At 45.0% G+C, this 144,179-nt stretch overlaps 1 protein-coding gene and 1 long non-coding RNA gene across 3 annotated transcripts; both read right to left on the reverse strand.

The window, feature by feature from the left end:
• Nucleotides 1-9,329: 9,329 nt before the first annotated feature.
• On the reverse strand, nucleotides 9,330-81,147 carry LOC138260161 (clathrin coat assembly protein AP180-like). The gene is made up of 6 exons (XM_069208400.1): nucleotides 81,051-81,147; nucleotides 80,428-80,511; nucleotides 70,439-70,522; nucleotides 35,509-35,640; nucleotides 14,150-14,296; nucleotides 9,330-9,610 (listed from the first exon to the last, which is right to left on the reverse strand). The coding sequence occupies exons 1-6, from the start codon at nucleotides 81,145-81,147 to the stop codon at nucleotides 9,330-9,332; spliced, it is 825 nt and encodes a 274-aa protein (XP_069064501.1).
• A 90-nt stretch (nucleotides 81,148-81,237) lies between these two features.
• LOC138259099 (uncharacterized) lies at nucleotides 81,238-85,945 on the reverse strand. Of its 2 annotated transcripts, none has more exons than XR_011198637.1 (3): nucleotides 85,875-85,945; nucleotides 81,510-81,764; nucleotides 81,238-81,315 (listed from the first exon to the last, which is right to left on the reverse strand). It is a non-coding gene; the product is annotated as an uncharacterized lncRNA (long non-coding RNA). The 2 variants fall into 2 exon arrangements; XR_011198636.1 differs by lacking the exon at nucleotides 85,875-85,945 and adding an exon at nucleotides 82,245-82,321.
• Nucleotides 85,946-144,179: the final 58,234 nt, after the last annotated feature.

A 144,179-nucleotide genomic window follows, 5' to 3' on the forward strand; every position in this document is an offset into this window, starting at 1 on the left:
CCAGTCTGCCCCATTCCAATCCAAAACAATCTGTTCCACTCCAATCCAAAACAAGTCCGCCTCACTTCTGTCTCCTCCACTCCAATTCAAAACAGTCACCCCCACTCCAATCCAAAACAATTGGCCCCCTCCACTCTTCCCCATTCCAATCCAAAAGAGTCTGCCTTAATCCAATCTGCTTCACTTCAATCCAATCCACCTCAGCCGAATCCACCAACCCCATCCCAATCCACCTCACTCCAATCCACTCTACCCCACCTCAACCGAGCCCAATCCACCTCACCCCTAACCAATCCACCCCACTCCCTCCCCCACCACCACCACAATCCACCTCCAATCTACCCCACTCCAACCTGAAACAATCTACCCCAATCCAAAACATCCTGCCCCAATCCAATTCAACACAATCTGCCCTAATCCAATACAACACAATCTGCCCTAATCCAATACAACACAATCTGCCCCAATCCAATCCACTACAATCTGCTCCAATCCAATACAATATGCCCCAATCCAATCCAATACAATATGCCCCAATCCAACCCACTACAATCCATCCCATTCAGATCTTCCCCATTACAATCCAAATAATCTGCCTTGCTCCAAATCCAATCCTCCTCAGCCGAATCCACCAACGCCATCCCAATTCCCTCCACTCCAATCCACCCTCACTCCACTCCAATCCAATCCACCCCATACCAATCCACTCTACCCCACCTCACCCCAGCCCAATCCACCCCAAACCAATCCACCCCAACCCCCTAATCCGCCTCCAATCTGCCCCACTCCAACCTGAAGCAATCCACTCCAATCCAAAACAATGTGCCACACTCCAATCCAAAACAATGTGCCACACTCCAATCCAAAGCAATGTGCCACACTCCAATCCAAAGCAATGTGCCACACTCCAATCCAAAGCAATGTGCCACACTCCAATCCAAAACAATGTGCCACACTCCAATCCACTACACTTAATCCATTTCGCGCCACTCCACTCCAATCCACCCCTCCTCAATGCAATCCACCCCACTCCATCTAACCCACTCCACTAAAGCTAACCCACTCAATCTAACAAACTCTACCCAAACTGAATCCACCCATCTTCTCCAATCCACCCCAGTACCTCAATCCATTCCATCTTATTCCATCCCAATCTACAATGTTCCATTCCCTGACGCTCCACTGCACAACACACTCTCCCACTGAACTTTACTCCCCTCTACTCAACTTTATGACACTCTAAACTACTCCACTCGATAACACTCTACTCCAACAAATACAGTCTATGGCATTAGTATACAACATTGCACAAAAACACTGCCAAAGCCAATAGCTTTTGTATAGGCGAGACTTACTGGCTTTGCCAATGCTGGTTTCTTGTAACTTTGTGAGGCCCAATCTGCCGAGCTCTTTCACCCATAACTGAACTAGCCCAGGGAGATGGGAATTACAGAAAGGTAGTTTATGATGCTTATAGCTCCTTTGAAAGGCAGGAAGGAATCATTGCAATGGACACAGCAACGACCACCTCCCCCCTCCTCTTCAAGTACAGCCTTAGTGTGTCTGACAAGCTCTTCTCGTTGCCCGGCCTCTCCCCATAACAGTGAATCCTATGCTTCTGAACAGCCCATTAACACTTCAATCTTATGGAAGATTGTGATGGGGCAAGGGGCATCAATGCACAAAAGTGTCTCTAGCACAAACTCCCAAGCTTCCATGGTTTATCCAAATAAAAATACAAAAAATATATATATTTAAACAAAAGCTTAGTTGAATTAACTTTTCCCAAACAATCTTCCACCTGATACAAGCTAAGCAAAGTTTCACAAAAGATTGCTATCCTAAAATGTGGGCCACTTTATCTTGGCTTGCCAGATTCTTTTCTGACCCTGGTGTAAACGCATCCCTTACTCAGATTCCTACCAGATGAAATATGAGTGAGATAGACCTTTCCCTAAATCATATATGATGGGCTAGTTGGACATGTATTCTGTACACCCTAGGAAATGCCTTCCTATCTGCATCTTTTCCAGTGCAGAAAACATCTTTATGCTATCAGCAGCGTTAAATATGGAGCTAGATTCCATAAAATACTGTTCAAACCAATGTAGGCAAAATAGCGCACCTAGTTTACCTGGTTTCCAATAATATTTAAAAAGATTGAGTGCTGTGAGAATTTAGTTCTCGTTTTTATCTCAGTAGTATAACTATTTTCATCCTGAAGACTGGCAATTATGAACTTGATTTCACACAATCATTGTATAAATATAGGCAAGTTGCAATTTGTTTCATGTTTTCAGTTATCAAAGTAAATTCCAGCACTGGACTCTTCCACCATTCAGTTACATGGTTGCAGTGCACTATAATTCACAGTAATACATTCTCCTAGGATTTAGTGTGCTTACTTTATACCTACTTCCTGTACTACTGGCAGTGTTGCATTATTTTGTAGTCCTTCGTATTTGTACCATTTCTTTTGACCCCAGCATTTCCAGATGAAATAAGTAATTCATTTGACTCAATAGTTAATCATTTATTTGACAGAAGTTATCTTTCATTGCTTCTCTAATGATTAGGTATTTACTTTGTTTATGATTATTTTAAGGCAATACAATGTAAAATGTAAGCATCCTGGTTAATCCTAATCAGCCAGTTTCTCTTTCTGTGAAAGCTGCTGAACTAGCGCACAAGTTGCAGTCTTATAAAGTACCTGACTGCATTTTCTTAGCCATGTATGTTTTATACCAATGCCTCAACAAGAAATGTTACAAGGTCCAACATTTTGTTCTGTTTTCAGAATGCAGAGAGCATTTATTTTCCTTTTGAATCACTAAGCTTATACTTTTTTTTATCTATAACCGACAACAGGCGAAACAAGCATTGGAAAAGCCAACAGGTCTCCCCTATAAATGAGCTATTGGCTTTTCAATGTGTTTTTGCCATTTTGCACACCAGTGTGGCTATTGTTCAGCATGGCTAAACGTTAGTGGTGTGAAGTGTACTAGAATGGAATGGGGGAGTAGTGTGTCAGGGTGGATTTGTTAGAGTGTTGTAGAGTGAAGCAGGGAGGAGTAGAGTGTCAGAGGGAAAGAGTTCAGTGGCAGAGAGTGTCGTAGAGTGGGGTGGAGCAGGGTAGACTGGGTTTGAGTGGATGGCAGTAGTGGTGTGGATTGGATAGGTGTGTAGTAGGGTGGGGTGGGGTAGAGGGGGTGGATTGGGGTAGAGTACAGTGGAGTTGGATGAACTGGAGTAGAGTGGGTTGAAATGGGGTGAGGTTGATTGGAGAGGAGAGGATTAGATTTGATTGAGGTGGGTGGATTTGAGTGATAGGACTGGAGTGGACTGGATTGTGGTGTGGCGGATTGGAGTGGACTGGACTGGACTGGAATACAGTGGATTAAAAGATTGGACTGGAGTTGGGTGGATTGGATTGCAGTGTGGTGGATTAGATTTACAGGATTGGAGTGTGATGGGGCAGATTGGAGCAAACTGGATTGGTGTGGGGTGGATTGGAGTACTTGGAGTGGGGTGGATTGAAATGGGGGGTGGACTGAGCTGGTGTGTGGTGAGCTGGAGTGGGAAAGATTGGATTTGGGTGGGGCAGATTGGAGTGGGGTGGATTGTGGTGAAGGTGGGTTGAGGTGGAGTGGAATGGATTCGGGTGGAGTGGATGAGATTGGAGTGTAGTAGAATTGGGTGGTTTGGATTGGAGTGGGCTGAAATGAGGTGAGGTGGATTGCGGTAGAAAGGATTAGATTGGATTGAGATGGGTGGATTTGATTGGAGTGAGTAGAATAGGGTGGGTGGATTGGATTGGGGAGAGGTGGACTGGGATGAGGAGGGATTTCACTGGAATGTGGTGGGTTAGACTGGGGTGGGGTCGAGTGGAGTGGAGTGGATTATAGTTGGGTGGGGTGGATTGGATTAGGATAGAGTGGGGTGGACTGGAGTGAAGTGTGGTGGAGTGGGATAGACTGAATTGGAGTGGGGTGAATTGGAGTGGGGTGGATTGGGGTGGATTGAAATGGGTTGGGGTGCATTGAATTAGGGTGTGGTGGCCTGGAAGGGAATAGACTGGAGTAGGCTAAGCAGGTTGGATTAGGGTGGGTTGGACTGGATTGTGGTGGATTGGGGTGAAGGTGCGGTGGGGTGGACTGTATTGAGGTGGAGTGCACTGGATTGACATGGGGTCAACTGGATTGAGTGGGGTGGCCTGGAGTGGGGTGGGTGGATGAATTGGATTGAGTTGGGTGGACAGAACTGGGATAATATAGGGTGGATTGGATTGGGGTGAGGTGGATTGAATTTGGTGGAGTGGAGTGGGATGGGCTGCATTGCGATGAGGTGGATTGGATTTCAGTGCTGTAGGTTGAACTGGGGTGGGATGGGTTGGATTGGGATGGGTGGAGTGGACTAAAATGGGGTAGGATAGACTGGCATGGGTGGACTCGAGTGGGGTGAACTGGATAGGGATGAGGTGGACTAGGTTGGATTGGAATGGGGTGGGTTGAGTGGGGTGGACTCCATTGAGGTGGAGTGGACTGCACTGAGGTGGGGTGCACTAAATTGGAGTCAGTGGACATGATTAACCTGATTGGGGTGGAATGGAATGGGCTGAATTGGACTGAGTGGGGTGGTTTGGACTGAGTTGGTGGATTGGATTGGGGTGGAGTAGACTTGGGTGAAGTGGATTGAAGTGAATTGGGGTGGTGTGGTTTGGATTGGGGTGAATTTAACTGGGCTGGATTGGAATGGTGGGGTGAAATGTGTTGATCTGGGATACATTGGAGTGGGTTGGTGTGGGGCAGGGCAGATTGGATTGTGGGGTGGACTAGAGTGGGATGGATTGTATTGGGGTGGAATCAGTTGCCGTATTGAAGTGGGGCAGATTGTTTTGGATTGGAACGTAGTAGATTGGAGTGGGGTAGATTGGAATGGGGCAGAATATTTTGTATTGAAGTGGGGCATATTGTTTTGGATTAGAGTAGGGCAGATTATTTTGGATTTGAGCGGGCAGTTTGTTTTGGTTTGGAATAAGACAGACTGGAGTGAGGCAGATTGGAGTGAGGCAGATTGCTCTGGATTGAAGTGAGGCAGATTGTTTTGGACTGAAGCAGGGCAACTTGTTTTGGATTGGAGTGGTGCCGATTATTTTGAACTGCAGTGCAGCAGATTGTTTGGGATCGGAGTAGAGCAGGTTGTTTTGGATTGGAATGGGGCAAATTTGGAGTGTGAATGATTGAATAGGGCAGATTGTTTTGAATTGGGGCAGATTAGACTGGGGTGGGTTGGGAGGATTGGTATGGGGTGGGTTAGAGTTGATTGTATTGGGATTGAGTGGTTTGGACTAGAGGGGGGTGGGGCGATTGGTTTGGTGTGGGATGAACTGGGTGGATTTGTGTGGGGTGCATCGGGGAGTACTGCACAATCATGTTAAAGCATCATTTCAGGAATTACACACAATAAAGAAACAATGTTGCTTATCATTATTAAGAACAAGATAATCATCAACTTTAGATATCAGCGCCCACAAGCAACAACAAAAGAAAACATGAAAACATGAGTGCAAAGTATGAAAAGACAACTTTGCAAAATAAATTAAAGTTAGCTATAGATTATAAAACTCAGCAATTTTGATTGCCATGCTGGACACGTTTTTGCCAGTCACATGCCTTCTGCTTGCAGGGCACTAGAAGTTAAAAATAACAAAACAGTACCTACATCAGGAACACCAGATTGGCACTGATTAAGATGAATTAGTCAGTGCCTAGTCCCTGCTTCACAGAGAGGAATGGAAATGATGCTAGGCCTGCAGTGACAAATTATGAGGCTGTAAAGAAGAGTGCCACACAAGCCAATAAATGGTAAGTAACGGCCTGGCACCAAACACTTCATAGTAGACAAGACTCTCGTAAGCAAGATGCATGCACTAGCATAATCACTCACAGGCACAGGCGTGCCCCTAAAAATTAAGTAGTCTGAAGCAAATAAAAATAAATATTAGTGAAATAAAATCAAAACAAGGTCATGTATAACAACGCATGGGATGGTCTCCATTTATGCATAACAGTCACAGCAATCCTTAGATTTGCAGTTTGGGATTCTCGTTATTACTAAACATTAACATGGTCCCCCTCTACACCTGTAGCATAAACCTGCTTTCCTTTGCTTTCATCTGTATGATCAATGACGCAAGAAGTACTGCAGGCCGAGAAGCAGGCAAGATTCTTTGGGAACACAACGTTTATCACTGTATCACTCACCCTTAATGTAAAGGAATTCAAATTTGCGACACTAAGGCACAAATTATGAACTTGGCGGGATACCCCGCCGTCAACCGTCCCGGTGATCAACGGAAGACCGCCATTGGTGGCGGTCGGCATCCCGCTAAATAATGACGCCTGGAGCCTCAAAGCCATTGATGATGGTGAGGGCCGCCAGGCGCCATGCTGGCGGTCGGTGGTGAGGGTGGATGCTGCTCCACCCTCACCGCCACGTCAGTTCAGCCATTTCCACGCCTATAATGATGAATTCATAGGCGTGGCAGTGCATGGCGAGATGGCAATGGCGGCGGAGCAGCAGCCAGGGAGCCCGTTCCTTCCCAGAGCAGCGCAACAGAAGAGGTAAGTGGTGTCCGAGAGGGAAGGGGGGCGTGTGTGTGTGTGCGAGTGCATGGGGTTGTGCGTGAGTGTATGTGGGGGGGGGTCTGAGTGTATCTATTCATGATTGCATATAGGTGAATGTGTGCATGACGCCGTGGGGGTTTGGGAGGGACCTGTATGTAGGGGTGGGGGATGGTGAGGGTTGAGCTGGGGGGCCTACATGGGGTTTTGGGGTTGGAGGGTTGGGGGGGGTCAGTTTTCAGGGTACTGGTTCAGAGCTAGGGGTTTGTGTAGTGGCAAGGGGTGGGAGCTTGGCTTGTAACATACAGGTGACAGGAATGGTTATTCCTGTCACCTGTATGCTTTCTGCCGGGGATTACCTGGCGGGGTATCCCACCAGGAAATCCCAGGTGGAAATGGGATCAAACTCCCAATGCCGATCCGGCCTACACCGCTGGGTCGAATGTGCCTACAGTCGGCCCAGTGGTCGAACCTGGCCTGGCGGTGGGTGGTAGTGAACTGTCTGCTTTGCAGCCAGTCAAAGGCATGGCTTCACACTTGTTCAAGTTCACCTTGTAGCCCGAAAGGCAAGAGAACTGAGAAATCAGTGTAGTCAGGGTGTCAAGGGAGAACTTTGGATTAGAGGGTGGCAAGATGTTGCCCACATATAATGATATTTTGGATATACCACCTGGGGTTGTTATACTGTCTTTGTCGTGAGAATTACAGATATCAATTGATGAGGGCCCTACAGATATGCCCCTTGATTTAGTGAAGGGTGGAAAAGCATGAGCATTACATGTCGCCCTTGCTGTCGGCTCAATGTATTGCTTAGGTACCCAGGCTAGGAAAGTGGGCCCTCTGCCTGCGTGTTTTAATACCTGGAACATGTAGTTCCAATCCACCCTGTCAAATACCTTCTTGGCTTCCAGGGCATCCAACAGTTTCTTATCCGCATCATTACACACTTGCCAGAGCACATGAGAGAGGGCCCAAAGAGGGGACATGGAAGTGCGATGAGGGACAAATTAGACCTGATCTCAATGCATGAGAGAGGGAAAGACCCTCTTTAGAAGGATGGCCAGTAATTTAGCCAGGATTTTTGTATCATCATTAAGAAGAGATCAGGCCTATAGTTTGGACAGTGCAGGGGATCTTTGCTTGATTTAGAAAAGAGTGTAATTATCACACTATCGGATACCGCTTGCAGGCTGGGTGAAGGATGCAGCTCTGAAAAGACCTGGCAGGGGAGAGATGCCAAAAGGTCCTTATGCATCTTATAGAACTTAGAGGGGTATCTGTTGGGGCCAAGAGACATGCACAGTATTCCCTCTATGAATTCCTTGACCTCTTCCTCAGTGATAGGGAGATCCAGTTGTGACCATTGCAGAGTATGGCATGTTGTGCCAAGAAGTGTTCTATGTGAGTAGTAGGACTAATGCTTTCTGAGGTCACGAGGGCTGCATAATGTGAGTGGAAGGTCTTTAAGATGTGCAGAGGGTGCATGTGGGGTGAGCCATCTGGGTGAGGGATAGCCGGTATGGTACGGGATGCTTCCTACTGGTTGGCCTCTAAGGCTAGAGGGTGTACGGCCTTCTTCTCCCTCACACAGTGGTGTTGTTTAGGGTATAAAAGTGCTTTCTCTGCTCTGGTGGTGTACAGAGAGTTGAAGTTGTGTTTAGCCCATAACAGGACTTTCAGTGTTGGTAGAGTGGGTGTGGAAGACTATTGGGATGTGAGTGCATGGAAATCTTGCTCCAGTGTGCAATGCGCTTGGAGGGCCACACATGTTTTGCAGACCTTGTCCTGCTTTAAGCCTATCCCTGATGGTCACCTTCCAGCTGCTCAGAGGACCGCCGGAGAGGACACCTTCTCATGGTTTTGGTCCAGATACACCTGAAGGTGATCATTGAGGCGCTGCTTATCTGTTAGTTTATAGTGAGAGAGGTACAGCTTCCACTGCACTGGTGGATCTGATCAGTCCCAGGTGAAGCCATACATGTGTTGCATCATGGTCTGATTCTGCTGAGGGGATAATAGCTGCAATCAATCAATCAAACATTTATAGAGCTCAACAAATCACCGTGAGGGTCTATGCGCTGGAGCTGTATGCTGGTGCACTGAGGAAAGGGCATTAGAACATCCAGGTCTTTAGTTCTTTTCTGAATTGCTGGAGTGACGGTTTGGTCCTGAGGTGCCGGGGAGGTTGTTCCAAGCCTTGGCTGGCAGGTGCGAGAAGGAGAGTCCTCTACTGTTGGCTCAATGGATCTAAGGGATGTCTGCCAGGCAAAGGAAAGCTGATCCGTGGTGTTTCATTGGTTGATGGAAGGTCAGGTGTTTGTTGATGTATGTCGGTCCTTTGTTGTGTAGGGCTTTGTAAGCGTGGGTCAGCATCTTGAACTGGCATCTCTTCTGAATCAGGAACCAGTGTAGTTTTCTTGAGATGGGGTGTGATGTGGGCCCTTCTGGAGAGGTCAAATATGAGTCTTGCTGCTGAGTTCTGTATTGTCTGGAGTTTCTTCAGGAGGCATGGTGTGATTCCTACCTACAGCATGTTTCTGTAGTCTAGTTTGCTGGTGATGAGGGCCTTCATGATGGTCCTTCTGGGGTCTACTGAGAGCCACCTGAAGATCAGGACCTTTCTGAGCCTGTCACTGATTGTCTTGCTTCCGAGGTTGAACATGCAGTGGGGGCAAGGGTCCTTGGGTGCTCCCGAGTGTATGGAGTTCATGATGGAGATAATGTCTTGTGTGTGGAGGAGTTCCCAATGGGTGAGGAATTGTTTGGGGTTGGTGTTTGTGCATGTGAGCTGGTTGATGCTATCTGCGGAAGAGGGTTGTCCGAGATCTTGTTGTGGAAGAAGTCTGCAAGGCTGTTGCACAGTTTCTGGGAAGGAGTGATGTTCTCAGTGGATGCAGGATTGGTGAACTCCTTCACAATGGCGAAGAGTCCTTTGCTGTGGTTTGTTGCCGGCTTTGATGCGGCATTCTTCTTAGTTTCTTTCAGGACTTAGAGCCAGTATGTAGTCTCAAAGGAAACCCAGCATGTCTTCGCCTTCTAGCTTCTCTGGAGCCTATGAAAAATGGAAGTTGTCATGCCAATTTCAGTCCTCTCGCTCCACAATCTTTTACTGACAGTACCAAGGATACTGTTCCCAATCTATTGCTTAAGATAGTTAGTGGTCTATGCAATCCAAGTGATTCCACTCCAGTGAGACAGGCATTGAAAGAGGCCAGGCCGTGATGGATGGACTGAACATCCTTCAAGGTCTTGGAGATGTTGTCGGCTACCTCTTTCATAGTGGTTCTAAGACTGGATAGTTCTTGTAAGGATAGCTTCCAGGAGGGTGTTATGTCTTTCTGTTTGTCTGCCATTGCTTCAGTGAGAGAAGTTGCCTGGAAGGCTTCAACATTGTAGTTTGTTGGACAGGAGGGGGCTGGCAAAGCGAAAGAACGTGAGGGCCGGCAGTGCACACCCAGAACAGCCTCAGAGAGCAGGGTGTGGCAGGCAGGTGCACTGGCGAGAAAACCAGGACTAAGAAAGCCACTACCAGAACACTGGGATTAGGACAGGCAATGGGCTCCCCTTGGTCTTTGGAGAAGGATTTCTGGAGATGGCATGTAGCTAGGCAGTTGTGGAAGTTGCAAATGATGGTTCCAAGCAGGACTAGAAGGGCAGAGGTGGTAGGGGAGATTCTCTGGGGTGGAGGGCACTGACAGTGTGCGGTGGAGTGCAGTTCTAGACAGGAGGCCGATAAGTGGTCACCATTCTGAAATTCCTGGTATCCGAGTCCGTAGCCCTGGTAGTGAACCGGGACATGTAACAGGTGTCAATAAAAGCTGGCCGCTAGCCTGCTATGGGTCAGTCCCTTGAGCTTGGCACCACAAATAATATCCATCATTTGAGATGGGGGTCAGATACCTGGTACTTCAGGCTAGTGGCCGCTGGCATGATGCAAAGTAGAACAGTGTCCATCGATGTCCGTGACGTCTTTTGCCCTATTCCACCTGTCAAGTACTAAGTCCCACCACAAACTGCATTGGTGCTAGCTTCTCCTGCACACGCAGTGCCCGACAGGCTGAGTTACCCTGCCCGCTCCATCCAACAATCACTAGTGAGGCAAGGGGGAAGGTGGGTGAGCTAGGCCCTCTGTGTAAGAGGGCTCAAGCACAAACAGCTGCTTCCCCAGCCGCCAAGAGGGCTAGGTGTCTCACTGTGTCCCCCTTGCTTCCCAGTCCCAGTTGCCTGGCCTGTGGAGTTAGACCCTGGGCATCGTAATCCAGAGGGGGAAATAAAGAGGGGGGATGAAAGAGGAAATAAAAGTGGAGTCCAATCATCAGGTCTAAGCCCTATGGTAAGTTAGGTGGTGGTGCAGGCCATCGTCTCTGCCAGGTTCAGGTTAGGCCGTCAAAGCCTCAACCGCCCTCCATTTGCTGGGGCCAGCAAGCTGGAGAAGAGTGGCCCCGCCAGGCAGACAGCCCAGCCAGCCTCCGGTGCCTTAGTGGTTTACAGGCAGCACTGATGCAGAGGCCGCTGCCTGAGAAGTTGTGTCTGCAGGCCGGCAGGAAGAAGCGCTTCAGCTGAGCCTTGATTTCATAGACCTCCCCTCCCGTAAACTTGTTTATATATCATTCACATTAGCTGCAAAATCCATCCTCTCTCTACTAAAAATTGAGGTTTTCAGGATACCCTTTAAGCCTTCCAGACAAAGAACAACGTCACAGTGGCTGATTGCTCTTGGGGGACTACAGCACTTAAGTAACAGTGGCTGGTGTTACTTGCTTGTTGTACCTTTAAATCTTCAGCCGCTCATTTCCCTTACTTGGCACAGAATGTAGGTCTGACAAGAAATGAGTAATGGTGAGTGGATAAACTTGGTTTTCTACAATTCACTACCAAATAATAGGTTGGGCATCCTTTGTGAATCACTCTCACACCAAAAGGTTTAATGGTATTAAGAATTGTTTTTACAACGTGATCAATATTATTCAGCAGAAGATGAAGAGTGAAGGAATTAGCTCAAGAGGCAGAGGGAGTGCCTTCAAAAAAGTTGGGGTTAGAACAGAGAGATGTCAGCCACCAGTGCTTGCATTTCTTTTTAAACAGATTTTATAGGTTTTGAGACAGGAGCACTGCCCCTGTAAGGGAATACATTATAAACATATATGCAAACATAAAATGCAAGTCCCTGCATGTAGAATCCACCCCCAACCTCTCCCCCTGGTGACTAAGTGTGACAATAATGAAATTAGCACGAATCACCCCAACCTATCATATACTCGTATTAACCAAAGAAGGCTCAAACTTAATTTCCAACGTTCATTACATAGGGAGGATACCCTCTACTCAGCCCAGGTCTGCCACACCGTGGCATGCTTCTGCAGGCAACACCATGGTCTGTATACTGCTATTTGCAAACCCATGCAATGAGCCATCTCCTTCCTCCACTCTGCCAAAGAAGAGGGAGTCGTGGCTTTCCATTCCCTCACTATTTCAAGATGCCAAATATCATCCCCAGGAAGAGCAGCATTATTGTGTACCAGTTACCACCCAGAGTACAGTTATAATGCAGGACGGTGAGTTTGGCGTCCTTTGTATAGTCTGACCAGGATTCCTTCCAGGCAAGAAGTCGCCAAGTGCCAGAACAAGTCCAAGACAGGACAGCCCCACACGGTATTTAGGAATCTCCCCTCTGCGGTACTATATTGAGAAGGATAGGGGACGCAATAACCCCCATTCTCCCTGAGCCTCAGTTCATTCCTCACCGCCATGTTCTTCCAGATCAGCTTTGCATGCCCTCCCTCAGGAGAGTCCGCACAGGCTCAAGGTTACGCTCCTTTGCAACCCTAGCATCAGGGGACACAAATACACCCAGATATTTGAAAACCCTAGTGTCAATTTGCAGTTGAGCCACCTAATCTAAGCTCTGCCGGGAGACATTTACCGGGGACACTATAGATTTGGAGATATTGATGTGAAGCATGAAGTATCTCTGAGAAATGCACAACATTTTTAAGAAACAGGGTCTGCCATGTTCGGGGTCGGTTATGAAGAAAAGAACATCAGGGTCCTGCATGTTCGGGGTCAGTTATGAAGAAAAGAACATCACTGGTGTATAACACTATTCTGTCTGAGGCCCCATATCCACACTTGAACCCGCACACCCAGGCGCCCATTCCCACCCACACAGCCAATGGCTCCATAGCAAGAGCAAATAGCAAAAAGGAAAAAGGACATCACTGCCTAGTCCCCTGCTGGATAGTGCATGCATTTCTGATATTGATGACAAAGTTAGGTTATGATAGCTGAACCTACTGGATAATCACTTCTGGATAAAGGAAGATGAAAAACAGAGCATCAGAGGGCGTATCACAGAGATACACTTAAATCAACTTGGTACTTAATAGGAAGGCTATAAGGTGATGCATGACAAAAATTATTTTGTAGAGCCTGTGGTCTATGAAGTTGACACTAAGCAGTCTCAATTACAATACGCTTGGATAGTCTAAGCATGATTGTAGGACAGCTCAACTATGGCTGCAATGGTTCACAAAGGGTCAATCCTACCTTACAATAGGAATGTGCAACATATAGCTGGGCACACCACTCAAGAAATCCATAATGATAAGGTACCATAAGAGTCCATTGATGCCTAGATTACTCACAGTTTGAGCTGAATGTTCTAAGGTAGGCCCTAAAGAATTGCTTAACATATGAATGTCAGTTTTGCTCAATCAGTCTTTTCCGGTGTCTGCTCCTCTGCTCTCTACACTGCATGCAGAAGCCAGGAAAGATGCATCTGACAGCAATTCACTATCCGGGCATATGGGCAGTGATGACCAATGATTTACCTGGTAGTTAGGGGAGGGTTTTCCTACTGGTAAATGACCTGATTTAGATAACATTGAATAATTTTTGGAGCATCAATATTTCCCGCCGTGATTATTAATTCCGATCAGTTTCTAGTATACTGATCAATTATGGTGCCAGTATGCACCCTTTCATAACACAGTGCTAGGACTCAAAACTTTTGTTATTATTTAACAGGGAGCCATATTATGATGTATGTTTTAACTTAAATTGTCAAATTTATGAAGATGAGGCCTGGTATTCATAGCTTCCCCAGCACAGGCCACAACAGTGACCTCTATATATGGCATTGAATGCAGTTTAAAATCTATGAATGTGGAGTGTGATGTGGAACTTTCTCAGAGGAGACAATTATGCTATACTGGTGAGAGCTAAAAAGTTATATAAAAGGGGACGGGAAACAGTATTCCATTTTTTAAAATTTATTTTTTAAAGTAAAATCCAGTTACAGGTGAATGTGAGGGGTTAGAATTGAATAGCCATATTAATAACTAATAAAGTGAGAGGTTCCATGCTGTGTTTAATTCTGTATCTGTTAACAAAAAGGTAAAAACCAACAGTCACAGTAAACATACAAAACTGCTACCAACCATTGTCAATTCTTAGAAAATCATTACTTTGCAACATTCTTACATTACAATAGCCAACAGCACATTTAAAATAAGTACATGACTTACTGCCTACTAATTTGGCAAGGGAAGAATCCAAGTCGCCTCCCAGGACTTTGCTTGATCCGGATGCATTCATGGACATTGAAATCGGAGACCCTGAAGACTGGGCAGCAGGGACCATTGGCATGAGCAGATCACCTAGACCATCAAACCCTGGAACAAATATAATATCTGTCTCAGAACAATGTGTTTAAAGGTGTATTTCATGAAAAAGAAAAACACTTGAGTACTTCTTTGTGTTACCAAATAAGTTAACTTTTTGCCCCATATTTATATTATAGCCTCTTAAAGAACTGAATGTTTAAAACACTATGAAATGTTAAGCAATCTTCTTAACTTTATACTGCAGTGTAGCAGTACTCAAATCCTAGGTCCTTGTTAAACACAATTCTCATCAAAAACAGTTCAACATTCTACATCAAGTGGACTTAGTTTAGTTCTAATGAAAGTAACACAAAGTAACAACTTGTCGATCATGATTATCTACAAAAAAGAATAATTTGTTAGGTTGACACATGTTGATAATTTCTCTTAACAAATTATCACCATCGTAATTCCACCCTTGACCAGAATCGCGCTGTACAAAAATGTGGCAGATGTTAAAAAGGTGTGCATGTTATCTCTTTATTCTTCATCTAAGGAAGTACTATCAAAGAAATTAAGCAATTCAGAATAGGCTCAGCAACGACTTTAAATGTAATGTGCAGAGTATTTCGAGTATTTGGTCATCTATGTTTGCAGTGTGCACCAGAGAACACTGGGAAAGGTGACTGCTCCCCATAAGTGCCATTTCTAAGAGCAACCAAATTACAGAAACCTCACATGATATCTAAAGAATCTCTAGGCATAAACAATAACTATTTCTGCAAGAAAAGGTGCTACTCAGAAATCATAGATTCAGGAAATGTTGGCAAAATGCAACAGCAGTCATATGGTTTCATGATCTGGAGGGCTGGCCCAATCTCGTGGTGAGTCCTATTTGACTTTCAAATCTCCTTCACTGCTCAAATAAGTGGAGTCATCAAGAGTACTGATGCAAAATGATGATACAAGCTGACTAATAGCTCAAAACTGCTATTAGCATAGAAATGATAAAAAAATTCTTTAGTGCCATGAAGCCTAGGCATTTTCTTGCTTTATATTAATTGGGTGATGTCCTGGCTAAAATAATGCAATAGTCCTACCATAGAAACTACAAAAATAGACCAAAAAGCTACAGAGAATCCAAAATCCAGCTTCCACACTCTGCTCAACTGGAAGAGATTAGGAGAGGTGGAATGGAAAAATAAAATAGCAACTCTGGAGATCATATGAAAGAGTAGGGGGCAAGGCCTGGAACACCACCGGAAGACCAGCCCCCATTAAATGACTAGCCACCTTCCTAGATTCAACGAGTCCAGAAAAACAAAAAGCCGGAATCCAAAATGAAGAACCATGGAAGACAACATGTCAAGATATAAGGATGAAACTTTGGAATATGATATGACTGCTGATATGACTGCTGCCCAACTAATTACTCTTCAAGGAAAGACTAAAACCAACTGCCCTTGTGCACTAGTGTTGCGCCGGGATGAACCAATAAGGATCAACCATCAAAAAGGGTCAGGACAACAACCAATAGTCCATCAGGGACAATCTCCCTTCCTTCTGTGGAGATTGTACTTGACACACCATCATATATATATTCCCATTCCAATATCACTGGATTGAGATCACTGTAGCATCACCCACTAAGGCGAGTATCATCATACATGCTTGGGGTACATTCCTGTCACTGAACATTATATGCGATACCTAGTGTAATAAAGTGGCTGAAAACTGACATGAAGGCACTCTATAAAACACATGACCAAAGAAGGATTGTGATTAAGGAAGGTGACAGATGATCAGGAAACACCTGTTCCATCTTGGTAATCTTGCCCAGAAATTCAGTTAGCAATAGAATACACGTCCAAACTGGCGGAATGGAAAACTTGTGTGGATATACTCCACACATTACATTAACTTAATCAACTATGCACTCAATGTTGACAAAATTGTGATAAAACAGTCAAAACCTTGATTTAGGAAAATGTATTGCAGAAAAGTTATAGACTAAATACAGGACTAAAAATTATACAAAACTGCAAGTTTTGGATAAAAAAAATCATGTGGTTACGTTTCAGAAATCTACTGCCTAACTAAGAAAATATAAAAGTTGGCTATAAGCTCGGAAAATCATTTATACAAGTCAATGGAAACACCACAAAAACCTTCAAGTTTCAACAATGCCTCAAGAAAAGACAGTCAACATAATGGGGGTCATTCTGACCCTGGCGGCCGGTGACCGCCAGGGTCACCGACCACGGGAGCACCGCCAACAGGCTGGCGGTGCTCCCTCGAGCATTCTGACCGCGGCGGTTCAGCCGCAGTCAGAAACGGAAAGTCGGCGGTCTCCCGCCGACTTTCCGCTGCTCGGGTGAATCCTCCATGGCTGCGGAGCACGCTCCGCAGCCATGGGGATTCTGACACCCCCTACCGCCATCCTGTTCCTGGCGGGTCTCCCGCCAGGAACAGGATGGCGGTAGGGGGTGCCGCGGGGCCCCTGGGGGCCCCTGCAGTGCCCATGCCAATGGCATGGGCACTGCAGGGGCCCCCGTAAGAGGGCCCCACAAAGTATTTCAGTGTCTGCAAAGCAGACACTGAAATACGCGACGGGTGCAACAGCACCCGTCGCACCTTCCCACTACGCCGGCTCCATTCGGAGCCGGCGTCCTCGTGGGAAGGTAGATTTGCCCTGGGCTGGCGGGCGGCCTTTTGGCGGCCGCCCGCCAGCCCAGGGCAAATCTCAAAATACCCTCCGCGGTCTTGCGACCGCGGAGCGGTATTTTGTCGGGGGTAGACTGGCGGGCGGCCTCCGCCACCCGCCGGTCTCGGAATCACCCCCAATATGTTTTAGGTTATAAACCATTGAACAGAACAATGGTGGGACTTAGTCTAAATTAGGAGGGAATGTAACAGACAAAGCAATAGGTCTGTCAAATATTACTAAAATCAGTCAAGAAACCAGTTAATTGGAGCTAATTTCTGAAACAGCCAGTGGAATAAAGCCCTCCTGTTAAATGGAATGCAGGCACAAAATACATACTGGGGTTAAGGATTGTCAGAAGAACAGTTTCAACGTTTGTGACACATCTGAAAGAAATGACAGGTAAGAGCAAATTAAATGGTAGGGAAAAAACTAAATGAAAAGTCAAAATACAGAACTAACTCTAAAGGACTACTGTGATGTCACACTGCCTCTTATGTCATGGTAGCGTCGTCACTGGGCATTGATGTCCAGCTCTCACTATTATATACTGAATAAGGTACCCCCACAGTAAATTAAAAGGATGCTGTGAGTCTGTTGGACCTGGCCCTCTTTGCATGGTCACCCCCAAATGTTTTGCCTTCACCCCCATTTTGATGAATTTGTTTTTGCTAGCTTCAGGACTTTGCAAACTTTATCACAGCTAACCAGTCCTAAATGGCCTTGTGCTCCCTCCTTTAGACATGGCAAAATTGGCTTACACCCAATTGGCACATTTAAGTTATTTATTAATCCTTAGTAAAGTGGTGCTACATGTACCTCAGGACCTGTAAATTAAATGCTTCTATTGGTCCTGCAGCCCTTCACATAAGTAGCCTTTTCAAACATGTCAGATCTGCCACTGCTGACTGTATGCTCTTTCAAACTGCCATTTCAACAAGGCAAAACAAAACTTCCGCCAGACCTAAACCTTCTCTCTTAATGGATTTGTCACCTCTCGAGTAGGCCATAAACAGCCTATAGGCCAGGATGCAATACATTTACGAAGTTGGGCATGTACTTTTAAGTGTTACATGTTCTGGTAGTGAAATACTTACAAATTAGTTTTTCACTACTATAAGGCATAACTCTCCCATAGTATAACACAGGCTTACCTTATTACTTGTAATACGTGATACCATTTGTTTGGGAGCAGGCAGAAATTTAATGTTTGGTGTCTAAAGAATTTATACTTGAATTGCTCTTTAATGATAAATCAGATTTTAAGCCCCAACTATGAGACACACACAAAGAACATCACCCTAGCCTTTTTTGATCCCAGGCCAAATATTAGATCCTCAGACCAACTCTTCAGATCATTTCTGGGTCTGTGGAAGACTTGAAGGACTGCTCTGCTACCTTCTGCTGGAAGGGCTGCCCTGTCTCATGATGGACTGCTCTGCTACCTGAGGAAGGAGGGCTAGACCTGCTCCTTGAACACGGAACCACCAGAGTGACTCCAATGGATAGCTGACTGACCTGTTCTGAGCTATAGGGGACATACCAAGCGCCAGAGACCTGGCCTGCATCTGCCAAATTCTTAGAGTCAACTGGACCGATCTGTACCCTGCTACAGTCCTCTGCTGGAGTGAGTCCAGAACCACAAGAGGCACCCCCCTCCCGGCTTCAGAGTGCACTCCTGCGGTTCAGACTTTGGGTTTCCTCAGAACCAACGCATGTGACGCAACTCAATAATGCATGGTGAAGGACCTCATACAGCAGCACCTCGCAGCTCCTGAATGGTGGCTGCATCGGAACGGATGCAATGCATCTCAATTCAGGACCTCACATCACTGCCTTTGCAGCTCCTCATCAGAAGCAACACAGCTTGTTACAGGACCTTGCACTGCGGCCCCTGCAGCTGCTGATTAGAACCAATGCACCACAACACGGTCCAACGCAGGGCCCCACACTCCATTGCACTTAGATTCATCTTCTGACTTTGTCCCGGTACAGTTGGTGCCTTGTGCTTTTAAGTGCTATACTTACCTTAAAACTTTGAAATTGCCCTTCTCTGGCTCTACTGATTGGATTTTACTTGTTTTGGTGTCAAATAATTTATTAAATTGTACTCTTGTTTCGGTGATAAATAATGTATAAAATTGTACTCTTTTTCTAAATTTTTGTGGTTTTTTTCTTGTGTTGTGTTTGCACCTTGTTGCTGTTTGAGTGCTGCATAAACGCTTCATACATTGCCTTTAATTTAAGCCTGACTGCTTTTGTGCCAAGCTAACAGAGAGTTAAGCACAGGTTAATTTAGTGACTGTTTGTGGTTTACCCTGACAAGGATTGTGGCTGTTTCTTGAGAAGGGCTGACACCCCCCTCAACCAACGACCCAATTTTTCACAAAGTCATTAAACGGTTCTGTGCCCATATAGAGGAAAACGCCCCATAAGCAGAGTTGGCACTATGGAAATGTAATACTAGGTCACCCCTAGAGCTTTCCCATTGAAAGAGCTGCTGATAACCCTTAGGAGCATGAACATGGCTTAACTGACAATGTAAGAGAGCATCATAACGTCACTTTGACGAGGGCCCCAAAATAATTTTTTTAGCCTCCTCTGTTTTTCAGCTTACCTACGTCTTTCTGCAATAATATTAATTTTCATTAAAGGCCTCAGTATGACCCTGGCAATCACCAGACTGTCAGGGTCACGGTCAGACAGCCGCAAAAGTGGTGGGCCGACCGTGGCATTATGACCGTGGTGGAGCTGCCACAGTCCAACCGCCAACACTGCCAGGCTTTGTGGGGGGGGGCTTGAGGAGGGGTGGTAGGGAGGGGGGGTGTATGTGTGTGACCGCCCATGCACTCTGCATGGGCAGTGCAGGGGACACCTTGCACACCCCGTCACGCATTCCGCTGCCCAAATAACAGACAGTGGAATGTCAGCTGCAATGTTACGGTCCTGCAGTGAACTCCTAGTAGGGCCGACGGGGTTCAGGCTGCACAGGCAGCCTGATGGTGGGAACAGTTTGGCCGGCGGCCCCTGCTGCCCACCAAACTCATAATTAGGCCCTAGGTATCCGATTTAGATCTCGGTGAATGGAATACACTATCACAAACATGACAGATACCCCGTCCACCATATTACACTTCTAATAGGATATAAAGAGATCATAATACGGTAGACGGGATATCCGTCACGTTTCTGACATAGTATTACCCTCCGCCAAGACCTAAATCAGGCCCTAAGTGTCTTCTTAATGTCCAGTATTGCTCTCTCCCTGAATCTTCAGCTCCAATCTGATCATATGAAGTACTGTGTTCTTGAGTAGAATAAAGTAACTTGGCTTCTTTAATTGTTCGGCTGTCTTTCTTACCCTGAAGTAAAATATCACTTTCTCCTTTCTTCAGCCTCTTATACGGTCATATATCATGTCATTCCTCAGTATCCTTGTCTCCAATTCATTTAACACATCCTTGCTCTCCTTTGGCTTCTTTCCCTCTATCCAACCTTAAAATATCTCTTGTAATTTACTGTACGCAACTCTACTGCCTCAGGCACATTATAACTTTGCCCGTTTTTGTAAAGCATCTCATCAGTTGCTTTCTACCCTGTAATCTGCTCATTCTCAAGACTGTAAGTGGTGGAGAAAATGAATGCCAACGCCACTCGTGTCATCTAAAACCTGCTGTCACCCTTCGTCCAACTGACTCTTTGCTTTCCTCAGTCAGCTTCTTACGCCATTTATTCATGGAACGTTTTGCTGATCCTTTCCGCATGCTCAAATCTCTACTTATCTGTCTGTATGACTAAAATCTTATGATCAATCATTGGTTTCGAGCCATCTATACATTTCTTGCCAGTAAATGCTAGTATGTGTGAAACGCACTCCAGTGCCAATAGATGCCAAAGAAAATTAAACCATAGTGTAACAGAGGAGGCCTTATCCCTTATGAGCTGCTTGGCTGCTTCATTCATGGTGTACATCAAACTCCAGTCTGTGTATGTGTGTCATACCTTTAAGTGTTGAAAGTTAAAGCCCTCAGGGTTGTGGTATCCTAGAGTCCCTTTAATGTGAAACAAAGTACTTCCAGAAGGTCTGGAAAAAAACACAGGACCACCATATGTGTAACGACAAAAATCCACAATACACAAGTCAAGTTACCACTGAAAATGCAGAAAGAGTCTTCATGTAATTTTAAACACACTCTAAAACTGTTAGCGTGAAAATGAACCTTGGGTGTGGCAAAAATTACCCTGCACAGGCAAGTGTGCGTCAAAAAGGTCTTGCGATGTGTCGATTTCACTCACGAGCGAGACCTTTCGTCATTTCTCCTTTCGTCGGGTCGCGTGCGTCGTTTCTTCTCTACGCAGGAGAGCGATGAGTTGATCCGGTCAGCACTCTCGGTTCCAGGTAGGCCTTGAGCTGTTTTTACACGCCCAGCAGTACTTGTGTGGGAAATCCAGCCGCACGATGATCCAAAAACCACGCAGCGCGGGTTGCGATCTCACCAGCCTCCGTCAGCGATGCTGTGCATCGTTTCTCCACTCCGGGCGTCAATCTTCGGGTCGTGTTGCATGCGAGCATTGATTTTCAGCCGCAAATCCAGCGGCAGGTCGATTTTTCAGCCACGGATCGGAGTCACGTAGATCTTTTCCTTGCAAGGCGTTCTGTGCGTGGATTTCTTCCTCTTAGGCTGCCATCTTCTCCTTTCAGGATCCCAGGAACTGGATGGGCACCACTTGGCAGCGTAGGAGTCTCTCCAGAGACTCCAGGTGCTGGCAGAAAGAAGTTGTTGTGTCCCTGAGACTTCAAACAACAAGGACGCAGGCTCTAAATCAAGCCCTTGGAGATCTTCACAAGAAGGAAGGCAACACAAAGTCCAGTCTTTGTCCTCTAGCACAGGCAGAAGCAGCAACTGCAGGATAGCTCCACAATGCACAGTCACAGGCAGGGCAGCTCTTCTTCCTCAGCTCTTCAGCTCTTCTCCAGGCAGAGGTTCCTCTTGTTTCCAGAAGTGTTCTAAAGTCTGTGGTTTTGGGTGCCCTTCTTATATCCAATTTTTCCTTTGAAGAAGGCCTACTTCAAAGCAAAGTCTCTCTTGATTGTGAAATCCTGTCTTGCCCAGGCCAGGCCCCAGACACTCACCAGGGGGTTGGAGAATGCATTGTGTGAGGGCAGGCACATCCCTTTCAGGTGTGAGTGACCACTCCTCCCCTCCCTTCTATCACACATGGCTCATCAGGAAATGCAGACTACACCCCAGCTTCCTTTGTGTCACTGTCTAGTATGAGGTGATAAACTGACCACAAGGAATCCACAAACAGGCAGAGTCACAGAAATGGTATAAGCAAGAAAGTGCCCACTTTCTAAAAGTGGCATTTTCAAACACACAATCTTAAAATCAACTTTAGTAAAAGATGCATTTTGAAATTGTGAGCTCAGAGACCACAAACTCCACACTTGCAACAGTGAAAAACGAATTTAGCAATATTTCACGGTTATGAGATATAAAACACATTACTATATATCCTACCTTAACCATACACTGCACCCTGCCCTTGGGGCTACCTAGGCCCTACCGTAGGGGTGCCTTACATGTAAGAAAAGGGAAGGTTTAGGCCTGGCAAGTGGGTACACTTGCCAAGTCGAATTTACAGCTTTAAACTGCACGCACAGACAGTGCAGTGGCAGGTCTGAGACATGATTACAGGGCTACTCATGTGGGTGGCACAACCAGTGCTGCAGGCCCACTAGTAGCATTTGATTTATAGGCCCTGGGCACCTCTAGTGCACTTTACTAGGGACTTCCTAGTAAATCACATATGCCAATCATGGATAAGCCAATTACATACACATTCTGTAAAGGAACACTTGCACTTTAGCACTGGTTAGCAGTGGTAAAGTGCCCAGAGTAACAAAAACAGCAAAATCAGAGTCCAGCACACATCAACATCCTTGGAAACAGAGGCAAAAAGTTAAGGGAGACCACGCCAAGGATGAAAAGTCTAACAGTTATCTTGCAGGTAGACACTCTGCGGGGGTAGCTGCTGTATGTCTCATGGATATTGCACTAGATGTCTTCCCATTGCTTTCCGTGAATAGGCATACCCAGGTAGGCTTCCCATTGTATTTGGAGTCAATAATTAGTTTGGAAGTTTGACTTGTGTATAGTGTAATAGGTTTTGAAGATGAAGAGTTTTGTATGCCTGAAAGAGAAGATTAGCTTTATAAATTGCTTGAAGGGGTCATGTAGTGCAGGGAAATTTGCAGGGTGTAGTGCCCAGTGTCTTTGGTGAGTAGTAGTGAAGTTATGAGTTTTATCAAATTTGAAATTCTTCTCTCCAGTGCTCAAATGTTTATCTGTCCCCTCTGAAATAGGTGACCCAGTATTCTGCAGTCTCACTGCTGCCATCCCAAACATGAGGTATGAGTAGTCACGGGGTTGAAGTCAGGGTTCCTCACAATGGGTGTGTTGTGTGAAGTAAAGGTATTGAAAAGTTTTTTGTTTTTTTTTAATCGCCACCTGGTCCCATATCTAAAGGACTGTTCTGGTGAATGTGGCTATGTATGCACTATGCACTCTTAGGGTGGTGACAAATGGGAAGCCAGGCCAGGTACCACAGAGGTGGCATGTCATTGTGTAGTCCATGTGGAACCAGTGTTTCTCCTTTTCCTGGACCACTCATTCCAGTAAGTATGGCAAGCATGCTACCCAGAAATATTCTATTAGTTGTAGGCTAGAATTTTCTGCCTTTGTCTCGCAGGAGCATGAGGAGTTTATTGGAGATTCAGGGCATTTAGCTTCCCATATGAATGTACAGATTTTGTTCTGCAGGAGAGTGATGGCTCTGAGGGAATGGGAGTAGGGAGGGATTGAAAAAGGATCCTGGGGTGAATAATAATTTCTACTACATTAATTCACCATAGCCATGGTATTTATAGGGGTGCCATTTTCCAATTTTCTCAAGTATGTTTCTACAGTACTCCGGCCAGTTATCTTTAGGCCATACTTCAAGATGGCTAGTAATGTTTAGACTCAAGTATCTAAAAGACTGCAAATAGGACCAATGCTTGTAACTGTGTAAGATCCTGAGGGGGAATGGTCAGGCTGAGTACATTTTATTTCTCCTTATAAACAATACAACAGAGTCCAATTCAAAGGTTTCTAGTGCAGCAACAAACATGAGAGATTCCATCAGAATAGTTAATGTGCAGATCAAGTTATCTGCAAATTGACTTTGTGGGTTTGATCGTGAGGGAGATCCTGATATTATAAGCGACCGTCAAATCTAAGTGGGCAGGGGCTCCACCACCAGGCCACGAAAGTGGGCATTTTTGCCTTGTACCTCGCGCCGGTGTGATTGGTTTTGTGATTTGTCAGTTGATCCTAATAAACTCAGTAGGGAAGGAAGAAGCCACAACAATTAGATCTATCATTTTTGGGCCTAACTTGTCTGGGACTGCTCTCAGGAAGGCCCAACAGTCTAATGCTTTCCTTAATGTCTCCAGACAGCATCCCAGCACGGTTTTTGGGTTTGTGTGTCTTTTAAATCAGATGAGTTATATTTCTGATATTATCTGCCCCCTAGCATTGATGAATAAACCCCACTTGGTCGATCTCATTAAAGCTGGGCAAGAAGGGATAAAGGCATTGTGCAACTAGTTTGGGTTATAGTTTCACATCAGTATTTAAAGGTGCAACTGAGTGTTAAGAAGTATAATGGAACCTTTACAGGTTTGGGAATGATTATCTCAGCCTCACACATTGAAGGAGTGAGACTTTTGTCAAGGAGGTAAATGGTGCTGCCCATTTGCCATGGTGAAAGGGTAACAAAATTCTATAGAATTCTTATGGAAGGTTACCATGTGTCTTTTCCAGAGGCATGAAGCAGAGGACCCCGCACAGTTCAGTGGGATTAATGGGTGCCTCAAGCAGTTCCCTATCCTAAAGTATGATAGATTACCATGCACATGCTTGAAAATAAGTCTGGATAGAAGAATGGACTTCGGAGCCTAAAGTATAAAGTGCTTAATAGAATGCATGGAAGGCAGTTTCTCTTTCACGTATCGCCCACATATCGAAGTTTGTTTTAAGTCAGGCAATAAGTATTTTAGCCCTCTGTGATTTATGACTGAGCACAAGGAGTGTGCCCACCTTGTCATAATTTTGCTATTTTAGCAAGAGCAGGTAGTGTTCAGCTCAATTAGTTTGATTGCCTAGCTGTTCTTTAAAACAGACTAATTTCTTGGGTCGCGCTTTGAGGTACACATCGTTGCCCCAGTCAGCTGTGCAACCATCCAAGGATAAGGGTACATGGTGAGCATGTGGTTGCATACTGGTATTTCTGTCTAGGAGTACACTGGGGAAGGTGATTAGGGACAAGAAAGATTATCGTGGCTAAGAGTACATTTCACTTCAGCCACTCTCCCCAGCTCATCATGAAGGCTACTCTTAAGGTCTGTACTGTCGGTAGATATCTATTTGTCAGCAATAGATTGTTATTCCATCAGGGTGGCGTCCAGCCGTGTACCTTCTTTTACATATTCTGCAGGTGTGATTATATCTGCTTTGGCCTCCTCGTCAGATCTACCTAAGATCTAAGGGGCCCTTGGCACCAGCATACTGTCTGCCATTCCTGGCACAGTGCCCCAGTGGCCGTAAACTTGGGAAACTAGGTCTTTTGTAGGCTCTCTGTTGTTGAATGGGAAGAACTTTGGGCTTGATTTAGAGTTTGGCAGATATCCGTCTAGTTACATTTGCATTAAATCCTCTGACACTTGTGATTAAGTGGATGGAATATTTGTCATGTTGTGAGGAAGTAACCTGTAAACTCTAAATCAGGTACTTAATCTAGTTTTCCAATTTTATCCACTTCCTTTTCTCCATTTTGTGTCGCCAAGTTGTGGTAACATACAAAATGTGATAACAAAGATCAGAGAAGAGATGATATGCATTCAGAGAAAAAGGCGGCAGGTGGAGGAGGCAATCTGAACCTATGCCAGACTATAGACAGAACTTAAATGTCCTGCACTATCTGCCACCAAGCAGAGAGGAACAAAAGATGGTCTCCCTTCCAACCAATGACGGCAATGTTTTCAGTTTTCAAACTCATAGGACGCACAGACCAAAATGACCATGAGTATAGATCAGGAGCGTTGGGAAGAATTTTAAGGGCAGCTGAGCCAGTCTTATACAGTGCAAGAATCTTATCGGAGGCATTGAAAAGCAACTAACAATCAACTGGAAATCCTTTACTCATCCCTGTCCCCCTGGGGTTAACAGAGATGACGCTCACCCTGCAAGCCTACAAACTTAAACCTCATCACTCAGGAGGTGTCAGATTTGTCCATAGTCAAAAAGTAGCATTTGCATGCTCTTGCCCACTTACCTCTCAATAAGTCTCCAAGAAAACCCCATTTCACAATGCTTCAAAAACTTTGGTATCTAATCTACACATGCAGGTTGCTTTCGTAAGAATTATAAACATCTGCTTGCTTCAGGGAGAGAAATTAATTTATAGAAAGCACTTTTTCCATAAATTGATTGTCATCACTTTTACCTCTGTTACATATGCTTATTGACGATTGAGATGATGTATAAATAAACCAGAGGAAGGCCTCTGTTGTCACTTCCCTCTTTTCATTGGTCTTCATCCATTTGAGTGTCTTTAAATACAGTCAGAGCATTACAGTTTATATTTCCATCCGCTGAAACTCATGAGAAGAATGACCAGATCTCAATATAGAAAGCTGTTGCTGTCACAGTAACCAGAAGCACTGAACGGAAAACATGAGACCATATACAGAACACTAGCTGTACAATGGGCCTGGCGATGCATGATCATTTTGTGAGAGATTTTTTTTTATTTTTTAAAGCAGGCAATCTGAGCACTCAAGAAACTTAAACAGCCTGCACTCAGTATGTTCAATCCATTGTGGCTGTCTAAAAGTGAATGAAAATGTAAAGTTTCTTATTTGTAGGTGTAGTTTTGCTGCTTGAAGAATTTTCTGGGTTCACATGTGCATTATTCTGCCAAATAATGGTTGGATTCAGAACTCCATTGATTTTTAGTCCTTCTCTTGATTTTTTTGTTTGTTGGTAGGCACTGACGAAGACACCATTTGGTGTACCCTTGTGACGTCGTCCAACTTCCTCCAGATGTACCCACCCTTGGTCGCCATCTTCAAATCCTTTTTTTCCTTACTCCCATCTGCTTGGTGGAAGTGGGTGGGTCGCTTGTGAATCCAGAAAATTCTTCAAGCTGAAAAACTACACCTACGGGTAAGAAACTTTAGGTTTTGCAGAGTGAATCTTTTCTGGATTCACACCCTGTGCATTGATTTCAAAGAAGTTTTACTCTTGTGGTGGCTGGGTATTGATTTGTAAACCGATGTTGTGTCACCTTTTGACCTACTTGTGCTTCCTTGTTCCTGTGTATTTCAATACAGTAATGTCTTCTGAACAAATATACGATGCCCATGTTGCTGCCATGCAAATTTCCTGCAGCAGAGTACTTGCTAAAAAGGCAATGTTTGCCCCTTTTTACTGTGTAGTGTGCGCTCCTGTTACCTTTAGCAACCTTTCTCATGCATTTGTCTGGCACAACTTAATTTTTTGTTTAATCCTTCTTGCTACAGTGTTCTTAGTTACCGATATGCCCAGATAACCTTTACCAAATGACAAAAGTAGCCGTTGAGTCTTCAGCAAAGATTTTATTTTTTCAGTGTAGTACGATTGACCATCTTGCGTCCAATGTATGCAAAGTTCTTTCTGCAATGGTCTTAAAGGCTCTGAAAGAAACTTGGTATTTGTATAATTTGCTTGATATGAAATTGCGACCCTATCATTGGTAGGAATTGTGCGTCTCTTATTCTGTCCAAGTGAGTGCTTGTAACTCAGTCACTCTGGGTAGTGATGTAATGGCTACTAAGAAGGCCACTTTTGGAGTTAGCATCTGCAAAGTAGCCTTAAGTAATGGCTCAATTTTTTTTTCATGATTTGAGTTAATACCACATTTAGATTCCATGCGGGTGCTGGCATCCTCTTTGGGGTAGTGCCTCTTGTTGCTCCTTTTAGGAATCTCTTTACTACTGGTGCGTGAAAAACGTCTTTCCATATATCCCCTTGTGTAAGCCACTACTGCCACTAGATCAACCTTCAAGGATGCATATGTAAGATCTTCTTGTAGGAGATCTGTCAGCTACCTTAGAACTGTCTTTTCATGGGTGCTTTTCTTGTGTAACCCCTTTGTTACACACCACAGTGAAACTCTTCTATTTTTCTGTGGAATACTTTCTTGTTGTCTGTTTTCTTGCCTCCCTCAATACTGCCATTGTCTTTTTTTGGTAACTTTAAATGACCAAATTCTAACTCTTCAGGAGCCATGACGTTAGGTTCAAGGATTCCGGTTCTGGGCGTAATACCCTTCCTTCTTTCATGGACAATAGATCCTGTTGTCTTGGTAGCCTTTGGCCTCTCCATTGTGCTAATTGCAATATCTCGGAGTACCGTGTTTGTATTGGCCATTGCGGTGCGATCAGGATTAATGTCATGTGACTCCTCTTGCATTTGTTGACTACTGTGTGCAACAACGGGATTGGGAGAAAGTCGTATGTCAATGTCCCTGACCAGTTTATCGAAAAGGCATTCCCCAGTGATGGACGGTGCGGGTGACTGGAGGCAAAGTTCTGGCATTTTGCTTTCTGTAGAGCTGCAAATAGAACCACTGATGTTGTGCCCCACCTTTGAAAGATCCTTTCTATTACTGTTTGTTTGAGCTCCCATTCGTGGGAGCATGAGACTTGTTTGCTCACTCTGTCTGCCTCAACATTGTCCTTTCCCAGTAAGTATATTGCCTGAATGTCCATGTTCCTCTGTATTGCCCATTTCCAGAGCAGATAAGCCAACCTTGATAGGAGTGGGGATTCAGTCTCCTCCTGCTTGTCAATGTAAAACATTGCTGTTATATTGTCTTCCCCCAAAGCTGGTTCTGGAATGCTTTGAGGGTAAGGAAATCCATTTTCAGTTCTAGGAGGTTGATGTGTCGTACTGCATCCTGATCCCTCCATATCCCTCTTACTTTGAGGGACCCCATGTGTGCCCCCCATTCAACGTGAGAGGCATCCGTGGATACTGTCACAGATGGATTTGGTTGTATAAAAGGCCTTCCTTGTGTAATGTTTTCTCTGTTCCATCACGGCATTTCCTCCTGCACCAGCTTCGTTAGTATTTATTTTTTCATATTGATGTTTGCCCTGATTTAATCGCATGCCATGTAGATGTCCCAAGAGTCGCCGATGATGTGGTTCTGTTAGCGCGGACCCCCAATACCCTGCGAACGTTGGTGACTCATTTTGTCGAGTTCATGAGCAGTCTAGATCTTGCAACAAACCATGGCAATCACAGATTATGGCTTGTGGCCCAGGGTGCACTTCCTCTTGAAGGCTTGTTGTTCAAGGGCAGCCACCAAGTAGTGTTAAAAACGTCAGCTACTTGGGTGTAATTTTCAACTCAAAGGGCTCTTGGCAGCCCCAGGTATCTAGCTCATGTCTAAAGGTAAGCAGATCAGCAGGAGCTATTCTTAATCTTCAAAGGACAAGAGGGGAAGAGGACTTTAGGATCCTTTCTTAAAATCTATAATCCGCAAAGCATTTCGGGCCCACATATGGGGCAGGGATTTGGGGACATTACAACTGTGTTACCCTCCAGTTAGTGGAAAACCGATTTGCCAGAAGATGCTTCAACTTCCACTGAGCCCCTAATTATATTATTAATTCTGAGCTAAGACAACATTATATAGAAGATAAGGTACACCTGGCTCCGCTTGTGCTCTTGATTAGAATCTCGGCCATCCTCCAAGCAGAGTCGTCATTACGGATTGCCTGAGCATGGAGAGAGGTCTCCTTGGTTAAGCTATATTTTTAGAACATTTCAGTCATTAAGACTATCTTTCCTATTCCTGAAACAGGGTAAGGTGCCTATTTGGGGAAGCTTACGAGGAGAGGAGGCTTAAATCTGAGCTGACAAAAGTACCATGCTGACGTTTTATAGATCTTTCTCGACGTGAAGCATGTTCTGTATCTTTCCCTGAATTTAACTGATTGGGAGCGGTCACTTTTGTTTCATCTCAGAGCTGGCACAGTCTGGAGGCTCCTGAGTAATGGGTGACAATCAGACTTCCTGGGAGCCTCTCCGTTAGCTTGTAGCTCCGTAGGGACCTCTAGGCAGTTATTCTTACATTACATGCTTTTTTTCAAGCACTACAGTCATATATGCCACCTTTTTCTCAAACCTGTGTTAAAATCATCAGGTTATCGCAGGTGTAGTGAGGCCTTGCACTTTTTGCAATTATTGATTACACCAGACATCTGTTTTAGTGTATGTTCATTCTTAAGGTCCGCAGTACAAACAAGAACTATGGAGGGTAACTACTATTGCTTGTTTTATTTTACCTGTTGATACTTATTTTGGCTTTGCAGCGTCTGACAAAATTATACAATGACGAGTTATGGAAATTCGGAATTGTATGGTGTTAATGATTCTGTCTTTTATAATTATGAAAGTTATGTATTTATTGCTTTTTAATTATTTATTTTGTATTGGCTTAGTCGTTTATGGCCTTAACTGCCAAAATTAAAGATTTTATTATTTGATTGATCCTCCTGTACTTTTTATGTGACAACCACTAGCTCTTGCCAACTCCCCGTTGCCTGTGACCACTGACTTTGAAGCCACTCCTGGATCTGTCTCATGTGAAGTCTTGCATATGGGATCAATGGAAAGCAAGATGCCATCTTCTCTAGTAGTTTCCCCACCGTCCTCGCTGTCAGACCTTGCCCCCTGCGGTAATGGTAAATCTCTTCCAGAAGGGATTGAGTCCTCTTCGAGTTAGGGTATGCTTTCCCTTGAATTGAATTCAATCTTGCACCCAGAAAAACCTTTTCCTGTTCTAACTCTGGAGAAGACTTCGCTATGTTCAATGAGAAACCTAGTGTGTACAGTGTCTGCATTACCCAGTGAATATACTGCTTGCAGAGTTTGCTCTTACTAACCAGTCGTTAAGCTACAGATATACATGTATTACCCTTCATCTGAGATGCACAGCTACAGCTGCAAGGCATTTTGTAAGCACTTGGTGCAGATATTATTCCAAATGCCAGCACTGTATGTCCCGTTGACTACAAACCTTAGGTATTCCTTGTGTCTTGCATTCATAGGGATGTGCAGGTAAGCGTCCTTCAAGTCTATGGTTGCCATGTAATCCTCTTCTTGAAGTTGTCTTATGACTTCCTGTAAGGCTGTCATTTTGAATCTTTATAATCTTGTTTATGAATCTGAGGACTAGAATTGAGCATAAGGATCCATCTACCTTTGGAATTAGGAAATATGTAGTTTACTTGCCCTTTTTGATTTCCTGTTTTGTGATTCATTCTATTGCCCTCGTGTCCAACAACTCTTCGACCTCTTTGAGATGAGCTATCTCCTCTTTTGAGTGTATTTTCCTCTTTGGTCCCCTTCCTGGGGGGAATTTGCTTAGTTCTATGCAATATTCAAATTGGATTGTTATTTAAAAATCCACCTGCCTTAAGTTATTTTCCTCCACTCCAGGAGGAAGTCCTTAAACCTTCCACCGACTGGTGTGCTGTATTTGAATTTGAATTTAATGTTTTTTTTTCCTTGTCATTTTTGATAGTTTGGCCTTCTCTGAACAGTCACTTATTTGCAGGAGCTGCACCTCCTGTGGTTGTTTGTCTTCTCCCTCTGAATCTTCCTCGAAAGGAACCTCGCCCCTGTTGCAGATGCTGCCAACTCTGATCAGTTGAGGTGGTTTGTGTCCTGCTCTGGAAGCCTTGATGTGAGCTTCCTGTCTGGAAGCTTTCCCTTGAGGCTGGTCATCTTGTAGTAAATATTCTCTTTCATAATCATCCTCGAAACTGCAGTGCACCCATGGACTTTGCTGTTTTGTTGTTGTTCTTTAGTTGGTTGAGACTTTCATCCACTGTGTTTCTGAGCAGTTGTTGCCCATTGAAGGGGGTGATTATAATATTCCCCTGCATATGTGGGTTAAACCCCAATATTCTCAGCCATGAGTGACGTCTTATTGCGATTCCCATCACCATCTGTCACCTTGATGGGTCTGCTGCATCTAACGCCGATTTTAAACTTATTTTTGTAATGTTTTATCGAGTTTCAGTAAAATGTGCTGCCCTTCTCCTATACTGTTCAGGGAGGTGTTTTAACAGCTCTACCATCACCTCCTAATGCTGATAAGCATGCCTACTGAGCTGCGCATTTGAGTTTGCAATGTGCCACTAGTTTTGCATCACTACACTTGAATCTGAGTCCCACGAGTTCCATCCTTTTGTCCTATTTTTCTGGAGGGGGACTGAGGTTGAGGAGATGTTGGCCCTTGTCCTGGCTGTAGCTGTGATTATGGAGCCTGCCGGAATGGTGCCTTTTATGTATGCCGGGTCCTGCTAGGAAAACATATGTCTTTTCAGCCCTTGGCATCACTGCTCTACATGTGACTGGCTCCTTAAAGGCTTTTCACGCCTGGTTGAAGATTCTTGGCTTCTTGTCCAAGTTTGAAGCAATGTTTCCAGTAGGAAGCATGATTGTGGTTTATCCTCCTCGAGTTGTACATTAAACCTGTTTACTGCATTTTTTATGGCAAAATTGTACATTCCCATGTCAGCTGGGAGGTGAGGGCTTTGATGGGTATGATTCTTCAGACGAGTCTGTCTCTAAGTCCTCTCATTGTTGTTCCATGTGTTAACTCCCCTCTGAGGCCTGACACCTTCCAGTCTGCTCTTTATCCTCCTCATAGAAAAACTCTTGTTCTTCTGTCTAAGGATCTGGTGTGAGTGGAGGCTATATTTCTTCGACTTCCATCACAGATGAGTGTGTTTCAGCGTCAAAGCTTTTTGATGAATTCTAAATTCTTTACGACTATTGTCGAATTCCTTTCTCCTATGTAATAACGCGGACATTCCGGTCTCGTGCCACCTCCCTTTCTTTTCAGTGTTGATGGCCCATTTGGGATCTTTGTCTTTGACATCAAACCCTCTTTCGACGTGGACTCTGTCATAGCGCTTCGGTGACCTGCTCTCGACTGTTGTGCTTTCGATGTTGAAGCATCTTTTTCCCATCCATCCTTTGACTTTATAAGTTTTTTCGGAGTTCTGCTACCAGCAGAATTCCCCTTGAGGGCTCCGTGAGAATCCTTTCCTTGGGTGATGGTTGTGGGCAGTAAGATGTTTGACCCTGAAGGTCCCTTGTGTGTTCGAGTCCGATTTTTTTGACTCAGAAGTCTTGAGCAGAGTGCCCAGTGTCTCTTACCCCCACGTTTTGGTTCTTCTTAGATGCTTGTTCCTCCACGTCGATGATTTTCCGATAACCTTCTGATGTCGCGCCTTCGGCTCCCTGTGTGATTTTCTCATCATTGTCGCTCAACAGCCAAATGTCTCTGAGAGACGGTGTGGACTTCTGGCACTGTAATGCATGGTCGGTCATTCTCTGTCTCACTCTTACCTTCAAAGTCTTCAGTGCAAACACTGCGCAGGTGATGTAATATTCACTCCAGTGTTCCCGTGGTAGGCAGAGATTACACACCATATTTTGGTCCTTTTGGGCGTACTTGTGGTGACAATTTTTACAAAACTGGAACAGCGTTTTCTCCGTTACTCCGAACAGGGGACCCCCTGAATGAGCATTCTCACTGCTCTGTCGAATGAACAAAACTTATCTTCCTCTGGCTTTCCTTTTTTGTCCACTTCCTGCCGACAATTTTTCCAGATTCTACAAACTTCGCTTCAAAAAAACTTCTGACTTCTTCCAAACTATTTCCTCGTGTTGGAGACCTCTCTGCTAGCATCCAGACCCAACAGGAAAAAAATAAAAAAAATAAAGAATCTGAATATGGCGACCAAGGGCGGTAACATCTGGAGGAAGTAGGACAACATTACAAGGAGACACCAAATGGTGGTTTCAGTGACGCCCACCAGCATACAAAAAAATCAAAAGGACTAAATCAATGGAGAATTCCAAACACAATCACTAGATGGCAGAATAATGCTCAGCATGTGAATCCATAAAAGATTCATGCTGCAAAACCTGTAGGTTGTATTATTCCAAAGACATTTAATACACATTCCATATGAGGTTACAAGCCATATAAGTGATTTAATGTGCATCGACAGTGGGGCACATTATGTTTCCCATGAATGGCTGCTTTGTGAGGATGATCTGAGCTCTTGGGCTGACAATGGCATGAAGCTACCACAGGAAGGGTATGGAAAAGTCAATAAACCAAGTCTTTGTGACCACACCAATTCTCTTTTCTTGAGGCAAGTTAACAAGGAGCTTGATAAGACAAATTATCAGGACATCCTTCCAAGGCAGTATATATAGATGCATGGTACTTACTCCTATGCCTTATAAGAGTGTAATCATCGATAAGCGCTAAAAGTTGTGCTGGTAGAGAGGAGATGGTTACTAAATGAAGACATCCTGTTGAGGTCAGAGTTTTCCAAGCCCTTTCCTGCTGTTTAAAATACTTGATTCCATCAGGAGGGCTGTAAAGAAGAAGTAGAACTGAATGCCAAAGATTCCACATCCTGAGTCTGGAGACAGACGGAATTGTTGGGAAAGTTCTCATATGAGCACCGATTATCAGCAGACCTCTGATGAAATCCTCTGATGCCCTGGACTTTGGAACAATAATGGCAAAACTGTCATGCTCAAGTGTCCTGGGAGGATGAATACGTGCCACTACAAAAGTTATGAAGAAAAAAACCTCTCTCTGCAAATAGTGCTTTAAAACACTGGCGTTATTAAGCTGGAAAGATTACCATGCAAGTACTCAGATTTAATACCTTTGCAGTGCTGATGCAAATTCAAAGGTGAGCTTATTCAAAAGGAGAAATGGGAAATTTTAGAGAAACATCAGAAGAAAATCCAGGATCCAATGCTCAGTGACACAGTAAAACATAAACTGACAATGCAAGCTGAACATCCTAACTCTTGACGTTTCTCTTTTTTCTATGTAACATTGCAATGTGCCAGTCATGCAAGCAATGACATTATTGGTGGTTAGGGTCCTACAGGAAGAGTCCTGGACGGAAACATAAAGCAGGGGATTTTAGATATTTTCTTTACAATGTAAATTTGTAGAAAATGAAGTGACAACATCTTGGAGACATCTATTATAAGCATGAAGCGCAAAACGTGAAAAGACATTACATATGGAGAAAGACTCAGTAGAGCACGTTGGAAAGCAGACAGAGGCAGAAGACTGAACATAACAAAACAGAGTTCAGAATGGATGGGTGGACAAGAAGTTTAAGTGATGACAGTGCTTAAGGGCAAAGAAATACATTTCAAATATCTAAATAAAGTAATTGGAAAGTAATGTGATAGGAAATAAACTTGCAATTGGAACTACAGAAGAAGAATAAAACAAGTGGAGTCTGGTTTATAGTAATGAAAACAAGTCAAATTCTCTGGATAGTGATGACAATAACTTCACTGCAAGCACACAGATTTGTTTTCGGTTGTAAATATTCTTTATGTGGAAATCTGTTCCTTACCTGATGGATCAAATGAGCTCCCACCAGTTGCAGGGGTTGCTCCAAAAGCTGCATAAAAGTTAGTCTGCAATACATTATTCTGAGCTGGAGTTATTGGAGCTGCAGAAGGAGCCATGAAAGAACCTCCAAACCCTGTAAAAGAGAAAGTATGTTTCATCTTCACATTAAATAAAATCATTGAACTACATTCACATAAATGTTACTATTATTCAGACGCGTACATAATCAAGAACGTTAAGTCCTAGATTCCAATATGACTTAAATGTGGCTGAAATCAAAATTGTTACATTTAATTTATAGTTTCCTATTCTTACGCATTATGCACTACACGCTGTACCTTCAATCATTAGTTGAGGCTCTCTGTTCCACAATGTTTGATGAAATAATCTTGCCCACCAGTTCTCAGAAGGACTGATACATTTTCAAAAGGTGGTTCTGGAAACTTCTCAGAAGTTTTATAGATCTGTGATGTGATATAGTACAGATGTGTCCCAGCTAGGATCCTCTAATTCTAATGTGGCATTACTGGTACTACTCACAAGGAAACATCTAATTGTGCATCATTTTGTTCACATCAAAAATCATTTTCTGCACTCTTACACGTTTTTCTATTTCATGAGAGTAGAGAGATGATTTATGTTTAAAAAAGAGCACCTAGATTCTCCGCCTACCTAATGTAGCGAAAGGCGATTGATCAGAGGGGCATATTACCCTATAGGTAGGGTTAAAGAGGAAGCATATTGTATTTTTTTTTTTTAACTGATTAGGGCTAGTAAAGGAAGGCAAATATTACATATCTCAGGAAAGAGAACACTACATCTCCTTTGTTGAGTAAGGGAGCTCCAGTCTGGAATTTCTTAATGGTATCCATTCGGTATTACAAGAAGCTGGTGTAGTCTTTTCTTGGAAATGAACACACCACAACGTTGAAAAATAAAGGAACTGTATATTTATGAAGCATCAGGGAGGGCATCATTTAAAAAAAAAAAAGAAAAAAGAAAAAAAAAAGAAAATTGGACACAAAGGATTTTTAAAGGCAGCAGTGACATGATTATAGATTTAATTTTCATAGCAGAACATACTGCCAAATTCATTGCAAACAATTAATGGTAGTTGTGGCAGTAGATGTGTGCTTCAAACAAGACATTTACATAAACAAATGTATTCAATAATAAAAAGACAAATGCTAATTAGTGAAACAATTAACCAGTACAGTACTTGCAAGTACCAAAAAGTGTCCATGTTGTGTTTGTACTTGAATGTTTTATCGATCTAGGTTTGGAATTCTATTACGTAGTATAGAAATCTCATATGTATTACTCTTGTGAGCTTCTGCATTCCAGTAATGCCAGTTGCTCACTGGGGGCAATTGTGTAAAGTGTGGGCCTTGTATACTTCCATTTGTTTTTGTTTTTTAAGTCGGATGTCAAGCCTTACCTTCTACGAAGTTTTTTACTACAAATAGGCAACAAGTCTTCAGCCCTTATATCCTCAAGGGACATTGTGTAGTGTTGTTTAGTTGTTGCCTGCTATTTCTTAGTAACATGGTTTGCATCGTGCCGATTTGGAATATCATGATGTAAGCCAGTTCAATTGTGTATCTTAGAAATTGTGTCTCTTGTTGCCTGGAGGAAAACGATGCAACTGCCGTCTTGTCTGGACATCAGAGACGCCGTGGATCTTTATGGTTATTTCTCAAACAGAAATAAATCTTCACCTTTACTGAAACCCTTCGTGACGTGTCACCGCTTTTATGCTTGTTAACCCACACTACACACTGCTCAGCATGTGGAAGTGCTGCTGATCTGTGCATGACGATCCAATCTTGAGCACTTATGTGATCGCCATCAAGTTAAACATCTAGACTGCGGCACAGTTTAGTTGTAGCCATTAGGGACACTGCTCAGCATGTGGAAGTACTGCTGGTCTGCCTGAGACGTCACCGTCTCGAGCACTGGCGTGATTGCCATCACATTAAACATCCAGACCTCATACGCGTTAAAATTTGTCATTGCACAATGTTGCATGCCACCAATTGTTTTCATACAGCACTCCATTCAAATAATATGATCCCCAGAGTGCAGCTGCATGCGCTGTTTATATTGTGCTACACTAGAAGGTATACATGGAAAATGTCACTTACTCAGTGTACATCTGTTCGTGGCATGTAGTGCTACAGATTCACATGCTATGCATATCTATATTGACATCTAGTGTTGGGCTCAGAGTGTTACAAGTTATTTTTCTTCGAAGAAGTCTTTTCGGAGTCATAGGATCGAGTGACTCCTCTCTTCGGTTCCATTGCGCATGGGCATCAAATCCATTGTTAGATTGTTTTCCCGCAGAGGGTGAAGAAAGGAGTTAGTGTAGAAGAGAAAAAAGATAACCATGCAAATGTAAATGTATATACATATGTACAAATGTTAGTAACTTAAACGACTACAGGCTTCCGGGGAGGAGGGAGGGTGCATGTGAATCTGCAGCACTACATGCCTCGAACAGATGTACTCTGGGTAAGTGACATTTTCTGTTCAATGACGTGTAGCTGCAGATATACATGCTATGCATAGACTACAAAGCAGTTAGTTCTCCCCAAAAAGCGGTGGCTAGCCTGTAGGAGTTGAAGTTGTTTGAAATAATGTTCTTAAGACAGCTTGTCCTTCAGTGGCTTTTTGTTGCGAGAAAACATCAACATAGTAGTGTTTAGTAAATGTATGATGGATTGACCATGTAGCTGCTTTACAAATATCAGCCATTGGTATGTTTCCTAAAAAAGAGCCATTGTTGCACCTTTTTTTCCTGTAGAATGTACTTTAGGAGTGATTAAAAGTTGTCTTTTTGCTTTGATATAACAAGTTTGTATATATCTAACAATCCATTGGGGTTTGGATGCCTGATTTGAACTTTGTTTTGTGTTAACAAATCTGGTCTGTTTGGGAGTTTGGAGTGAGGTACTACAGACAGGTCTAGTAGTGTTGTGTACCAAGGCTGACATGCCCATGTTGGTGCTATGAGTATCATGTTGAGTGACGTTAGACGCAACTTGTTGACCAGAAATGGAAGGAGTGGGAGAGGGGGAATAGCGTAAGCAAATATCCCTGACCAACTGATCCATAGAGCATTGCCCCTAGACAGGGGATGTGGTTGCCTGGATGCAAAGTTTGGCATTTTGTGTTTTCGCTTGTTGCGAATAGATCTATGTTTGGTGTTCCCCACTTTTGAAAGTACTTTTGAAGTACTTGGGGGTGAATCTCCCATTCGTGTGTTTATTGGTGATTTCTGCTGATGACATCTGCCAACTAATTGTCTATTCCTGGAATGTACTATGCTATTAGGCTAGAAGGGACAGTTGAGATGAATGTGTCCCTCCCTGTTTGTTGAGATAATACACGGTTGTCATGTTGTCTGTCTTTATGAGAACATTCTTCTGTTTGAGAAGAGGTTGAAATGCTTTTAGGGCAAGGAATACAGCCAATAATTCTAAGTGGTTTATGTGTAGCTGTTTCTGTTTGACATCCCATTGCCCTTGAATGGTGTGATTGTTTAGGTGAGCTCCCCAACCAATCATTGATGCATCTGTTGTAATTATGGTTTGAGGCACAGGTTCTTGAAACGACCACCCCTTCATTAAACTGCTGCGATTCCACCATTGAAGGGACATATGTGCTTGGCGCACCATCAACACTAGGGGGGTCATTCTGACCCTGGCGGTCGAAGACCGCCAGGGCCACGAACGACTGAAGCACCGCCATCAGACTGGTGGTGCTTCATAGCCCATTCTGACCGTGGCGGTAAAGCCACGGTCAGAAAAGGGGATCCGGCGGTTTCCCGCCAGATTTCCCCTGGCTGGGCTAAACCTGGGGATTCCTACCCCCTTCCCGCCAGCCTGTTTCTGGTGGTTTTTACCGCCTGGAACAGGATGGCGGGAACGGGTGTCGTGGGACCCCTGGTGGCCCCTGCACTGCCCATGCCACTGGCATGGGCAGTGCAGGGGCCCCCTAACAGGGCCCCAGCATGATTTTCACTGTCTGCATAGCAGACAGTGAAAATCGCGACGGGTGCAACTACACCCGTCGCACACCTGCAACACCGCCAGCTCCATTCGGAGCCGGCTTCTGTTTGCAGGCCTCTTTCCCGCTGGGCCGGCGGGCGCTCCCTTGGCGGGCGCCCGCCGGCCCAGCGGTAAAGTCAGAATGGCCCCAGGTTCCCGCCAGGCGGGCGGCGCCCGCCGCCCGCCAATGTTAGAATGACCCCCTAGATCTTGAAGTTGACCGTGGTGCCTGTGACCATTGTTGTGCAAGGCACTGCTGTAAGGGCCTCAAGTTTAATCTTGCATGTGGAACTATTGCTATGCAAGATGCCATCATTCCTAAAATCTTCATGATAAATCTTACAGTGTATTGTTGATTTGGCTATATGAGTGGAATTAGATTTTGGAAACCTTGTATCCTTTGGGTATTTGAATACGCTAGAGCTAGTTGAGTATTTAGGATTCCACCTAGATACGGTTGTACTTGTGATGGTTGAAGGTGTGACTTTTGGTACTTTATAGAAAATCCTAGGGTGTGCAGAGTTTCTATCACATAACGTGTATGTTTTTGGCATTCTGTATGATTGTTTGATTTTATTAGCCAATCATCTAGATATGGAAAGACATGGATGTGTTGTCTTCTTAAGTATGCTGCTACTACCGCTAGACACTTTGTGAACACCCTTGGAGCTGTTATGCCAAATGGTAACACTTTGAACTGGTAGTGTTTTACTGCTATGACAAACCTGAGATATTTTCTGTGAGCTGGGTGGATGGGTATGTGGAAACACGCATCTTCTACGTCTAGAGCTGTCGTAAAATCTTGTTTTTGTAGCAGTGGGATAACATCTTGCAGAGTTACCATGTGAAAATGCTCTGACAAGATGTAGAGATTGAGGGGCCTGAGGTCTAATATTGGTCTGAGGGTGCCATCGTTTTTGGGAATTAGGAAGTATAGAGAGTATACCCCTGTTCCTTGTTGGGACTGTGGAACTACTTCTATTGCTTGTTTGAGTAGTAGAGATTGAACCTCTTGTTGTAGCAGAACTGTATGTTCTGGGGATAATTTGTGATATCTTGGCGGAATATTTGGAGGGGTGTTTATCAATTCTAGGCAATAGCCATTGCAGATAACTGATAATACCCAACTGTCTGTGGTGGTATTTTGCCAATGAGAGTGGAACTGCTGTAGTCTTCCCCCCACAGGAGATGTATGGAGTGGAAGGGAGTGAAGTAAGTCACTGCTTTGGTTGGGTAGCTGGCTGATTAGAGGTTTGGAATTTACCTCTATTTCTAGAGTATTGACCTCTGTATGGTACTGGGTTTGAGATGGCTGCTTTGTTTGTGAGGTAGAAGACTCGGAAGATCGAAACTGAGGCCTACAAAATGACCCGCTGTATGGTGTGGTGTACAGAGCACTCATTGCATTATCAGAGTCTTTTCATCATTTCACGATTGTAGTGTCCACTTCTGGGCCAAAGAGGTGCTTTTTATCAAAAGGCATGTTTAGCACAGCCTGTTGAATTTCTGGTTTAAAACCAGAGGAGCGTAGCCATGCATGTCTTCTGATTGTAATGGCTGTGTTAACGATCCTTGCAGCTGTATCAGCAGCATCAAGAGCAGATCTTATTTGATTGTTACAATGGCTTGCCCTTCCTCTACCACTTGTTGTGACGGCTTTTGGTGTTCTTTTGGGAGATGCTGTATAATATCCTGCACCTCATCCCAGTGAGCTCTATCATAGCGGGCTAGCAGTGCTTGAGAATTAACTATTCTCCATTGATTTGCTGCTTGGGAAGTAACTCTTTTCTCTGCAGCATCAAATCTTCTGCTCTCTATCTGGAGGGGGTACATCTCCTGAAGACTGGCTATTTGCCCTCTTTCATGCTGCACTAACCACCACTGAATCTGGAGGCACCTGATTAATAATATAGGGGGTTATTACAACTTTGGAGGTGGTGTTAATCCATCCCAAAAGTGACGGTAAAGTGACGGATATACCACCAGCCGTATTAAGAATCCATTATATCCTATCGAACTCGTAATACGGCTGGTGGTATATCCGTCACTTTACCGTCACTTTTGGGACGGATTAACACCTCCTCCAAAGTTGTAATAACCCCCATAATCTGAGTCAGAGGGTGCAGGCTTATATTTCTTTCTATTCTAGGTGTGATGATTCTTGATTTCACAGGCTCACTAAAAATTTGGTCTGCGTGTTTTATCATGCCCAGTAACACTGGGAGGCACTGGTACCTAGATTGTGTTGAAGATAATGTATTAAATAACGTTACCCCATGATAAGCTGCAGCCCTGGCTATGACCTAGTTGTATACTGTGGTATCCCCAGGTGGATATGGTTTGGATGGGTAAGTATCAGAGTCATTATCTGGGATGGGATCAGGATCATAAAGGTCCCATGGATCTACTAGGTCTTCTTGCGAATAAAAAGTGTGTGATGGAGAAGGCATTGGTGGAGGGCGAGATAGATAGCTGTGGAGAATGAGGAGGAGAAGAGTGAGGAGGTACTGGCTTCTTCTGCTTTCGCACTTTTGCTGGTAGCTATGCAGTGTCCAGTTCTTGGAATGCCAGCTTTCTTTTTGTTTTTAAAGGAGTTGCTGTAATAATAATAATAATCCTTCCTGTCTCTTTGCGACTGTGTATTCTAGATTGTCTCTCATCCATAATTTGTAGAATGGGCTCAATGTCCGACTCTTCCTCAGAGGTTTTATGGTTTTCTACTAATTTATTGGAACACAATTTAACATTCTGTTATCCTCCTAGTAGGAATGGAGAAGTTAAGAGGTTGGTTCAATAGGGTGATAAAAGGTTCATTCCAATTCCAAAAAGTAGGCAGTCATTTTGGAGGGTGAGTGTGAGAAAACAGGGCTGATTGCAGAGGCCCCCTAACTTTTTGCCCCCATTTTCCACTTTATGCTGGTGTTTTCCTGACTCTGATGGTGCCCTGGGTACTGCTAACTAGTCCCAGGCCCTGTGCTCTGTGTAAAATGGATATGCAAATTAGGCTAATTATAATTGGCTAAGTTAACCTACCTATAAGTCCCTAGTATATGGTAGGGCATGTAGGTTTAGGGACCACAGCATAGGTGGTGCACACCTAGGTGCACTGCTGAGGTGCCCAGTGTCATTTTAAAGGCAAGCCTGCCTTGCTGGCTGCTTTTAAATTAAAGTTATATGCAAATTCGACTTTGGAATGAAAGGTACTTCCAAAGTCTTAAACTACCTTATTTTTACATATAAGTCACCCCTAAGGTGTGCCCTATGTGCCCCTAGGGCTGGGTGCCATGTAACTATAAGCAGGGACTTTATAAAAATAGATTTATAAGCCCTGGTGAGGTAAAAACAGCCAAATTTGTTTTTCCCTCATTGAAGTAAATGGCCTTCATAGGCTAGAATGGGCAGACTTTATTTTAAATTTTAAAGTCTCCTTAAATGTTACATACCAAGAATTTGGTATCAAATTGATTGTTGTAATAAATCCCACAACTTCCAGTTGTTGGATTTAATATAACTAGTTCAGGTAAAAAGTTTAGACTTTACCTAAAAAGTTGCCAATTTCAGCTCTGCATTGTTTTTGCTGCTGTGCTCTGATTGGCCAGCCTGCAGCAGCTTCTGCCAGGCTACCTTGATGAGGTGTGAAGTGGCCTGACTTCACACAAAGGAATGTGCTTGGGGGAGAGAATCTCCCCTCAGCAGATGGTGAGGCAGGAAGGGGGAGGGCTGCCAAACTGGTCTTCAAAGGCAGAGAAGGACATTTGGAGCACCCAGCAACACCCCCACATCCTGCAACCCCAGACAATTAGGTGCCCCCTTGATTAGATTAGGAGAGGGCAGGAGAGGGGTGTGTTTATGATTTTTAGCCACACCAGTGGGTGGGCTCAGCCAGATGTAACCTCCAAAAATCAGATTCATCCATGTTGGATTTTTAGAGACTGTTGCCTTCTGGGATGGATTTTTGCCACACTTCCCAGGAAGTGGTCATCACAGGGGGATGACCCTGTCCCTGATTGGAGAACCAGGGCCCCCCTGCTTTTCACCCAGGAGCAAGGATAAAACTGGCAGACCTGCACCCACACCTCAGATCCCTACCAGATTTCAACAAGAAAATACCTAAAGGAGAAGAAGGACTGCCCTGCTGGACCCCTGGCCTGCACCTGGACCCTGCACTCAGAAGGACTGCACCAGCTGCACACTTGGGCTTCACCACAAGAAGGACTTTGCCTGGCTTCATCTGGTTCAAGGAGGGACTCCCTGTTTGCTACAGGTGAAAAATTGCTAAACCAGAGTCCCCTGCACCAACTCCTGAAGAAAGCGACCAGCTGACCACTGTCCAGTGGCCAAAAAGGAGTTTGTGCCAGGTGCATTCTGGGAGTTGAAGTCCGCACCCCCCAAGGACCATCACAGAACTTCTGGACCCTTGGGGTGAGCTGTGGACCCCAAAAGAACCTTAAAAGAACATCTGGGTGAAGCCCCAGAAGTTTGGAAAAGATTTGAGAATTTTTGGAAAAAAGCTCCAGAGAGGGACCGACCCGCCGCGGAAATTCTAGCCGGCTTGCCTCAACCGCGACCCGGCCTGACTTCGTGGTTCGTCCCGGTAAAGAAAAACATCCAAAAAAGAGACTAAGTCCGAACGTAAAAAGTTGACCGGGACCTCCCAGCCATCATATCCGAGAAGGGCTCCATGGACGTCGGATCAAGATCCAGGTTTACCCCGGTCGAAGGATTTTCATCTCGAAAAAACGACTACGTCCGAAGGTAAAAGTCTCCACCGAGGAAACCCACATCGCGTATCCGGACAAGGGCTCCAGGAGGTCGGATTCAACTGGCAGGTTCGTCCCGGTGAAGAAAAACTTCAAAATAAAGACTAAGTCAGAAGGTAACTTTTTAACCGAGGCCTCCCACGACCTGTAGCCGAGCAGGGCTCCATCGCGGTCGGCCTGAAAGTTTGACTTTGCCCCGGTCGAGGTGCAACCAGATGACCCGATTGGCGCTTTTTGTTTCTAAGCGCTAGAAAAGTAATAATTCTTTAAAAATTCATATCTCCGGTTCCCCTGAACCGATTTTAATCGTTTTTGTGTCATTTTAAAGATAAAAATATAAACTATTTTTATAAATTGGTTTTGGATTTTTAAACTGTTTCCTGTGTTTTATTTAATTACTGTTTTGTGATATTTGAATGCTTTACACTTTGTCTCCTAAGTTACGCCTTGACGCTCGTTGCCAAGCTACCAAGGGTTGAGCTGGGATTAATTTACTGAGACCTAACTGTACCTATGTGGAGGTTAGTGGCTTGTTGCTAGGTGTAGGTACCTACCTGCCCAATGGCACTACACCAAAAGTTACTGGATTCAGTCCATTTACTATAATGAGAGGAAGAATTCCTTACATGAAAGAATCAAGGATGGTTAGTCCATTCCAGAATGTTGCATTGGTCACCTGTTAAGTTAGGCAAAATATTTATTTGTGTTGTAATTTTTTTATTATTGAGAATAGTAATTAAGATACATTGTAACACAGCATCAAGAGGCAGGTAAATAAGCCATAAGAACAAGGCTAACAGACAACAGTCCTTGCATAGTAGGGTCCAAAGAGCGCAAGAATATCGCCTGAGATGAAACTACAAAGACATAAAATATGCTTAATCATCAATATAATTAAATGGTGTCAAGGAGAGAGAAAGAAGAGAATACCAGGAGAAAATAACAGGGATGGGGGCGACCAACGACAAGGAAAGATCAATACCAAAGGGGGGGGAGACAAAGGGGGGTAAGTGGGGGATGCAGGCCTTGCAGAAGTCTGCTGGCAAAAGAGGGGGGTCAGCCAACATAATTGGGCAGCATTCAGAGGTGTGGCCGTCTCCCATGGTCCCTGGAGCTCTGTGTATCATCTCCTCCTTCATCCAGGATTGATGTGGGCAAAATGGAGTGCAACTACCGCAAACAGGATCCGTCCTATAGCAGAAGCTATTGGACAGGGTATATGCGGGGACAAGGGGAGCAGCGCCGTGGCAGTTGGGCAATTCGAAAAGCAAGAGTTATGGAGATATGTATGGGGGAAAGGTAAGATGTCCAGGTCTTGCAGCATTAATCGGGAGATGAATGGGAAGGAGAGAAGAGCAAGGGAAGGGGAAAGGGGAGGGAGGGAAGGAAGACAGGGGCGACAGAGAGAACCAGGAAGTGGGGGGAGACAGAAGGGAGGGAGGGGAATGAACTGGTGTCAAAAAAGGAAGAGAAAAGAGGGAGAACATAAAATTTTAAATATATATAGGTGGGAGGGGAGGGGAGGGGTGGGGGTGAAGGAAGAGAGTGATACTAGACGGACGAGTGCAGTGGTCCGAGGGCAAGGGTAGCAAAGAGAGGGAGAGTGAAGAGGGAGAAGGATAGGGGGGTGGGGTGGAGGGAGAGGGAAGGGAGAAAGAGAAAGTGAAAGGTGCATGGGGTTAGCTGGGGGGCGGCAGTGGCGACAATGGCACAGTCAAGATGCCAGTGAGGAAGAGAGCCCACACCTGAGCAAAAATGGCAGCCTGGTCCTGTAGGTTATAAATTACTCTCTCATGTGTAGCTATGTTAGTCATCGCCACAATCCATTCCTCGGGCGCGGGGGTAGTTGTGAATCTCCAGTGCCGTAGGATACATATGCCAGGGCTGTATGCAGAAGCCTTTTTTGCGGTCGCGATAAGGCCGGGAGGGAGGCCGTATTGTGCAGCATGAGCAATGAAGGGGGTAAGGGAGTTGGAAGCAAAATGGATTCCGCCAGGACCTGTTCAACCACTCTCCATAGAGGCTGTACCGACGGTCAGCTACTGAGTACGTGTAGCAAATCACAGCGCTGTGCAGTGCCAACATGATGCATGCGGAAGAAGGCCAGTCCTATGTAGTTTCACAGGGGTCCTGTACCAATCGTGGAGTAGCTTGAAGAGGCAGAACTTTAGGCGAGCCTCACGCTTACCTCTGTCTAATGCTTCCACTGTGTCTACCCAGTCCTCCTCGTCAAAGTCAAAGTCCTGCTGGAGGGGGGTTTGCCATTGCTGATGCAGCTTATCCAGGATCGGTTGTGAGAATAGATGACTTATGAGGACTTCGTACAGGCCAGCCATAACACCCTTGTGCTTCTCCCTTGTCGCCAGGCAAGCTATTATAGGTGAGGGCTGAAGTCCCCGATGGACAATATTGGGGTTTTGACGCATGCAATGCTGGAGTTGCAAGTATTTCCACTCCTCTGCAGGATGGAGGTGGAATTCCTCCCTCAGGCTGGCAAAAGGTTTGAGCCTGCCGGTCTCCAGTACCTGGTCTAGACGATTAATACCAGCGTCCCTCCATTGCCGCTAGTTAAGAGCCGTTCCCCCATGCGTATGCTATCATTGTGCCACAAGAGAGCCTGGGCGTGGAGAAAGGGGTGGACCCCCAGAAGACGGTGGGTCCTCTGCCAAGCCTTCAGAATCGGATTCAGGTCACCAAAGCGAGCGGAGGTCGTGCGGTGAAGCCCGTTAAGGCCTCCCCAGTGGGAGAGCAACTCTCTCTCCACTGATATCCATTGCGGCGATTCTGTGGAGTCAGACAGTGCGGCAGCCAACGATGACAGGTGGAGGGCTAGAGCGTAATGTTCCACCGAGGGGAGTCCCATTCCGCCGTGTGACCTACGTGCTATTAATTTGGCCGATGCATAGACCCCCACACAAAAGACCTAATTGCAGCGTCCACCAGTCTCAATGTGGAGAGGGGTATCTGCAGGGGGAGAAGGCCCAGTATGTATGTGAAGCGCGGTACTGTGTGCCATCCGCACCACCTGCCCCACATGGAAAGGCCTAGTTGGACCCATTTGTCAAACTGAAGTCTCATATGTGCAATGAGGGGGATCTAGGTTGTCCGCTGTCATTCGTTCCAGTCCGCGGTTAACGAGGACAACCAGATATTTAAGGTGCTGCGGGGTCCAGCGGAATGAGAAGCCCAGAAGCGCTGATTTCATCATCCCGCGTGACAGGGGTAGGGCCACGCTCTTGTCCCAGTTTACCTGATAGCCAGAGAGAGGAGCAAAGCCATCCATAATCTCCATAAGGGCAGGCAGTAAGCGGTCAAGGTCGGTTAGGGTGAGCAGGACATCGTCAACGTACAAGTAAAGTTTAGAGGTGGTACCACCTTGCAGAGGAAGGCCCGCTATCCCGGGATGGCGCTGATGGCAGCCGCCGGCGGTTCCAACACCAGCAGGAACAAAAGGGGGGGAAAGAGGGCACCCCTGCTGTGTTCCTCTACAGATAGGAAAAGGATACGAAAGGAAGCCCCCACAGTAGACCTGTGCCGTATGATGATCGTATAGCAAGCGAACTTTGGAAATAAATTGGTCACCCAGTCCGTACTTTGCCAGTGTTGCAAAGAGGTATGGCCATTCTATAGGGTCAAATGCTTTTTCAGCATCAAGGGACAGTGCTAGGGCGGCCTCCGGGATGGCCAGAGCCCCCCAAAGGGCATGACATAAGGTACGGAGAAGATTCCTTGAGCTGCGGCCCCGCACAAAACCGACCTGCGAGTGGTGTATGAGAGACGGTATGACCTTGCGCAGGCGATTCGGCAGGACACTGGCCAATATCTTCAGAAGGGATATTGTAAGAAAGTACCATCTTGCCTGGCATGTTACCCCCATTTTTGACTGTATATATGTTGTTTTAGTTGTATGTGTCACTGGGACCCTGCCAGCCAGGGCCCCAGTGCTCATAAGTGTGCCTGACTGTGTTACCTGTGTTATGACTAACTGTCTCACTGAGGCTCTGCTATCCAGAACCTCAGTGGTTATGCTCTCTCATTTCTTTCAAAATTGTCACTAACAGGCTAGTGACCAATTTCACCAATTCACATTGGCATACTGGAACACCCTTATAATTCCCTAGTATATGGTACTGAGGTACCCAGGGTATTGGGGTTCCAGGAGATCCCTGTGGGCTGCAGCATTTCTTTTGCCACCCATAGGGGGCTCTGACAATTCTTACACAGGCCTGCCACTGCAGCCTGAGTGAAATAATGCACACATTATTTCACAGCCATTTTCACTGCACTTAAGTAACTTATAAGTCACCTCTATGTCTAACCTCTACTTAGTAAAGGTTGGGTGCTAAGTTACTTAGTATGTGGGTACCCTGGCACTAGCCAGAGTGCTCCCACATCGTTCAGGGCAAATTCCCCAGACTTTGTAAGTGCAGGGACACCATTACACGCGTGCACTACACATAGGTCACTACCTATGTGTAGCTTCACAATGGTAACTCCGAATATGGCCATGTAACATGTCTAAGATCATGGAATTGTCCCCTCTATGCCATCCTGGCATTGTTGGCACAATCCCATGATCCCAAGGGTCTGTAGCTCAGACCCGGGTACTGCCAAACTGCCTTTTCAGGGGTTTCACTGCAGCTGCTGCTGCTCCCAACCCCTCAGACAGGTTTCTGCCCTCCTGGGGTCCAGCCAGGCTTGGCCCAGGAAGGCAGAACAAAGGACTTCCTCAGAGAGAGGGTGTTACACCCTCTCCCTTTGGAAAAAGGTGTGAAGGCAGGGGAGGAGTAGCCTCCCCCAGCCTCTGGAAATGCTTTCATGGGCACAGATGGTGCCCATTTCTGCATAAGCCAGTCTACACCGGTTCAGGGACCCCTTAGCCCTGCTCTGGCACGAAACTGGACAAAGGAAAGGGGAGTGACCACTCCCCTGACCTGCACCTCCCCTGGGAGGTGCCCAGAGCTCCTCCAGTGTGCTCCAGATCTCTGCCATCTTGTAAACAGAGGTGCTGCTGGCACACTGGACTGCTCTGAGTGGCCAGGGCCAGCAGGTGATGTCAGAGACTCCTTCTGATAGGCTCCTTCAGGTGTTGCTAGCCTATCCTCTCTCCTAAGTAGCCAAACCCTCTTTTCTGGCTATTTAGGGTCTCTGCTTTGGGGAATGTCTTAGATAACGAATGCAAGAGCTCATCAGAGTTCCTCTGCATCTCTCTCTTCACCTTCTGCCAAGGAATCGACTGCTGACCGCGCTGGAAGCCTGCAAAACTGCAACAAAGTAGCAAAGACGACTACTGCAACTCTGTAACGCTGATCCTGCCGCCTTCTCGACTGTTTTCCTGGTGGTGCATGCTGTGGGGGTAGTCTGCCTCCTCTCTGCACTAGAAGCTCCAAAGAAATCTCTCATGGGTTGACGGAATCTTCCCCCTGCAACCGCAGGCACCAAAGAACTGCATTACCAGTACTCTGGGTCTCCTCTCAGCATGACAAGCGAGGTCCCTTGATTCCAGCAACTCTGTCCAAGTGACTCCCACAGTCCAGTGACTCTTCAGTTCAAGTTTGGTGGAGGTAAGTCCTTGCCTCCCCACGCCAGACTGCATTGCTGGGAACTGCGTCTTTTGCAGCTACTCCGGCCTCTGTGCACTTCCGGCAGAAATCCTTTGTGCACAGCCAAGCCTGGGTCCACAGCACTCTAACCTGCATTGCACGACTTTCTAAGTTGTGCTCCGGCGGCGTGGGACTCCTTTGTGCAACTTCGGGTGAGCACCGTTTCACTCATCTTTGTAGTGCCTGTTCTGGCACTTTTGCGGGTGCTGCCTGCTTCTGAGAGAGCTCCTTGTCTTGCTCGACGCCCCCTCTGTCCCCAGACGCAATTGGCGACATCCTGGTCCCTTCTGGGCCACAGCAGCATCCAAAAAGCCTTACCACACGATTTGCAGCTAGCAAGGCTTGTTTGCGGTCTTTCTTCAGGAAAACACTTTTGCACGACTCTTCACGACGTGGGACATTCATCCTCCAAAGGGGAAGTTTCTAGCCCTTGTCGTTCTTGCAGAATCCTCAGCTTCTACTGCCTAGTAGCAGCTTCTTTGCACCCACAGCTGGCATTTCCTGGGCATCTGCCCATCTCCGACTTGCTTGTGACTTTTGGACTTGGTCCCCTTGTCCCACAGGTACCCTCGACTGGAAATCCATCGTTGAATTGCTGGTTTGTGTCTTTCCTGCAGAATTCCCCTATCACGACTTCTGTGCTCTTTGGGGAACTTTAGTGCACTTTGCACTCACTTTTCAGGGTCTTGGGGTGGGTTATTTTTCTAACCCTAACTGTTTTCTTACACTTCCAGCGACCCTCTACAAGGTCACATAGGTTTGGGGTCCATTCGTGGTTCGCATTCCACTTTTGGAGTATATGGTTTGTGTTGCCCCTATCCCTATGTGTCCCCATTGCATCCTATTGTAACTTTACATTGTTTGCACTGTTTTCTAAGACTATACTGCATATTTTTGGTATTGTGTACATATATCTTGTGTATATTTGCTATCCTCATACTGAGGGTACTCACTGAGATACTTTGGCATATTGTCATAAAAATAAAGTACCTTTATTTTTAGTATATCTGTGTATTGTGTTTTCTTATGATATTGTTTAAAAGACACTAGTGGTACTGTAGGAGCTTCACTCGTCTCCTAGTTCAGCCTAAGCTGCTCTGCTAAGCTACCATTATCTATCAGCCTAAGCTGCTAGACACCCTATACACTAATAAGGGATACCTGGGCCTGGTGCAAGGTGTAAGTACCCCTTGGTACTCACTACAAGCCAGTCTAGACTCCTACAGATATGGGTTGGGATATGGGTCGGTAACTGCCGCAACGCAGAGGATCCTGACCCAGCTTTGGTATTGAAGCAATTATGGTGGCATTGGAGATAACACCCAGAGAGTTTGTCTGACACTCTTTGTCCAGCACCCTGTGTGGGACATCTAGCGTTCCTCCCCCGCCCACTTGTAAAATTCCGCTGGGAATCCATCTTCTCCAGAAGACTTGTGATATGGGAGACCGGAGACAACCTGCAGGATTTCTTGACGGGTAATGTCTCCCCCCAGCAATTCTCAGCCCTCATCGGAAAGCGAGGGCAAAGTAACATTGAGGACTGCCTCTATCTGGGCAGGAGAGGACTACGATTCTGGGGCGTAAAGCCGGCAGTAAAAGGTTGCATATTCACCCACTATCTCTTGCTGATGCGTGAGAATCTCCCCCGTTTGGGCTTTAATGGCCGGTATAGCTAGGGTCACCGCTCTCTGGCAAAGTTGTGCGACCAGCAAGCGGCCAGCCTTCTCCCCCTTGTTCGTAATGCCACCGTTGCAGGCGCTGCAGCGCATATTCATCCTGAGATGTAAAGAGTTTGTTCAAAGCCATACAGACTCTCTCCAGCTCCCTACGAGTCGAAAGGGAGGGGCGGACGTATATTGTTGCGTCAAGCGTTCAATGTCAATTTCTAAGGCATCTTGCCGCACCGCCATGTCCTTATTCACCAGCACGGCATCATGCATCATGTGGCCCCGTATTGTTGCCTTAGCCGCAGCCCAGGTAACCCTCCTGAATGCCACTGGTCGAGGTTGTCCCAGACGTAGGTGGATGCGTGTGCCTGGAGTTGCGCCTCCCCTTGAGGAGTTCGGTAGCGGTGAACAGTGAATCACCATGGCTTGCGGCCCGGGGACACCAGGCCCAACAGTATAATTAAAAGAATCGGGTAGTGGTCCGACAAGCCCCCACCCAGTATGTGAGAGTCCTGTGTGTGTGCCACATATCTATGTGAGATAAGAAAATAGTCCAGTTGGGATTGGGTACTATGGACCGGGGATAAGAAGGTATATTCCCTATCAGCACCACACAAACAATTATGTACATTTTAAGCTTTGACCAAGGGATTATCAGGTGTTCCAAAACCTTGAGTCCTGAATACCTAAAGAGCAGCTTCCCACTGTGGGGCAGATGGGCTTCAATAACTACGTGGCCTGGTGCTGCATGTATTTTCTATTTCTAATACGTGTGCCTTTTTTTCCCCTCATGAAAGTGCTGGCATAGGAGCATGCATGCTAATTCCCCTTCCCATATGTAGCATTTGTGGGATGCAGTCTGTGGTTCTTCCCCCAGCCCCTGATACAGGTACAGGCAAGAAGGTGGCACACTGCAGTACTCCCTGGACTGGTGGTGATCTTAATTTCCATATCCTGAGAAGATGGGGTCCTCTGGAATTTCTTATCTTCCATTGGGATCTTGGGGATGGGGTCCTCAAGCCCAATGTTGGATCACAGGTGTTCCTGGGGGCATCCCTCCCCTAGGGATTAATGAAATAACAGCTGTGCTGATCCCCCATTGCTCTGCCCTCCTGGGAGATTTTTAGGATATACTATGAAGCATCCTTTGCTCCCTGGACGGGCCCCCTGGGGTAACCAGCATCGGCCTCCATAAGGCTGACTTTGCTGTGAATGGGCTCACACTGCTCCTGGTGGCCAACCATAGCCATCAGGAGCATTTTAGGCAGGTCTCCTGGCCTATAAATGGACTGTTTTTGTGGAGACAACAGCTTGGTTGCTCCCTGTACCTGACCTATTTTCTGTCTGGCTCATGGGGATCGCTCCTGCTTGTGGGGGGGTCTCGCCGGCCCTTCCACAGGGAACAAGTAGAACACCGTCCCTGCCCCATTCCCCAGGCTCCATGGCTTTGGCTACCTTCAAGACACCTGTGTGTCAGCAGAGTCAGTGGTAATCGTCACCCAGCAGGTCCATTCACCCAACTTTTTAAGGGGCAAAAGGAGAATAGTGCCACTGGCCCTGATGATATCCATCCTAGTCCTGGGTGGGTCAACTGGAGTTAAAATCTTTCAGTCCATCTTTGCCCTGGCAGAAGGTGGCTTCTTCCAGCGTGGCGTTCTTCCACTATTGTAGCTCCCAGGTCCATGTCCTTCTCATCTGTCCCTCCTTGTGCAGGGGAATTTAAATGAGGGTGGAAATTTCTAGAATCCAGGCAGCCCCGGCAAATCCTAGGGTGCCATGTCACTCCACTCCTATTCAAACCCTCCTGCACAGCATTCTGGAACATTCCAAAGTGACTGCAAGTTGCTTGTGGAAAGAGCTTCAATGACAGCCTCAGCTCAACACTAGCTGACATAGCTGCCTGATCCTGTCCCACCCAAACTTCAAAGGTGAAAACCCCATGTGCTTGTCTGACCCTTCTCCCTTGTTTCTGTGGGCTTGGGCTCTCCCAGCCCTGTTGCAAACTGACAAGCTAATCAACAGATGCAGCGTATTCCACCCTTTTCTCTCTCAGGAAGCGGGTCAAGCACAGTTAATGGCTATATTGTGTGGGAAGACTATAATCTACTGGACAGAAGAGTAATTAACAAGTAATCAAGTTGGCCAACTGGGGAGATAAGACTGGAATCGGAAAAGGACCTGAGCAGGGAAATATGGCAAATCCAAAAGTGCCATAAGGAGTGTTAATATGATAGAAGGGAGTATATACCTTTGTCAGGATACACATTTACCTCTAGACGAACCCTGTAGGCCTAAATGGGGGGAAACTGTACTTTAGTGGAGATTTTTCCTTGAATGTGTAATACAGTTTAAGCACCACAGGCTTCAGTGAGCACTAAAGACCTACACTATGAATGCCTACTGTTGGAGGTGGCACATCCTGGTTGGCTGAGGTGAAGCCCTAGCTAGGCAGAACCTGTCACTCCCGTCAGGGGGTGAGTGATTACAGACTTACTGTATAACCTGCCCTCATCCTTGGGTAGCTTGGCACAGAGCATTCAGGCTCAACACAGAGGAAATGTGTAAAGCAATGGCACAGCAGTTTAACAGAACAAGTACAATGAGTGTCACAGAAGAGACATCACACGAGGTGTATGCAAACAAAATTTGTATTCAACACATTATTAACACAGCATAATCATCATGTCAATATGGGCATAAATCACATAAAAAATATAATTTGCCATACTGCCAAACACAATAACAATTATGTACACATAAGAAAAATAACACTTTCCTCCGAACACCCTCATGCTATTCCAAACGTTGTCAGCACGACAGAGATTACCCCAATTGAATAACACACTGTTGCCGGGTGCACCTTGGTACACAAATTTAGCAGCTATATGTACATACAAAGACTTGCAGCATTTTAAGTTAGCTCTGCAGCCTCAGCCGCACAAGTAAAGCTCAAAGGCACCTGTAAGAGTCCTCTTGCAATAAATAACGTGTCAGGCAACACCACTGTGTTGTTTAAACAATCACCCGCATACACTCCCTGAAGTTCACTAAACACCACTATGCGTTGCCACAGATATCAGACGGCTCATTCGCACGCTCTCGCGTCTTGCACCCTAATGTGGTGCACTGATATCCGCCTGGTTAATGTCACTGCGTGCGCAGACACCAGAGTCCCCAAACTGTGCTCCACCTGCCAATCAGTTCCTGCTACCCCACCCTCACAAGTTGAAGATGAAACCAACCTTTTCCCCGGATACTAGGTCGCATGTGATCGAAATCACACTTTGTCAGGATCCCAGGGATAAGGTGGGGGAGGAAAGAGATAACGGCTGATCAGCAAAAGTTAACACTGGAGGTTTGGGCACCAATTGGGAGCTTCACTCCAAGACCTGCAAAGGTTTGGGGGAGGGCTGCTGGGGCCACACGCTAGTCACAGCGGCACCCAGCCAGGCACTTAAAAACCCCAATAGTTACCAATTCCACACTTCCTGGGAAGGAGGCACATGTCTGGGCGTAATGACTCAAGCTGCCCTGAATTCCGGTTGTATACAAAAAGTTAACAGGTCCATGGGGGGGGGGTGAGAGGATCGGAGGGGGTGGGGGTGTGTGTGTGGGAAGGAGGCACAATATCTGGTGTGCCATGACATGAGTCACACCAGACCATTCCAATCCCACACTAAACGAGCTCAATGCCATGCCTTCCAGGAATAAGGCACAATGTCTTGGTCCTGGTGACTTGAGTCCCCCCAGACAATTCGATCACACACAAAATAGGTTTCCAATGCAGTATCTTTCTGGAATGAGGCACTAGTCTAGTGTCCAATGACTTGAGTCACACCAGACAATTCCGGATGATCATGTAAAGAACTCTAATGCCGTACATCCCTGGAAAGAGGCACAATGCCTGGTGCGCAATAACTTGAGTTGCACCAGATAATCCTTTCACACTCTAAGACCTCCACTTCAGTACCTCTCTGGAATGAGGTGCAAACTCTGGTGTGGGATAACTTAAGGTGCACCAGACAACCCGGTCACACACAAAGATGCAAGTTAAGTGGTGCCACACGAGGTAGAATGTGGCACTGCTCCGGATGCATCACCACATTCGAGGGTCGCAACCTATGAGTGGGGCAATGCCCACAATAAGCATGCAGTCGGGAGTCACGTGAGAAAAATGTGATGCACTCGACAAAAGAGGGCCACGCGGGGTGAACCTGCTCACAACAAACAAGACATATAGGTGGTAATTTTGATATTGGCGGTAAAAACCACCTACCACTGCGGTGACAGCCATCAAAATACCTCCACTGCGGTTACCATCTGTCCACCATATTATGAGCACTGCCGGACTTCCTGTACAAGAAGGGCGGAAATCCAGCAGTGTTCATGGTGGCAGACGGTGGTAAGGTAGCGCTGCTACCACCAGCACCGCTACGCCAGTAGAACGACGCCAGATGTATTATGACAAGTAATACAGCCTGTCGGTGTTCTGCTGCTGGGGTGCTGCTGGCGGTAGCAGCGCCCCTTCCCGTTCCCTGCCGGAATACCTCCTCGACCAAGGTAAGTAGGGCTTCCGACTGGGGAAGTGGGGTGCAGGGAGGGGAGGTGGGGGGTGGGGGGGTTGTTTGTGTGTGTCTGAGTGTGTGCATGAATGTGTGAGTGAGTGTGTGAATGCGTCTGTGTGTATTGTGTTTGTATGTATGAGTGTATGAGTGAATGCGTGTAAGAATGGTGTAGTGAGTGCATGTCTGCATGTCAGTGTGATTGTGTGTAAGAATGTGTGTGAGCATGTCTGGAAGTATGCCTGCATGCCAGTGTGAGTGATTGGGTGTATGCGTGGTGCGTGTCTGTGGGTGTGTGGGTGTATGGGGGGTGGGGCTGTCAGTGAGAGAATAGGAAGGGGTGGGGGTGTTTGGATTGGGGTGGGGGGATGTATTTGAATGTTGGGGTGGGGGTTAGTGTGTGTATGGGGGTTGGGGGGCCTTTGGATTGAGGGGGTGGGGGCATCTGGTGTGTGTTGGGGGGTGTGGAAGCCACCTACTGGTGACAGGGAAACCATGGTGGTAGGCAGGCTCATAATGTTGCCAGCGGTACTGTGCCGGCCACCGGGCTGGAGATTGACATCTTTGGCTCAGCGGCTGATACCACCATGGCGGTATTAGTGGAGAAGTGTTGGGTTGGCTGCAGCCAACCCGACATTCTCATAATGTGGCGGTATGTCCTGCAAGCCTGTTGGCGGTACTACTGCCACATTAACACTCACTGCCGAGGTCATAATGACCCCCACAGGCTTGCAATCGACCCACAATGAAGAGCCCCACTCTAAGTGTGGCCTGTACCTTGAAAACTCTGTACCAGGCAATTCTGGACTTAAGGCGCAATACTTATTCTCCTTTCACACTGTTGGTATCAAGTGGAGTGCAGCAGACGATATAGGCATGGAGGAGGGCACCGCTCTCCAGATGTCACCTATAGATGGGGTAGGTCCCTCACAGGAGGTCTTTGATGTCCCTGAGACCTCCAGGCAGAACAGGGGGTAAACCAACAAGCCCCTGGAGAGCACACTTCAAAGAGCCACACAGCATCAGGTAATCTGCCCAGGCCAGCCAGGATGAAGGAAGGGTGCCCGCATCCCTTTCAAGGACACTAAATGCTCCTGTGCATAACACATTCGTCTGGCAGTGTGCACCACGGGGTCCAGCCGTACTGGTCCCACGTCCCTGCTAGTGTATCTTTGAGTTGCTTAAGTGTGGTACTTATAGTTATACTCAAGTGTGCCTTTGAAGTTGGGACATGTCTTCCCAAAATTTCGGACCTGTCTGCCATGGGGCTGTGGAATGCGGATCTTTATCTTTAGTGATGCCATGCTCTAGCTCCGAGAGGCCAAGTGTCAGAACCTTTTCCTCCAATCTATGTAGCTAGGCCCTCAAATGGCAGAGGTCTGTTGTTTCAGTTGCCTACGTTTTATAGCTGTTACCAGAGAATGCACAGATGTGCTTTTCCCCTGCTTACAGTGCAATGAAGCTAAATTACAACACACACAAAGAGATTTTAGAACATAGAAATGCCCACTTTCTAGAAGTGGCATTTCTATGGTGTCATTGATGAAACCACCTTTAAACCATGAGAAGCCGTTTATCATTGTGAATCCAATGATAGTTAACATCATGAGTCCGCTCCACTGCAATCCACTAGTGCAGCAGGGATTAATTATAATCTTTCCCCTATGGACATAGCAGCTCTGAGAACACACATGGGTATTGTGTGCTTCCTGGTTACATGTGCCCTAGTGCATGCACATGCCTGGATTGGCAGATTGGACTCAAGTTAAGGATCACCAAAAAGGTGCAAGTGCGCCCATACAGGTCTGCTGTGACAGGTTGAATATATGTGAAAACACCAATGTGCCAGTGTGCACATATTGGGTTGCACCACTTCCTAGTGTATGTAGTATGAGTGTGCGCACATTCACATACTTTTTCAGTGGGTTAGTGCTCAGGGCCTAAAGGCCATTCAAAGAGAACCAGCAAAACCTCCTTAAAAAAAAAACAGTTTGGGGATCCACTACCTCAGCTTGTCAGGTTTTACACCCACTCACATGATAAGGCCTATCCTAAGTCAGTATAAATCCCTGAACTGTCCCTTTTATAACAAACTACCTGGGCACAGTACTGGGCTGACCAAAACAGTAGTCTGACACAAGCAGTGCACCAATGCGTCACATACTCACTTGTAACCAGTTCAGGGTCTCTACCCTACACCAGCCTCATCTTAAAAGGCAGACACTGGTGGTTGGCACTCTGTCAATTTACCATGAATTTACCATGAGTGAGACTCTGGTAGTGAGGATCACTCAGAGTAAAAGTCAAAGACTCAGGTATTTACAAGCAAAAAGATCCAGGAAGATTACATGGGCGGAACCCACTTTACAACAGAGACCTAGGAGAGGAATGGTAGAAGACTGGAATCTATGGCTAACCATTTCATACACATGTTCAAAGGAGACATGAAGGTGCTCCACAAAAAGATAAAGTTATTCTGCTATCTGCAGTGGTCGCGCAAAAGCTAAGGGCCTGAGCATAAGATGCCTAAAGTGGAAGAGATGATCAGGGTTGGAAACTGGTTTACAAGTTGAGGGAGGTGGAACCATAATCTCTGTCAGGGTGAAACACAATCAAACCTCCAATCAGCGTGTACTGCAAGATCCTTTGTCAAGCATGGGTTGCGCAGCAGCAGTTCAAAGGAGCTGTAGGGATGCAATGTGGAGTCCTGCATCACTGTCAAGGATGCTGTTGATGAGGGACTTAGGGTGTTAAGTTCTGCGTTGAAGGTGCATCGCATACCCGCAGTTCCAGAGAAGTTACAAACATGTGAAGTCCTGCATCGTTAACGAGGGGTTTGGAATGGAAAGGCCTGCGTTGATGCTTTGTCAGGCAGCTGCGGTTCCGAAGTGGCTGCAAGACCATGCATTGCCCTACATCGGTTCTGCTCACAGGACCACAAAGGACCTGTCAAAGCTCATTCAGGCTCACTTCTAAGCGTCCGGGACTGGGGTTGCACCACTGGAGGACAAGACTTGCAGCAAGTAGAGTCCAGGCGCTGGGTTCAAGATGGATGGAGCCTTTTCTGTCCATGAGGCTCTGGTAACACCTATGTTCCCTTGTCTCACTGTTTGGGAGCAGTACACAAAGACCAACAGCCAGCTACTCCTAGTCACGTGACCAGGAAAACAGGCTGCAGGCACCAAATGGTAGGTGTTAGACCGGACATCCTTGAGTTATTTCCCGTAACATTTTGCCCTCTGATGTCCTGTTTTTCTGACTTAATTTTCGCTGCCGTTAGGATTCTGAGCACTTCACCACTGCTGAACAGTGCTAAAGTGCAGATGATCTGTAATCTAAACATGGGGACACTGGCTTCTTCACAATTGGCATATTTAATTTACTTGTAAGTCCCTAGTAAAGAATATTTTATGTGTCCAGGGCCTGTAAAATTAAATGCTACTAGTGGGCCTGTATCACTGATTGTGCCACCCACTATAGCAGCTTTTCAAACATATTTCAGGCCTGCCATTGGATGTCAGGAATCCCCAAGGTGCCTCCTGGGTTGTGTGTCAGCATCCCCAGGGATTAGGGTTAAATGATATATCTGTTCTGGGTTAAACCTTCATGTTTGTAAGTAAATATGATGTGCTGTGTTACACAAGTTGTTTTATAAATGCTTGTTTTACCAATGTTTGTTTGCTAATGTGAGCAGGTGTAGACATATGCTTCTAATTGGTTGTGGTGTAGACGTGCTTCTAATTGGGTGTGGTGACTCATCCACATGTGGAAACTCAACTTCTTTGCAGATTGGCTATAAATAGAAGAGTGAAGCATGCCTTCCTGCCTGGCTTTGTTTTGCTTCCTGATCTCAGCATCTGATTTGGAAGTCCAGCCCCTGATGTCATCCTCTTATTCAGGACTTTTGAGGCACTTCTTTTCTTTGTTCCTGTACCAGCTGACACCAGGCATTCCTCCAACACTCCGGAAAAGACTGCAGCTAAGTGACTAGTATTCTCCAGGGAGTTTGTTCTTTTAGCGCTGCGCTTTCCAAGAACAGCTGGTGTATTTCAGACCTCGTATTTTGCCAGAGTGCTTATCTTGAAGAGACAAATGCATTTCTGAACATTCTACATTATTATTATAGTTACTTGACTAAATGTGCTTCAGGAGATCTGCTTGAGCTCAAGTATTACAAAAAGTGACAGTGCAATTTTAAAAGAGCATTTACATGACTTTTCTTTCTCTAATAGCATAACTCTTGGATTTAAATTGTGTCATTCATGCCTGAGTTTCAGGTTTAAGGAATTTGCTTTTGAAGGGTTTTTCTCACACAGTGAAACCAAATCAAATTGTGCCACCCTAACTGTTTAAACCCAGAGTGAACATTTGTATTTCTTGGATTGTTTTTGTTTCTTTTAGTTTAACCCTATGCATGCAGGAAAGTTGTACGTGATATAATTAATGCACTTGTTTGTCTTTCTTGTGCATGATAAGTGCAACCACAGTTCTAATTGTAGTGTGCAACAGTGAATCTCTGTGAAGCTAGCCCTAGTGTCGTAGTACTTATTGTTATGGTACTCAGTTTGGGTTTTTAGTAATGCAGTGTTAGTGATTGTGCTAACAGTTATTATTATCCAACAAAAGAGCTGAGCATCCCGGTGTTCTTCTACCGCTCCTGTGCCCATATCAGTAAGAGAGATTCAGTTTAAAGGAAGTTGAGTGCACTAACTCTACTATCACTCTGTCAACAATGACCTGCCCCCGAAGTTACAGGGTGCCTGGCTGGACCTGCAAGACGTGGCAGTGGTTTGTCTTTCTCTTCCACTCCCCCTTTCTTTTTGGGACACCTGCCAGGGTTTATGTGTCCACCAGGAAGTGCCGAGAGGTGTTCCAGAAGGTCGGGGTGCATACCATTGCCCCTGCAGACATCCTGCTTTTCAGCTGAGTGGCCCCGTCTCGACACTGCAGAGGCTGAGTGCGCAGTTTTAAACTGCACTGCAAAATTACAGTGCACCCGCTTGCCAGACCCAAACCTTCCTTTTTATTACACATAAGTCACTCCTGGTTAGCCCCTAGGTCAGGGTGTAGTGTACGTAAAAAGTTGGACATGTAGTTTTAAGTTTAACATGTCCAGGTAGCAAAATAATTGCTATAATTTTTATTTTTTATTTTTTTACTACTGCAAGGCTTATCCTTCCCAATGTTTAAAAATGGGGTTACCTTAAAGCGTCCTATAACTGTAACTTTCAATTGGGAAAAGACAGATATGTGGAGTTTGGTGTCGATGGACTCACAGTTTAAAATCACAACTTATGGTGAAGTTGAAGTTAAATTTTAAGTCTGAATATACCACTTTTAAAAGATTGGCATGTTCTTACTTTAACCATTCTGTGCCTCCGCCTGTCTCTGAATACACGTCTGGGATAGATGACGGCTGGGCTTTGTGCATTTCCTCTAGAATGTCCCACACAAAAGGAACATGGGTGTAACATCTGCAGACTGATGGGTCTTCCTTAGTTAGATGGGGGGGGGGGTGAGCTGACATCTGAATAGGGCAAAATAACCACCTGCAGAGTGCCTGAGCCAGGGAAGGAAGGGAAGGGACATTGTCATCTTCAAAGGCCTCTTTGAACATTCCACTACTTCAAAGGCACATTGGGGTATAAGTATTGGACCCTAAACCTCATCAAATCAGAATCCTACTGGAACCAAGAACATTCTGCTAGGAAGAAGGACTGCTGTGCTACCAGGAGGGACTGCCACGCTGCAACTGCATTCCTGTGCTGTCCGACTGCTTGCTGTGCTGTAGGAGGGACTGAGACTTTGCAACCTGGTTTGCTGTGTTGGCCTGCTGCCTACGCTGGAGTGAGAAAGGACTGGACCTGTTCTCTACATCCTTGCACCAAAGAATCTCCAAGAGTCTGTTGGCTTGCCCCCTTTTCAGGGAAGTCTCAAGGCCGTCAAACACTTCCTCCGCACAACTGCTGTTAGCTACTTCTGAGTCCGACCCTCCTGGATTTGCCCATGATCAGCCTTGGGCATCTTTTGGTGTGCCTGCTGCCGTTTTGCAAAAGCCTGCATGTACACACACTGTGCGCCAACTGAAAACTCATTGTCTGCACTGCTGATCACAGACTGTTACAGGTGCCTGGTTTCCCTAATCCTGCACTGCAAAAGTAACCCAGCGTGGCCCCATGCGGCCAACATCCATCAGATGGGGGAGGACCACTCACTACGCGACACTGATCCCCTCTCCACCCCCGAGAGTCCAGATGAAGGGAGACTGCTGTGCCTGCCCTCACTGTCTTGAGTCAGCTGCATCGGACTCCAGCGTGACTTGCCTTTGCATTGCGGATGCTAAGGAAAAGTACTGTGCACGCCGATCTGCGTTCCCATAGGTGGCCCAAAACCCACCCAGTTCAACTAAATCACCATGTTCTTGCATTCTTGCCATAATACTTGTGAAGGATGGTATGCACGCGTTTACATTGAGAAAATCCCTGTCTCCTTCCCCAGGCATCACCATAAAGGATCGGATTGTCGCTAGTATGTTTTCACCACTACAATTGCATACCTTGTTAAAACGTTAACATTTTTGTTGTTTTGCACTTTACTAAGACAAATATTACACATCTTTCTAAACTGGTGTGGAGTCTTGTGATGTCTTTCACTGCGTTGCTGTAACCAGGTATTGTACAAATACATTACACATTGCCTCCTTGTAGGAAGGTAGCCTCTTTCTAGCCTTTCTACCCCCACTTTTGGCCTGTTTGTGAGTATATGTCAGGGTGCTTTTACTGTCTCACTGGGATCCTGCTAGCCAGGACCCCAGTGCTCATAGTTTGTGGCCTAAATGTGTTCCATGTGTGGTGCCTGTGTCACTGAGGCTCTGCTAACCAAAACCTCAGTGCTTATGCTCTGTCTTTACAATTGTCACTGCAGGCTAGTGACCATTTTTGCAATTCTGATTGGCACACTGGAACACCCTTATAATTCCCTAGTATATGGTTCCTAGGTACCCAGGGTATTGGGGTACCAGGAGATCCCTATGGGCTGCAGCATTTCTTTTGCCACCCATAGGGAGCTCAACCATCATTACACGTCCACGTTATTTCACAGCCATTTTACACTGCGCTTAAGTAACGTATAAGTCACCTATATGTCTAACTCTCACTTAGTGAAGGTAAGGTGCAAAGTTACTAAGTGTGAGGCAACCTGGCACTAGCCAAAGTGCCTCCACATTGTTCAGGGCAATTTCCCCGAACTTTGTGAGTGCGCGGACACCATTACATGCGTGCACTACATATAGGTCAACACCTATATGTAGCTTCACAATGGTAACTCTGAATACAGCCATGTAACATGTCTAAGATCATGGAATTGTCCCCCCCAATCCAAATCTGGTATTGGGGTGCAAATCCCATGCATCCCCGGGGCTCCAGCATGGACCCCGGGTACTGCCAAACTAGCTCTCTGGGGTTTTCACTGCAGCTACCGCTGCTGCAAACCCACAGACAGGCTTCTGCCCTCCTGGGGTCTGGGCAGCCCAGTCCCAGGTAGGCAGAACAAAGGATTTCCTCTGAGAGAGGGTATTACACCCTCTCCCTTTGGAAGTAGGTGTTAAGGGCTGGGGAGGAGTAGCCTCCCCCCAGCCTCTGAAAATGCTTTGAAGGGCACAGATTGTGCCCTCCTTGCATAAGCCAGTCTACACCGGTTCAGTGATCCCCCAGCCCCTGTTCTGGTGTGAAACTGGACAAAGGAAAGGGGAGTGACCACTCCCCTGTCCATCACCACCCCAGGGGTGGTGCCCAGAGCTCCTCTAGTGTGTCCCAGACCTCTACCATCCTGAATGCAGAGGTGTGAGGGCACAATGGAGGCCTCTGAGTGGCCAGTGCCAGCAGGTGACATCAGAGACCCCTCCTGATAGGTGCTTACCTGGATTAGGTAGCCAATCCTCCTCTGAGGGCTATTTATGGTCTCTCCTGTGGGTTTCTTGTCAGATAAAGAATGCAAGAGCTCACCAGAGTTCCTGCGCGTCTCCCTCTTCGACTTCTGCCAAGGATCGACCGCTGACTGCTCCAGGACACCTGCAAAACCACAACAAAGTAGCAAGACGACTACCAGCAACATTGTAGCACCTAATCCTGCTGACTTTCTCAACTGTTTCCTGGTGGTGCATGCTCTGAGGGCTGTCTGCTTTCACCTTGCACTGGAAGCCAAGAAGAAATCTCCTGTGGGTTGACAGAATCTTCCTCCTGCTAACGCAGGCACCAAACTTCTGCATCACCAGTCCTCTGGGTCCCCTCTCATCTTGACGAGCGTGGTCCCTGGAACACAGGAGCTGGATCCAAGTGACCTCAACAGTCCAGTGGTCCTTCTGTCCAAATTTGGTGGAGATAAGTCCTTGCCTTCCCACGCCAGACAGTAATCCTTTGTACAGCGTGGTCTGCAGCTGCTCGGGCTTCTGTGCACTTTTGCTAGGAATCCTTCGTGCATAGCATAGCCCAGGTCCCCAGCACTCCGTCCTGCATTGCTCAACTCACTGAGTTGACCATCGGCTTTGTGGGACCCTCTTTTGTAGTGTTGAGACGACCCCGTGCTCAGATTTCTTGAACGCCTGTTCAAGTATTTCTGCAGGTGTTGCCTGCTTCTGCGTGGCCTCTCTGTGCTGCTGAGCACCCCCTCTGTCTCCTCCTCCAAGGGGTGACCTCTCCTGGTCCTTCCTGGGCCAGGGCAGCACCCATTTTCCTCAACCGTGACTCTTGCAGCAAGCAAGGCTTGTTTGCGGTCTTTCTGCGTGGAAACAACTCAGCGTCCTCCAGCACGCCATTGTTGCAGAATATTCAGCTTCTTCCACCCGGAGGCAAACCCTTTTGCACCTTCATCGGGGGGGTTAGTGGGCTCCTGCCCCCCCCGGACACTTTCGTGACTCTTGGACTTGATCCCCTTCCTTTACAGGTCCTCAGGTCCAGCAATCCGTCTTCAGTGCTTTGTAGTCAGTTGTTCTCTTTGCAGAATCTCCTATCACGACTTGTGTGTTTCTGGGAAGTAGGGTAACTTTACTCCTACTTTTCAGGGTCTTGGGGTGGAGTATCTTGGACATCCTTAGTGTTTTCTCACACTCCCAGCGACCCTCTACACACTACACTAGGCCTGGGGTCCCTTTGTGGTTCGCATTCCACTTTTAGAGTATATGGTTTGTGTTGCCCCAAGGCCTATTGCATCCTATTGTATTCCACAGTGTTTGTACTACTTCTCTAACTGTTTACTTACCTGATTTTGGTTTGTGTGTATATTTTGTGTACTTTACTTACCTCCTAAGGGAGTATATCCTCTGAAATATTTTTGGCACATTGTCACTAAAATAAAGTATCTTTATTTTTAGTATCTGAGTATTGTGATTCTTATGATATAGTACTATATGATATAAGTGGTTTAGTAGGAGCTTTTCATGTCTCCTAGTTCAGCCTAAGCTACTCTGCTATAGCTACCTCTGTCAGCCTAAGCTGCTAGAACACTACTAATCTATTAATAAGGGATAAGGGATAACTGGACCTGGCACAAGGTGTAAGTACTAGCAGGTACCCACTATAATCCAGGCCAGCCTCCTACACTCCTATGTTAAGTCTGACTGCTCAGTGCCAAGCTACCACAGGGTGAGCACAGGTTAAATTACAGTGCATAACTGATTTACCCTGACTAGAGTGGTGGTCCTTACATGAAGAGGGTGCATTCACTTGCTAACTAGAGACCCTAATATTGGGACAAGACAATACCAACTTTCTAAGAGTGGAAGTTTCAGAATTGTGACTTACCAATAGAGTTTTAAATGACACTTCTTTGGACACCAAACTCAACATTCCTACTGGCTCTGAACTTAATGTTAAATGTAGTAAGCCAACCCAATGTATTCCTATGGGAGAGGTAGGCTTTGCAGTAGTGAAAACCAATTTAAGAGTTTTTCACTACCAGGGCATGTAAAAGCTAAGCGTGCATACCCAACTTTTGAAATACACTGCACCCTGCCCTATGGGCTATTTGGGACCTACCGTAGGAGTGACATGCATTTAAAAAAAAAAAACAGAAGGCTTAGACCTGGTAAAAGATGTATTTTGCCATGTCGAAATGGCAGTTTAAAACTGCACACATGGGCTACAATGACAGGCCTGAGACAGGTGTAAATGGCTACTTAAGTGAGTTGCACAATCCGTGCTGCATCTCACTAGTAGCATTTGATTTGCAGGCTCTGGGTACATACAGCACACCTTTCCTAGGGACTTATAAGTAAAGTAAATGTGTCAATTGGGTACAAGCCAATTTCACTAGTTTTAAAGGAGATAGCACATGTACTTTATCATGGCTTAGCAGTGGTAAAGTGCACAGTCTTAAGGCCAAGTAAAACAACATTAGCAAAAATGGAGCTGTAGGTCAAAAAGATTGGGGGAGACTGCCCTAAGGCTGAGACAGCTAATAATCAAGAAACTGGAAAGCACCATTAGTTTCAGACATCAGTCTCAGATTGAAGAAGGCTTGTCATACTGAAAGAGTGTAGACAGATTTCTCAGAATCTGGGACCAATAAACTATGTAGGCGACAGGTGATGCATGTGATGGTTGTCTTCGGTTTTAAAGTCAGCCAAGTAAACGGCATGTCAGTAGTCAAGTGTTCTGACTTTTTTATTTACTAGGGGATGTCAAACTACAGATCAGAAAGCGTAACAGGCCCCCTATACAATCAGTTTCCTTAGAATTGTGGTTGACATTTTGGAAAGTTGTAATATGCAGTCCAGTATGAGAAGCAATGTACTGCCCACAAACACTGTGAAAATATGTTCTTACTCCAGAATACGTTTCAGTAAATCGTTGTAGCTATTTAGTAGTAGAGAGACAGCACCAATTGACCTTATCCTCTCTCCCGGAGTTAAAGCCTTAATTAGCCTTCAAACCAATGATGCTAGCATAGATACATCAGACTGTTCAGTTTATATTTTTACTGCTTATGAAGAAAACATGTAATTGGAATTGGAATTTATGTTCACTTCTTGGTACATTGTCAAATTTCCCTCTAGTGGGTGAGTTACTGACATGATTCCTTGTGTAATGTGAGCAGAGTGATGATTTTGTTTGTCTTTCAAAATAAATATTTCACAGGAAAGATTGTAAGTTCAATTCATTTTAAAGTCATCCAGGTCATCAAGGTTCATGGTTCATTTAGAAAAAGACAGGTAGGGTACCCCAGTGCTTCACAGCTGCAGAGAAGGCAAGTGCACACTAACACAAGCCAACAATATGCACATACATACATCCCTAGGTTTGCTGTATTGTACTGAGTATTACATGTAGCACTATCTGTGATACAGATGAGGAGACTCACACAATCACCAAATGCAGATCCATCCCTGGAGATGTCTGCACCCCAACTAAAGGAAAACAGAATGAGCCCAATAGATAACACCCAGTGTACTGAAAAGCTGTACCACAATATCAGATCCAAACAAGCACTACCAACCTACATAAAAGTAGCATACCAGAAGCTCTAGGGATCATGGAAGGGGGTTTAATACCATCAAATGACCAGAGCTTGATGTTAATTCTCCCTGCACAAGTTCACCCCTTGGAGAATTGAATCCTCTTCATGGCAATAGCAGCTTGAATAGGAGGATGAGTTTTGTAGGTCTAGCAACCAACCTGGCATACAACAATGATCAACAAGGCTATGTCCTATTTCTTCATAAATTAATATTGACAGAGGCATTTGACAAACATGGGTATAGTGCACAGCTTATGATTGTTATAAAAGTGAATGTGGAGGTGGCATCTGCGGTTACTCGCTTAGGTGAAAAAAACACCTACTTTGCCTCATCAGAACTTAATAACGAGAGTAAGGACGTTTAAGTCTGAAAAATATTGTTAGCAAGGACATACTGATGTTGCATAAAAATTATTACTCACCACAAGATCTCTGGAGAGAACCTGTAAATTAACTGGGAAGATGTTTATTCCTCAGATACAGTAAGGAAACAGACCTGGGGCTCAAATTGGGATTCTGCAGCGTGACTAATGTTTTTGTTACTTTCATGTTAATGTTTATGTTGCAGCATAGGCTCTTATTATCTTAATAAGAATACTGGATTTCGAGTGGCAGAATCGCCTGCGGTGTGGGAGACTGAGTATGACCCACTACAGGTGACACCTGTCACTCCAATCCGGGTTCTGCTCCGGCAAACTAGCAGTGTCATCTCTACCCCAGGGCAGCAGAAAGCATGACATAGCTGGTTTCTCAAGGAAGCCGTGGTCACTCAGGTCTCACCCGTTTCTCTCAGTTACATTAGTGTCACATACACAATGACAAACAGAGGCAGTATGTTTCAAAAATGCTTTAATAAAGCGACTGCATCTTAGATAGCAAAGCGTGGACTGCAATAACCAGGATGATACAGCATGACAAGATTAAAATTGTGACAAGGAGAGTAAAACATAAATAATGCTACCATATTGTCACAAGAGTCAACAGACTAATTCCTACCTAAGCTATGATAGAGCACAGCGTGTTAAGCTCTAATTCTGCCCTTCAGGTTCCCATGGGAAGCCATCATTCCCCATACCGGAGCAAAGGCCTGAAGTCTGTAAAGACAGCTGTAGCGAAGCAATCAGCATACAGTCGTGGTTCTCTGGCTGGAATCTCCCTCTAACGTGTAAGGGACAGGGAAGTGTTTTTATAATAAAACAGCTGATGTTCTGTAGAAAATGTCCCTATGTAAGGATGTGTATTTTCTATGAATGTCACAGACTAAACTTATTCCACTTTCACCGCCAACCTATCTTGCTGCAGCCTTGGAAGAAGCACAGAGTGAGGAAGAATGTCTTGTTTGAGAACAGAATGCTGGCCTAGGCAAAAACAGTTAGATAGAGAGAAATAAAAAGACCGTAGAAGTTGCTATCATAACAATAATAAAGCAAAACTGAATAAAATATATCTAGGTTAAAGTGCACAGCGGCAGGCCTAGTATGTTAAAATAATGTGTGTGAAGCTATAACTAAAATGGCTACACAGCAATGTAGACAATGCATCCCCAGTTCCTTAAAAATAGTAGGTTGTTGGAGCAAAGATTCTCACTCTTCATGCTTATGGTGAGATATGTTGGAGAAAAAGAGGCTTTTTGACCCGTCTTGGACCCAGAAAAAAGACTTTGATACTGATAAGGTGGTGCTGAGAAGTGTGTAGAAAAACATGCTGTTGAAGCAAACAAGGCCAATGCCATGTTTATTCTCTACACAAAAAAAGATGAACATTCCAGATAGAGCGGGTGGAAAAGACTCATGCAGAGCTGTAAACTGGCGCCTACCCACTACAATATACTCCTAAATAATGTTGAGAATTGTGTTAGAGTGCCCAATGGGCAACAGTAATGAAGTAAAAGTTTATTATATCCAAATGATACAGTACTGTTTTTCTAGAACAAATTATCACCAGCTTCCAGATGCCTTTCAATAGTATTGTGGCCATAGACAATAAGAAACCAATGATTTTCACACAAGGTATCATAGCGAAAAAAGAAAAACAATTCACACTGTATAGGATTAATCTGCAAATGGTGGAGAGATAGGACCATGTGGACCTCTGTTTAAGCGGTAAAGGCTCATGAGCATCACGTCGCAAAAATTCAATCCCAACCTGGCAAAAACAGCGAAGTCGATCTCAGAGACCTTATCAAGTCAAGGGGAGGGAGCCACCAAGACCCACTCCCAGTGGGGGAAGAGGGTGGGGAAACCATGATTGTTCCTCATGAAAGCAAAGACATTTCTGCAATAAAAATGGCAAGACAAGTGTTTAGCCGTTTTTTATCTGACTAGGCAGGAGGGCGATCAATTACTTTATGTAATCCATTTATATCCAGTCTTCACTGCCCAGTGGGTTATGAATATCACAACCAATGGCAGATGGTATTATGTAATTAGGACCACAACATGTATATAGAGTAAAAATACTTGCAAATGTCTTCCGTTCCTACAATTCTTGCAATTATATAACCAACATATGAAAATAAACTGGCATAAATCAAGATACATAAATCATAACCACTACACTGATCACATAAATAAAAAAGAATCATATTTTAGCTATATGTTACAATATTTACTGGCATACATGCACACGGCATATGATAATACATGACATGTAATAACAATTTTGCACAAACTTAAAGCAAGTCAGCATCTTAGTAACAAGAGGCAAGTACAATAGCAATGCACGACCTTGGTAAAGGCAAGGCATTTTTGAAAAAGCTAGAAAATATGTTTATTACCAGCAAGGAGGTCTGCAGAAGCTGATGAGCTAGATACTGCTTGCGCTGTGGATTGTGGTTCTGTAGTGCATCCTCCAAAGGCATCTGCAGAATATTCTGAAATTTAGCATGAATGGTGATGAAAACACTGCAGTAAGTGCAAGGTTATTCCACAAATGGCAACACAGAGTACAATGGAATTATGACCTGGAGCCGCACATAAATCAAGTCTGGTGATGGCTGGCCATGTAGTATTATCATTTAGGGCCAAGAGTTATGACATGGAGACTTGCCCCGTCTGTGCACTGTGACAGCAACTCACTGCATCATGTTATTAATTACCTTCCACTGTGCCAAGGATTATACAGTCTGGACCCTCATTAGCTTGGCACCAAATGTATCACTTATTAAATGTACCTACGCCTGAAGTCATGTTCTGGGCCTACTTCAAGTACCATTGCTGAAAATTCTCTCCAGTGGCTTCTTCTCATACCTAATACCTTAACTGAGTGACCTTCTATAGGGCATAGGCTTGCAACGGTTGGTGCTCTCATCCTTCTCATTCCTGATGACCTTTTAACCCCAGATGCAGTCGAAATGCTGCTGAATCTCATACAGCTACTTCCTTGGGTCACACAATCTTCTACTTGATTTTTTTTGTTATTGACTAGTCTCATTATTTTAGGAGTCCTGAGTCAGCTGATTTTTACCTCTATATAATCTCTTCTTACTTTGTCACTTGCCCACCATGTGACCACTTTTTGAGAACTAGCTTTTGTGATTGGGCATTTATATGTTTATATGAATAAAATGTTTATTTTGTAATTCTCTCATAAATGTTTGAGATTAAGGGTGGAGGTATGTACAACTCAATGCATTACTGGCTTAAATGGTGATCCAGTGATTAATCAAGTTACTGACACACAAGTCAATTATAAGCTATTATTCTTGTTACTGCTTTAGTTTCATAATATTCTTTGGTGAAGTATGAGATAGTCCTGGTTAAATGTGACCAATTTCCTCACCTTAGCATCTGTGAAGACAATCTTATGAAAATCATGCTAGCCTAAATTTCAGTCCATCTATGGATGCTCTTGTGCAGCCCATACACATTTGTGAGAACTTGCAATGACGTGACAGACTGTTCCTCTATACACAATAATTAATGTAATGGCATCATAAAGGGGTCACCAATGCTGCCCTCAAATACTTTGTTAGCCCCCTGGCCTACTGTGAAGCACTCAAATTAGCAGTAGTTACCTGACATTTTGTGTCGTTCTCCAAATTTATAGTCAGGACCTGGCTTACTGAGCCTACGTTTGAATGATTACATATAGTGGTAACAACCTGTCCTATGATGTTAGCACCCCACTATATAAAGCCACCATTTCTGTATTTTATTTTCTGCCTAGGGTGTTCAAAACTGTCAATGTTATTCAATCAGGTGTTTAAGGTACAAAAAAGAGTTTATCAAAGGATATATTCAAACACACCCCAATCATTAAATAATGTATACCTAGGCACATACCCCTCCTCACTGAACTAAGTTCTATTAACAGTTAAACAGATCGCAAAAATTAAAAAAAGGCCTGAGATTCATTTATAGTTGTGATACTTTACTTATTCAAATAAAAGGTAATCAACAGTCACCAAAATCGTTCAACCAAAGACTAATAATTCAGTATCCCAAAGAAAAACTATATATGAGCGACAATAATTAAGCTGTCCATGTTTATTCATAATTTTCCAACACAGAGGGGGCTGAAGGTCCATCAAAAGAGTCAAATGCGCTGTACCTTTCTATCCCGCTTCCTAAACTGTCATTAAGCCAGGTATCTATGGTTAACACATGCAAGGAATATAAGTGTAACAGTGCTGAATATCCGTATGATTTGCTTTCTGAAAATACAAGTTAAGTCTTTAGTTTGTTACAAAAACAAGATAAGTGAATATTAACCAGAATCAAAATACTATCTAAGAAGTTAATTATTTTGTTTTTCACAGTTGACTGGAGGCTGAAAAAGTGTTGTCAGGATTGACCTTGATGGCAATGAGAATTTTGAGACATAACTTCAGGACAGGTATGAAAGAAGTTTGTTAATGTGCTCCTTTGCGGTCGACTGGGAAGAATATAGGATCAACCATGAGTTGAGAATCAATTTCCGATCTCTCTAGCCAATGGTTTTGACTGGAAGCCACACCCTGTCCATTATTTTGCACACCATGCCACCTCAGTTTGGACCCAGTCATATGCGAATCAGTCTCGACCCTGCAACATTAGGACCAGGCCAGCCCAGACTGCCAGGTCCTCCTTGAATCTGAAAACAAGCAATCCAAGACAGGTTTCACCTTATTAGGCTTTTCAGTCTACTGGGATGAACTAACACATTCTATCCATGCATATGGCCTGGGTCAAAACAGTGTGGCATGGAATACAAAGTAATGATGGGCTGGGATGCAGCTCAGAGTAATACCAGTAGCAGAGATTAATTCAAGTATTCCATACATCTTTTCTGTATACTTAAGTTTGAGAGAGGCAGCAGGGGTTGGGTTTGATATGGGCCTGTAGCAAATCTGTATTTTCTGTGTGGGCTATTTGGATTTTACTGTCTTTTTCTAGATCTTATTTTTGCTGGTTTTATAACTCTGCAAACTTTTAGTCCTGCTAATCACCAGGAAAGTACCCGTGCTTCCCTTTTAAACATAGTTACATTGGATTATCCCTTATTGGCATGTTTAACTTGCCTGCTAGACCCTAGTCTATGGTATGGAAGTTATACTGTGTGCTATAAAGTTAAATGCCACCTGTAAACCGCAGCACCTGTTGTGCCATCCACGAATGGCCATATCAAATGGGGTTTTACTCCTATCCTGTGTAGTCTTGCTGCAGCAGCCAAAAACCTGCTGTCAAGCTTGTCAAAATAACCCTTTTGACAGGTGGGTACTCTGCTTTTAAATATTAATAAGTATCCCCTGAGAACAACCTGTCGCCCACAATGTAGGGTGCCTAATATTTCAAAGTAGGGCTTGTGCAAAATTAAATCTGGCATGTTCCTCCAATGACTAGCCCCCAAAATGTATTTCCAATGGCAGGACTGTAAATGGATGCTAGAAAATGCCAGTATAGGCTATAAACATGAATCTATAACCCTTGATTGGAAATAACTAAACTAGTTATTCAAAAATATTTTACTATCAATATATCAATGTTTATTAAAAAAAAGTCACTTTTAGAAAGTTACCCCTTTTCTGCCTGAAGTTCCCAGAGGCTAGTTTGCATTAACCTCTAGCAGATTCCCAAAATGTACTTCCCCTTAAGGAAGTGTGAAAACTGCTCCCAGACAAATGAATGGCTTGGGCCTGGTGACAGGCTGGCTGGGTGCTGGGCATTTGACCGTTATCAGCCCAGGAAGGACACCTGGGGTGGCCCAAGCAATTTCATTAACTTGAAAGAGAAAGAGGTGAGAACTGCCCATTCATAACCTAATGCAAGGAGAGACTTTAAGAAAGGAAAGCTCTTGTCCTCAAGTCCAAAATTAGCCAGGCTGGATCTGAATCCAGTTGAAAGGAAGCTACCCCTCTAACTGGTTTGGAGAGGACACATAGGACTGCTCAAATCCCTAGCCATACCTCTAGGTGGACACTAGCATTCTGCAGACGGGGGGAAGGGGTTGCCCATCTTGGATTTTATAAGTGAGGGAATCCTGTGGGATTGTTGGCAGTAGGGCAAACGGGAACTGCTGAAAAAGTGTTAACCTTTACCTCACTGGTAAGGTAGGAGCCAGGAATCCCTTCCACCGATTAGTTAGTGCCAACCATAAATGTGGTATCCTGTGGTACCCTCTTCAAAACACTTTCTGGTCAAGTGGAAGATCAGAAGAGGACTGGACCTGCTGCCTGTGACCTGACAGCAGCCTGAAGGACTACACTTGCTCCCTCGTGTGCCCAGGACAAAGAAGTGGACTCCAAGAGTCAGTTAGCAGCAATTCTTTTCTGCAAGTTGTCTTTTTTTCTGAAGTGATCCCTTAACCAGTACCAACTGTACTTGGAAATTACATTGCTGATGTCCTCGCGCTAGTGAGTCCTGGCCCTCAAGTGCTGCCCTTGAGATCCAGAGAGCCATAGAAATAACCCTAATGATCTGGTCCAGGAATCATGAGAGTTGGGAAGATTTTTTACTTCCTCAGGAACTGTCTGGTGGACCTTGCAGAAGAAGTGTCCACTTTTGATGCAGCTACACCGGATACTGCTTCAAATTTATTCTGCTGGAGGGCTCTGAGCTACATAAAAAGGCTAAGTCAGAAGAGGTAAGTCTTTGACCCAGACAAACGCACTTGGAGTATTGGAGTTACACTCATCAATGATGCCATATGAAATCTCATCAGTGATGTCATAATTAATGTAATTTAACCGGTCACAAATTATGTAATATGTGAGGTCATAAGCAGTGCTCACAATTGTCTTGGGACAACTTGAGGGGGATTGGTAGAGCAAGGATTCTAATGTTTCCATTCTGGGCTGCACTTGAAGTCATGAGGCTGTTAATAGTGTTATGTAGCCCACTCTTGCCTTCTTGAATCCTCTGTAAGGACTACTCACATGGCATGCTTTCAAAACAGAATCCAATTTGTTAGTAGGTTGTTAAATAACATGATAACGGAACTTTAGTTTGTGACCAAATGCTGCCCAAGCAGTAATGGGTTACTTGCAGGCAATTTACCCAATTATTGAAACTGTTACAACTTGCTAGCAAGGTTTGCCTCAAAATAGAGCTCATTTTCATACAGTAGTTTCTTACAAAAAGAAGTTTCTTCTCATGCATATATTTTACAATTTACTTTCAAACATTGTAGTGTAAGTCTACATGACACTAATTTGGTGTTTAGGTTACTTTATAATACCAAAAGACAGCAATGGTGTTGTATGTGCAACCTGCTAATATCTGCTACCTTGTGGAGTAAATGTTAAAAGGACAGCCAAGCCTAACAATCTGAGATTTTACTGATATGGCTAAGTGTTGCTAATACTCAAACCCATCTTGGCATCCTGCACCCAAATATGAGGTGTCACATGTTTTATTTTCTTCTGCTGGCCTGTATTTGCCGGTTTCTCTGCTCCAGCAAGGGATGTCTAATTCAGATGAGCAGTGGACTGCCTTCAAATAGTGTCCTGATCATCTATAATTGAAAATGAATCCTTCTTCCTCCCCAGCCTTTCTTTCATATTCCCAGCAAATGTATTGCTTAGACCGGTGCCTGGCTGTACCCAGAGGCAAGTACTCCACCAGTACAGGTTTCCACAGCATTTCTTTCATCAGCTGGGTGAGGTGCTCCACCTCGCTGGACTACAAATTAGGCAGGCTGATCTTTGCCTGCCCTTTGAATTGAACAGATCTCTTTATTCTAGCCAGCACACCCAGTTTCAGGAGCACTGAATGTGTGAATTACTTTAAATTTAGTTTGTGGTGTGCATATAAACACACAGTACTGGTCCTAAATGAGTCACAAATGAATAATTTCAACCTTCTTCCTGTGTATCTAGGCCAGGCACCAGTCTTGACACTTTCATAGGCTTTTCCTAATTTGTTCAAATTTAATATATTTCAATACATATTTGTTTTGTTGAATCCCCATAACTTTAATTTCCATGTAATTATTTTATTGATAAATGTTGAAAATGGCCCTTTCTGCAGGGTTATCCCTAACGTTTTGCCCTCCTCCTCCTAGTTTTCAGACCACCTTTTTGTTGGCTTTGAGAGTCTTGGCACTTTACCACTGTTAATCAGTGCTAAAGTGTATGTGCTCTCTCCCCTAAAACATGGCATGGTTGGCTTACACCTGTTTGGGATATTTAATGTATCTGTTAGTCCCTTCTAAAGTGGTATAGCATATACCCAGGGCCTGTAAATTAGCCCTGGCTAGTACAGGTACAGGCATAGATTACACAACCCACAGAAGTAGCCTTTCAAACCCATCTCGAGCCCTCCACTGCAGTGCCTGTGTGTGCAGTTTACTGTCACCTTAACTTAGTATTTCAAAATACTTGCCAAGGCCTTAACTCACCTTTTACTACACCCAAGTCACCCCAAAGGTAGGCCTTCGACAGCCCTAAGGTCAGGGTGCTGTGGAGATAAAAGGTAGGACATGTGCTTTTATGTTTTATATGCCCTCGTAGTGACAAACGGCCTGTTTAGTTTTTCACTACTGTGAGGGCTGCTCCTCTCATAGGTTAGCATTGAGAATTCCCTTATTTAATTTTAAGTGGTAATTTATTATCTGAAAGGAGTAGTGTTGACATGCGTGGCATGGTAGTGAAAACGCCGGTTTACTGGTATAGTTGGATTTTGCATTACTATTTTAGAAATGCCACTTTTAGAAAGAGTTTAAAACTCTAGGTGCTTTGCAGCCTGACACCAATCCATGTCTACGGCAGAGTGACAGTTACTCTTTATCCATACTTTCCAGACAGCCACCACACAGGAAGTGCTGGATGCAACAGGAGAGGCATCTCCATCCATCTGCATACTGACAGTCTTCTTGGGCTGGGAAAATGGGAAAATGAGAGATTTTTCACACTTTACATATCAATAGGCTGCACCCAGCCATCACACCAAGGGTCGATTTACCCCCTACTGATGTCTGGAGCCAGGGCTGGGTTCAAAGAGGTCTGTGTACACTTGAAAGCGTTTCTTTTAAGTGACCCCTTACGTCAAAGACATTTTTGAGTATAAGTACAGTGGCCCTTACCCCATGTTTTTCAGAGCACTTTTGGAAGTGGGACTAAGCCTCTGTCAGGAGGACTGTTGCACTGCTCAAGGACTCATCTGAAATGCTCTTCTGCTGTTGCCCTGCTACTGGCTGGGTGGCCTAAAGGACTTGCTGGATTGCTTTTCTATTGTTGCCCTGTTGCCAGCTGCTCCCTGGCTCTGTTCTACAAGGACCCTACAGGAGGTACCAGGAGAGATAGCCATCAGGACTGTTGGACTGGTTGTGCTGGTCTACCTGCCTACTGCTGCCTGCCTTGTTTCCCCCCTACCAAATGCTCTCCCAGGTCCCAAGTGTTTGGCGAGCCTTGGTTCCTGCCCCTGCAATTATATAGCATGGTAAGTGATTTATATCAATACTATACTTATGTCACTAGTGCATGGTGAGCGCTCTGCATTCTCCCTCCTCTAGCACATGGGGAGCACTGTTTGTGTGTCCTCTGGGGCCGTGACAGACTGCCCCCATGCATTTAAGCATAGTGTGCGTGACCAGCCTCCTTGCTCTCCAGTGCATGTGAAGCACTGTATAAGTTTCTGATCCCCAGCACATGTCAGTGCTTAACCAAAAGGAACATCAGGATTACAGCACACGTGCAACCTCAAGGGAATACCCCAACCAGCATGAATGCAGCAGGTTGCCTCAGCAAAAACAAAGCTTACACTAATGGCTGTCATGCACCCTCTTCCCAAGGACTTCGGCCAAGCCGACAGAAGATTCCTCACACCCACGGGCCAGGTACACTACACTGCTGAAGTGCCACCGAGGTTAGCCCTTTTGTAAGGAGGACACTTCCACTGCCTTTCTGAGCCTCTCCCTTCGACCAACGCGGGCCCCATGAGCGAGGCCACAGCTCCTGTGCTTCCCTCTGCTGCACTGCGGACAGCTTCCTTTCACCATTTCGTAACGCGGGGGGACCAAGTGCGGCCTCCCCTCCATCATTCACATTGTGTGTGCCCCCCCTCATTTTGGACCGACCTGGGGGGGAACTGATTCCATCATAGGCTTACAGGAAGAAACCTCGATGAGGTCAGCGAGAGTGGTAAGACATTGCCGCTAGAAACATGCTTTATTTTTGAGAGTTGGAGATTACTGTAATGCAGGTAATAGGTGTGCAGGGGACCCTCTGACTTATGTATAGAACCTCAAATAATATGTAAAGCTTAGTAGAAGCATCAGTATGCTGTACCCTACGTGTTATAATAGGGAGTGATTGTTGAGCTTTCCCTGCAAATTGGTCTTTATGTCTAGCAAGATATTACATTCCTGTGGAAGCTATCAATCCCAGGAATGTAAAGTGCCATTTCTGTACTTTTTCTGCTGCATCTATGGTGACAATTTATTCCTGCATCGCGTGCAAAAATGCTCACTCATATAGACTGATTTTCTTGCCTTACATTAGCAGAATGCTGAATCCTATTGTAGTACTTACATGCAATGCCTTCTAATTATGATTCCTATTGTTTTGGTTTTGTTTCATGCATAATATATTTTATATCTTTTATATAATCCGACGTGAAATCTCTTTTGTGGTATGTTTATTGTGTTTCTGTGCTAGTGTGTTGCATAAACGCTTTAGACATTGCCTCTGGTGATAAGCCCGGGTGCTCTGTGCCAAGCTACTGGGGGTGAGCACAGGTTAGCTTTGGTGTGTAACTTACTTCCCCTGACTAGAGTGGTGGGTTCTACCTGACTTCGGTGCATACCCTAGTCAATCAAAAAACCCATTTCTAACAATAACTAAACTTTATTTCTATTGTTTGATACCTTCTCTAATGGATTTTGAGCGTAACACTCTTCTTATTGGGGAAATATGAAAAAGCATATCATATCTGCAATAAAGAAACAATTCAGTTCATTTAGCCAGGAGGATAAAAAACAGATTACTGCATATGTATTTAAATTATAATTTTTTTCATTTGAAACAGTCCCATGGAAGTTCTCATCTTATATAACGAGAAAAATCAAAGCATGATAGTAGAATATAGCGATGGCAAGGAGATGGGAAAGTGGGCACCTTATGGTAACCTGATGTCTCAGGATGGTTTAGGCTCACCCTCAAGATAGTGAATTGTAATTATGTTCTTACATCTGCTGGCTAGTTGGTCTATACAAATATTTTGCTCCCAGGTAACCTCAGTCTGTAGACACATCCTTCCAACAGAACTTTCAGTAAGCTGGAATGTGTGCAGATCTTCCTGCATTCAAGTCAGCTTTTCCTGGCCGACCCAGTCCAGCATGCAGGAAAGCGCTCCATCTCTGTTGAGGCCTCAGAGGAAAGGCTACTTAGACTTGGGCCCAGTTTGGAAGTATAGCAGCAACCCTGCAAAGATTCCACACCTGGTCCCGTTTTCACTTCTTTCTTACACTAATGTAAAGGCCTTCTCTTTTTCTTCTACTTTCCTATGATTTCTGGATCATCAAGAAAGATAATCAGTGAAGGTTCATATAAACAGATGTATAACTAATGCAACACAATTGTGTCCATTCAGGAGACTTCGACTTTGGAACAGATTATCTACAGCACCCAATTCCTCTAGCTAATAAGGATCCTTTTCAGATGTTTGACATCATCGCCTATCTACAAACTAAATGTTCCACCTGACTTTTTCTAGCTCTCACACCAGCGATTAGGGATGTTTCAAAATGCAAAGTGCTAATGTTTGTATCCATTCACTCATAATCCAATAAGTAATAAAAGATAACACATGGTGGCTGGTTATGTGACAAACTGTACATAACATGGTGTACATTGGCATTCTGCTTTTGTAGTTTACTGTAATACATTGAAAGTGTAGTCAGGGTATGCAATGAATAGATTTGCAATCATGGTTTTCAGAGTTCTTGGTCATTATGAAATTATTAGCTGGCTGAGATAAAAAGGTCCTTCCTACCCAGCGTTTGTCAGATGAATTTTGACTTTTGACATTGTGGGCACTGTAGGAGCTTCATTTAACTGACTGCTGACCCACTACTAAGACTTCACACCCTCAACTGCCAAGGGGGCATTAGTGGACATTGCAGTGGATACTTCTGTTCCCGCTCCCATTCACTGCTTATTCCCTCTTGATGAGCACTGAGGCAACGCCACAGTTATGTACAACACTTTACAAAATCCAAAAATAGTTAATCGCACAAGTAAAAATAGGCCAAACAGACTAAGTACAGTAGTGTGAATTCACAGGTTTTATGCATACTGATTAGACGAGATACAGCAATTGTATGCAGCAATGAAGGAATCATACCCACCACCAAATAAATCTATCACAGCAGAAGAGTCCACTTTTGCAGGAGAAGCTGTGGGTACAGGAGGGGGGGCTGCAAATGCATCGACTAGAATAAACACAAATTGGGATGAAAATTAATGTGAATATAAATATTTTGCTTTGATGATATATTATTTATTATATATTATAATATATTATTATATATATTATTTATAAAAACGTGTATCACAATGCTGCAACCAACACACTAAAAGTAAAGGAAGCTAAAAACAAGTCAACATTTAATAATAGTGAGATCAGTGATATCGATTTCCCAGTTGCCTTTTCAGTCAATGTAGTGCAGACGGAAGTCTGGATACATGGAATTATTTGTGATGTTGGGATTAGTTAATTGCAGTGGCAGATAAGCACATAAATGCAAAATAGACTAGGGAGACTTTATGCAGTGTGTAATGTGTCTCTTAAGCTTCAAACACTGAATCGTTTTTCTGGTATGAATTAAAGCTAAAAATAAGTTTACAAGAGTACAAAGGGTCTGTGTGTTTTCAATCTGGCGCTCACACTTTTTAAATGCGGAGTTCTTCAATACTACAACCATCATAATATTTGAAAGAAAATGACGTGACATGTAGAACCACCACTCACCGGACAGCAGATCAGCAGTGAGAGAACTCTCAGCCAAAGGAGAAACCCCATGGGAAGCAGATGAAAAATCATCTTTCAAAAAACAAGGGCAAATCATTGGCAAATAATGTTTCATTTCTTGCGAGATAAAGCAGCAAACACAAGCCATGCAATTGAAACATTAAACTGAGAGGGTGTGATTTGTTACCTGAATCAAGTAGATCAATGTGAGGTGCAGTGTCAGACTTGGGAGCTGTAGGTACTTCTGATACAGAGTCAAATAAATCTACAACAAGATCAATTTTGTGTTTATTTTCAGAATGCTCAGCAAATATTCTGAGGTTAGAAAATGTAAATGGTGGCCATTGTCACTTCAAGTATTTCACGACAGACATGCACATGCAATTAAAGAAGAAGGTACAATAATTTGACAAGCCAGAATTAAAATCACCTAGATGGAAATTATGCAAAATAATTTACCACCAAATATATCTAGAGCAGGAGCAGTGGTGGTGGAAGTGGTGGTGGAGGCAGATGTGGTGGCGGTTGTGGTAGTAGTAGTAGTAGCAGTAGTGGCTGCAGCAGGAAAAGGAGGAGAAGGAGTAGTTGCAAGAGCCGGAGAGGCTGTGCTAGTTGTAGGGGTAACTACAGGAACACTGGTCTCAGTTGGCTTCATAGCAAAAAGGTCCAGCTCAGAAGCAGTCTCTGCACTACCTTCAGATGGGGCAAAGGGGTCTTGTAGAAAGGGAAGTAAAGAATATACAGGATCAGTAAGCAGGACATCAGTGAGACCATTCACAACTATGGCCAATATATGTTGTACAAGTACACAATACAAATGTACTCCCCAAATCTAACATTCATCACACCTCCCTCGACAAGCCAGTCTCAAATTTTGAGACAATAAGAACTATGTCTCTTTTCCTATTATGCACAAATATTTTCTCAGTAATTTATACACCTCACACCAATCTTGTAACTTCTCAATAACGAATTTTAAAGAGACAGACTGACTGTGAAAGAAAAACAGAATTCAAGTCCTGCCATATTAGCCACCCTTATCATTTTTTAGCTATTCAACATCAAGTAAACAAAATGAGGGGCATACAAGTGGCAGACATTGTACAACTACTCACAACTGTGATTATCAATTAAAAGGTGTCTACCTAAGACTCTAACAAAGAGAAAAAAAAACTTCCCAACATAAAACCCCACCATTTCCTGAACATGCATCAAGAGCTGCTGCAACAGGGACGGGGGTAGCTGGTGCTGCTGCCCGTGCAGGGGTTTCACCAGGAGAAGCTGCAAAGGCATCTAGAGTGCAGTTTTTAAAACAACAGAAATTAAAAGATGAAAAAAGAGCGAAAATATAGAAAAGGTATCAAAACAAGTTGATCTTCTTATACAACATGAGTTACCTTTTGACGTGTTCATTGAAGAAAATAAATTCCACTTTTCATATTCATCATTGTATATTAGTTTTACATTGATTTAATTTGTGAAAAGGAACTACATCAATGTACAAAGGTAAGTGTTCTCATTGTATAAGGTCAGAGAAGCATGTTTATGTGGTACTACAAATAAACTGTATGGAACTAACAACATTTTACACACCAGATGTCAATCAAATTCTAAAAGTTCAATATTAGTAACAAACTGTATGAACAGCAGTGATTTTGCACAATGCTGCCTTTCTTATCTCATGTGCTAAGAATGATCAATGGTTCAAAGTAACTAATTTTATCTTACAAATTGATAGATAAAAAGCACACAATCTCACAGGACAGATGGAAACTAAGTTCAAATGTATTATTTTGACTAGTCTAAACTCCCTACTTAGAAACAATTTAGGTATTTGAGTTAACCTATTGCAGTGGTTGGTACACATTCAATTTTTATCAAATACGATAAAGCAGCCTAAAATAAAAAATTACTTCAGTGCATTTTTGTAGTGCATATCATCGAGTTGAACTTGCACCTTTTTGAATAATCCTAACATCTTGGGATCAGTACTTGCAAGGTATTTTCCTTAATTCCTTAATAGCTGACCAGATCACCACCTTGCTACTAACTAAATACAAATCCAGAGCTGGGGTCAGGACAGAGGGAGCTACTTTAAATGTTTCCATGACACCTACTGCGTAATGCAACACTGTACATCATCATAAACTGTTGAGTCTGTTTGAATCCATAATGGGCTTCTGCAACCACATCATTCATTGGTTCACAAATAAGCAGTAAAAATTGAGAACCATACTGCCTCTAATACAGTCTCCCCCAAGACTATTTTAGCACCATTTGTTTTTAATTGCCAACTAAAACCAAAGTGTACTTGATTCTTGAGACACAGTACACTAGTATGCCGATGTCAGACAATTATATGTAAAGACAAAATCCATCAATGACATAATTAACTCCAGATTCTGTCTCCGGAGTATTCTGCAGCTGATTTCAAATATTTCCCTGTTGCGCTAAATACCCCTCCTCTTCATAAAAATCATCCTGCTCACTACTAAGCATGAGACAAATTTGATATAGCACTCTTGAACAACTTTAAAATTTGATAAGTTCCATACAAAAATAAGGTATGATTTAATTGCCACTAACTTACATGCAACTGTGATGTCATACAGACATAGGGCTGCATGTGTGATGTTATACGTAAATAATAAAGAGCAAAAAGTGCAAGTCTATTGATTCAGCTTAGGACAGTTGCCCTGAAAAAAGAAATTGAACTTCAGCACCACACAAATTAAACACACAAACTTCCCCAAGGTAAAGGCACTGCAATTCCTCTACGGTAAATTTCCACTGAAGTTCTGCAGAAGAGTAAATGACAAGGGCACTGGTCTTATTTGGAAAAATTTTTACAAAATTCAAAGCAACATTTGGATAATAGATCACCTGAGGGACAGCTGTTCACAAAAGTGTACAAATCTTTCCAGGAGGGGCCCAGCCATGTAGTGTGAAGTAATTGCCAGCTCAGGTCAAAGAAGCGGTTTGTGAACAAGTGCTGTATCTTACATCTTCTTGAGAATCAATACCACATCTCAGTGCAATAAACATGTTTTTAACTAAAACCAACTGGATGCGGCAAAGCTATAAGCGAATAATACCCATGCTCATTTGTGTTCAAAGCAATTGTGCTTAAAAAAATAAAATTGTCTGTTCGTAAAAGGCGTTTATGAGTAAAGGTTCATCGACATTTACTGCAGCTATGGACATTTTGACAAAAAGTGGCTAAAGCTGACAGACCAGTTAGCTCCATGTCTCTGGAACACAACTTTCTCATTACTGGACTATTTTTGTTATCATGTGTTTTATTCCAATCGGTTTAAACCTCAAGTAAAACAATACTACAATAACATGAACGCACTCAAGTATTAACTGAAGCACAAAATCACAAACAATATGTATTTGTTGCAGCTACATCTATGTATATTTTAAGGTTGAACTGCTTGGGCAGTGGATACCTCTTTAGATAGTATCTACCCAGTCCCACATACCCATTTACAGACAGGAGATGAACTGTGTGTCTGAATCACATTTTGGCTGCTACGCTAACACTCCTAAATCAGTAAACCATGCTTAACCAGCAAAGATGCCAAAACAACAATGTAGGAGTGAGTCTGTCGGCCACACTAGCTTGAGGCTTGTATCATTCAATATCAACAGAGCATTAGTGGCAAGTCTCTAGAAAAGATTACTGGGTCAGCTGCAAAATCAGTGTAGCCAACACAAAGTTTAGAAAGGTAAGTTCAAATGGGAAATTGGAGTATCCCGAAATGAAGTTGGAGGATCCAGAATTAGATCAATAGCCAAAACCCAGGAATAATAAACTAAAGACAAGTGCAGTATATATTAATTTCCATTTGTACAACAGATAGAATGCTGTAAATAGCATAAATTTCCAAAAGGAGGGAACACGACATATGCATAAGGAAGACATTCTGGACTATATCCAATGTAAAAACAGAAGGAGGAGAGAAGAATGTAGGCATTTCAACAGTAAACTCCTTTGGAATCGCCTTATTCCAGGAACAGGATAAAAGCTTGGCTATCATTCACTGATGATCTATTGCCAGGAAACTTTAATTTAAGAGATCGGAGACAAATTCCACAAAGAATTGCTTGTTTCATAAGTATCGGCCTACACCAGTCAAAGTAATATCTGCAAATCAAATTGTGATAGGGCAGCCCCGATCGCACCGCCTGAAGAGTCAGCCAACTCCGTGTCGGGTAAACCCGACACGTCAGATCCGCGTTGCCACGTTCCCATGGGAACGCTCGCGGCGTCAAGGTCGCGTTTCCCTGTTTCCAGGGAAACGCTCAAGGTATTCCGGGCCGCCGGCGGCAAAAAGGAGGCAGTACGCGACTGGAAGGTAGAGGGAGTCGGAGGAGAGACGGAGACGAGTCGGGGAGAAACAGAGCAGCGCATCGCAAGTCCGGAGGAGGAAACCGAAGACGGAGGAGAGGAGAAGGAGAACCCCCACGAAGGAGCGCCGGAGTCACGGAACCCAGGAACCAGCCACGACCCCGGAGGGTCGTGGCTTACAAAGATACGGTCCCTGCTAGGGACAATAGATCGTAGAGGGAAAATCCCACAGGGGTAGGGAACTGGGGAGACGTGAAATGGGGGGGGGGAAAGAAAGGAGGGGCAGACTCCAGAACTAAGAAAGGAATCTAACTATTGCATCTTACCCGGGAGCACCGTGTGTCAAATAAAGCACATCACAATCCTTTAGTACATTGCACGGGTGTATCTACACTCTACCTCTATATCCCTACTTACCTTTCCCCTTTTCCTATCTGAAAAGAAACCCCAGAAATAACCCCTTTACTTACCTTGGCGTTCTCATATTTCTCTTGCCGGTATTCCACTGGAGCCACCTGCATTTCCCAGAAGCCACCTACCTGGAAGGCGAGAGGAAGGAGAACGACAGCTTTAACGAAGAGAAGAACCATAAGCCAAGACTCTATAGTTACCTGTAATCTTTTGAACAAAACAAACTAGGAAAAGAACAATAATAAAAAGCCTTACTGCACTACTCAGTTTCCGTCTGGGTTATACTGTTCAGCCTGTCACACAAATCTAACTTGGATCACATTTTAAATATTAGGAAACAATGAGACAAATTACTCAGAAGTGTTTGTCGCTGAATTTTAACAATGGATTTCAAAGTGATTGTTTAAAAATAACACACAACGGGGAACACACCCTTTAGCTATCTAAACTTATTTTTATTTTGGTTTTAAAGGATTATATAACAAACCAAAAATCAAAAATAAGAGTATGTGGGGAGAGCAGGTGTTGACACTTAAAGGGTCTGTTGGTCCTGGTCCTTTCCGCAGGGTCACCACCAAACGTTTTGACTTCACGCCTTCTGTTTTCTCAACCCATTTTTTCCGTCTTTTAGGGCTCTCTGCTTTTTATCACTGGTAACCAGTGCTGAAGTGCCTGTGTGCTCTCTCCTTTAAACATGGTAAAATTGGTTTACATCCAATTGGCACATTTAATGTACATACACGCCACTCATAAAGTGGAAGTGTAGGTACCCAGGCCCTATAAATTAAATACTACTAGTGGACCTACAGAACTTACTGTGCCACCTACTTAAGTAGCCCTTTAAAACATGTCTCAGGCCGGTGTGCAGTTTCAAACTGCCATTTCAACTTGGCCAAATCAACATTTTTCCAACATAAAAGACAATTCTGAATACACAAATGTCACCGACTAGGGTCGGCCCTAAATAGCCCATAGGGTAGGGTGCATTGTATTTAAAAAGTTGGACATGTATTTTCAAGTTTTACATGTCCTGTAAGAGAAAAACTCACAAATTCGTTTTTTCACTACTGTGAGGCCTACCTCTCCCATACGATCACACTGGGTTGCCTTATTACATTTAATAGCTTTTGCTTGGGGCAGGCAGGAATGTCATGTTTACTATCTGGAGAATTGTGATTTAAATCCCTCTTTAAGGATAAAGTAGGATTTTAAGTCATGATTCTGAAAATTCAACTTTTCAAAAAGCCAGCATTTTCTTGCCCTAACCATTTGTTGCCTGCAGCCTGCTTCCTGGGTTGCATACCTAGGTGTAATTGGCAGTAAACCTTTGCACATTCCTCCCAGACAGTAGAGACAATAGAGGGCTTGGGCGTTGCCAGGATAGGCCATCCATGGCAGGGTGGGGTGCAAAGCTATGCACAGACCAACTTGCACTTTAAATACACTGCCTCAGCTATCAGACAAAAAAATTCTCACTAGCTTATTTCAACTGCTGACAGACTAGGACCAGGAAATTCTTAACACCTTTACGGGAGGGAAAACTCCAGAAGCTTCTCCCATTTCAAAATTAGCAAAAGGTATGAAACTTGGACACTCAGGAACACTCATGGCTGTATGGACACTACAGAAGAAGGACTGTCCAGCTGCCCTAGGCCTCCACTGTGTGCTTGAGGTCTGCCCTTCTGACTGAAAAGGAAGACTGGACCTGCTCCCTTCATCCCAGGCTGTTTGAATGACTCCAGGTGCATGTTAGCTGGCCTCTTATTATGAGATACAGGGACACTGTAAGAGGCTGGCCCTCTATGCACTGTGTAAAACTAGGCGCACTGTGCAGGGAGTCAAGACAATCACACATTGGTTTCCGAGGTTAAAAATTAGACTACCTAATGCTCCAATTTTTAAGGTAGCAGGTCGAGCAGTTAGGCTAATCCAGATGTGCTAAGCATTTGTTGTACTCACAAAATCAATCATGCAGCACACACACTCAATGAATAACTTGAGACGAGACTTTATAAAAATGCTTCAGACTTTTATATAATGTTTAAGACCAAAATGGTTAAGATAAGTTTAGTACTTTTTGAGTTATGATTTTTCAAAGTTTAATAAAGTTAGTTTTTTTTTTTTGCATAATTACGCACCATAGGAATCAATAGGCAGTCATTTTTAAAAATGCATTCAAATATCGTACAGCTGAGTTACCAGTCACTTCTTTTGCAGGATGGTCGATGCAGTCGGTGGGCATCTAGTCCCAGCTGGAGGGCCTCGGGCGCATCCCGGTTCCGGCGGGAGCAGAGCTGGAAAGTCTCTTGGCATAGGCAAAGGGCCACTTGGAGGGGCCACCTGGAAAATTAGATGATTTGCAAACTTAAAGGTGGTGCCCTGGGGTCCCCTTGGGCTTTCAAGGTCGCAAGGGGTCAGGGACCCGTGGAGCACAGCTGGTTCCTCATTGCAGGACACAAGGCGGCCGGATGCAGGGCAAGTTGGAGATCTAGGAGCTATGCGCAGTGGAGTCCTTTGGAGCTGGAGGTGAGTTTCTGAGGGCTACTTACAGGACAACGGGGTCACTCAGGCAGAATGTCTGGGGTGTTCTGGAATTCCCTCAACTGGGGCGTCCTCCTGATCTTTTTTTTTTTTTTTTTTTAGCTCAGAGGGTTCTGGTCTTCTGGTTGTCCGACGTCAGCGGACCAGTACCCAGGGTATTGGCGTGACTCTGCCACTGGAGGACGCAGTGCCACCAAACTTGGCACACGTGTAGGTTGCATCAGGGAGGTCTGTGTGTCGCCTGGTCCGGCTGCAATTTCCAGTTGCAGAGACATCTGCCGGTCAGTGAAGTGACCCTTACAGGCTTTTTGGTTCTTGGTTGGTTGGTGAGCGGTGCCTCCACTCAGAAGGGAGATCTGGGATGATTCTTGAAGCCTGGTGGTCCCAAGGGTTTCCTAGGGTCACTCCTGTGTCCAGGTCCTCTGCAGCATTGATTTTCTGGTTCTGGGTGCAGCAGGTAAGGTTTGGCACCTTTTCTTCTGCAGTAGGTCCACAGTTCTCTTGCTTTGGATCTTCTTTGGTGCTGATCTTCTTTATCCTTTTAAATCTGATTTCTTGGTCTAGGGATGCCCAATAAATACTGAATTTAGTGGGCATATTAGGGGGAACCTGGCAATGTCCAATGGGATACTTATCTATGGGTGGCTCTACCTAATTTAGTGACCACTTACTGTGGGAAGGGTCACTTCCCTAAACCTGATTGGCTATTTTCCTCTATTTCAAGATGGAGGAAACTCAATTTGAGGGTCCACTTCGCAGGCAACATCTTAGGGGTAGTGCCTGCTAGGTGAGGCTGCCACTCCTACCCTTTGTGTGGTTTTCCACCTTTGCTACCTCCAAGAGTGGGGGTTTGCAAAGGTGGAGCCATTCTGCTGCTACCAGCAGGCCTAGGGATCATGTTTCAAGGGCGGTAGCCCTTTGAAACTCAGTGCCAGGGCTGTGCACATTCCTGTGGGAGGGGGTGTTAGCTCATCCAGCCAGGAAGGGCATTGACTTACAAACCAGAGAGACAGGGCTCTCATCCAGGTTTGTATAGTGGCTGTCAGGAAGTGGTAGGTTGGATGAAACCAGTCAGCAACCATGCCAAGATAGTTAGCATTTGCAGGGGGCACCTCTAAGGTGACCCCTGGGTACATTTTATCATAAATCCAATACTGGTACCAGTTTAGATTGATCATTCTGAGATGCTTGATACCAACAACTCAGGGTTCAGAGTAGCCATTATGTAGCTGAGAAACTCATGTTGACCGGTGTTCAGCACATACATTAAAATGGCTACACTGTTCACTCACTATGCCCCAGGTTTGGCATGGATACGTGGGGGCATATTGCTCATGAAGCTATGCACTCACATATAATATGGAGCACTCTACCTTAGGGCTGTAAGGCCTGCTGGAGGAGTATCTTACCCATAGTAAATGTAGTGTATGGGGGACAGGGCACACAGGTAGTGTGCAAGTCGACTTTTGTGTGTTAGGTTTGCACCAGAACACTCAGCCTGCTATGGCAGGGCTGGGTGCATCTGGATGCACGGCCCTAGAGTGTGGCACAATCAGTGCTGCTGCCCTCAGGGGCTTACCCATAGTACCCCATGCCCTGGGTACTTACGTAACTTTCACTAGGGACTTGTAGTGGTAGCTAAAGGTGTATCCAATTACTTTAACATTGTTTTAGGGAAATAACACTGGCACTGGCACTCTGGTTAGCAGGATCCCAGTACACTCCAGTCCTAGTTGCATTTAGAAACAAGGCACAAAGTGTGTGTGTGTGGGTGGGAAATACTACAACAAGGTGCCAGTTTCTCACAGACACAACAAGTTCCAGAGGTCTCCCTGCATCTTTCCAGTTGGCCTGATGCTGTGGATCTGCAACTGGATCTGCCTGAGCTCTGCTTCCCTCTGCTGGAGTACATTCCTTGACCCCCAAAGAATTGCCTTCCAGGTCCTGGAGCTTTGGTGCTGTATAAGTTGAGCTTCTCTGAGAAGAAAAGGAGACATTCTTAAGTTTGGGCTCTTCACAACAGCGAATAGGCCAATTCACACAAAGATTATGCCGCCTGCCAATGCGATGCTCTGATGAGTCTGACTTTCCACATTACAACAACCACCAGTGACGACCGGCAACATGAGATCTGCACTTAGAACTACAGCATTGACAGCACACAGTGACCACCAACACCAAGCTCAAACATTGACCATCCGTGATGAATTGTCTTGCTACAGCGATGGCCTTATGCTACACTTGTCCAGCTCTTCATGCTGCAGTGATGACTATTCGCAACACTATCCCTGCTCCTTACAGCCTCCTCCGTGTATCTAATTCTTTGCTCTGGATTGTGGAAGATAACCTTTTTGGCAGGACTAACCGGTTTCTTGTATCCGGCCCACACTTCATCATGGTCGGCCTGAACTTGTGACTTTCAACCGGTCTCACATAACAAGATAAGTTGAAGTGGTGCTTTGAGGTGCTATACTTATCTTAAATCTTTGAAAGTGCGCATCTCCAGTTCTGATTGGATTTTATTTCTTTTGATGTCAATTTATTCAATTTTAGTCTATTTTTCTAAATTTGTGTGGGAGGTTTGCGTTGTGTTTTCACTTTGTTACTTTTTTTGTAACTCTTTTTTTTTTTTTTTAGTTACAAACTATAACCAACAATAACATACAATGCAGTGCAGGTTATAGGAAGACATAACATTATCATTATATCACAGTAGCAAAGGGTATTATTCAGCAAAGTCCAAGCAATGAGACAGTTAAAACCACTGTACTAATATTGCCCTCCACCCTGCCATCCCAGCCCAAATCATCATGAGACTAGACATCACATAGCTTGTAGAAAACAGAAACATGTTGAAACAATAGTTGGTCGGCACCTGCTCAGAAGGTTCAATCTGTATCCTCACCCCCTCCTCCTCCGTACTACCTACAGAGCTTAAGTCCTCCACACCAGTAAACCGTTCCAGTAAGGTTTCCCAAGCCGCTACATCAGTGAGTGCCCTCTCATCCCCCCGGTGTCAGGGAAATATGCTGTTCCTCGGCTGCACCCCATTCCATTAAATCCCGTATCCAACTGGAGATCAATGGATTCTGGGTGCTCATCCAACCAATTGCTATCCTGCGCCTACCCAACACCAGCGCTAACTGTGCCAGTTTATATGGAATGCTCCTGCCACGTTGTTTCTGCACCACTCCCAAGAAACAGGTCATCAGCATTTCCTCCAACCCCAGTCCCGTAACCTCCTCAACTTTCACTGCCACTTCCTGCCAGAAGTCATATACTGTCCTGCAAGTCCAGGCCAGATGTAGGAAGGAAGCACCAAATGTACCACAACAAAGGCATCCCGCTCTGTGGCTCTGGTCAATCTTGTTTAGTCGACTGGGTGTGAGATACGTTCTGTGTACACAGTTAAAATGTAACAACTTAAACCTAATATTCCATGACACCATACGTACCAGAGACAAAGCCAAATCCAAATCTGCATCCGCTATGTGTTCCCCCAGGTCATACTCCCACGCCCCACACTTCTCACACCTGGTTGATCCTCACAAGGGCTTTATAAAACCGGGTAATCAAGTGTGTTTGCACCCCCCAGTTAATCAAGCTGTTCAACACCACAGAGGTCTTATGGGCTACCGGAAAACCACTCCATATCTCATGTGCCACACTTTCCATTTTTGCGTACTGCAAGAATTGACCAGGGCCCAGGCCAAAAAAATCCTTAGCTTCAGTGAAATAGATAAACTCTCCATTGGGGTAAAGATCCCCAGCCACCTCACATCCTCCCAGTCTCCAAGCCTCCACAAACATCAACTTTTCCATGTCCCGAAAGGGTGCCAAATCCCACATTTTCAGCTCTCTGTCAAAGGGGGCTCATTGGAGTACATGTTTAACTGCCTGCTCCCAGATTCCAGCAGTGGTCTTGACCAAGTAGGGAGCAGAGGGGTCAGATCTGTCCCCGACATCAATATTTGCACAAAGGTCCACCCATCCAACATTCCTGTAAACAACCTTTTCTCACAGAGATCAGTATCCGTCATCCACTTGGCAGCATATTGCAAGTGTGCTGTGTAATAATAGTGTCTGATATTAGGAATCGCCAGCCCTCCCCCCTCAAGATCCCTCTGCAACACCGGTAGAGGCACCCTACTTCGCCACCCAACCCACATCAAAGAGATCAGCAGACTATCCAGGCAATGGAAGAGCCGGGCAGCCAACGGATATAGAGTTCTGGTATAGACACCGCGGCAAGAACACTATCTTTGCCTCAGTGGCCCTGCCCATTATGGAAAGAGGTAATCTGTTCCAGAATAATATCGAACTTTCCAGGTCGGCAACTACTCACTCGACATTATGCTTATAATGCACAGCCATAGATTGAGTTAAACATATGCCCAGATACCTGAAACTCAACTTCCCATCTGAGTCCTGCCCTAGGTAAATCAGCATGCGGAACGCCACGGGGAACAGGAGTGATTTTTTCCTATTTACTTTGAGACCAGAGATGACCTCAAAAACATCCAACCTCTGCAGCAGCATAGGCACCGAGACATGAGGTTATCGAAGATAAACCAGTGAATCATCTGCGTACAGAGAAACCACGTTTGGTCCGCTCCACTTGGATACCCCTCAGTCCTAGCTCTTCTCGAAGCCAGATCACTAGTGGCTCCACCACCAGAGCAAAAAGGAGAGGCAAAAGTAGGCATCCCTGTCTCGTGACCCTACCGATCTCCCAGGAGTCCGATAGCTCTCCCACCACCTGTACTTGTGTGGGGGGGGGGTGTACAGTAACCGCACCCAAGCGCAGAAACCGGGGCCAAACCCCATGCCCTGCAAAACATCTAAGAGATAGCCCCAGTCAACTGTATCAAAGGCTTTCTCTAGATCCAAGGACACTAGCACCAATTCAGTTTCCTCACCTTCAGTCTTGTGCAGAACATGTGTCAAAAGGCCCAAGTTATAGGACATGCTACGACCAGGATAAACCCACAATAATCCTTGTGCACCAAACCCTGAATCACCCCGCGGAGCCGAGGGGCCAAAATCTTACAAAGTATCTTAACATCGCTATAGAACATGGTAAGCGGGCGATACGAGGAGGGGTCACCAGGATCCCCTCCCGGCTTGAGTATCAAGCACACAATGCCTTGACGCATAGTTTCTAGCAACATGCCATGCACTCGGGCTTCCTCAAACACCTCTAGGAGCTTCTCCCTCAGAGACAAGGAAAACGTTTGATACAACTCAACAGGAAAACCATCACCACCCGGAGACTTAGACTTGGTCATTGCAGCAAGTGCCTCACTCACCTCCTCCACAGTAATCGCAGTCTCCAGACCATCCCTACTCTCTAATTCCAAGCGCGGAAGCCACATCTGCTTCAGAAATCCTCCCATACCATCCTCTGGGGGTGCAGCATTAGCCCTCGACACCCCTTGCAAATGCTCAACCAAAACCTGTAAAATGTCAGTGCGCTTCTTGAGCATTCGCCTCTAGTATTCCTAATGTGCAAAATGGGAGGAGCCACCACATCCTGATTCAGAATCCATGCCAAAAGTTTGCCAGATTTATCCCCCTCCCGGTGCAGCCACTGCCTGTATCCTATAAGAGAGACCCAACTCAGGGTATCCCAACAATTTTTAACCTCTTGTATAACCTAAGTTCCTCCCTTTCAGCCATTCTCATGTCCGGTAACCGCTGCTGCAAGTTCCCTAATTTCTCCTCCAGATCTGTAAGTTCCTGCTCCATTTGTCTGCGTACGCCGCACCTATACACCCCCCCCCCATACTACTGCCTTCATAGCCTCCCACTCCAGGCCCCTAGACAGTGTTGTGTTCCAATTCAAATCCATGTACCCTTTGATGGCCTCAGCCACCCTTTCCAGACACCCCACATCAGTGAGGAAGTCCGCAGGCAAACACCAACTACGCGTTAAACAGGAGGTAGCTGCCTCCCACTGTAATTGCATCAGCACTGGTACATGATCAGATAAGAACCTACCTATTTGTGTAACATCCAGCACCTGCAAGCTATGAAGACCGCCCAGCAGAAACCTATCCAATCGGGTATATGTAGTATGTGTTCTGGAATGACAAGTGTATTCCCTGCTCTCGGGGTGCAGCTCCCTCCAAATGTCCCAAAACCCTAAATGAGTCATCACTTTCGCAAGAGATTTCACCATCAAAGGCTTAGTCCCCAGCTTCGATGGGAGGCAATCCAGTTCCCCGTTCAATATACAGTTGTAGTCCCCCGCCCAAACAATAGGCCTATCCACACTATCCCCCAAGATCTCTGCTATTTTGGTATAAAAGGAGTGATCATCAGTATTAGGCGCATAAGTGTTGAGGATAATGATAGGTGATCCATCCAACATACCTTCAACCAGACCATATCTACCCTCGACACCAACTTCACTGTCTATGTGGGTGAATGGAACCCCTAGACACACCCCACGCATAAGAGGAGAAGGAGGATGAGAACATTTGATCCGCCATTTCTTGGACAGTTTTTGTGCTTCCTCCTCAGTCATGTGTGTTTCCTGAAGACAAGCAATATGAACCTTATGCCTTTTTAAGAAGGAGTGTACCCTATAGCACTTGGTGCATCTCTTCAACCCCCTGACATTCCACGTCAACATATTAATCAGAAGACCCATATTGGTACAGAACTTCCATCCCTCCCATTTGAGCGCCACCCCTCGTACCCCAACCCACCATGGGAAGACAAGGAAGGTACACATTTCACATCGCTCCATTATACCTGCACTGTTGGAACAACTTCAAATATTGACAAACTGTGCCAACCCCCTCAAAACCCCAACCCCCACCCTGGATATACAATAAAACAACTGTAACAAACCATACTGTAAATCCATGCTACAGATGCTGCCAGGACAACAGCCTAAACACCAACTATCCAGGTCTAAAATCCCACCACAGCTGTGGAGTGACCACCTCCTACCCTGGCATCGATCTGCAAATTGCCTGAATACCACCCCAACGTAGCTCACTATTGTCATAAGCCCCAACCCCCCGATGTCCAATATATTCCGACTCTTAGGTGAGGCCCCCTCAGGACCTTATTCATATTCTAGTCCCATCTCTCCTCCAGAGAGGCACTCTCACGATAACACAGAAGCCCGGCAAGCAAGGGCGCAACAGCCATCCTGGATCATTAAGGACATAGTCAGACCTGTATGCAGACCCTCAGCTCCCCTCTCCAGCTCCACATTCAAACCTCCAACCAAACCAGCAGACACCACTGCCATTGTCCCATCCTGTTGTATCTCAAATCTACAAGTAGAGTCTGCAGCCGACCCGCAAGCCCCAGTGTCCTCCAGCTGACCATCATCATGTGAGCTCCATTACGGACCTTCCGCTCCAGAGGCCCAAGGAGAGACCCCTCCAGTCCTTTCCGGTATTCCCAGGGTCACCTTATCCCACATTTCCAGCCATCTCCATACCTCCTCCGGGCGTTCGAAGAAATGAGACCTCCCACCTGAAAGCACCTTTAACCGCGCGGGATGCAGGAGCATATATCTGATGTTCATGGCACAAAGCTTTGCCTTGACCTCCATCAATCCCTTTTGAGAACCTGCACCTTGTTCGTATAATCAGGATAGATGGATATTTTGCAGATCTCATATATTGCCCTGTCGGAGTCCCGGGAAAACATGCAACATGCAGTTTTGGTCTTTACAGTTCAGAAGACGGGCAATGAGCTCTTGGCGGCACGCCTGGCCAGGGAGGTGCAACAAGTGCCCTATGAGCATGTTCCACTACAAATACCCTGGAGAGCCCGGTCAGCTGCAGTACATCTCTGATCCACTTCCCCACAAAGGTTTCTGCTGGGGACCCCTCCTCATGCTCTGGGAAAACCAGCAGTCTGACATTATTCCGCCAGGACCCCTCCTCTGGGTACTCCAGGACCCCAGAATTGGCTTGTACCATTTGTTTCCAAAGGACTCCCACCTCTGTTTGCAGCTCCACAATAGAGCCCTTTGCCACTTTGATCTTATCAGACACCTACCTAAGGTCCACCCGGAGTAGGTTAACTTCCACTGCCACGGTTTCAATCTTACCCTCCAGAGCCACCCTAGAGCCCCGGATGGCCGCAAGAAGCTCCGCATGTGAAGACTCCTTAAGATTCGCCAGTACGCTAAAGTCATCTCCGCTCCCCTCCCATCTGGCCAGATGTTGCGGCAAGGGCACCGGGGTCGTATATATTGCTCCATGGTGTTACCCTGTGATGCATCTGTCCACCTATGCCGCACCATCTCACTCCGTACCCGGATCTGAGATATGACCCAGTCTCAGCTGCTACAGGGAAACAGCAAGAGTGTCTGGAGCACAAGGTACTGCAAGGACAGGATCCACTGCTCCTCCCTCTGTAGGGCACCACTGTACACTGCTATTCCACAGTGTGTTCAAGGCAGTGGTAGTAGATACCACCAATAAGAGAGGACCCCTCTCGATGAGTTCAGAGCTAAGAGCCAAAGGGTTCAGAAAGTTAGAAAATCTGGGAACAAGGGCTGACGCGTGCACACCTGCTCCAGTGTGCGCTGACCAACAGCTTCAGCCAGTCAGGACCCTGCACGGCTCTCCAGAGCCCAGCCGATCCCACCGACGCCCTCTCAGGACACCTCCGCCCGTTTCAAGGCCCCGGAGACCTCCACTGTAAAGCAGGGGCCACGCCAACTGATCACTGTCACCACACTAGCCCATGGGGCCCAGCAGCCACCTCACCTCACCTGCAGCCCAGGAGTGGCCCACAGACACGGCCTCAGCACACGTGTGGCCTCAGTAGCCCAGAGCCCAGCCGATCCTACCAGCGCCCTCTCAGGAAGCCGCCGTCCACTTCATGGCCCGAAGACCTCTTTTGCAGAAAGGGGGCCGCGCGACTAGCAGGCCCACCAAGTCGGCAGCACAGCCAAGTCGCCAGCTCACTGCCTCCACGCGAGCCCTCGGGGCCCAGCAGCCACCTCGTGCACAGCTCAGGAGAGACCCACAGACACGGCCTCAGCGCCTGCCTCTGCGACCTCCCAAAAAAGGGGGACTGTGATGCACCGGACATCTCAGTGCACCATCCCAGTGCAGGGGGACGGCACCATTTGCCTCAGGCACCCCAGGATAATTGTAGGATTCCACCGGAAAGCGGTAGCTCACTAGGAGTGTGTCCCACCGGCCATGTTGCTTGTCCACAACACCCCCTACTTTGTTACCGTTTGAGGTGCTGCATAAATACTTTACTAATTGCCTTTGAGTTAAGCCTGTTAATTTAGTGACTTTTGTGGTTCACCCCGACAAGAATTGTGGCCGTTGCTTAAGAAGACAATTCACCCCCCTCAAGAACAATACCATTTCTCTCAGGATCTATTGATTTTGAAAGCTGGCACCATTAAAAGAATATACATTCTCTAGAAAGTAGAGTGTTTGAGACTGCAAGAAAATATTTTCCATTTTGTTGTTGATGGAACAAATTGCTCAATTTAAAATGCTGCAGAGCAGTGAGATCTATGTGATGTTACGTGATGAAATTACAGCATTCCTTTACAGTTAGTCGTTACACATTTTCCAATTTGTCCTCTTCCAGAAATATGCTGAGAACCTGAGTAAATTTGCCTTTTTCAGTTTTCAAATTAGTTGAGACTACTACACTCTTGTGAGAAATTGGGTTGTTGGTGATTGGGGTGTGAACACTGGTCAAGCAGCAATCACAATCCTTGTCAGGGTAAGGCACAAGCCAATCCTAAATTAGATTGTGCTCAACCCTCTATTAGCTTGGCACCGAGCAGTCAAGCTTAACTTACAGGCAATGTGTAAAGTATTTGTGCAACACTTCAAACAGTAATAAAGTGAAAACACCACGCAAAAGGGTCCTACACCTAGTAAGAAAAATAGAACATCCTTTAATAAATAAAACAAGACCAAACCTACAAAAGCTTAAAAGGGAGACATAACATTTTAAAGATTTTAGTAAAAATAGTTTTAAAAAGCAAAAAGCTCCAACTGTGGATAGCAGGTTGCACCAGACCGGGACAAAGTCACAAGTTCAGGTTGACTGTGATGGAGCATGGACAGCCTGAGGGATCCAGCAAGGCCTGCCGAACAGAGTACCTTAAATGCTGGTTTGCAGAGCATCGTGAGGATCCAAGTTGCAGTTGTGTCACGCAGCAGACGTGATGTGTCAGTTCTGAGATGAAGCGGGGCTGCGATGCAAAGTCCTGCGCCATCATTGAGGATTCCATTAATAGGGCTTGTGATGTGAAGTCTGGCATTGAGGATGCAACATGTAGTCAGGGTGATTCGCTGGTTCTGGGGAGCTGCAAGGCTGAGATGCAGATCTTTGTGACAAGTCCAATCCACACAGCAGCAGCAATGCATCCGTTCTGCTTAGGTTTTCGCCATGCAACAGAGGAGATGTGTCAGTTCTGCTGGATCCACAGGCTGGCAGAGAAACCTAAGCCCGCTTCCGAGGGGCCAGGACTGTGGTGGGGTGGCACCACTTGTCAGGGTAGACTCACAAATGGCAAAGTCCAGGTCCAAGGTTGTTGGAACCTGTTGTGTATCTGAGCCTTCAGATCAGGAGACCAGCCAACTAGCCCTTGGAGTCACTCTGCGTATAAGAGAAGCAGGTCCAGTCCTTCTCACCCAGGCAAGACAGCAGCAGATAAGCATGTCAGCACAGCTGTATAGCAGTTCTCCAGAGCAGCAGTCCAGCAGAGTGGCAGTTACTTCAGCAGCACAGCAGTTTCTTCCTGGCAGAGTATCCAAGTCCAAAGGTATACTGAAGTGGTGGTGTCTGAGGTCCTGTTTATACATACCCATCTGTGCCTCTGAAGCGGCGAGAAGCTTCTAGAGGTAGACCTTTGAAGTGCACAGATACCCTGCCTTCCCCCTGACCTGGCCCTTTGTGTGGAGACAAAACACAGTCTTTCAAGTGCAAGTGGGGCTGGTCAAGCTCCTCCCTCCCATCCTCCCAGTCATGGCCCATCCAGGTACACCTATGGTTCCCATTGTGTGTGGATGTCTAGGAGGAATATACAAAGTCCAACTTTCTCCCATGCTCAGTCATGTAACCCTGCAAGCTGCAACCACCAAATGGCTTAGACAGGAAAAGAAGCATTTTCAAAATTGCAATTTAAAATCTGACTTCACCATACATTAGGGTTTTCATTACAATTCCTGAGACACCAGACATGAACTGCTTACCTAGCCCCATTTGGGAATTGCACGTATAAAAAATAATAAGGTAACTCCAATGTTATCCTATTGGAGAGGTAGGCCTTGCAGTAGTGAGAAACACATTTCAAATTTTTCAATACCAAGACATGTAACACTTAAAAGTACATGTCCTACTTTTTAAATATATAACACTGCCTTCTGGGCTGTTCAGCGCCTTCCCTAATGGTTACATATATATTAAAAAGAAAGGTTTGGGACTGGCAAAAGGCTTTTTTGCCAGGTTGAATTGGCATTTTAAAAACGTGCAAACACACAGGCTGCAATTGAAGGCCTGAGACAGGTTGTAAGTGCTACTTAAGTGTGCAGCACAATCTGTGCTACAGGCCCACTACCAGCATTTAATTTACAAGTCCTGGCCACAGGTAGTGTCAGTTTACTAGGGTCTTACAAGTACACAAGATATGACAATTGGGTATAACCCAATTCTACCATGTTTTAGGGAGAAAGCACAAGCACTTTAACACTTGTTAGCAGTAGTAAAGAGTGCAGAGTTCTAAAAGCCAACAAAAACAGATTCAGAAACTAGGAGGGTGAACACAAACGTTTGGGGATGGCCCTGCAGAAAGGGCCATCTTCGACAATCCTTGAAAATATATGCCTTCCGAATTCAAACAAAATACTCATTTTAATAAAAGGAATTCACCAACAGAAAAATTGAATGCTTTTTAAAAGGAATACTGCAATAGCCACTGAAGTCCCGAGCTAAGAATCATACTTCTTTTTGTTCAGTAACGTAAAACGTATGCTTTGACCTTCTAAAAGCATTTTACAAGACAGACTTTCAAAAGGTTTACGCAGAAAAGCTAAAACATCATAAGTATTTGCCTTTCCACAGTTCAACGTAATACTGCATTGCCATAAAGATATTCCTGTTTCAAACATTTCATAAACAGGATGGATATATCTATTTTGTGGAGTTTTCTGTGTAAATTTCTATTGGTACATTCTCATGGAAACTCGGACAGTCCACTCTAAATCAATAACTTCATGTACACTACTCAAAACCTTATTAAGGGTACTCAAGTACTCAAAGAGGCCAAACGTCTGACTATGGTGGCAGGAATAAAAACAGAATGCAGCTGGAATGCCTTTGCCTGGAAACTTGCTACATTTCTTAACACAGTGGCACAGAATTGTGTGCAGAAAATCTGTCCCCTGTTCTTAAGCTCCTGAACTTTGCTACAATGTTTGTACAATTTTGCCATCTTAGCACTATATCCTGTGGAAATAGTTGTAGTGTTCAAAACAGAATCTGTAGTTTTGAAATCCAGTAAAACCTTTACATAAGGACTTGGGAACTTCAAATACTCCTTGTCCACTGTGGTGATATCGAGGGGGATTTTTTTTCAGGTGGACTAAACAAGGACCATGAAACACAAAAGCACTGTTAGTGAAGCTATGCAGATTTTTCAATGCCATGTCCTGCAAAAAATAGAAAATCACAGAAGTGTAGCTGGGGTTAGGGCCCTCCTCACAAAAATAACGGTGAAAGCTAGGTCTGACCTCGCAAGAAAACAAGCGCGACAGTTGTTCCACCACTAGAAAACAAGCATTTGCAATGCACTAGGGTCTCTCTCGCATTTGTCGGAGTTACAGCTGTTCACAGTTGTAAACTCCCAACTGGATTTTTCTTGCATTAAAAGAAAAAAACTGCACAATTGCGCAGCTACAGTTTACACATAATAATACCTATCGGCAAAAGTGCAATTATGAACATAACCGGCAAAAGTGCAATTAACTATGTAACAAGGTCGATAGTATGCGAAGCGCCCGACTTCTGCCCAGTGAGATCGCGCTGCGAACATAGAGAAAAAGTAGTCCACAAACTTAGTGAGCCTCACATGTTTTCTGTACTTGGTCGCTGCGCTCGAGGAGGGCTAACCACGGGAAAAGCCATGACATATGTGTGCCTTCCACTAATCAAAAGAAGCGGATTCTAAAAGGCAAGCCAACTTGCCAGTGAAAGACACTGATGTGACGTCGACGGGGCTCCGAGCCCTTTTCTAATACCTAAAGCATCTTGCTAGCGATACGCATGCACGAGCGCATGCGACGCAGGCTCGACCCTAAAAAGCAGGGAAAAGGGAGAAGGCCAGCGTGGTAGCCCGGCAATGAAGCGAAACACAGCTTTGTTTTTTAGTTCAGGCCTACCTTCACCCTAACAATGCACACACCGCCTGCTGCTCTTCCTAAAATAACACGAAGTCACATGGTTTGGCAACAGCAGATCAAAAAGGGGTGTGCTGGTGCAGTGGGGACAGAAATCAAAAATCAAAGAATGGCCAGAGATCGAGAAAGCACTGAGGGGCTCTCATCAGCATACTGTGTCCGTTAGTGAGATTGGTCTAGTTAAATATTCTAGAACCATTAAAGTTGCAAAAAAAAAAAAACGACAAAATTGACTCAAGGCAAAGCCTCAATAAAATGGAGGAATACACGTTTTTCTCTTATCCATTGGCAAGACAGAGGCAACTATGTTTTCCTGATGTAAGTTTATAACAAATGGCATCATGCCAATAAGTTTGTCAAAAGCGTTTGATAATCTGGTGACCAAAAGCCTAGAAGCAACAATCTAATGCCTGACAATGAGTGAGTAGAGGAGACGAGGTGTTTGGGGTAAGGACATCATCTCTCCTAAAAAAAAAAAGTAAAAATAAATAAAATAAAATAAAAGATCTGTTAGAATTGTCTCTCTTTTAGCAATCAATAGACCAAGAAATTAATCTACGTTCGTGAATAGAAGAAGCACCCAAGTATTTTGTGCATGAAACATTTGAAGAACTAAAGGGTAGATCAGTGCATTCGGTTAGGGCCAGGTCCTCAGGCACTCAGCGATTCGAAGAGCCATTGGGTGATAAAGCCATTAACAGAGTTTTATGCACCGTCTGATAATCCTAGTACACTCTCCTAGCTGGACTTCGGCAAAAATGGAAACAGTGCCTAGAGTTGTTAAGCAGGAATTTTCTTATTGTATGTTCATTAGAGGAATATGCCACAATAGGGGCCTGGTCAGCCTTTATAATACTCTGTCTATTCTTCTGCCTAGTCCTCAGCATTACATTCAAGATTTTCCTGTTGTGATAGCCAACTATGGTATCATGACACGAGGAAAGGTGGGTGAGCCATTAAACACGGAGCAAGATGAAGGTTAAGACACTGATTTGTCCCAAAGTGCAAAAGTACAAACTGAGCCATTAAAGTTCTATCATGAGAATGCGCAGCAGATGGCATGTTCATGTATGGAAAGAGGCTATGCATTTATACAGTTTTTTTAAAATGTGTGTTTTAATTTAATATATTAGATCAAATAACTGCATACAATTACACTTACAAAATGTGTTAAGTGCTAAATAAACTTAGAAAAATATATTGTCTTAATGATACTGCCGTGAGTGGACCAAGAGACACTGATATTTTTGTTGGACGCTACGAAAATGATAAATAACAGTTGATGGAGCAACATTAACTTTTATTAAATCTCTATGATCTTTTTTTTCTGGGGCACTGCACATTGAACTTAATCGCCTTTAAATACTCCAAAAGTTAGCATTTAAAGGAAATCAGACACGGTGAAAGAAATGCTTAGCCTGGGATCACCGAGTTTTTTTTCCTATTGGGGAAGCAGGACTCGTGCTCAGGTTTACCAGGTACACTAAACGCAATGTAGCCACAATAACCATTTATTCCTGTCTCTAGTTTTACAGGGAAGGACAACGATTTATACAGCAAATCTATTTCCAGACCAACCTGCATCTTGTGCTTCCCATATGATAAATCCAGACGAGGCTATGTGATAAAACTTTCGAGAAAACTTGGCAGGCAAAACGGATGTGAATCAACAGCAAATGGTCAAGAGCGCCTAAGAGAATCGCTATGCAGAACTTCAGCATGGAACAAACAATCAAAACACATTGATTCCCATGTAACAGCCTCAAAAGAGGCTAATAAAACGATGGTCAGGAGAAAGAGGTTATCGTTAAGCTCGGTTGCGGGATTCAGGATTAATGCGGCAGTTCCGTGACATGCAACAAGGCTGCACTCTACACACATTTCTCACTAGATTGCAATTTCAATAGAAAGAGAAAACATGTCTTTCGGATTTGTTTCATAACCGAAGTGGGTGCAGCTGTCCTTCATCTAGCATGACGCTATGTCTTTATGTTTCAGCACAAGCGGTGCCCTGGCTCGGCTGCAGGGAGTCATGCACATGGAACATACCAACGAGAGGGGGCCACGGCAGTCATTTGGCTCGAGCCATGTCACGGCTTTTCTAGCCTCTCCCAGTGGTACCCGAGGGCAAACAGTACTCACAGCACAGTGTTCAGACTCTGCCCCCACGCTGGTATCTTCTAACGGATTAGGTTGGAAGCATCTGAGTAGGTACCTCATAGTGAACATGAGAAAATAGAATCCACGAACCGTCTTCTTAACACAGACAGGTCTTCGACGTTTTGGCAAATTCAGGACAGCAACGTCTAAGAAAAGGCAGATGAAGGACTAGTGCATAACAGCAAGATTATGGGGCTCATTTTCAATACCGTCTGTTACCTTCAACTGCTGCATCTTATTTTATAGCATGCAAGTATATATATATATATATATATATATTATTTTTTAAGATTCGCCCACTAGGTGGCAGAAGTACACAAAGTATGGGAAACCGCAGATTCTGACTATAGCTTAGTTATTCAAAGACTGAGTTATCAGGCAGTGGAACTGCTAATGGCCATAAAATCAATCAGGAATTCTTAAAGCGCACAACTCACCCGTGAGAGTCTCAAGGCGCTGAGGTGGGGGAGGGGGAGGATGCTGCTACTGCTCGAACAGCCAGGTCTTGAGAAGTTTCCTGAAGGTGAGGAGGTCTTTGGGCTGACGCAGGTGGGTGGGAAGAGTGTTCAACGTCTGGGCGGCAAGGTGCAAGAATGATCTGTCGGCAGTTGTAGTTCTGCGGACCCGTGGGACGGTTGCCAGGGCAGCGGAGATGCTGGGTCGGGGTGTAGAAAGGAGAGCCGTCTGTTGAGGTATTCCGGTCCTGTGTTGTGCAGTGCTTTGTGAGCGTGGGTGAGGAGTTTGGAGATGATTCTCTTGTTGACTGGGAGCCAGTGCAGGTCTCTCAGATGGCCTGTGATGTGGCGCTAGCGGGGGATGTCCAGGATGAGGTATGCAGAGGTGTTCTGGATGCGTTGCCGCCTCTTCTGGAGTTTGGCCGTGGTTCCTGCGTAGAGGACATTGCCATAGTCCAGTTTGCTGCTTACGAGGGCTTGGGTGACTGTTCTTCTGGTTTCGGTGGGGATCCATTTGTAGATCTTTCAGAGCATGCGGAGGGTGTTGAAGCAGGAAAAACTGCATTGCAGCACCATCACATATAATAAAAGTATCCCTGCCTCCTGGAAACAAAGGGCCCGGTTTGCGTTGCGTCTTTACCACGCTGCGCTGCGTGACAATTTCATAAATATGCCCCCACAGTTTATGAAATAGCAAGAAAAACCGGTGAACCATATTCATGGCAAAGGCGCAGTGCAGGGTAGCAAGACGCCTTGCTGCGCTGCACTGCATCACTTGGAAAGGGCAGGGATGCAATATATTTAGGGCATACGGTGCATTTCTGTCCTTTTCGAAGGCACTGGTACACAATGGACTGCTTGGTGCCACCGCAGGCACCCTTTCACCATGGTGCAAGGGTGCCTATGTTGCATGCAGGATTGTTTTTGTGAAGGAAGGGGCCCCTTCCTGCACAAAAACAATCCTTAGAGGCATATTCCTCTATGTGTGCTACAGCACACATAGAAAGAGGAAGTAACGAGGAGAAAAATATATTTCTCCTTGTTACACCTCTCCTGGGGAAGCGTATCTTTGTGGCTCATTTCTAGGTTCACCAGATTTGGTAAATCTGGGAATGCCTAAAAAACTATATGACTTACATTTTGACACCCATGGGACGCCTCCCTTGCATAGAGTAATGCAACACAGCAATTTGCGCTGCATTGCTGTTGCAAAGTCATATTTTTGCCCTGATCATACCCATGTTTTGTTGCTGACTGATGCTGATGGTAAATGACTGACTGTGCCCTGGGCTCTGTTATCCAGACCCAGGCGAGTGCTATGTTAAAAAACACTCATGTATTACACTATGTAGTAGGGTACCCTTCCAATTGGCCTGACAGACCCTGTAAGCCTCTAGTATATTATAGGGCAAGGGGGTACAATCTGCCTATTAGCCCATGCTATATAATAGGGCATGGAGATTAGATGCCCACAGAAGGTCTACACTTGCATGTGTGCACTGCTGTTTTCTTTCTGTCCTTCTAAATGCAGGCCTGCTTTGCAGCCTGTCTTTAAAAGTTAACTTAATACAATTTGCATGACAGCCCCTATGAGTCCCTAGTAATTAGCATGGCAAGGGGGCGCCAACTACATACAAGACCCTAGTTTATAAGAGGGCATGGGAGTAGGGGCCCAGCAGAATTCCTGCCCTTTGCATGTGGGCACAGCTGGAGGTTTTCTGTTTTTACATGCAGCCTCACTCTGTAGACTGCATTTAAATGGAAATGATGTCCTAATTTGACTTTGGTGTTATAGGCACTTTAAATGTAATGATCTTCTATATTTTCACATTAGATACCCACATGGTCCCCTCTAGGTGTACCAGGGGAGGGAGGATCATGTAACTATAAGTAGGGGACATATACAATGTTTTATAAACCCTGGTGAGGGAAAAACTGATCATTTCATGTTTCCCCCATTGTAGATACTGGCCTTAAAAGGCTATCATAGCAATATTGTATTTTATTTTCATTATAGTAAGGAAAAGCATAGAAAAGTCATTCAAGGACTTAAGATTTGTTTTGATAATCCCAGCAATTTCACATTGGTGAATTTATCACAATTTGTACAGAAAATAAGTTATAAGGCTTTTCTTTCGGTAAACCAAAATTTGTCCTTCTGAAGGTCCCCTTTGATTGGTCAGTGCTAACAGGATTAGCAGAGCTGCCTGGTTAAGTGATAAGTGGCTGTCCAGGGGAGAGTCCATCTGGTGAAGGGCAGCTCTGGGGCTACATAGGAATGCTGGAGCAGGGGGAGGGGTAATAAAATATACAGCCTCAAAGGACAGCAGGGCAGGAGGGAATACCAGATTGCCTAACCCCCACCTTCTGGACCCCTGAGCCAGATACCAGGTTTAAAGAAGGAATTTGCAGATGTTAGGAGAGCTATGGAAATGAGCCACATTGAGAGATGGTTCAGTCAACTCTTACTGCTCTGCTGAAATTTCAGCCATCATGGTTTTTAGAAGAATGGTGCTTTTTGTGACAGGAATATGCCACACTTTGGAGGAAGTGGTCATGCATCTGGGTGTCACTCTGCATTCTATTGGTCAGGATGCCCCTTTCCAGATGCCTAGGAGCTGGGAATAAATATGTGAGAGGTGCATAGCCTCTCAGACCTGCTGCCTGAAACTACAAAAGGAAGAAGGACTGCCCTGTTGGAATGTGGAACTGTACCCTTGGCCTGCACTTCTGAGTGAACTATGCCTACTGCACAATCTGGTACTGCATCCCTGCGGATGGTGCCCTGCTTCAAGAGAAACTCAGGAGTGGACTCCCTGCAGCTACTGGTTAACAGAGCTTCACCTGTATCATCCCCAGCCAGAGTCCCTAGCCTGGAATGCATCCAGTGGACTTTTACAGATTTGGCCAGGTGCATTGTGGAATCATTGTACAAGATTCCAGACCCTTGGATTTGTGTTTTGGACCCTTTGCACCTTCAAGAAGGGCTTCAGGAAACAAATCCTGAAGTTTGCAGAAGTTTGAAGATTGTTGGTAAAGTTGGCACTTTGTGTTTCTGGGAGGTGCTTATTCTTTAAAAAATAATAACTCTGGTTCCAAGGACCATCCTGGAGATTCCAGACCATTGGATTTGTATTTGGGCCCTTTGTACCTGCAAGGAAGACTTGAGGAAACACCTCCTGAAGTCTAGAGAAATTTGGTAAAGTTGGCGCTTAGTGTTCTTAAGCACCAGAAAGTGTTTATTCTTTAAAAAAAAATCATCTCTCTGGTTCCCTACATTCGATTTTTGTCCTTTTAATGTCTATTTACTCATAAAAATATGACCTATTTTTTATTAAGCGGTGTAGGATTTTTATTGTGTGTTGTGTTCCACATATTTGCTGTATTGGTGTTTTTGAATGCTTTACACTCTTTTCTCATAAGTTAGGCCTTCCTGCTCAGTTACAGCAACCAAGGGTTGTGCAGGGGGCTATTTTACTGGGACCTTTAATGAACCTATATTTGATTAGTGGCCTTATTACAAGTGGTAGGCTCATACTTACCACTACTAATAATCCACTTTCCAACAGTTGCATTACTCCAGATTTTTAAAGCCATTCACAGTCACTCAAAGTGGCATTATGTGGCTTAAAATCCTACTTAGAGGTTTGCATTACGCATGTATCACGATGCATGGTGCAATCATGAAGCAAAGATCTCATAAATATGTCTTGGTGTGTACATCCACTCTCAGAAGATGCGCATTCTGTGAAACGTGTGTTAACTTACTGATTGTTTGCTAGAAAACAGTTGGTTAATTAAATTATCTTTAAACAAAGTAGTTTGCTGGCTTCAAAATGTGTAAGGTAAAAAAGTATATTTCATCGAAGGATCATCCAAGGACTAAAGAGTCAACCCAAAAAGTCTTGTGAGCATACGGAAAATAAAGTTAGATGAAGAAAGACCAATTATTCATTTCAGCTGCCATTTTACAACTAGCCCATGCCTGTTTTTCAAAAATGTTTAAAGGTCAACACTTTTATTTTATCTCTAAAGCACAGAACGTAAATCGCAGACACCTAAGCGCCCAGTTCCTATGCATCACAATACATTCTTTAAAAAAAAGTAACGTAAAAGGAACAAGCATAAACCTTCAAAATACGAAGAACGTAAAACATATTTCAGTATACTTTGGCAAACAAAGTTTTACCCATATTACTAAATCATCACCGACTACAAAAGTATCGTAGACAGCAATGAAAGAAAACGATTAAATCCGTAAGTTTCCAAGATGATAGGAGTAAAAGTAACTTTACAGAAAAAGCAACCAAACTAACCTCCGAAAAGATCAACTTCAGTAGTGACAGCAGCTAGAGTAGCAGAAGTGCCAGAGGGCGCAGATGTCTCATTGGAGGTGGCACTTGAGACTGGCTCTGGTGCAAACAGATCAGAGAGCTGGGCCTCAGAAATAACAGTAGCAGAAGGTGCAGAAAGGGTGTCTGTGTGCAACAAGAGATGAAGACCAGAGGGTATTGAGAGAGGGTCGAGTGAAAACACTAGGCTTGAACTATAAACTTAAGATGCAACGTAAATGGACAAACAACAAAATCACTACACATACAAAAAAGCGAACAGTGACAACTTAAAACATCACTCACCTTCCCCCAAAAGATCTGCGGTAGTGTGCATTAGGTAAGCAATGTAAATAAACAAAAGTTAAATAACCTTCTATTCTTCGTATTAGATTTTATTTACACAAGTAGGAAAGTTGTACAATAAACAATTTGAAAAATCGGCTTTAATCAGGTGTTCACAATTTTATATCAACTGTAGTCCCACGAAAGACTAATTTTTGGACAGTGTGCAGTGTATCACCACCAGGTTGGACATCAAACAACAGAAGTTTCTTTGATTTCAATAAAGAAGAAAATGATATATTTACACGTTCTTATATATATAAAAATAAAATCTAGCATTGTGGACAAATTATTTTTTAGGCCTTCGTATTCCAGGTTCCTGGGTGGGGGGTGATTTTAAACTCTAAACACTGAATAGCAACTGAAGGAGTGAGCCTCTGCAATTTAACAAGGTAATCCGTTGAGACGGGGCAATTCAAGCCTCACTTCCAAATCTGAACTGCACTGGGGTATACCCTGGGCAGAGTACAGCAAATACTGCTTCTAGATGTGGATGATAACACAAGATAGTGTCGGTCTTATTAATGAGCAGTCACGCAACATTCCAACTGGAGGCATGTTTTGTGATTGACTAGAAATCGCAGGTCTGCCACTATCTGAAAAAAAGTGTTTTAAATAAAGCAATTATGGGGGGCATGGCCAGAGGTCACGCAAGATGGCAGCTGCTCTTTAGAGCTCTGTGAGGCTTCAGCACTTCCAGGAAGGAAGGAAGATGTTTTCACATCAAAATGATTCATTTCTTCAGCATTTTTTAGCACTGGAGCTCTGCCACTGCATAAATATGCCTTTATCTTACAGAGACATTGAGTTTTGAAGTCATTTCAGAGACTTCATGTGAGGGCCTGAGGTAATTATTTATCTGCATCATTTGCATTTCACTCCATAAGCCTCTGCATAAACCTAAACTTTCACAGAGATGTTTCTATTTGACATTTAACTGCTTGCCTGGATGTCATTCTACAAATCTAATTTCCTGTGCAATGGAATATTTATTACCTTCTGACAGCCAGCTGAACTTTTGACCTCTCTCTTCAAACACATTTAGGGAGGTTTTCAACTTTCAGTATTCACTGGCAGCTCTTGTTGTCAAGGAGCTCTCTCAAATTTGCTCTTCATAACATGGTAAATGCTTTCCTTTGATGGAGGGGATTTATCCTTTTCAGAAGGTTCCCTTAAAACTATTCACCAATTGTTTGACTATGTGCAGTAAAGTGCTTTGCTCTTGTGGTATTCTGTCATGCCTGTTATAAGAGAATAATTTAGGACTTTCTATTTAAATATTTTTCATTATATTTTGCTCTGTTGTTGGAAACTTCTTGCAGCAGCTTCTCATCGTAATATAATTTCTTCATCACCTCACATTGCTGGCTTCCTATTACCAAATTGCTGCTGGCTTTTATGGGGAGACCACATAATTCTCAGAGCAGCTAGTCATTCTCTTACTCCAGGTCTAATAATCGTCTTCGAGTGGTGTGCACACATATAACTAAATCTTCTCTACCATCAGCTTTAACAATGGATAGTGCTACAGACTTTTTAAAGGATAGTGCCTCTTCATCTCATGCTGCTGGCGCAATTGCGAAAAACACAACACCTAACACCTCCTCTGTCAAGTGCCCAAAAAAAAGACCTTGATTCTCCCTCCAAATCACCTACACATCTTACTCTAGATGATGTCATGGAGGAATTGCGTGCGTTAAAGCCCTCTATGATGGACACTAATGCCTCTTTGCAACTTATTGAGGAGCGATGGTCCCAACACGAACACTTCTCTCCTGCTACAGCTGCACGTCGCAAACAGTTTTTGGACTTACGTCCACAACTCAAATCCTTGAATATTCAATAGGGTCTTCTTCACCCATGCCTTTTCAAAATTACATTCAAGGACAAATCTTACTCGTTTGAGGAACCTTCAGCACTACAAACTTTTATTAACCAACACAAAACAGAAGCAATGGAACTAGGAGCATCTGCAATTACTTGAAGATATAATTTAATTTGTCTTTAATGTCCTTTCTTTTTTTTTCTGGACAGTTTAATAGTAATGGTTATGTTTAGTATTTATATCCATGGTTTTCCTTCTCTGCATCTTCCTATTTTTTTTTTTTAGATAGTGTTCTTTGTGCAATCCTCATGTTCCTTTCCCAACCGTATCCCTTTCTCACCATCCAAATTGTTCTACACGTTCCACTGGTAAGGTTTGATTTTTATTGTTCTTCATGTCACACTTCTTTACTGTAGTTATTACGTTTTTTGGTCTCCTGAATGCTAAATTTTTCATTTGTATGTTTTTTTTTCTTCCATGAAACTCGCCTTCATATGTTTTAATATCACTTTTCTTGTGCTGAAGCCACTCTTGCCTGTCTTTTCAGGTTCTAAGCTGTCCCTCTACCTTTCGGGGTATTCACTTTCTATCTTGCCTTCTTTAGCTTTTGTGGACTTTGTCCCTGTATTGCTGCATCAATGTATATACAACTTCTGGAGGACATCTTCCTCCTTTTCTTTACTATCTTGTTTCTTTCCCATTTCTTTGCTTTTGCAAAATTGATATGCCTAGTTTTTTCCTTGTTACAGCAGTTGTTTATTAATACTTCTTGTTATGCAACTTGGAATGTTAAGGGCTTAAACACCCCATTGAAAGTCAGTGTGTCTTATCTCACCTAGCTCGTTTGAAATGCCACATTGCTTTGTTGCAAGAGACTCACCTCAACGACTCTGAGGCAATTAAGCTTAAAAAACAATGGGTGGGGGACATTTTCTACTCCACTTCTTCCACAAACAAAAATGGGGTAATTATACTCTGTCATAAATCTCTCAAACCTACCATAATTTCACAGCATCAAGATACAGAAGGTCGCTGGGTACTTGTTACATTTACAATTGTCAATTTTTCTCTTACTATCCTAAATATATAAGGCCCCACACATCCAGATCCACATTTTTGGAAGAATCTTTCACATATTGTCTCTGAACATTCCTCAAACAATTTACTAATAGGTGGTGACGGCAACCAAATTCTCTATCCATTTTTGGACAGACGTTCCACGTCACATTTAATTCCACATGCCTCCCACAAAGGTTTAAAAACTTTATTTTACAGCATTCTCTCTCTGATTCCTGGAGAATATGCAATCCGACCTCTTGGAATACTCTTTATTCTCCTACCCACCATTTCCATTCTAGGCTTGATTATATATTTCTGAGTAAAGGTTTATTGCAACATATGGTCAATTCTGAAATCAGTGATATTTTGATCTCAGATCACGCACCTGTGATTACTGACCTTGATCTTTTTCTTAATGGTTCTAAAACATCTTCATGGAGGTTTAATAACTCTCTACTTTTAGATGCTACTTTTATCGCTTCCTACAGTAAGTTTATAGAAGAATACTTCCACATCAACAATAGTGATCAACTATCATGTCATTCTGTGTGGGATGCATTCAAAGCAGCCTCTAGGGGTTTCATCATAAGTTACGCTCACTCAAAAACAAAAGTCTGCTCAACAATAATCTACTTCCATCCTTGAAAATATAAAGTCCCTAGAACATGAATACTATACTCAAAAAACTAGTAAATCACATCTTGAAGCACTAGTCTCAGCTAAAATGGAGTTTAACCAGTATACCACTGAGCAAGCATGCGGCATCCTCCTGAAAATAAATGCCAGATATTATGGTGGTAACAATAAAGCTGGTTCTCTTCTAGCTCGATATTTGAAACAAAGAAAAGAAAAAAACAACTATTAAATCTATCACAGATAACAATGGTGTTAAACACTTTAGAGATAAAGATATAGCATTGTGTTTCGCTTCTTACTATAAGGACCTGTACACTCCAGAACACATGCCAACAGTTGAATCTCTCAACCAATATTTCTCTAATCTCAAACCAAGAGACCCACTGCAGGTTGACATCTCATCTTTAGACCAACCTCTACAATTTACCGAACTATATACAGCTTTACAATCTCTCCACAAGGGTAAGGCTCCAGGTCCAGATGGCTTCACAGTAGAATTCTTTATTCAGTTTGCTAAGTCTCTCCTCCCCAAACTCTTTTAATTACTTAATCACTTTATAATGTCAGGTTCTGCATCTGGCTCATTTACGGAGGCCATGATTTGTCTTATTCCCCGAAAAGATCGGGATGCGACTGACTGTTAAAATTATAGACCCATATCTTTATTTAATACTGATTGTAAACTCTATGCCAAAGTTTTTGCTCTCTCCGTTTACTCCCATATATACCTGACCTTAGTGATTCTCATCAATCTGGTTTTATCCCTAATAGAAATGTAGCAGATAATTCCCGTACTTTTTGAATTATTATTAACAAGGCATATTCCTCTGGCAGCTTTATCATTGGATGCGGAAAAGGCCTTCAATAGGGTCTACTAGGGTTTCATGTTGAAGGCATTGGAATGGCATGGACTAGGTACTAAATTCCGACATTTTATATTCCTTACCATGTTCCTCGGTTATTCAAATGGTATCCGATCTCCTTTTTTCCCCTCTTAAAAGGGGTACTCATCAGGGATGCCCATTAACTCCTTTACTATTTATTTTGGCTCTCGAACCTTTTCTATACCAATTAAAAACGACTGAACAATTTACCGGGTTTCAGATTAATAATGCACACATCAAATTTATGGCATATGCTGATGATATTCTTTTGTTCATGTCTCACCCTGACACTTCTCTTTCTGCATTCCTGCATGAGCTCAACCTATATTCTGATGTATCTGGCTATAAACTTAATATAGACAAAACAGTGGTTTTACCACGTAATGCTCATTGCACTGGCTCTGTATTCCTTGATGCAGGATTATTTTGGGATTAAATGCCTGGGGGTATGGTACTGCACTACTCTCAATGATACATTAAAGACTAATTTAGAAATCTTATCTGCAAAGCTTGTAGATCTCACACAGAAATGGTCTCCGTTATATCTCACGAGGTGGGGCCGCTTGGACACCATTAAGATTATGCTTCTCCCTATCATGAACTTCTTCCTTATGATGCTTCCTATTAAGATACCTAAACTATTTTTTAGTTCAATTGGTAAAATTCTATCCAAGTTTCTGTAGAACGGTAAACAATCCTGAATCTCGCTCTCGAATTTAAAACTTCCTAAAGTACAAGGTGGAGTTAATTTTTCTGACTTTTTAACTTATCACAAATCTTTTGGCATTAAGCAAATACATCCCTAGTAATCTACACTCAATGGTGCCCCTCAAAAGCTATGGTTCTCTTTGGAAGAAACATTTATTTCTCCCTTTTCCCATAAACCCATTATATTCATGTCTAACCACCCAAAATTCTGGTTGCCCAGCACTATCTCTCATTCAGTCAACTTACTGAAACCTTTTTTCATTCCGCATCTTACCCCCATTAATCAATTCTTTAACAGTCTTATTTGGCACAATAGTTCTCTTAGGAAACAAGGTAAAACCTTGTGTTGGAAGGCTTGGATGACTAAAGGTATTCTTCTCATTTCCCAATTTTATCATAAAGGCTCTCTCATCCCTTTTACTACTCTCTGAGCAATTTATAATCTCCCTATTCGCATGAAATCCCAATATATCATTCTTTCTATTCTGGTCCAAGAGGCCCTCAATAAACTTATGCATCATAATCATTCTTCTCTTGCATCATCTCCACACCCGATTGTAACTTCTAATTATCCTAGGGCAGCTGGAATTTATAAAAAAAAATTTAAAGAGTCTGTTTCACCTAGACTCAAACCACCTATTGAGACATTGTGGGAATCAGATCTTTGTGTTGTTTGGCCAACTTTTTTATGGGATAGAATATGGTATAGGATACATTCCACTACACACACTTGAATCCTCAGGCAGACCCTATTTTTTTTTATATAATGGACTTTTCTACACTCCTGTATGCCTTTACAAACTCAAACTTGCACAAAATGACAATTGTTGGCACTGCCACACTCAGCAGGGTATTGACTTTCTCATGTTTTTTTCTTGTCCATCCCCATCTACTTTTTGGTCCTCAATATGGTCTTGCATTTCACCAGTAGATCAGATCTCCTTACCAATGTCATATGAATTACTGTTTTTGGGTGGCATACACAATATCTGGAGTTCATTCAGGCCTCTTGGAAAATTGGTGGACCTTTTGCTTTCTATTGCAATCTCTATTACTTCTAACTGGAAATCTTCGGAGAACATTACTCTCAGACAGTGGTGGAATTCTGTTTGTTATCATCAATCATCATAGACTTGACAGCTACAAGCTTAATTCAACAGGAACTTTCTTCAAACGTCATCAGCTATGGTTGCCATTAAGTAACTATCTCTCACGCACTGCGAAGGAAATTGATTGTTCTCCTCCTTTTAAAAAATTGCCAATATATTTCCTGTTTTTCTTCTTATGTATACTTATTTCATCTTACATTCGCTGTAACTAATGTCTATTACCTCTGTCTCCACATGGCTATCACTTGATTCCCTTTTCTATCCCTATAGCTCTTCTCCCTCTCCCTTTCTCTTTCTTTATTCAAACTTGGAGTCTTTGATACTATATTGCTGTATATGCCTAATTCATTTACATGTTTAATATGCATTTATAAGTACAATATTCTTTATGCATATATATTCACAACTGCATATCTCCGTCCTGGCAATGTTAAGTTAATATTCTTAAATTTGACTCAATAAAAAACATCTTTAATAAATAAATAAAAAAGAAAGCAATTATTAGTTTTAAACCAATTCCTACATGTCTTTTAAAATTGTTTTGGATTGTTTTAATGACGAATGTATGAAACTGGGATCATAAATGGAATCACATCTTTCCTGGTACTTGACACTCAAAGCACTGAGTTTAGACCCAAGTCTGTGGTCAGAAATGTGGGCTAGAAGAGAGCCAAATATGTATGAACCCCTAAATTCTGCACTACTATACATCCCTGCAATAGGTCAGTTTCAAGGGTCTGTAACAAGATTGGTCACGGCTTATTATCATGTCTTCTTTTTTACAGTCACTGCATTCTAGAATGAGTCCTTATACCAGAGGCAGACAATCTCTACTCAAACCAAAAGGCAAGAAAGGAGGAAAAGCTATGTGATGCCACAAATTCAGATAGATTATTTTTATTCCATATCTGCCCTCTCCCTTTGGCCTAAATGTAGCCAAGCTCACAGAGGAGTCCTACTTTGTACAATCTCCATCCATGACAGGGGTGAGTGATAGTGTGTGAGTGTGCGCGACAGTGTGAGTGAGAGAAAGGCTGTCTATATATTTTCTCTCTCTCTCTCTCAACCAACCGGCGGTTGCTAGTAGGTACTTATATCTAGGATCCAGTCTACATAAGAAAAACATTTTTTTATTGGCTTTTAACTTTGGTGCTGTTTGCTGAATCTTCCGAAAAGCTTCCTAAAAAAGTGCACTATTTTGTCTTGTTCCGCATGGAAAGTTTTGGGGTGATAGTTCATGTGCGTTTCCCTTGTTATTTCCCATAGAGATTTTCGACAACTTCAGCCTGAACGGCTGAATGGAATGACACCAAATCCAGCGGAAAGCTAGACCTTGGTCCAGTAAGATCTTGAGTGTCTTCTCCTGGCTTTTCCTTCATTTTCACAGTTTTTCCTTGCTGTTTCCGCTGTTTTTTTGTGTGCCTTTGCCTCTTTTTTCCCTTGTTTTCTATGCTTTCTCCTTGCTTTTTCCCCTGTTTTTTGTGTGATGTGCGCTTGCTTTTCACTCGTTTTCACTACTTTCTCCTTGCCTTTTTCCTCGTTTAATGCATGCCTTCTCCTTGCTTTTCCATAGCCTTCACTGCTTTCTCCATTTTTGAGTCCCTTCTCCTTGCTTTTCTGTTGTAGTGTGGGGTTGGTTGCATGCAGGGGTTGACTGCGGCCAACTATTTGGTTGTGCGTAGTGAGGGGCTGGAGGATGGATGCATGTTGGCGGTTGGCCACAGGCCAGACCCTTCAGCCAACCCCCCTGCTACGTAATAAAAAAAAAAAAAAAAAACGCATAGAAATTCACTTTAAAAAAAAAAAAAATACAAACCGTTACAGAGGTTGTTGTAGTTAGGAATTATCATTTACAAACGCTTGGAAATTAACTAAAACAACCGAAGGTTACAGGGACGTTCTAGTTAGGGTTAGTATTTACATGCACACCACCACAGGAATTCAGCTATTATAGTTAGAGTTATTTCAAGTGACTAACTCGTGCCCTAATGTACATAACTGGTACCCTTGCCACTCACTGCTTATTATCCCACATATTACATCAGTAATATGTCTATGACATAATTGATAATATAATTGCAGAAAATTATTGATCTGAAAACTACATGGGCAGGAGTTATAGTTACTTGAAATAACTACTTGCATTTCTACGGTTTGTGTGTGTATAAAGTGTGTATGTATATATATATATATATATATATATATATATATATGGAAAATGTCACCTACCAAGTGTACATCTGTTCGTGGCATGTAGTGCTGCAGATTCACATGCTATGCATATCTCTTCCGACATCTAGTGTTGGGCTTGGAGTGTTACAAGTTGTTTTTCTGCGAAGAAGTCTTTTCGGAATCACGGGAACAAGTGACTCCTCCTCTCGGTTACAGTGCGCATGGGCATCGACTCCATAGTTAGATTGTTTTCCCGCAAAGGGCAAAGGAAGGAGTGATAGAGTATAAGAATATAAAGAGATGCCCATGCAAATGTAAATGTATATACATATGTATAAATGTTAAACTTAAACGACTACAGGCTTCCGGGGAGGAGGGAGGGTGCATGTGAATCTGCAGCACTACATGCCGCGAACAGATGTCCACTGGGTAAGTGACATTTTCCGTTCCATGGCATGTGTAGCTGCAGAGATACACATGCTTTGCATAGACTACAAAGCAGTTAGTCCTCCCATAAAAAGCGGTGGCTAGCCTGTAGGAGTTGAAGTTGTTTGAAACAGTGTTCTGAATACAGCCTGGCCTACAGTAGCCTGTTGGTGTGAGAAAACATCAACACAATAGTGTTTTGTAAATGTATGAGGAGATGACCGTGTGGCAGCTTTACATACATCAGCCATTGGTATGTTTCCTAAAAATGCCATTGATGCACCTTTCTTTCTCATAGAATATGCTCTAGGAGTGACTAAAAGTTTTCTCTTTGCTTTGATGTAGCATGTTTGCATGCATCTAACAATCCATCTTACTAAGCCTTGTTTAGATATAGGATTACCTTTATGTGAATGTTGAAAAGCAACGAAAAGTTGTTTTGTTTTTCTAAAACCTTTAATTCTGTCAATGTGGTACATAAGAGCTCTTTTGAGATCTAAGGTATAGAGAGCTCTTTCTGCTACAGAGTCTGGCTGTGGAAACAAGACTGGCAATTCCACTGTTTGGTTGATGTGAAACGGAGACTACTTTTGATTAGAAATTTTGGATTTGTCCTAAGTACAACTTTATGTTTGTGTACTTTGAAGAAAGGTTCTTCAAGGGTGAACGCCTGTATTTCACTAACTCTTCGTAAAGAAGTGATAGCTACAAGTATGGCAATTTTCCATGTTAAAAATTGACTTTGACAAGAGTGCATGGGTTCAAAAGGTGAGCCCATAAGTCTGGTAAGTATGATATTTAAATTCCAGGAAGGAACAGGTGGTGTTCTGGGTGGAATAATGTGTTTTAATCCTTCCATGAAGGCTTTAATAACAGGTACTGTCCTGTGTGGGCAGGAAAGGGCTTACCTCCACCCAAGTTGGACAGCCTGAAGAGAGGACTGTCGGGACCAATCCAGTTCACCACCTGTGATGCGGGATCCAGCCAGCTCAGGAGGAGAGGGGATCCACACAGCCTGCCGTCGTTGCAGTTGGTGCCTGCAGAAGCAGAGGAGTGACTCCTTCACTCCAAGGGAGATTCCTTCTTCCTTCTGATGAAGGCTGAAGACCAGGTGTCCTCAGAGGATGCATGACCGGGAAATGTTGCAGTTTCTGGGAGGAGCTGTGGATACAATGTTGCAAGAGGGACCTTGCTTCTTTCTTGCAGCCTGTCAGGTCCTGGAGGGTTCAGATGCAGTTTCTTTGGTCAGAAGTCAGAGTGGAGGGTGCAGAGGATTCCTGCTGTAGTCTCGCAATTGGAATCTGAGGAACGACCCAAGCGAGAGACCCCAAATAGCCCTGAAAGGGGTAGTAATCACCTAGCTAGGTGACCACCTATCAGGAGGGGGCTCTGACATCACCTGCTGGCACTGACCACTCCGATGCTCTCAGAGTTCCCTGCCAACCTTCAATCCGGGATGGCAATACCCAGGGACCCTCTGGAGAAGCTTTGACCACCACCCCTGGGGTGGTGATGGACAGGGGAGTGGTCACTCCTCTTTCCTTTGTCCAGTTGTGCACCAGAGCAGGGCCTGGGGGTCCCTGAACCACCGGTGTAGACTGGTTTATGCAAGGAGGGCACAAAATGTGCCCTTCAAAGCATTTCCAGTGTCTTGGGGAGGCTACCCCTTCCAAGCCTGTAACACTTATTTCCAAAGGGAGAGGGTGTAACACCCCTCCTTCCAGAGGAAATCCTTTGTTTTGCCTTTCTGAGCTTGAGCTTCTCAGGCAACAGGAGGGCAGAAACCATGTATTTTAGGTGGCAGCAGCTTGGGCTGCCCGGAAAACCCTCAGAAGGCTGTAATGGCAATGCTGGGGGTCCTCTAAGGAGCCCCCACAGTGCATGGAATCACACAACCAATGCTTGCTTAAGCCTTGGGGTATGATTCCTACATGTTTGATATCAAACATGCCTATGTTCGGGGTTACCATTATGTAGCTGGACATAGGTATTAACCTATGTCCCGTATACGTGTATAATGGCGACCCTGCACTCACGAAGTCTGGGAAAATGGGCCTGGAGTTTGTGGGGGCACCTCTGCTAGTGCAGGGGTGCCCTCACACACAGGTACTTTACACCCTGCCCTCTGGGCTAGAAGGCCTGCCATAGGGGTGAGTTATAAGTGACCTGGTGCAGCGGAAAATGGCAGTGAAAGGGTGCTTGCACCTTTTCACGCAGGTTGGAATGGCAGTCCTGTAGAGCCCTTTGCTTGGGCTTCCTGTGGGTGGCAAAATATATGCTGCAGCACATATGGATCTCCTGGAACCCCAATGCCCTAGGTACCTAGGTACCATATACTAGGGACTTCTAATGGGGCACCAGTGTGCCAATTGTGGTGTGAAATACATAGTTTTGGGAGAGAGCATAATCACTGGGGTTAGCAGGATCCCAGCAAACACAGTCAAACACACTGACATCAGGCAGGAAAAGGGGGTAACCATGCCAAGAAAGAAGATGCTTTCTTACACCACTACTCATGGATTTCTTCTTCTCCTCTCACCACCTTCAGTCGTCATTAACTATGATCGCTCCTCTCCTCCACGTCTGTGATTTCCACCATTTATAAAACTTGTTTGCAACTCATAGACATCTTTAAAACAACCTTTGACTAAAGCTAATAGGCAAGTTTTTATTTTTATTTGAACAAACATGCTGATTTATTGATTGGCGTGTTTGTGTGAGCGTGTAAATATGAGTGCAAGTAGAAGTCTATGGATGGATGACTGGATAAGTGAAAGGAAAATAAGGTGCAAGTGCAAAGATTGGGGTGTGCACAGTGACCTCAGTGGGTCTCATAGTTTTTACATTATTACATAACTCTCCCTCTGCACGTTCTGATCGTGCTTGCCGGCCGACTACTTCGTTGGAAATGAAAAAAACAAGTGCCATGCTTTGGAACAAGCACTGGGACGCCAAAACTCTTTGCTCTATGAGGGAGGTGGTGCTTTCTTTTTAAAGTGGAGCTCCCTGAACGCCCTCAACAACCCTCCAATACTTACCATAATCAGGAGAAGATTCTGGGCTGTCTTGAGGGCCACAGACACATCATCATGTCTGCTCCCATGAGAAGGAAGCGTAGGATGTGCGGTTGGGTGGTGCCTCGCAGGCAGGCCAGTTTGGGGATTTACCTCAAGGGGGCATAGGAGTAGTTGTTTGTAAATGGTCAGGGACTGCAATGAGTTTCTTATCATGTTGTGGAGGCAGCTGGTGACAGTGGAAGGGAGAGATGAGTTTAAAACTTTAAAACTAAAGGCTAATCTGGATTGCGATTCTGAAGTGGAGCTGAAGGACTGTATGTTTTTTTTTTATTGTGGCTCGGACATTAAATAGTGTTCTGCTAGTGTCTGCTTGGCTCTACACTGTGATTCCCAAGGCTGCTTTCTACGAAGTCTACACTGACTGTGTGGCTCTGTTCTGTGGTCCCAAAACATCTGAATTATGTGTTGGTTTCCAGCTGTGCATGGCATAATAAGATGACATAGGCAATTCCATGGACGATCTAGACCTTTACAGTGAATTGGATTTACCAACGTAATTCCCACAAGAACTAGCTAGGTTAGTTAGTTATGCAGGGCAGCAACATTTGTGCTGATCGCCAGAGACGAGACAGGTGATAGCACAAGCTACGCCTGTTTCAGACAGGTCCATCAAAACAGATCTAGACCTTGAGAAAGATGTCCCATCTACCTATCCAGTACTCATCGTTATGAATGCAACAGTTGAGGGGGCACAGCCAAGCAGGCCAAAATGGCAAACACTCATTGCTACAGCTCCGCAACATCTGACTCAACTCTGGCTTTCAACCGTGAATCCCAATCTCCTCCCCAGTTGACTCCACAAACTGCTGACAATACTGTAAGAGTGGAGTACTGATTTCCATGACATGGGCAAGTGGACTCCTGCTCACATATTCATCTGCTATGTACTAACTCTTTAGTGTATGCCTTGTTCATTGAGTTTTTATGGTCACGCCTTCCTTGGCCACCAGGGTAGAGGTGACTCCCTATTTAAATACTCCTTATTATCTAATGGTTCTCTCATTTGTGCACTACTAGTTGAGTTTCATGACCGTGTCCTCCCTGGCCGCAATAACGGAGGCACGGCCATTTTCTTCAATATGATTTTAAGACTGGACACAGTACAACTTTGATACTTACATGCAGAGCTAAGCCGCTCTTGAAACCTCCCTACGTACAGCTAAAGCCACTATCCACCAAAACTTGATGTTCACCTGTCCAGTTTGGGTATATCATCAGTTGCTGTAGGTTTCGTACTTTGAGTGTACCTGTTGTCATCCATCCAAGATTCCATTCCACAAAAAGAGCTGAGGTAGACCCGAATCAAGGGGCATATTTATACTCTGTTTGCGCCGAATGTGCGTCAAAAATTTTGACGCACAATCGGTGCAAACCCTGCCCCATATTTATACTTTGATGTCCGACCCCGCGGGCGTCAAAATTCAACCATGTGCGTAATGTTTTGGAAGGGGGAACCAGCCTTGCGTTAATTATATGCAAGGTAGGCGTTCCCTTCCAAAAAATGACTTTAAGGCCTGTGCCCCATATTTATACTCGGACGTCATTGTGACGCACAAGAGGGGGCAGGCCTTAAAAAACAGCGCACAGCCTGATGGGCGCCGTTTTTTAACACCTGGGTCAGGGCAGGCGTTAAGGGACCTGTGGGGTCAGAAGGAGCCCAGAGGTGCCCTCCCATGCCCCCAGGGATACCCCCTGCCACCCTTGCCCACCCCAGGAGGACACCCAAGGATGGAGGGACCCATCCCAGGGAAGTTGAGGTAAGTTGGGGTAAGTATTTTTTTTTTTTTTTTTTTTTGTGGCATAGGGGGGCCTGATTTGGGCCCCCCTACATGCCACTATGCCCAATGACCATGCCCAGGGGGCATGACGCCTGTCTTTGCTAAGACAGGAGTCATGTCAATGGAGGTTGGGCGTCAAAACAAATGGCGCAAATCCGGTCTGAGGCCTGAATTTCGCCTCAGACCTGACTTGCCCCATTTTTTGACGCACAACCCCCATTTTCCCATACGCGCTGCCTGGTGTGAGTCATTTTTTTTTACGCACACCAGTCCGCAGCGCCGGCTAACGTCAAGTATAAATATGGGCCCAAGTGTCTCACGTAGTTAGGTTGGTTTGGAGCAGATGGATAGGAGTACTCCCCAGAGGCCTCTCACTCCCAGGGTCATGTTTCCCTTATTAGTCACATTATGACTCCACTCACTACCACAAGATTCCACACCATGACCATATGGGGTATGCACACAGCAAGGAAACGTTACTCTTTATACTCCTACGTTAAGAGACAACAGGCATAAATAGTGTTTCTACTAGGGGTCGAAACCGTGGCGTTTTACTCCACGTAATTCTCCGGATTTACATATTAACTGCACGAGATTTCGTAGACTTCCGCCCACCCATAGCTATTTGAATTTCCCTGCTTTTAGCAGCTTTGATGGATTTATTTTTTCTTTAATTGCAAGTTTTGTGCGGTTTTCTTCAACAAGAATGAAAACAAAAATCCAGTAGGATAAAGCTGTCTAGTGTGAGCATTTTCCATTCTGGTGCACGAATGGGGCACACTTTAGATCAATAGAAGCAGGCAGTTTGAGGTTATGCCATTGGTAACGCCTCCCGTTGCCTCATATGACTTCACTAGGCTGGCCGATTGATGAATCAGCTTATCGACGTTTGTTTGCTCACATTTTGTGAATCCTACACACAATCCTGGGCTCCCAAAATACCACACACAGTCAAAATAGCACTGCACATGCATAAAATGTCTAATATGTTTCTGTGATATTAATCTATTTATTTTGCTAAAGGGGAGTGATTGATACTGCTGCATTTTTGTTTGTCATTTCTTATGCAGCCCCTTACTCCATTTTGTTTTGGTAATCACTGTCCAGCCCGTGTTACAAGAGCTCACACGCTTACTACATTAAATACGTTCTGCACAAAGAATGGGCACAGATTGTAAATGTGTGGCTGTGTGTGTTTCAAGCAAATTCATTTATTTTAGGAATATTACACTACTTTAATTTCGCCTCCAGATGTTTCACATGTTGTTGATGTCTAAAATAATTGTGCTGAAAAGGCAAACAATTTGGTTGTGCTGCCCGTCACCCAGACACGTTTAGCAGGACGCGAGAGCAGGTTACATTACAACTTACAATAATAACAAAGACCTAGGCACTCAAATATAATTATAAATCCAAGAAATTAAATATTGCAGAGTATGCACAGTATATGTCAATGATTATAAGTACACTTTGTATATGCAAATGAACAGAGATCCAGTGAGATCTGTATGGCGTGAACACTTCATCTTTTAATGTGATGCAAGACAGCTTGAAGACTCCATCATTCAGAAAAACACAAAAAAAAACAGCCTAATCGTTGGTCCAAGCAAAGTTTCAGAAACCTATTGATTTTATTAGAGAGACCAGGTATGGGGTTGGCCTTAATTTGCTCATAACAGTCAGGATCACTCAGCTGTCTGGCGATCTCTGATTCATAATTGTCGGTGTTCATGATTACAATATTCCCGCCCTTATCGGCCTCTCTAATAGTAATATCCTTACAGGTACGTAAGATCTTAAGGCACTCCAGTTCACTTGGAGTCAAGTTATTACGCCGATTATGACAGTAAGCCTTGTTCTTATTTTCCGCTTTAAGAAGATCCTACCATACCAGTTTAAAAAAGGTGTCTATGCAATTCCCCCCACTAACAACAGGCGTCCATCTTGATTTAGATTTCAAGCCACTTGCCAAAGTTTCTGGCAATACATCCAGATCCTCCAAGATATTGGAAATTGCAGTGGGATCCTGTTCATAACCTGTGATAGAAAGCAACACTGCTGTGTCTTGTATATCTCTAATAGAGAGAGAGTGATAGTCTTTGCTGCAGGCAGAAAGGATGTCCCTACCTAAAGTGTTATTGTACGTACTGAAATACTTTTTTAGCTTAAGTCTCCTCACATATTTAAAGAAATCTATTTTGGTCTTTTGAAAGGCCCCAGAACTAGATGGGCAAAAACCAAGTCCCTCGGTAAGTAATGTGTTAGCATGTGTAGACAATTCCAAATCCGATAAGTTGACAATATTAATTGCCCCACTACTGTTCTTACTTATTTGCATCTGTTCCACAATCTGGTTTGAACCCCTGTTTTTGTTTCTTTGTGTTCCCCCTCTCTTACTTCTCCTTGTTTTACGGGGTCTTCTGTACGTCTGTTTATCTCCCTCTGTCCTTGTCTGAATCTTTGTACCTGGGCTAAAAAAGACACTGTTCCCTGTTTATTGAGCACATTCTGATCTGAAGCATTGGAAGCATCACTAGGTTCACTACTAGTAGCTGAGATGTTGCTGAGTGATGACTGAGCTAATTTGACGGATCTGCATGCCATCAGTGTTCTTAATCAAATGATCGTATCTACGTGAAAATGTAAAGACTCTCCCTCTTATGTAGTCTAAACCGTATAGCGAAGGGGAGGGAGACTGGTGCCGCTCACCTGGTTTTGCACTCTGAGCCACTTTGGGATTTCGGCAGCAGCGCTAGGTGCACAGGTACAGCATTGGTACATCCTGCACCCTTTGCCCTTCCTCAGCACAGCTCTGGCATCTCCAGCCATCGAACAGACACCTGGGATCTGCACCAATACCCGGTCTAACACTTCCAAAAGGCCAGGCCCCTCCTTACAAATAACATACACTCATGCTTATTTACAGCATGCGCGCAGATGGGTCACTCATTACATAGCAAGTACTGCGCATGTCTCCATTTCTGCGTCTTATGTCAGAACAGTTCCCAATTGACCCTTGGAATATCCAGAGCGTGCCAGGGACTTGAATGCGAAAAACACACTAAAATTAACTAGAGCATTTTGAAGATGCACTAGGCGACACAGGGTGCATTTCCAAGAGCATACCTTCACAAACCTGGCAATTTAGTAGGGGTGGGCACTGGTAAACTGCCATGCAGCGGTTGGTGGAGTTTTTGCCGAATTCCGTTTTCCAACTGGAGTGCGGGGTGGCAAAACTTCATGAACTCTGCTGGTGGAGCAGAGTTTACAGCCCATTCCTAGTTTCTAGAAGAAACACACAACACGGCTGGGGAGCTGCTGCGACTCCAAAAGCAGTTGCAGTGGTCCGTGTATGCCACCACCCACTCTGCATATGCCAAAAGGGCCATTAACTGGACCTCCCCAGTGGTTTATTTTCAGGTATTCAGCATGACGATAGGAAGGGGCGCATCGTACTGATGGAGGGCCCCCTAGACGAACCGCACATTCTTCTGGGGAGCATCTCAGCCCCAAACACTGACCAGGAGTAGTTTTTGACAGAGCTCTCAAGAGAACTAGCACATAAAACTCAAATGCAGTGGATACTAGGTGCAGATTATAACTGTGTACTCGATTTACATCTTGACCGCTTTCACCCACTGCTTCCACGCACCTCCCCCTTCACACAGCCTGAGAATTTTGTATGATGGGTGCAACTATGAGTACTGGGAAAGGTATGGAGGGCCACACACCCGACTTTCCAATTCTACTCCTGTCACTGCACAACATGACCTGTACGCATGCCTGGACCGTACCATATGCTCACTTCCCATCTTGGCTTCAGTCCGCAAAGCTGCATTCTCTGATCATGACGCTCACGTAGTTGACTTGCAGTGGATTACCTCGCACCCACTAACACCCATGTGGTGACTTCCTCAAGATTGCCTGGAAGATTCCACCTATAGGTATACCCAGGAATCCCACATCCTGGGTGAAGTCCTGTTTTACTTCACCACCCCAGCTCGACCACGTGGGAAATATGCCTGGGAGAGACTCTGCTTAACTTCTGTGAACTAGCCGTCTGGCACCTAGAGGTTTGTCGCTATCACTCTCCGTCGGACCTCTTTGATAACAACCTGAGACCCGCATTAACAGCATTAAAATTGCAAGCTCGATTCTGGAAGAAGCTGCTGTTGGCCACTACAGGAAAGATAGCCCTTTTGAAAATGGTGATATTAATCAGTCTCCGATACCACTTTACGAACCTTCCCTACCTGTGGTTTCTTCCACAACCTAGATACTTTATGAGGAGAGCTTAATTGCAGAAACAAACACCACTGATGAGCCCTGATAAAACTGCACCTGCCAACTGAAAAGGGAAGTTTATGTGCCCTATCATTTAAAGCCTATTACTTGGCGGCACAGCTGTAATGGGTGGCCCATTGGCTGGCAGGGCTCAATCTAGAGGCGACATATCACACGTCACACCCCCTTATGTTGACCATGATTCAAGACTTCCTGCTTCCCAAAGTCATACCTAACTTCCCACATACCCTACAAGCACAGGTTGTTTGTAAATACATCGTCACAGTGCACCTCTTCATGTGTCATATCCCACCGTATGCACTGAAGTTCCCAAATAAGGGCATCCCACGTTATCCAGGCATACATTCGGCTGCAGAATTGCGTAGTTGGCAGGACCGATGACTGGTCACCATTGGCGATCTTTTTTCTGATGAACACCTGCTTTCCTTTGATTAACTATAGCCTGAATATGGTCTCCCACTAGGACAATTCCTTACTTGCTAACAACAGCATAAGAAATGAGAAACTCTGTGATCCACACAGGATAAAGAAACAGTGATCCATAGTGTCCTCCAAGCACTACTCACCATGGGAGAGGATAGTCCCCTGATCACATGGATTTATAGAGCGATACGCGACCACACTGGCACTTCCCTGGGGACCCAATGAAATAAATGGAAGGGTGGATGACTTGGGGAGGGTTTTAAACACTGACTGAAAACAAGCTTTTCTTGTTTCTGCAACAAGTCTCTAGAAATGCATGAATTAAAAATATACAATTCTCCACCCTACACCGAGCCTACTCGATCCCTTCACAGCTCAACTGCTATTTCCACGCATGGAACTTCGTTGCCTCTGTTGCAACTTGAGGGGCGCAGATCTCCATGCCATGATGTGGTCCTGTCCAGCCCTCTTAGCCTACTGGCAGGCGATACACAAGGCACTGCGGGAGGTTGTGGCACTCACAGGCTTGCCTGGGAGGCCCGCGCTTTAGGCATTTTGTAAGTGAAAGAAGTGATATAAGGGGGAGATATGCAAAAACTGCAAGTCTCTGCTTGGTGACAAAGTTGACTTGTTACAATGGCTGCCACAAACTAAGGCCAATATTTATACTTTTCGACGCACAACTGCGCCAACGCAGTTGTGCGTCAAAAAATTTAACGCCGGCTAAAGCCATTCTGAAGCGCCATGCGGGTGCCGTATTTATTCAATGACGTTAGCCGGCGTTAGCCGGCGGAGCTGCCTGGTGTGCGTAAAAAAAAATGACTTACACCAGGCAGCGTCGGCATAGGGGAATATGGAGTTTGGGCGTCAAAAAATGGTGCAAGTCAGGCTGAGGCAAATTTTTCACCTCAACCCGATTTGCGCCGTTTTTTTTCACTCCCAACCCCCATTGAAATGACTCCTGTCTTAGCAAAGACAGGAGTCATGCCCCCTTGCCCAATGGCCATGCCCAGGGGACTTATGTCCCCTGGGCATGGCCATTGGGCATAGTGGCATGTAGGGGGGCACAAATCAGGCCCCCCAATGCCACCCAAAAAAAAATAAAAAATACCTACCTGAACTTACCTTAAGTTTCCTGGGATGGGTCCCTCCATCCTTGGGCGTCCTCCTGGGGTGGGTAGGGGTGGCAGGGGGTGTCCCTGGGGGCATGGGAGGGCACCTCTGGGCTCCTTCCGAGCCCACAGGTCAGGCGTTAAAAAATGACGCAAACGCGGCTTGACGTCATTTTTTTTGACCCGCCCACTCCCGGGTGACATTTTTGCCCGGGAGTATAAATACGACGCACATGCCTCGGAGTCATTTTTTAGTAGGGAACGCCTACCTTGCACATCATTAACGCAAGGAAGGTGTCCACGCTAAAAAATGACGCAAACTCCATGAACTTTGACGCTAGACGCGTCTAACGCCAAAGTATAAATATGGAGTTAGTTTTGCGTTGAATTTGCGTGAAAAAAAATGACGCAAATCCGGCGCAAACGGAGTATAAATATGCCCCTAAATGTTCTAATGGAAGGAAGCAGCAGGAAATAATAGTGATCCGGGAGAGGAATGCTCAATAATTCCAAGGCAGCTGACTAGGCACTACAGTAATGTGAACACAAAGATAATAATCCAACTCTGGCTCAAATAAAAGATTGTGCAGACCCAAAGCTCAGATTGAGGGCTACAAAATATGGTCTTTAACCATATATAATCAAAAGGCGTCTAAAAAGACTCCAGAAACTGCATAAGAAGGAGCCAAACAAAATAGTGGAAACTATTTGAGCACAACATAACAGTGAGTAGAGAAACTATTCAACTTTGGCAGCAACCCTAAACAAGGGAAGAAGGGAACAAAAATAAAAAATAGGTTAACGTCTCCATTCATTCAGACACACACGTCATAGCCCTGCACTCATCACAAGATCATAACTACGCAGCCGTAAGGTAATCCTTTACTCTTGCCGGGTACTTATAATGTCTGTTACAAAATTACATTGCCAAGGATAGTAAGAAGTAATATCAGATTGCCCAGGAGGATCAGAAAGGACAAAACTGGCAACTTGTGACAAATACTGGAGGCACAATGACAAGAAATCAAAGAGGAAGCACCTCTGGGGAAAGCAGCATGAGGCCAGGTAATTGGGAAGGAGACAGATAAAACAGATATATTCGTATGAAAATGTCCAATGGAATTTCACAAATAGTCAAAACCCGACAAAACCCTCAGGGGAACAAGGAATCTTGGATTAATGTATATCGGGTGTAAAGTCAGACAGATAAATAGAAGGTAAATACATCTAAAAATAACATGGTAGCCATAAAGAGCCACCCAAGCTCTGTTCAATCTGAGGAATATACATCTCCCAATATTCTGGCCCCTTTAGATGTCCAAGAATTAAAGTCGCTGATGATAAACGTTATGTCAGGTCGGGAGAAGGATCTTTTTTTAGGTCAAGCGCCAAGCACTTTGACCTGTTGTAAGTACTGCAGGCTTTTAACCACAGCAATCACTTTCATTCTATTCCGGGCTTGCCTTTCAAAAATCTCTTAATGTCATTGGTAAATGCTTTATGTTTGTCCTGCAATGAGGCTGTTTTTGTCAAGCCTTTGCAGACCGTCCCTGTTACATGGATTATTGCAAGATTGCCATTATAATTAGCATAGACAAACTACTTTTTTTTTTGTCTCTCCCCTTCATGCTGCACGGTGGCCATGGTGCTCAGCGCAAACTCGATCAGACCTGTAGTTTTGTTTTTGACAATGTAAGTGAGGGGTAAAAAAAAAAAAAAAAAAGAAATGGCACAATCTAATTAATGAGATCATTATCTTGACATTCACATTTTACAAACACTGAGGTGTCACTGAGTAGATATCAACTTTAATTTGTCCACAACTTAGCTGTCAATATTCCAAGGTCAATGAGAGACTAATAGTCTAATTTCTTTTTTGTTGTCTAGAATTCTGGATTTATACTCATTTAAATAAGACTATAAGTCCCAGAGTTCTAAGAAAAAATCATGCATGACCTAACTAGTCATACGTGAACACAAGAAACTTGGCAGCTGTGCCACAATTCCGTACAGTCCCAAAGCATCGTACCACCTCCTACACAGAGGGATTATGTGCACACTATGTTTTGCAATGATGCCAAGCGACCCCATGCCAAGAACTACCCAATTAAACCAGGTTCGGCGCTGTAACTGACACCACTTTGCAATTTGGGAATTTTAAGGCTCTTTTCCTATGGATGTTTTGCAGCAAACATCTCTCAATTTAAAGTGCTGGTCGCTAAACAGCATTAAACAGTGTTACATGGCGTGTGCTATAAAATGGCACACACAGTGAAACCGTCCACTTATAGCCGCCATTGTGTTCACAGATCTCCTGAGCAATGGCGGCAGGAAGCAGCTGTTTAACATCCAAAAGGCTGCCATCCTGACCCTTTACAGCGTAGGCAAGTACAATGTCTCCTCTCCAATCATGCAGCCGTACTTATTTCCCCCGAAGGTAGGAAGAAGACTTGCATCTGTTACGAACAATTACCCTTTTCATTCTTTTTTCACAATTATACCACAATACATTTGGTATCATTCTTAAGGGTTCAGGTGGATTCACCAGAAACAGACTATCTTTAGGATGCTTATATATTAATAATTGGGAAATTGATTAGTTCCATAGGCTTGAAAAAAAGTTAAATCATAAAATGTGCTTTTTATTGCTTGTTTTGGGTTCTTTGCTATTCTCCTGAACAACGGGTCATCCAATGTTCCCTCTTTTTTTTTCTCTAACTGCAATCCACCTTGGGTACCGGACTCATTATGCGTCAGGTAAGTGACTTCTTTAGCTACTGCAAAACAGTTCTTTTTTGCGTCTATCTTTTAGAGCCCCTGTATTCCGGGTTAGGTCTTTGTGCTCTGGTGTAATAGCAGTTGTGCCACATCCCTTACACAAGAACACGTCAGTCACATTCCCCTCATTCTTTCAGAAAAATAGTTGGCTCCAGATACCTGAAACCAGTCTGAGGCACACTGTCAAAGATGCTGCCTTATTACTAGTTCTAGTTAAAAATCTAATTCAAAGGTAGACAGACTGGTATCCATTCAAAGGAAGACAGACCTTTATTCACTCTCCAGCACTCACAATATCAAAGATTCATCAAAAACATTAAATCACCAGGAAAACATCTGAGCGCACTCAAATGACGTAATTAGTGGCAACACTGTTCCACATCCACATAAAGGATTCACGATCCCTACGAAATATTCCAGACACTAACGGCAAAAACTGTATTTAATCTTAAAATTGCTCATGAGGTCAACCATATGTAGGCAAAAGGGAAATTAAAAGAAGAATGACAGAACACAAAACAGGGACATCTTGAGATTTTTGGGGACCCTGGACCAAACGTATTTTGGGGGATTCTGTTCGGAACAGTTTTCTGTGGCATGGAAACTTGCCCCATAATGATTTGCAAGGCATAACTTCTACAAAACATTTTTGCTCATAACTGTGGTGGTCCTAGGACAATGGGACCAACTCCAAAACGCTCTGTCTACATCTCTGGATCCTCACAATAGGTTAGTGGCCACCCCAAAATAATAACCCCTCCCACCATTCAGTGTCTTTTAAGCTTTCTATTGGCTAAAACTTTTGATTCACAGCTGGGAGAAATATTGTTTTAAAGGCCTTGTTTGTAATAATATTGCAGTAGGCCTGCTAGCCCTAAAAAACTCCCTCCAGGGGCTAAGTATATGATTACACTACATTACTTTCTCCTTTTTTCTTTTTTTTTTTTAAATGGGGTTATCCTCTCTGTGGCTAACAATATGGTTACATGACCATGCTTCTTGCAAAATATATTTTCGTTATGGTGCCCTCTAGGGGCTTTTTTAAGCATTACAGTCTAATGGCAAAAGTTTGTTTCTGATGAAGGTTTATATGATAATTGAATATGTTTTAATAACTTCTCCTTATTACAATTATGACCATAATTCAGGCCAATTTAACACCTTTATTACACAATGACTGAACACTCTTGATATGTTTGGCTGACCTAGTTTACTTCTACTCTGTAGCTGTCTGGTGTCTTTTGGGGGGAAGGAGGGTGGTTGTGTTAGCCAGCCAGCAATTTTGATGGTTGGGCGCTGAAAGTGGTATTCTATTGGAATTAGCATGGCAGATTTAAATTAGAATGCTTAATGGCAACATTTTCATTTTTTGTTGCAGATGGAGGAAGAAGGTAAATGGAAGTGTTTTAGTCATATGCAAGGCCACTGGAATTATATGGCAGGAAAAGATGAAATTATGAGACAGGGCTCACCAATGTGCCAAGAAAAGTTCAGTTATAAATTTACAATGCAAATAGCTCTAACTCAAGCAAATGTGAGACCTATTTCATTGCAAATGCTTGTTTAAATTGATTTTGTTCAAACTTACAGGCCAGAAGGGCCATTCGATGTCTTGAACCGAAATAATATACTGAGAATTTTGCATCACTGGAAACATCTTGAGGTTATATGCTTGGGGGGCTACTAACCATCCATTTTAGTGCAGATAGTAAATCCCTGAAGGAGTATACAAAAACAGGCCATGGAGGATATTAATTTAGAAGCTCTACTTGCAAAAGGACATAAGGGGAGATGAAGTGGGTGCCTTGAAAAACTTAAAATCAGAGGTGGGCATTACTAGTTACCAGGTTATCATAAGAAAATAAACATATTGGCTGTCAAATGATAATTTTAACAATTATCAGTTATGTGTGATTTAATATTTATATTCCCCCACAATGGAAAAAAGAAGGAAGGAACTAATTGCTTTGCTAAATCAAGTGGAAACCGCAATTGATTCAAACAAAAATGATACAATGCTATTAAATGACTGTTTCAAAAATGTTATTACTACAAGGTGATAAAAATGAAGAGAACAGTCTCCTGACCAAATACGTAAAGTTCTTGAAGCAACATTGAAAAAACAAAATCAAAAAGGAAATGATCAGGATAATTAATCTGTCCCACCCTTTATGAAAGGAGGCACGGTCACCTTAACAGAAGATATGCAAAAGACCAGCCGGCACACGCCATCCTTCAGAACTATGGGGGAGGAATCAATAATTGACTGTATATTTTTGAATATGGTAGACTTTGACTTGATAGAACAATAGAAGATTGTAGCTAGTATGGAAAGTGATCATAACCTACAGCACATAGTAATAAATAAAAAAAATGAATTGTTTGCATTAGATAACAATTTATACGGGGAACATTTAATGGTAAAATCGTGGTAAAGGATCACATGGAACTTTATGTTGAATTTACAGATGCAGCAGATATGGGCCCAATCCTTCTATGTTGAGACTATGATGAAGGTACAAACTGTGGCAGGGAACTTAGTTCTGGAAACCAAGATGTGCACCAATCGTCTCATGACATATTTGATTTCCTTCCCGCAACAATACAAAAGAAACCTCGTTTAGACCAACAGCCAAAGTCACACCATGAAAACAATTTTAATGCCAAAAGAATAGTCTGGAAACAACTCAAACTACTATATAAGTAGTCCAGCCCAGATAGTTTTCAGCTGGCAATGCACCTAAAAAAGAGGTCTGGAAAGGGAAATTCATAATATCAAACAAAACTATCAGGAACAGCTTCAGACTGAGCGACAATATGCAATACAAGAAGCAAATTCAAGGATGTTTTGGTCCCTGGCAGTGTGGGGAAATAATCCCTATATAACGGGAGGAGATAATATCATCCTTTTTGTGGTCTGGGAATATGACTTAACTAATCTGTATGAGTCCTCAACACAAACTCCTCAACCATGATAAGAACTGCTAATCGACGAGTTATAACATCTCTCTAAATAAAACAATTAAAAAAAAAAAATTAAAATGGTTGATTAGACCATTCAAGGGTCCTCGGGCCGAATGGCCTTGCCATGGCAGTTATCAAACTCGACGTATGAGCTTGGAGTTCTTTGGTGGCTATTTTAATTAGTGATTTATTCCTGGTGTGTGCTACCCTCTTGGAAGGGCTCGATTATTCAGCCGATCTATAAATGAGGTCTAACAAATTCCCCTCAGAGTTATAGGTTAAATGCTTTGCTAAACGCAGAAAGGAAATCGTTGCAAAGTGTCTATTAGGTCATCATCAAAAGTAAGAAGAAGAAACCATGAGACTATTTCTCCACTACTTTTGAAAAAGTAAATTGAACAAAGCTGGATTTGTGGGGAATCGATCAGGCCATCTGTCAAGGCCTCCTAAGCATCAAAATGTATCTCTACAGTGACGCCTGGGTTAGGGAGAGACTTCTGGGTGGCAGAGAAATGACAACAAAGATTAACACCTATAACAATCTGAAACAGGGCTGTATGCTACCTCTACTATAATTCAAGTCACACATATCAGATCTTGCACCTGCACTGCAACATGGAAAAGGGGACGCACCCAAATTATCCAAAACCCAAATAAAATTTGTGGCCTATGCTGATGAATTGGTAGTGCTCTCCACCACACAGTGTGGGCTTCAAGAGCAACTGACCAATGAGTTAATTATTTGGATGTTAAAGGCCCAGATATGGCTGGGCTATTGGCCTGGACAAAATTGGACAAGTGTCTAAATAACTATTCATATAACAAATTAAATGGGAACGCTGAATTGACACATCTATGACAGAAAGTGGCAGCAATATCAGGAGTAATAAAACGTTTCTTACTAAAATATGGAGGTGGGCCCAACTTTAACTGTGGCCAATGCCAAATTAGAGACAGTCCTTACACATGGTTCTATCTGTTGGCCCCAAGACACAATCAGCAAAGTATCAACTTTATTTCTGAACAGAATTAGGAATATATTTAATATATGGAAAGCAAGGCTGCAAAGTCTAATAAGGCTGGAACTTGGAATCATGTCCTGAAGCTCAGAGGACAAACCCCCCCTCAGCGCCTTGAGACCCTTACGGGCGGAGTAGCTACACTTTATAAACATTAATTTGATACTAGAAATAATAGTAATTATTATTTTATAGACAGAGGGTGAAAAATAGCACAATAAGATTTGATGTTTTCAAAGAACTGTCAAAGCTGAATTATGAAGCAGCAAAGCATAAAAGGATAGTCTGGCTGTGTCTAACCTGCTGGTTACAAATGAGTAGTATAATATGTCCAAAGGTACATGGAGTTACTGTTAAAACAGGAAATTAGAAACTCTAGGTGCCTGTGTGACATTGAGGGGGCAATAAAATACAAAACTGCGCAATACACCATGGAGTCATATACAACACAACGGCAAATTTATTTAGATATTAGCATGAGTGCGAAGGCTAAAATAGCATTTTGACATTTTGGGGGTGATTCTAACCCTTGCGGTTGGTGATAAAGCGGCGGCCAACCCGCCAACAGGCTGGCGGTCCAAAAAATGGAATTCTGACCCTGGCGGGAACCGCCAACACAGCCCGCCACTTTAACACTTCGACCACCACGGCGGGACAGACAAACAGGTTGGCGGTCACCGCCAACAGACAGGCGGGAGACAATGTACCGCCCACACTATCACAACTCACCAATCCGCCACCTTTTCCGGGGCGGGAGCCCCGTCGATAAAAACACGGCGGAAACAGACTACGAACGGGAAAACGCTCACCTCTACGCACTCCACGAGGAAGGAGGACAGCATGGAACCCGAATTAAACATCCTACCTGCTCTCGTCTACCTGCTCATCTACCACGAGTACGAACGCCGGCGCAGACGACAACGGTGAGTACTGCACCTACGACACAGGGGAGGGGGGAGGGAAAAATATTACGGGCACACACATACGCGACACACCCACCCTCACCCACAACTACCTACACATCAATGCAGAGCAACAAGTCACAGTGACACCACCCAAACCCCCCGGAAGAATGCAAAGACATAATTAAATTGAGAAACAAAATTTATGTACAAAATAGCCTCTGATAACTCATGGTCAAATAGCAATATAAATATTTAAAAATAAAGTCAATATTTTGTGCAATCGATAAACCGAGGCAATTAGTCCTGCACATTTAACGAAATTCCAAGTGTCCGTGGGCCAAAGTGTATCAACACAAGGGCAAAGCCCACACAGGAGACCTGAGTCCGTTGGAGAGAACACTGCTGGGGCATCTGATGATAAAACTACAGGCACCTCAGGGGGAAGGGAAGGGGGGGCACCACAGCCACATGAGTCCACGACACCAGATCCATGAAGGGGCCACCATGCCCACTGTGCCATCCTGGGGAGTGCAAAGCCACAGTCTCTCAAGTCTCCACAGTGGGTGGGTTGCCCACTGTTCAATCCTGGGGAGTGCAAAGCCACAGTCTCTCAAGTCTCTACAGTGGGTGGCCTGCCCACTGTGCCATCCTGGGGAGTGCAAAACCACAGTCCATCAGGTGGATTACAGAGACCACTGGTCATGGAGGAGGCATGGTGGGCACAGTGAACCGTGAACAGTAGCTCGACACAGAACCGGCACTGTCATTGTGCCAGCGGTGCTTGAGATGGCGGTGCCCAGCGGAGCGGTGCTTGAGACGGCGGTGCCCAGCGGAGCGGTGCTTGAGAGGAAGGGCCCAGCGGAGCGGTGCTTGAGACGGCGGGGCCCAGCGGAGCGGTGCTTGACAGGAAGGGCCCAGCGGAGCGGTGCTTGACAGGAAGGGCCCAGCGGAGCGGTGCTTGAGACGGCGGGGCCCAGCGGAGCGGTGCTTGACAGGAAGGGCCCAGCGGAGCAGTGCTTGAGACAGCGGTGCCCAGCGGAGCGGTGCTTGAGAGGAAGGGCCCAGCGGAGCGGTGCTTGAGAGGAAGGGCCCAGCGGAGCAGTGCTTAAGACGGCGGGGCCCAGCGGAGCGGTGCTTGACAGGAAGGGCCCAGCGGAGCGGTGCTTGAGACGGCGGGGCCCAGCGGAGCAGTGCTTGAGACGGCGGGGCCCAGCGGAGCGGTGCTTGACAGGAAGGGCCCAGCGGAGCAGTGCTTGAGACGGCGGTGGCCAGCGGAGCGATGCTTGAGAGGAAGGGCCCAGAGGAGCGGTGCTTGAGAGGAAGGGCCCCAGCGGAGCAGTGCTTGAGACGGCGGGGCCCAGCGGAGCAGTGCTTGAGACGGCGGTGCCCAGAGGAGCGGTGCTTGAGAGGAAGGGCCCAGCGGAGCGGTGCTTGACAGGAAGGGCCCAGCGGAGCGGTGCTTGAGACGGCGGTGCCCAGCGGAGCAGTGCTTGAGAGGAAGGGCCCAGCGGAGCGGTGCTTGAGACGGCGGTGCCCTGTTCAGCGGTGCTCTTCTGCACGGCGTGCCCTGTTCAGCGGTGCTCTTCTGCACGGCGGGCCCTGTTCAGCGGTGCTCTTCTGCGCGGCGGGCCCTGTTCAGCGGTGCTCTTCTGCGCGGCGGGCCCTGTTCAGCGGTGCTCTTCTGCGCGGCGGGCCCTGTTCAGCGGTGCTCTTCTGCGCGGCGGGCCCTGTTCAGCTGTGCTCTTCTGCGCGGCGGGCCCTGTTCAGCGGTGCTCTTCTGCGCGGCGGGCCCTGTTCAGCGGATCTCTTCTGCACGGCGGGCCCTGTTCAGCGGTGCTCTTCTGCACGGCGGGGCCCTGTTCAGCGGTGCTCTTCTGCACGGCGGGGCCCTGTTCAGCGGTGCTCTTCTACACGGCGGGGCCCTGTTCAGCGGTGCTCTTCTACACGGCGGGGCCCTGTTCAGCGGTGCTCTTCTACACGGCGGGCCCTGTTCAGCGGTGCTCTTCTGCACGGCGGGGCCCTGTTCAGCGGTGCTCTTCTGCACGGCGGGCCCTGTTCAGCGGTGCCTGTCCAGTAATTCAAGGGAGCCAGACCTGGCCTGGACTCCCTGCTCAGTCGCCCTCCGACCGTGCAGTTGCTGGACCCTTCGGTGACAGAGTCCTGGGCCCTTGGGTGTCCTCCCTTACACCTGGGATGGGGCTTGTGGGGCCCTCCTGCTCCGCGCTCCTGCTGGCTGACTTCTCCGCCCTGCTGCCCTTTTGCTCCTTAGATGAGGCTCTCTGGCCCTTGCCTCCCCTGGATGTTGTGGCAGGTGAAGTGGCCGAACTTTGGTCCTTGGGGGCAGCCGTGTCAGTCTTCTCACGGCGGCCCTTGAGTTTCCGGGTCCTCTTGCCAGGGGGGGGGGGCTGGCTGTCCCCTTGCTGCTGACAGATGTGTCACTGCTGCCAAAGGGTGGACTCCAGAACCCATGCACTACAGTGACACTTGAAGCTGGGCTGGTGGTGGCTGAGGTGCTCTTGGGACTCTTAGCAGATGGAGGGGGTGGGTCAGGTGAGGGAAAGAGGTTAAGATTGGAGAGGTAAACTTTTTTAGGACCAAGGTAAAGGGTGGGAGTAGTGGTGATGGGAGTGGAGGAAGAGGATGTGGTTGTAGGAGAGTCAGGTGTGCTGTCTTTGGGTGCAGGTGATTGTGACATAGGCTGTCGTGAGGTGGATGGCTGTTGGGTGGGTGGCTGCCTGCGTTTGTGTGTCTTGGAAGAGGGGGTGACAGACACAGTGGGAGAGGACACAGGGGACGTGTAAATGGCAGTGGGGGTGGTGACTGCACGTGTGCGGACTGTACTGGAGGGTGTGCTGGTGATGGAAGCACTGGCTGATGGTGGTGTGCATGCAGGTATGAGTGTAGACGTCACAGGGAGGGAGGAGGGAGACGAGGAGGAGGGGGACACAGAGGTGGTAGTGACTGTTGCCATGTCTGCATCTGGGTGTTGCTTGGGTGAATGCTTGTGTGATCTGTGGTGCTTATGTCTGGATGAGCTGCCCTTGGGTGTTGAGGTGTGTGCAGGCTGGTCTGATGGTGTGGATGGGATAGGCTGAGGAACAGGAGACAGAGACAGGGTGGAGGCAGTTAGAAGAGGGAGGCTGGAAACAGGGACAATGGCTGCCGTCAGTGCTGAGGCCAGAGAATTGAACGACCGTTGATGGGCAGCCTGACCCAAATGAATGCCCTCCAGGTAGGCATTGCTCCGATGCACCTCCCTTTCTACCCCCTGGATGGCATTCAAAAGGGTAGTCTGCCCAACAATGATGGTCTGGAGGAGGTCAATGACCTCCTCACTGAGGGCAGCAAGGGTAACAGAGGCAGGGCCTGAGGTGCCTGGGGCGAAGGAGATGCCCGCCTTCTTGGGCGAGCGGGCACGGAGCGAAGGCTGAGGGGCTGCTGGGAGGGCGGGGCTGGTGCGCTGGGTGGTGGCTGTATCTGTAGAGGCGGGGGGCCCGGATGTTGCCGCCACCGCTAGGGAGCTCCCAACCGAGGACGTGTCGGTGTCGCTGTTGTCACCACCGGTCCCCGTTGTGATGCTCCCCTCACCCTCCGTATCACTGGTGCCCTCGGTGTCTGTACCACGGCCCACCGGGGCCTTGTGACTTGCAGCTCCCTTGTGCTCCGATGCCAATTCTCCTCCGCCTGATGATGATAATGCACACATGCACAAGAAGATTAAGAAAAAGGGTGGGAGGAGAAAAAAATTAAACAGGTTGAGTGCATGCAATGTCAACACCGTTGGCGGAGAGGACAGACACAGGAGCCTCATGCACTACGCTGCGCAATCGGGGTACTCTACTCAGTACTTGTGACCAGGCCTACAGGTCTATGAACAACAAATACACACATGGATGATGCAGGACCATGGATATCTGTACTTGGCACCCTACAGAGGTGGGGGGCGGGGGCACAGGGCCATGCCTAAAGGAGAGGACTACACTACAGAAAGCGCCCTGGCCTAATGTCACCCACAACCCTCCTCCCACACCCAGACGCCTCCACTGCGCATAAAGATAGCAGAATGTGCTGATACTCACCCCCTTGTGTCTGCTGTGATGTCCTCACGCGCCCATCCAAATCAGGGTAGGCCACCGCCAGGATCCGGGACATCAGGGGGGTCAGGGTACGACTGGCACCCCTCCTAGGTTGGGAGGCCATCCCCAGCAGTGACTCGGCGGTCTTCCTGGTCCCGCGGCGGATGTCCTCCCACCTCTTGCGGCAGTGGGTGCCCCGTCTGATGTGGACCCCCAGGGCCCGGACTTCCTTGGCGATGGCACGCCAAATGTCGACTTTCTGATGGGCGCTGACCTATTTGACATGTACAGGGTGGGAAAGGAAATATCATCATTTATCTGCATGTTAGATGTGATTGCCCCCCCCTCCCCAACCTTGCCATGTGGCACATGCTCTCATCTGTCGTGCCTTGCACTCCTCATTCGCTCCCTACCCCACCATCTTACATCCACCCCACTCAACACAGGCATAGCCCATTCAATGTGCACCCAGTGTACTTACCTGTTGGTCTGGAGGACCGTAGAGTAGCGCATACTGGGGGAGGACCCCATCCACAAGTTTCTCCAACTCTTCAGAAGTGAAGGCAGGGGCCCTTTCCCCAGTCGCAGCAGCCATTGTCTCTTCCAGACCGAGGTCACAGCAGCACTTGCAGTATAGGTCCTCTCCTGTGGATGATCAGGTCTCGAGTGATTAAGCAGATAGAAAATGGCGGTCACGCCCGCGGCGGTGCGTACCGCGACCGCCGGCGCACATCGTCATTGGCTCCTGAAACCCATAGGCTTCAATGTTAACCAATGCGGCTTCGTACAGCGGTCTTCGACCGCCTACCGCCACGGTGTGCCACGCCATCGCATTGACCTCACATCCCATTGTCCCACTTCACAGGTCAGGCAGCCGCCATTTCAAGGGCCCACATGGCTTAATTTCAACTGCGTCACACAGGCCTAGGCCTTGCATTGCCACACATACACGCCTTTCAATACATAGATAATCGTGTGCTGTGCAAGCTGTGGTGAACGTACCTGTGAGTTGCTTGACTCCATACTCCATGTTGTCCTTCCTAGGCACCGTCCGCTGGGACTAGCGAGGAGAAGGATGAATCCTCGCGTGTACCGACCGCTGGTGGACCTGTCGACAATGGAAGAACACCATATTATACTACGATACCGACTTGACCGAGCCACTATACATGAACTGTGTGCCCAGCTGGAGCCAGCCCTGATGTCCCCCATCCGCCAACCCACAGGAATTCCCCCTCTAGTGCAGGTTCTGTCAGTCCTCCATTTTTTGGCAAGTGGCTCATTCCAGACAACAGTGGCCATGTCATCTGGAATGTCTCAGCCTATGTTTTCAAAGGTTTTGTCCAGAGTGTTGTCTGCCCTGATGAAACACATGCGGAGCTACATTGTTTTCCCAGAGGAGGGTGATTTGGCTACAGTGAAGGGTGATTTCTATGCCCTTGGACATATCCCCAACATCATTGGTGCCATTGATGGGACCCATGTGGCTTTAGTACCACCAAAAGACGATGAGCAGGTGTACAGAAACAGGAAAAATTACCATTCTATGAATGTGCAGGTGGTCTGTTTGGCTGACCAGTACATCTCCCATGTAAATGCCAAGTTCTCTGGGTCAGTGCATGACGCGTATGTTATGCGTAATAGCAGCATCCCCTATGTGATGGAACAGCTACAGAGACAACGTGTGTGGCTAATAGGTGACTCTGGTTACCCCAACCTGTCGTGGCTACTGACCCCAGTGAGGAATCCCCGGACCAGGGCAGAGGAACGGTACAATGAGGCCCATGGGCGAACTAGGAGGATCATAGAAAGAACCTTCGGGCTCCTGAAGGCCAGGTTTAGGTGCCTGCATATGACAGGTGGATCCCTGATGTACTCACCAAAGAAGGTGTGCCAGATCATCGTGGCCTGCTGTATGCTGCACAATCTAGCATTGCGACGCCAGGTGCCTTTCCTGCAGGAGGATGGTCCAGATGGTGGTGTTGTAGCAGCTGTGGAGCCTATGGAGAGTGAAGAGGAGGAAGACGACGGGGACGACCCAGACAACAGGGACACGGTTATACAACAGTATTTTCAGTAGCACACAGGTAAGAATCACCCACGCCATTTAACATTTACTTAAATCCTCCTGCATCTCTACTTTCTGTATTTCCCCCCAGTTCTTTTTAACTGATTTTGGATTTTCCCTTCCCTTTTCAGTGCTGTATGACCCACTACGTGACTTCTGCTTGGTTTGCCCATGGACTAAAGCTTATTGACATCGGTATGTTGTCATCACAAATAGACTGAACATTATTGAACTGTAATGTGTAATACATTTGTAAAGAATACAGGCTGACTCATGAATAATTTCAGTGCAATGAGTGATTTATTTTTAGTGCTAGATATTGGTACATGATATTAAAACGGTGATGGGTGATGGTGGAGTAATGTCCATGGCAGAGTCCAGTTCTCAGTTTCACAGGTGCATTGTCCATATGCCTGTGGAAGGATGGAGCAGGGGCAGTTCAAGGTTGGACAGGGTGACAATGTGGGACAGTGGGATGACATCATGGGGTATGTTGTGCTGGCGGGGGTCTTGGCATCCTACTCTGTCTTCCTGTGAGATCTCAGGTTCCGCTTGCGGGGTGGTTGTTCTTCAGCAGGAGGTGGGGTTCTGGTGGCCTGTCGTTGTGTGGGGGCCTCCTGTCCACTAGCGCCGGCGGAGGTGGTAGGCTGTTCCTGGTCCTGGCTAGTGACAGGGGCCCTTTGTGGTGCCACATGGTTTCGCAATGTGGTTTCTATCCGGTTCAGGGCCTGGACTATGGTCCCCATAGCGGTACCGATGTTCCTGAGTTCATTGCTGAACCCCATGTAGCGTTCCTCCTGCTGTGCCTGGATCTTCGTGAACTTGGCCAGTACCGTCGCCATCGTCTCCTGGGAGTGGTGGTATGCTCCCATGATGGTGGTGAGGGCCTCTTGGAGAGTGGGTTCCCTGGGCCTCTCCTCCTCCCCCTGTCGCACAGCAGCCCTCCCAGTTGCCCTGTTTCCCCGGGCCTCTGTCCCCTGGACGGTGGGCCCACTACCACTGCCCCCAGGTCCCTGTTGTTGTTGGGGTGTTGGGTCAGCCTGGGTGCCCTGTAGTGGCGGACACACCGCTGATTGACGCGTCCTGGAGACAGAGGCATGGGCCCGCTGGGTGGGAGCTGTGCTGCTATTCCCAGAGGGGGTTGGGTCTGCTGTGGCCTGTGTCTGTGTGTGGGGAACCGACTGTCCAGAGGTCCCCGATGGTCCGGGCTGGTCATCAGGTTCTAGGTCGACAGAGCTGCTGTCCTCACTGGGGGCCTGTTCTGGGGGTGGGATGGACAAATCTGGACCCTCCGTGGCGGTGTGTTGGCGTTCGGGCCCTGCAGGGGTAAAAGAGTATGGTTATTGCTTTTGTGTGTGCCATGGCGTGCATTTTGTGAGTGCCGTTGTCCACCAGTGCTGGCATTCCCTTGTGGGAGGTGTTGTGAGGGTGGTTGGGGGGGTTGGATGGGTATGTGCAGTGGTCATGCATAGGTGATGGGTGTCTATGGTTTGTGTTGGCATTCAGGGGTTGGTGTTGTTTAGGGTGGGTTGTGCTGGTGAGACATTGGCAGGGAAGATGTGTGCTGGGGGGTTGGGATTGGGGGTGAGGGTGGGGGTGTGGGTTGCCATGCTGGGGGGGGGGGTGAAGTAGTTGAGAATCGACTTACCAGAGTCCATTCCTCCGGGTACTCCAGCGAGGCCGTCAGGATGCAGGATGTTTAATACCTCTTCCTCCCAGGATGTGAATTGGGGTGGAGTGGGTGAGGGTCCGCCGCCAGTCTTCTGCACTGCGATGTTGTGTTGCGACACCATCGA

This window comes from Pleurodeles waltl, chromosome 2_1, assembly GCF_031143425.1.
Source record: "Pleurodeles waltl isolate 20211129_DDA chromosome 2_1, aPleWal1.hap1.20221129, whole genome shotgun sequence".
NCBI lineage: Eukaryota > Metazoa > Chordata > Amphibia > Caudata > Salamandridae > Pleurodeles > Pleurodeles waltl.

Bases quoted from the DNA above. Each gene is read 5' to 3' on its own strand.
- LOC138260161 (XM_069208400.1), bottom strand. From the start codon at position 81,147: ATGATTTGCCCTTGTTTTTTGAAAGATGATTTTTCATCTGCTTCCCAT. The intron at 14,297-35,508 runs GTAAGGAACAGA...TATTTGTTCCAG, and splicing joins GAGCTCATTTGATCCATCAG to GGTTTGATGGTCTAGGTGAT. The intron at 9,611-14,149 runs GTAAGTCATGTA...ACTGGCTCTAAG, and splicing joins CCTTGCCAAATTAGTAGGCA to TCCTGAAAGAAACTAAGAAG.